Here is a 110,800-nt window from a genome sequence, read left to right as displayed (position 1 = left end):
CATATGTTCCTACTACTGCCTCTCCGAGACACTGCATCTTTTTGAGATTTCCGACTTGCTATTTATCATGTTATGACACTTATCTGAGCCCTGAGCTTGAGCGTCATGTTTTTGTGCCTGTTTTAATTCTCTGTGAACAGCAAGATTTAATCAGACACAGTCTTGCCTGCTACTAGAGTTATCAGGAGACTGCTGCAAGTGGGGAAGGGCTGTGCATGGTCAGAGCTTTACACTAGTTTTCAGCTCTTGTGTTGTATTTCACTTTATCTTGTCTGGATGATTAATCCTCTTGTTTCTAGAGAGCATGTGTTACAGGTAAACAGCTTTGCTATAGATAAAGTTGGTACCAAGTAAAGGGTAAGTCTCAAGTTCCATTATGTTCTCCGATCTGAAGTTAGCTATCTTTGGCACCTGTGCTGTTTGAATTTCCATTTTCTACCATTAATTCCATTTTTCTTCTAAATGTATACATCAGAGGTTGAGGGTTTTCTTGCAAGAAATGATACAGGGTCTCCTAATGTTAGGGAGTGTGTGCAAATATCATTCTACTACACAGGAGCTTAAACACAGGCTTCCATCTGATTTGGATAAAACATCGGTTGTTCTTTATTTTCTGTCAAGATACATTCCAAGTGAAAAGTTTGCACTTAAAAAAAAAAAAGTACAGTAGTCTATAAAACTCGTGCATTTATATAAAATTATTTTAAGTATACAGCTTCAACACATTCAGAACTGCTTTAAAATCGATTCACATTTTATCACTGATAAAGGAACAGAGCAGACACAGTCCCTTTTCACTTATTTCAGTAATGGCCACAGGGTTGAACAGGCTACTTTTCAGGTCAGTTGGGGTGGACACTTGTTTGAGGGTAAGTCGGATGGGATCAGTTGTACTAACAGCAGGATGTACCGTATTTTTCGGACCATAAGACGCACCTAGGTTTTAGAGGAGGGAAATAGGGAAAAAAAAAATTTTTCCTTTTTCCCTCCTCTAAAACCTAGGTGCTCCGGTGCGTCTTGTCCAAGTTCGGGATCGCCCTCCCCTACTCACGTCACGCGATGTTCCCTGGTGGTCTAGTGACGTCGGGGCAGGAAAGAGCCCCCTCTTTCCTGCCCAGCGCGCTGCTCTCCGTCCTCCTGTATGCTGCCTGACGGTCTCGGCGAGATTCAAAATGGCCGCCGAGACTTCAATTCTCGGCGGCCATTTTGAATCTCGCCGAGACCGTCAGGCAGCATACAGGAGGACGGAGAGCAGCGCGCTGGGCAGGAAAGAGGGGGCTCTTTCCTTCACCGACGTCACTACACCACCAGGGAACATTGCGTGATGTGAGTAGGGGAGGGCGATCCCGAACTCGGACCTCGCTACCTTCGGACTATAAGACGCACCCCCCATTTTCCTCCCAAATTTGGGAGAAAAAAGTGCGTCTTATAGTCCGAAAAATACGGTAAGTATTTTTGCCTGAGTCATGAGTGTGGAGAAAAGAGAAATTATACCACCACTTTGATTTTTGGTTTGAAAGGTGGTATATTCAAAACTGTACTAAACAAACACTGTGTCCAATATTTGCTTTCCTAAAAAAAAAAAAAAAGTTTCTTTATACCTATTTAATGATTTGTATATTAAAAAAAATACTGATATAAACCTGAGGCCTTCATGTATACTACTATGGTGAAATTAGATCTTACCTGCTAATTTTCTTTCCTCTAGACCCTCCAGACCGGTCAAGACGCATGGGTTATGTCCTCCTACCAGCAGAGGGAGACTGAGAAACACTGAGCTTTTGAATACTGTATATATAACCTGTGCAGTACATCCACTAGCCAGTATAACCCTGACAAAGCAGAGCAAACAAAAAACACCAACTAGAACTAACAACCCTGTACGTGGTCACTGCCAACTGGACACTTTCTTCATATCTTTCATTGTGCCCTTCGTATTGTGTGTGCTTCCACAGGTGGACTATCAAACACGGTCACACCTGACCAGACTTATACAAACAAAGTCTGAAACCATAGAAACCACACTCAACAGCTGCCAAGACAGAACAACAGACAACAGACCTCTTGGCCTACAGTACAGACAGGGCGGGCCTTGACCGGTCTGGAGGGTCTAGAGGAAAGAAAATTAGCAGGTAAGATCTAATTTCACCTTCCTCCACGACCCTCCAGACCGGTCAAGACGCATGGGACGTACCCAAGCAGTAATATCCTAAGGGCGGGATCCACGTAGGCCCGAGGTCAACACTGCAGCCCCAAAACCTGCCTCGTCCTTGGCATGCACATCAATCCTGTAATGTTTAACAAAGGAATGCAATGACGACCAAACCGCCGCTCGACAAATATCTAACGGAGGAATCATACTACTCTCCGCCCAGGAGGCCGCCATTCCCCTGGTAGAATGAGCCGAAAATTCCTTAGGGACCACGCAGCCCTTCAGCAAATACGCCGAAGCAATTGACTCCTTCAGCCATCTAGCTATCGTAGCTTTGGAAGCTGCCGCGCCCTTCCTTGCACCACCATGGAGAACGAACAAACGATCAGAAAGCCTATAGTGTCGAGTTCTGGAAATGTAACAGCGCAAGACTCTTCGCACATCTAACTTGGCCAGTCGCCGCTGCTCTGCATCCCCGGCCAAGTCACCCAAAACTGGCAAGGAAATCACTTGATTCACATGAAACTCTGAGACCACCTTGGGCACAAAGGGCGGCACCGGGCGCAACGAAACCTTCTCCTTGGAAAAAGACAAAAAGGGCTCTCTACAAGACAAAGCCTGAAGTTCTGACACCCGCCGAGCTGAAGTAATAGCCACCAAGAACACCGTCTTTAGGGACAGATCCTTATCTGAAACAGCAACCAAGGGCTCAAACGGCGGCCTCACCAAAGCATCCAAAACGAGATTCAAATCCCACGGAGGCACCATCCGCCGCCGGGGCGGGCGCAGTAACTTACCCTTCAAAAATCGAACCACATCAGGACTAGAAGCTAACGACTTTCCCTGGAGCTTCCCACGGAAACACGACAAAGCCGCCACCTGCACCTTCAAAGAGGACAAGGCCAAACCCCTGTCCATACCATCCTGTAAAAACTCCAAGACATCTGTCACCGACGCCCGAAAGGGAAGAACCTGCCTACCTGCACACCAATGCTCAAAAACTCTCCAGACCCGGACATACGCCAGCGAAGTGGACTGCCTACGCGAACTCAACATCGTATCGATAACTCTGGACGAAAAACCTTTCTTCCTTAACCTGTGCCTCTCAAGAGCCAGGCCGTAAGCGAGAACCGATCCGGATCTGGCATAACTATTGGTCCCTGACACAACACCCCTGAATCTGACAATGGCAGCGGATCCGCTATCGCCAACCGCACCAGATCTCCGTACCACGGTCGACGCGGCCAATTCGGGGCTAACAAAATCACTTGTCCGGGGTGCCGAGCGATGCGCTGAATCACCCGACCGACCAACGGCCATGGGGGAAACACATACAGCAACTCCTGCGGCCACGGCATTAGAAGCGCATCTATGCCTTCCGCTCGAGGATCCCTCCGGCGACTGAAAAACCTCTGAACCTGAGTATTGCGGGCCGTTGCCATGAGATCCATCACGGGAAGTCCCCAGACCGACACAATGCGATTGAACACCGGCCAATGAAGCCACCACTCTCCGGGGTCTAGAGCATGCCTGCTTAGGTAATCTGCCTCCATGTTGTCTACTCCAGCCACATGTGCCGCGGAGAGCGCTAGAAGATGAACCTCCGCCCATTGACACAACAGCGCCGCCTCCTCCGCGACCGCCTGACTCTTTGTGCCCCCCTGACGGTTGACATAAGCCACGGCGGTGGCGTTGTCGCAAAACACCCGGACTGCTTTCCGCACCAGCACACTCTGAAACGCCTGAAGCGCTAGTCGAATGGCCCGGGTTTCCAAACGATTGATGGACCACTGAGCTTCTACCTGAGACCAGCGTCCTTGAGCTACCTGCCCGAGACAATGAGCTCCCCAGCCCTGAAGACTGGCGTCTGTGACGAGAACCACCCACTGCGGAGCCTCCAACGGCATTCCCTTTTCCAGATTGCCTGGATCTAGCCACCACTGGAGACTGAGGCGTGGGGTTACCGGCAGCTGAAGGCGTACATCCAACTCCTGCGACAGAGGCGCCCACCGACTGAGAAGAGCTGACTGCAACTGCCGCATATGCGCCCGGGCCCACGGAACTACCTCTATGGTGGCCGCCATCAACCCCAGGACTTGCAGGTACTCCCAGGCCGTCGGAGCCGCCTCCGACAGAAATAGCCGAATCTGACTCTGCAACTTGCGAATCCGGGGGCCCGGCAGAAAGACCCGACCGTTCCTGGTATCGAAAAGAACCCCCAGGTACTCCAACGACTGCGACGGCACCAGGTGACTCTTGCCGAAGTTCACTACCCAGCCCAGAGACTGAAGAAACTGCACCACTCGAGCAGTAGACTCCTCGCTCTCCGACTGGGACTTGGCCCGAATCAACCAATCGTCCAGATACGGGTGCACCAGAATACCCTGCTTCCGCAAGGCCGCCGCCACTACCACCATGATCTTGGAAAAGGTTCGAGGAGCCGTTGCTAATCCGAAAGGTAGAGCACAAAACTGAAAATGCTTCCCTAAAACCGCAAAGCGCAGAAATCGCTGATGAGCGGCCCGAATGGGGATGTGCAGATAAGCCTCCGTCAGATCCAAAGACGTGAGAAACTCCCCTTCCTGCACCGCGACAATGACCGACCTCAATGTCTCCATGCGGAAAGAGGGGACTCTGAGGGCTGCATTGACTGCCTTCAGATCTAAGATAGGCCGAAAGGCATCCTCCTTCTTTGGGACCACAAAATAGATTGAATAGCAGCCCAAGCGGCGCTGAGCGGCGGGAACCGGTACCACCGCCCCCAGACTGATCAGTCGCGCCAAAGTGTCTCGCACTGCTGCCCGCTTGAGCCTCGAATGACAAGGGGAATCCAGGAACCTTTCGGGAGGCGAGCCGTCGAACTCCAGAGCGTATCCGTCTCGCACCACTTCGAGAACCCACTGATCCGATGTGATTTGGGTCCAGTCCTGGTAAAACTGACTCAGCCGAGCCCCTACCCGAACCAGAGCCTGGACCCGCACACCTTCATTGCGAAGTACGCCCCGAAACCTGTCCTCCCGCGGAGAAATCACGCCCTCCGCGCCGATTCCCCCGAAAGGACTGTGTTCGCTGAAAGAACCGACCTCTAAAGGCCCCACTAGCCCTCCCGGGCCTATACCGGCGAGCCTCCTTAAACCGACCTCGGGAGGAAGTACCCCTAGACGCCGCCTTAGGACGAAAATCCGGAAGACGAGGGGCCTTGGCATCGCTGAGACCTTTCACCAACTTATCCAAATCCTCACCAAAAAGCATGGACCCCTTAAACGGAAGCGAACAAAGCTTAGCCTTGGAGGCCGCGTCTGCGACCCAACCTCGCAACCACAGTGCCCTACGTGCCCCCACCAGCATAGCCATATTCTTGGCCGAGGCACGGAGCAAATCATAAAGTGCATCAGACAAAAAGGACGATCCCATTTCCAATTTGGCTAATTCCTGTACCCCGGAGGTTCCCACCTCCACCGAATCATCCAGCAGTTTCTCGGCCCAACGGAAACACGCCCTTGCAACCAGCCCCCCACAAACCGAGGCCTGCAGGGCCAGGGCCGACAAATCAAAACTCCGCTTGAGGAAGGCCTCAAGCCTCCTATCCTGGGGATCCCGGAGAGCAGTCCCCCCGTCCACCGGTATAGCCGTGGCTTTTGTAACTGCTGTCACCACCGCATCCACTGTGGGAGCCTTAAAGGAATCTCTATCTTCCTGTGGGAGCGGGTACAGTCTAGACATCGCTTTAGACACTTTACAGGGAGAATCCGGCGAATGCCACTCTTGAAACACCATATCCCGGATGTCCTTATTCATGGGAAAGGACCTAGCCTGCCGCTGAATCCCCTTCACCAAGGGGTCCACCTGTCTAGCTTCCCCCAAAACCGCCTCTGGCTGTTCGAACTTGAGGGTGGAAGAAACCTGCTCAATGAGCTCCGCAAGCTCTTCCCTGTGAAAAATCCTCACTACAGAGGGATCCTCCCCAGGGACCACCAACTCCGGATCCTGAGGACCCTCAAACCCCTCAGGATCCGCGGTATCACTCAAAGCACCTTCAGATCCTACAGGGGAGAATCCCTCCTCGTCGTCCCACTCAAAACGAGGCCTCTTAGTCAGTGCCGCACTAGCCCCCTCCCCTAAAGGTGGGGGTCCCGCCTTCCAGGCTTGAAACAGGGTCCATACAAAATCCGGAGGAAAACCAACGCCTCCTGTACCCCCAGGCGCCACCTTCGGAGTCGATCCGGGAGCAGCAGGGCCAAAAACAGCTGATTCCGCTGGACGCGCGGAATCCAAAATGGCGGACGTTCCCGCCAAAACTAAATTCGTTGAAACCGGCCCTGCCGGTGCCCCTGCTGCCCCCGACACCCCCGAACTAGCTGGGACCTCCACTATCAACATCGGGGGTGCCGCCATCGGCGAGGCCTGCTTCGGTTCGCCGCACAGCCGGCACTGACCTCCCGGCGCCTCTATACCTCGGCGCGAGCACGCGCGACAGCAGAGAAGTTTGCCTGCCATAACCTCGAAGCACACCACCCGCTGTGCTGACCGGCGCAAACACTCTCTCTCACCGCTTCCCCACAACAATTATCCGCTCTGCTCTCTCTCGCTAGTAATAGGAACGAACCTGCCGTCCGTTCCTATGTACACAAAGCTGCAGACGGCTCTTAAAGAGATATTACCCAATTTCTTTTTGGCAGCTGAAAAGTGGGGGGCTCTCAAGGCTACAATCATAGAAAGCAGCCGAGGCACAAAGCTGCCAGCGTCTCCAAAGAGAGCAGCACAGGGGGAGGGACCTGAACACAGGTGTAACACCCCAGGGGGGAAAACTGGGCCCCACCGGACCCAGGGCCCCGAAGCACTTTTTTTTTTTTCTACCACGTACAGGGAATACTCCAAACCAATAAATATGGGAATAAGAGAAGAAACCCCTTAACTGTATAATCAAACTACCTCACCAGACTATTGAAGACTGCACAGGCTGTCCATCTACCTCTGCTGAGACTGAGAAAATACTGGCTAGTGGATGTACTGCACAGGTTATATATACAGTATTCAAAATCTCAGTGTTTCTCAGTCTCCCTCTGCTGGTAGGAGGACATAACCCATGCGTCTTGACCGGTCTGGAGGGTCGTGGAGGAAATACTTGGTTTCTGAAATGTAATCAATTTACAACTTTAATACTATATGACCGAGGGAGTCTTCTGTGTAATTGGTTTTAGAAATTTAACAAGCTTGCAAACTTCATATTCGTTAGTGGTAAGACAAGGGTAGTTGAAAGCTAAAACTGATTGTGTAAGCTTTGCATTATGGACTGGTTAGTAGTACCTCTTGGGAGTCAAGCTGGTAACTAGGCCAACAACATAGAACAGGAACAGAATCTCAGGTAACATCTTTATAAAGTTTGGGGTGTTATAAAACTAACCTTCAGGCTTCTGCATCTACTTATGTTCCTTACCTGATGAGCTTTCTTTTTGCATAATTTTGCTGTAACTGCTCACAGGTCCTGTTACTGGCCTTTTTATCACAAACTCACACCTGTATGGTTAAAAGGTTGTCCAGATTGTTGTTGGTTTTTTGTTTTTTTTTAAGGTAAGTGTTTTTCAATCTTTTAAGAAAACTTTCAGCCAATTTACAAAAGCACAAGTAATAGGAGGAATAACCACCCCCCACACACACCCACTCCTCATGGCTATGGAAAGCATGACACGAGGTTTTAATCATCATTTTGAAAGTGGAAAGACTGCAGTAGACTAGTTCCTCAATCTTTATCTCCAATCCTGACAGTAGCTCAGATTTTCAGGATATTTCTGCTGAGTATGCATGAGAGAGTTGTCTACTACAGTGGTAGAAGGCATGTAAATCTCTCATATGCAGATTCAGTAGGGATTTATGTATGTATTACATTTGTATCCCACATTATCCCACCTCTTTGCAGGCTCAATGTGGCTTACAATTCGTCATGGATACTGAAATAGAAGAGAATGTGCATTTGGTTTTACAGAGAGTTTTGGTTACATGGTGGTGAAATACATGATAGTGTTAAAGCAAAAGGTGTTATAATACTGGACATATTAAGGATTGTACAGTTACATGTGTTGATCATTGTGATATATCTTGTCAAAGAGAGAGGTTTTCAATAAGGGATATCTTTAAAACTTGAGCTACTATCAGTAACCTAATGTGATGTTTCTTTATGGGTAACAGGAACTAGCTTTAGCTTGTCTGGAACCTTATAGTGTAGCTTCAGCGGTATGAAAAGTTTATCACAGAACTCCACTCTTAGTGAAGGACTAATGACTTCCAATAATTCATAAGCTTAAGATCTTGAATTTAATCCTAACAGACACCTATGCTATTTAGCAGATTGGGTGCTCCAAGGTGGCCATTAAGATCAGCGTTGCTCCTCTTGGCCAATGCTAAATCTGGCTAGAATCCATTCCCCTTAGCCTAGTGGTTAGTGCAGTAGACTCTGATCCTGGGGAACTGGGTTCGATTCCCACTGTAGCTCCTTATGCCTTTTGGCAAGTCACTTAACCCTCCGTTGCCCCAATTACAAATACGTACCTGTATATACTATGTAAACAGTTTTGAATGTAGTTGCAAAAACCAAGTCCCATTTCCCTTATACCAGCTCTCATTTGATTCTTCATTCAAATTGGGCTTAAAACCAGGCTGCCTTATTTTCAAAGGAAGTTAAGTACACTAATTCCTGATGATCGTATAATTATACTGTTTGAAGATTTTAGAAGCTTAGTAAGTGGATGGTGTTGGGTCAAACTGTGCGAGTGCTGCTTTTCAGGTAGGTTATTAATTATCAAGTTACTTAGATTAGTCCAGCAGGCTTAGAGGGACAGTACTGGCATGGTGACTGCACTAGCCACAGCTTGTGTGACTACTGCTGTGGATAGCAGTACTGCCTATACACATTTATGGACTAGTATCTATGATGTGTGATTTCAGTGTACCAGCTGAACCTTTAACCCAGTGTGTTCTGCACAAGGCTTTAACACATTTCTTCATCGTTAACTCATATTTGATGCTGAGTCTGTTTAAAGCCAGCTAGGAACTGTAAACAGAAGAGTAAGCAGTGACTAAACTTCAGACTTTAACAGCTCTGCTTCCTGCCTCATCTTCCCCTCTCTGTTCTGTCAGCCATTTTGATGGTATAGTGTTCCAGAAAGGGCCTCTCCTACCACCAGAACAAGGTGGCAGCAGTCCCCATGTAAGCAAAGTACCTCCACTGTAGCAGATGTCTGAGGACAGCAGGCCCTGCATCTCAAAAAGATATAGCAGCATTAGAAGAGGTACAGAGAAGGGTAACAAAACTCATAAAGGGGTAGGACAACCCTTTGAGGAAAGGCTAAAGGGGCCAAGGCTCTTCAGGTTGGAGAAGACAGCAGAGGGGAGGTATGATAGAGGTCTATAACGTAAGTGGAACGGAATGGGTAGACACGAATCAGTTGTTTACTCTTTCCAAAAATATTAGGACTAGGGGGCACATAATGAAGCTACTATGTAGTAAATTTAAAATAAAGCTGAGAAAATATTTCTTCACTCAACATATTTAAATTGTGGAATTCATTGCCAGAATGTGGTACATAGCATGGTTTGTCTTAAGTACCTAAACGAAAAGTCCATAAGTCATTAGTAAGATAGACTTGGGGAAAATAGACTGCTTATTTCTAGAAGGGCATGAATCTGCTCTGGAAACATCTAGATTCCCAGCTGTCCGAGACCACTGGGCCCCTCAAATGGAGATGTACTAAGGGAGTGAAATGCATTGTTGACGCCATGTGGCCCATCAATCTCAACATTTGCCGAACTGGAACCTGCAAGGTGAGTGCCATCAAGGTCTCTGCTATCACTTGTAGAAAGGGAAATGGGACTTGATATACTGCCTTTCTGAGGTTTTTGCAACTGCATTCAAAGTGGTTTACATATATTGAGGTACTTATTTTGTACCAGGGGCAATGGAGGGTTAAGTGACTTGCCCAGAGTCACAAGGAGCTGCAGTGGGAATCTAACTCAGTTCCCCAAGATCAAAGTCCACTGCACTAACCACTAGGCTACTCCTCCACTCATAGGGCTCCTATGTACTCCAAACACTGAACCGGGAGAAGGTAGGTTGAGTTACTAGGGTTCTCCAATATCTGAATAGTTAAGCATATTAACTCTGTTGCTGCCTCCTGTGATATGCTTCTTGACTAGCCAATCGTCCAGATAAGGAAACACATATATTCAAAGTCTGTACAAATATGTTGCAACGACTGCTAGGCACTTGGGTGAATACCCTGGGAGCTGACGTTGAGGCCAAATGTTATAATACGATAACTGGTAGTTTCCCTATTCAGAATCTGAGATACTTCCTGTGACTGGGAAATATTGAAATGTGGGTATAGGCATTCTTTCCTGTTTGCTCTTCCCCTTCCCCAGTGGAAGAACTTGAGTGAGAGGGAGCAGCCTTCATAAATCCTGTACTTGTGGTTTGTATACCTCTAGAGGGATGCAGAACAGGGAGTGAGAAACAGTAGTTTTGCCAGTGAGAAGAGTATTCTTGTACACACTGTTAGGGTGGATAAAACAGACACTAGAACCTTGTATCACACTGTTCCACCATGGCTATAAAAACACAATAGCAGCCATACTGGGTCAGATCAATAGTCCATCTAGCCCAGTATCCTGTTTCCAACTGTAGCCAATCCAGGTCACAATTACCTGGAAGAAACCCAAATATAACAGTCCATGCTAGCAATCCCAGGGTATGCAGTAGCTGCCCTCTGTTTATCTGAACAGCAGACTATGGACTTTTCCTCCAGGAACTTGTCCAAACCTTTTTTTTTTTTTTTTATTTAAACCCAGATATGCTAGCCACTGTTACCACACCACCTCGCAATGAGTTTCAGAGCTTAACTGTTGAGTGAAAAAATGTTTCCTCCTATTTGTTTTAAAAGTATTTCCATGTAGTTTCATTGAGTATCCCCTACTTTGTTTACTTTTTAAAAGAAAAAAAAAATTAATTCACTTCTATTCGTTCTACACCACTCAGGATGTTGTAGACCTCAATCATATCTGCCCTCAGCTGGCTCTTTTCCAAGCTGAAGAGTCCTACCCTCTTCTGCTGTTCCTAATATGAGAGGCGTTCCATCATCCCCTTTATCATTTGGGTCATTCTTCTTTGAAACTTCTCTAATTTTTTTTTTTTTGAGAGAGAGCAATCAGAACTGAACGTAATACTCAAGGTGAGGTCGCACCAAGGAGTGATAAAGAGGCATTATAGTATTCTTGTTCTTATTTATCACACCTTTCCTAATAATTCCTAGCATCCTGTTTTCTTTTTTGGGCAGAAGATTTCAGTGTAGTCTTATGATATCTAGATCTTTTTCTTGGGTGCTGACTCCTACTGTGGACCCTAGCATCAGGTAACTAGCATTCGTCCACATTAAATTTCATCTGCCATTTGGGATGCTCAGTCTTCCACTCTCCTAAAGTCATCCTGCAATTTTACAGTCCACAGATATTTTAACAACTTTTGAATATTTTTGTGTCTGCAAATTCAATCACCGCACTTACTCTGATTTCCAGATCATTTATAAATATGTTATACAGGACTCATCCCAGTACAGATCCCTGCAGCACTCTACTATTCACCTCCTCTAGCAATTGGCTATTGGACAGAAAACAATCTACAACATTGCCCCTTATCCCATGACTCTTTAATTGTCTCTCTCCTGAGGAACTTTATCAAAAGCTTTCTGAAAACCTACATCAACTGGCTCATCTTTACTAACATGTTCTTCAAAGAAATGAAAGATTGGTGAGGCAAGACTTCCTTTGGCTGAGTCCATGCTGACTTTGTCCCATTAAACCATGTTTATCTGTGTTCCTTAATTTTCTTCTTTATAATAGTTTCCACAATTTTTTGCTCAACCCTGATGTCAGGCTTACTGGTCTGTAATTTCCCAGATCACCCCAGAACCCTTAAAAAAAATCGGCAAAAAGTTGGCCACCCTCCAAGCTTTAGGTACTATGAACGATTTTAATAACAGGTTACAGATCACTAACAGCAGATCAGGAATTTCATGTTGAGTTCTTTCAGTACCAGGTGCATGCCATCCGGTCCAGGTGATTTACTACTCTTTAATTTGTCTTCCAGGTTCTGTGAGATTTTTCAGTTCCTTCACATCCTCATCCTTGAAAATCATTTCTGCTACAGGTAGATCTGTTATCTTCTTCCGTAAAGACCGAAATAAAGAATTCATTCAGTCTCTCCGCTATGGCCTTGTTCTCCCTGAGTGCCCTTTTTGCACCTTCAGGCTCTAACGGTCCCACGGATTCCCTTACAGGCTTTCTGCTTCTGATGTACCTGAAAAAAGTGTTACTGTGTTTGAATCTGCAGCAAGTTTCTCTTCATAGTCTCTTTTAGCCTTCTTTATCACTGCTTTTGCATCTAACTTGCTGGTGCTTATGTTTCCTATTTTCATTCTGGTCCTTTTTCCATTCTTTGAAGGATGATGTTGTTTTGGCACTAATAGTCTCTTCACCTGTTAACCATGCTGACTGTCATTTACTCTTCTTTTGACCTTTTGTAAATATCTGGTTTGGGCTTCAAAGATGGTATTTTTAAACAACATCTATGCCTGATTTAAAGCCCTAACCTTTGCAGCTGATCTTTTTAACCATTTTCCTCATTTTATCTTAGTCATCCTTCTGAAAATTAAATGCTGCTACAGTATAGATTTGGGGACTTCACTCCAGCTATGAGCTCAAATTTGATCATGTTATGTTCACTTTCCCAGTGGACCCTTCACCGTTAGCTCTTGTATTGCATCCTGCATTCCACTAAGGATTAGATCTAAAACAGCTTCCCCTCTTGTTGGTTCCAGGACCAGTTGCTCCAAGAAGCAGTCCTTTATTATATCTAGGAATTTTACCTCCCTAGCTTTCCTTGATGTAACGCTTTTTCAGTCTGTATTGGGATAATTGAAACCACCCATTATTATACCGTTGCCTAATTTGGCAGCTTTCCAAAATTTCTGTAAACATTTCTTTATCAGTTCTATCCTAGCAGTTCTATCCTAGCAGATGGTAGTACAGCCCTACAAGAATATTCCTTCACACATGGAATTTCTATCCATAATGATTCCACACTGCTGTTTCATGTAGAGTGTTTATTTTGTTTGACTCAATTCTCTCTTTAACATATAGTGCAACCCCCCCCTCCAATTTGATCCCCTCTATCATTGTGATATAATTTATACCCTAACACATTGTCCCATGGCTTGTCCTCCTTCCACAATGTTTCATGATGATTTAGATACAAAAATGAACAAATGTTTTGTTTTTCACAGACACTGCCTTCTTTAAAGCAAGAGAATCTAATTCTGAACAGTCGATTTGGTCAACAGCTAAAGGCACCATGTGAAACAGCAGTTCCCAGCAAACTGGGACTGCCTTCAGTTGGATTGTCTAATGCAGGCTTTCTTTGAATTATGTTTGTAAAAGTGAATGGAGCAGAAACTCCAGTTAAGACAGAATAAAGAAGAAAAATATCTAAAAAGCAAGCCTAGGCTCTACTTCTATATGGATCTGCCACAACCCCTCCCCAAGGGTCAGAAGTGATAAAAATGCAGCATTGACTCCCATATCACCACTATTATTCTCTTATCCTTTGCTCTGTCCTTCCCCCTCCTCCCCAAAGGCAGCAACTTACATTGATATATCTATCATAGCTGTACTTATACAATAAACACACTACTTAACCCTACTTTTAAATACTTTTATTCCTAATTTTGTATATTGTAATTATATGAAACCATCTTTCACCTGCAAAATACATTTTAGTTTGTGTGTTCAAAACTATCGTTTTCCAGCCCTTACGAATGGAAGACAATGTCTAAGTGCAGTATATTGAACCTGGAGCAAAGATGGGCCCAGGATTACAAAGACGTACCTAGATAGTGTCCAAAAACAAAACAAAACCCCACAGCGTTCACATTGCTTTTCAAACTACATCTCTGAAATAACCAGTTTTTACTTCTTTGTGCTCAAATAATAGTATTTCCTTCTTGTGGGCAATAAATATGCTATATAAGATCATAAACATTAAAGATTAGTTCCAGGTAGTCAGTGCTGGTAACCAAAGCTTTTTAAATTTAACCAAATGTAGAAATAGAAGAAATCCACTGAGTTTTGAAACTTGTAAACAGGGCTATGCTTCCTCTGCTGTACACTGGTTGGCATCTGTAAGGAATGAGGAGAAGCAATGGTTTATAAGTCAAGACTTCAAAACCAGGCAACACACTAAGATACATCTACCCTGAGAGTATTATGTATTCCTTCCCTTCCATCACACCTGAAAGGAATAGCATTTCAGCTATAAATGAATTTGTCTCTTTTAAAGACAAGGTGTTCGTTACAACTAAGTGGCTGTGAGGCCCAAAGCCAAGACTGACGAACTAGGCCACAGTATCTATGACACGTGCCTTTCAATATTCTTGATTTTGACTATACTAAATCTCCCTGACCTCAATTCCTCCTTAAGCAGAATAGTGCAACCCTCATACTAAGTACAGAACAAAGTCATTAAAATAGCTTTCACAGATTTGGTCTCTACTACTGCCAGAACTCAAGGACCAACCTGCCCTGCAATACCTCAGATCTTGCTGCTATGGAGAGAATTTAGATTTCCTGAAGCTGAACTAATCCAGAGCAGCAGGAGCCTAAACTGATCTCTAGCTGAAGGGTTACGAGCTCTCGTGCCTTGCAAATTACTGATTCATGAAACGATGCTAGAAATCCCTTTCAGGGCTTCAGCTACCTAGAGAGGAGACATTCTCTAGTAGGAAGAACTCCAAGATACTTTCCTTGTAGGATGCTACTGAAAGAATACTGCATAAATAGCTCCTATGTAGTCCAGTGAAGAAAATGCCGTGCAAATTCATCCAGTTCCTTTTCCAGATGAACAGCTTTGTTCCTGAAAAATAAAGAGAAAAAAATGTGGTCTTTTAACTGACAACCTCCTACCACCACCATACTGTGAACAATAAATCATGCTTGTTCAACACAAGCACCTCATTTTCTACAATGTTAGAAATTGTTTTAAAAAACACTCTAAGGTCAATCCTGTGCACCATAAAGTTACTGCTTGGCTAAGATAAAATACAGGATCAGTTATAAAGATGACTAGCCGTTCAGCCCGTAAAAACGGGCTAGTATAGGGGGGGGGGGGGGGGGTTTGAAAGGCCCCCCACCCCGCTGCCGAGTTCGTCCTCTGCCTGTGTCCCGCCCTCATGTGATGTAACGTCGTCGAGGGTGGGACACAAGCAGAGAAGAAGGAAGGCCGACGGCAGCTCAGCAGAGCTGTGTGCTGCGTGCCCTCGCTATTTCAATAGCGGAGCAAGGGCCCGACCGGGTAGAAGGTGGGTGGCGGCGACTCTGGGTGGGGGGAGCGTTAGCGACGGCAGTGTCCCTCACAAATGCGCAGTAGAGACCCTCTCTGTTCCGCCCTCGTCATCACGTATTGATGCGGGGGTGGGGCAGAGAGGGTCTGTACTGCGCATTTGCGAGTGAGTACGACACTCGCCATTTATATATATTGATGGTCTTGGGCTTTATGGCTCATATTGACTGAACCAGGGGAATTACATCTTCCATAAAATCACACACATGTAAATGAGAACATTTTTCTGATCCTCACCTCTGCAGTTTAGAGTTGCTCTGTATTTTCTCTAGCTGATCTATTTCTGCAGACAACCTAGCAATGCTGTGTTCTAGATTCTTCTCAGTAATACCAACTTGCTGACACAGTCGTGTAAATGTAGCAACCATTTCCCTAGGGAGGGAAGAAAATAGATCTTAAATATTTGACCAGCTAAATTTCACATGCCTTTCTTTTTATTAATGTATGATTTGCAAATTTTGCGTTACACGGAATTTTCCCAAGAGTAATTACCCTGTTGCTTGACCGCAACGTGAGGATTGGAATGCTGTTCCTGGTCTCTTGTGAAGTTGCAACATTCTGTATTGTGAGTGGCCAGAAGTCAGTGCCCTGGGCTAGCATTGGTTATACAGTATCCAGCAGAACTCTCCAGAATTGAGTGGAAGTAGAAAGGAAGCAAATCTATGCTGTGGCTCTATCCCATGTTCTAGTCCGAAACCCCCGCCCCTCTCCAGACAGTGACCTATGTCTGCATCTTGCTTCTTTTTGCTGTTTGTTATTTGCAAAATTAAATCTTATTTTCATGTTCACAATGTCCAATGCCAATATTCAAAGCAAATTATGGGGTCACTGCCTACCAGCAAATGCGTAATGCATAACTTGTTTATCTATATATATTTTTAGTCCATATATACCTGGGTGTTTAACTTGCTAAGCAGCTATATGTTATCCAGATAAAGAGAGGTTGACTTTGGGAAGGAATGAAAATGGAGCCAGAAATTATCAATTCATCCTAAATTAGAAAAATAATCACTGGCACATCACTATTTATACATACATTCACCAGCACTCCTTGAATGGATAGTGCTGGTGAAGATAAACGCTTAACTTTAACTGTCCTGTATGTCTGATCAGTGATCCACAGTAATTTGGGGGGGGGGGGGGGGGGGGGTTGGTCTCTAGGATTAATTTCTGTGGAGTCCCTGTGTTCCTAGAAACCACCAGGGACTAGCTTGCAGGGCAATGGCAGGCAGGACTCATGCAGGTGGGTCTGAACAGACAAGACCATCCAAGTGTCCACAGGGAAACCACAGAGTGGGTAGCGGTGGGTAGTACTAGAATGTTACATGACACATTCCCAACTCCAGAATCTATGCAATATACTCACTGCTGAACTTGGTGGCTGCAGTTTGCACTGGTAAAGCTAACAATCATGTGCAATTTATTAGCAGCATAGTTGACAAACTGTTGCTTAAAGGTTCGTTCCTTTGCCGTCGTTGTCCAGGACAGTCTTTCATAAAGGTATAGAACACCGTACGTGCTCAGGGATAGAGCTATAAGTTTCCAGCCTAAAGTTTTCCAAATCTGGAAGAAAGCGCAGAGTGAGCAAAAAGATTAGATGGTAACTGTGCGATCAGGACACTAAAATCCTTGTGACTTCTGGAATCTTACACCGTGCAGGTGAAACGCTTCTGCTCCAGGATTCAGCTTGCACAGCTAAGAGGCTACATCAAGTTTAAACCTTGCCATGACGCTTTCATATATATTATATGCAACTGATCCAAACAGAAGTTTGAAAACAGTAAAAGATGTGTGAAAAACATTCATATGCTTGCAAGTTTGCAGACTGGTATAAAATCTGTTGTTTTCACAAGCAGGTATTGAGTACATTAAGACTAATCTATTCATTATGGAGAAACATACTAAAGCCTTTCCCTGCTTCAACCACTAGCTATGGAGTACATGGACACCATCAAGCTGCACTATAGAAACATCTTTACTGAACCCTCCTTTCGATAATGCTTTCCAGAAGACAAAACTCCTAACAGTACTTGCCACGCCTCCAACGACGAGCACGCTCATTGACGTCCTGGAAGTTAGTGAAGACAAAGCAGTAACCGTAGACATCATGATTTCTTGCTGGGAAAGGGCGTCCCTCGTGAACGTCGGCATACTGGTGGCAGAGGGGGTGGTGGGCAAAGAGCGAGGAATCTAGAACATCAATGATTTAGAAAATGTTGAGCAGATTGAGATGCAAAAAAAAAAAAAAAGTTGCTTTCCTCAAATGTAAAAATTGATTTAAAATCAGAATTCTTCAAGCACTGATATGGAAGGGAAATTTCTTGCTTGCTAACTGCATTTCTTGGAATTTCACCTTCAATAACCCAGACCTTTCTGGATGTCCTCTCATTCAGCAAATGGAAACAGAACAAAAGTCTCAAGCAAAAGATGTCTCTCTTAGATAAGGCTTCTCTGCTTCAGCTGTAACACCTTCCCAAGCTTTAATCATACATACACTGTACTTTTCTTAAAATTCATAGTTTTAAACAATACAATTATTACATCCAAAACTTCTCCACTGCTTATTTCCAAGATGACCCTGGCTGAAGTATCTCTCTCATACATGCATACATGTTTTTCTCTCCCATTTTTTGTTTTACCTGTCCCTCGCCTTCTCTTCCAACGAACTGTCATTTGAAAGACCAATGCAGTTACCCCGCACTAGGCACTATGTGCTCAAGCTCGGTGCATGGTTTCCTAACACAAATGTAATACAAATTTTGCTCCCCGATGCTGTAAGCAAACAGCATGCAAATGCAAAAAAGGGGAACTCACATGAAGAGCACACTGGATGCATGTGCACACGTCTGCACTAGTGGCAACTGTCTTGTGCACCAACCCCCCCCCCGTATCAGCATGTGCGTGTATGCTGGAATGATATTTATTTTATTTGCCACCAATTTGCAGGCTCAATGTGGCTTACATTATGCCGTAATGGCGATCGCCATTTCCGGATAGAGAATTACAAGTGGTATTGCATTAAGGCAGATAAATGGTACAATAGAAAACAAAGAGGTATTGCACTGAAGTTCCTGAGTAATAGAGTGAATTATAACATGTTAGATAATCAACTATAGAAAGTTCATTTCCGGCATAAGAAAAAGTGGTAGTGCTAACTGCGTAACTTTCATTAGTAGCAGCGAAGGTTATCAGTCTAGTGGAAGGAGTTCGGTTTTGTCTAGTTGCCTAGTATTTAGGATGGATCGTTACGGTACACCTTCTTGAATAGGTTGGTTTTCAGTTGTTTTCGTAAGATTGTTAGGTCATGCATTATCTTTATTCTGATTACATATAATTCCAGCAGTATTTACTATAGAAAGTGGACCGTCAGAAGCCGATTTCAGTATATTCAGTGGAATACCAAATGTATACTAAACTCCTCATAGGTCTTTTTCCTTCTTTTATGAACTTTTAGTTCCGATTTTACTAAAGAGCATTGAGCTTAGAAATTGGATTCGCCTTAAGAGCACGGCATGTATAGGAACCCTCCCCCCCCCCCCCCCATCCCCGAGATGAACACATTTCGTTCCACTGCATCAGGAAGGGGTTCTCATAGAAGATTGTGCTTGCTGATTATGAACTACACCAGAATCCGGGTTCTAAGCTTGGTGCTCTTTTTTGACATCTTAAATGATATAAGTAAAATCAGGAACTAAAAGTTCATAAAAGAAAAAAAAGAAGGAAGGAAGGAAGAAGATTTATGAGGAGTTTAGTGTACATTTGATATTTCTCTGATGGTTTCTATAGTAAATACTGCTGGAATTATAAGTAATTAGTGTATTAGACCTTGTCCTTCCAACAAGGAAATTCAAAATACCACTAGTTTCTGCAGTTTGGAATGACATTCTGTGCATAAAATACCAATATTCATGGTCAGAACAGCATTTCTGCATATGTGCAGATGTATATCCATGTAATCCAAGTACTAATACCCATTTGTCAAAGGGTCCAGCACACCTCTTTTTTTTTTTACCCATGCTATTCAAGGAAGCCAGAAAAAAGTTGTGGGTGCTTATGCTTGAAGCCATCACAGAAGAACGAGCTAATCTTTTACATCTCCACAGCCCCAGCGTTGTGCTCAGCCTTCTTGTCTTCTGTACAAAATAGCTAATAGTTTCATTAGCATGGATTTAAATACATTATGCGCTAAAAGGCCATCTGAGGCTTTATAAGTACATAAGTAATGCCACACTGGGAAAAGACCAAGGGTCCATCGAGCCCAGCATCCTGTCCACAACAGCGGCCATTCCAAGCCAAGGGCACCTGGCGAGCTTCCCAAATGTACAAACATTCTATACATGTTATTTCTGGAATTGTGGATTTCTCCCAAGTCCATTCAGTAGTGTTTTATGGACTTGTCCTTTAGGAAACCGTCTAACCCCTTTTTAAACTCTGCTAAGCTAACCGCCTTCACCACGTTCTCCAGCAATGCATTCCAGAGTTTAATTATGCGTTGGGTGAAGAAACATTTTCTCCGATTTGTTCTAAATTTACTACACTGTAGTTTCATCGCATGCCCCCTAGTCCTAGTATTTTTGGAAAGCATGAACAGATGCTTCACATCCACCTGTTCCACTCCACTCATTATTTTATATACCTCTATCATGTCTTTGCACATTTAGCATATATGCAAAATTAATTTCTTCATAGGGAGCAGGCAAAATTATGCACAAAAGCTGAGGTAACTTGTGCATGAAATATAGTGCCCTTTACTGCATCAGCCTGACTCAGCTACTGGACCCATTCACAATAAAATGCCGAGAACCTAAAAATAAGATAATAGGACTACCGTATATACCCAAATATAAACTGAGATTTTTTTTTTTGGCTTAAAAATAAAAACACACATCAAAAATTGCATCTCGATATATATATATATAAATTTTTTTTTTTTTGTTACGTTTGTACCCCACGCTTTCCCACTCTTGGCAGGCTCAATGCGGCTTACATTTGAGCCTTCTCCCATGAGGTCCAGCATTCCTCCCTTTGTCCCCCTCCCCCATGCTGTCTGGGAGGTCCTCCCCTCTTTTCCCTTCTCTCACAGACTGAGGAAGACAGCTTGGGCAGGAGAGAGTGGGGATTGCTCCCGCCCCCAACTCTCCATTAGCCCACCAGGACTATATGCTAGGCCCAAAAGGCGAGGGTTTCCTCAGTTCATGGGAGGAGGGAGGGAAGTGGGAGCTCTTTTGGTTTGGATGGAATAGCAGTGGAGGGACACAACACCTGAGGAGGGAAGGAAGGGGAGGAATGTTTGACTATAAACCCTCACTTTCTATTTGAGTTAGCATTTCTCCCCCTATCTTTTGGGGAAAAATGTTACCTCGGGTTTATATTTGAGTATATATGGTAGTTTTGTTTAATGTATTGGGTAATTTCTCCCTTATTGATGCCCATAGGCAGACAATAATGTGGCTGCTTTACACATTTCAATCTAAAAGGCTGAAAGACCTTTAGGAGAGAGGCAAAGCCTCCAGCATCCACATACACTTTCTTTTATCCATCTGGATATAGCTGGGCTAATACACTGGAGAGCCATTCTTGGCCCCTACAAAAACCACAAATAGCTTAACAGTCAGTCAAAAAGATGGCGTTTAACTCAGTTATTTTCAGTGCTCTTTTAACACCAAACACATGTAGCTTCTCTTCTGTTAAGGATGGTAAGGATGGTTTAGAGCTGAAAGAGGACTTTATCTGTACTGAGAGAGACAGGAATGAGTTTATGACAAGGTGTTGTAGGCTGGAAAGGAAAGGCTGAAACTAAGGGCTGTGATTAAAGCAGTTTAAGTTGGGAGGAATGGGTAGAGTTGTTCATGTATTGTTATATTTGTATTGTGTTTAATATAATACATGTTTGTTTTAAGGTCACAGCATTCACTAAATTTAAATAAATAAAGACCAACTTCTGATTTATGTGAAATGCAGTGAACATTTTTGGAATAAACTCTGTGTTGTCCTTTATCCTGATGAAAACACAGTGTGAGAGCTGAACGTAGGGAAGGTGTCTGTACATTTCTCAGCAGCATACCTGGAAGACTGGTTCTGCAAATCCTAGCAGTAACTTGCGAGTACTGTCGGGTACCAGTAATCGATTAACGAGAGAAGTCCATCCCAGTGAAAAATGAAACTCAACATCCTCTTGAAAATCTGAGCACAACTTGTCACAATTTAAATCATAGCTGAGATCAAACTTCCGGCATGGGATTAGTGTGTAAAGGTTACACTGAACACCAGAGGGCAGCAAAGGCTTCAGATTTCCTGGGAATTAAAAAATTGTATCTTGTTAAATATCTGGAAAATACCAGAATGTAATTATTTATATTTATTTGATATTTCACCTTTTCCTAGGGTAAAGGCACAGTTAAAGCTCAGCAATACACTAGCCTTCACCACACTTAAATAACCCCCCTTCCCCCATTTGTATACAAGGAAGTTCAGTCCATGTATAATTCTTAAAATTACAGAATTATCAATATTCTTCCTGTATCAATAAACCCAGAGGATTGTATTATATCCCCCTACCAGTAGATGGAGACAGAGTGCTGCAGGCCTTTGTCCCCTTAAGGCTGTGTGCAACAGACAGTGCAGAAGGCTGGCTAATGTGATGTTAGAACTAGGCTGAAAATCGGATGTCGGTCTTAACATTTTTCTACCTTCACATGATTGACTAATTAGGGTCAAATTAGAACAGGTGAGTCACAATTCTACATCCATAGTGACCCAATTACTGGAGTCACTACGATTGGTTGTGAACGTTGTCAAGAGCAATTTAATACCCACATGGTCTCTGAAGTTTCTAGGAACAAATTTACCACTAAACTGTGAAAAATATGTAACTCTGGATAGAATCTGCAAAGTACACTGTCAGCAATGTTAATATTATGCAGAGGATTAGCTGAAGTCCCTCTTTTCCTGCTTTGATATGATGTGCTACAGGGAATTCCAGCTGTACCAGCCTACCAGAAACTGAGGGTTGCAGAATTGTTTATTTCTCCATATTCAACTGCTAGTAGAACTTAAGGAAAGGGACCCTTTTTGATAACACGGCTATTCTCAGGCAGTTCTAAGGGAATATTTTAAAGGATTTTATGATTGATTCAAGTTAGCTGGAAGCTTTTTCCCAGCAAAGTGTTGTCTTTAAGGTATACAGCATTTATAGATTTTCATAAATCGAGTGATAAAAATATAGTGTGCTTTTGTGTTATGCACTTCATCTGATTGTGACCAGTACAGATGCACCAACAGAAATCCAACAGCACTCTTCCTGACACTATACTAATTATAGAATTTAAAAAAAATCTAATTATTATTTATACTAGCATTAAAAAAATAGAGCAATCCATACTAGCTTAATTTAACCATCCTGAATAGACAAGGACTTTAAGCCCCACTTACTAAGCATTTTTCCCACAGTCACAAAACAGAAGAAAACCTTTAGTAAATAGGCCCCTTTGTTACTTCAAGTATCATAGGGGAAATGGCCTTGTGATTCGGGTCACAGCGCTGTACACAAGGCCGCAGGGAGGCTTGAATGAATTCTTAGCTGCAAAAGGAGTGATGAAAAAGCCAGAGATCTATTGGGGGGGGGGGGGGGGTCTTTGGCATGGCAAAGGAAACAATTTGGCCAGACTGGAAAGCTCCATGGGCCTTATCTGCACATCTTATTCTCTGTTCCAATTACTGCTGTTATTGTAATGGTCCTCACCAGCCAACAAATGGCACAGAGGGTAGAGCTCAAGGGTAGAACTTCTCCAGCCCTGGAGCAACTGAGGTTTCCGGGAATTACTTGACAATGGAAGGTTGAAGAAGAACAGCTACAGAGTGAGGAAGAGAAAGCAGTTTTTAGCATATACAACTAATTGGTGCTTTTTAAAAAAAATTAAACAAGAAGCTTAATTCTGCTTTGGACAGTGATCATAACATGATCGTATAACCAACAAGGTCAGAGCTTGAGTGGGCTTTCGTGGCAGGTGGTAACCTGAAGTATCAGCTTGCTTGGCCACTGGAAAGTTTTTCTTCTGAAAATTCACAGCAACCATAGAAATGACCATTTTTATTTATATGGTATATCGAGCACAAAGTGGTGCACATCACTGAGAACTCAATAAACGAAATGGATATACACCCAATGTTGCCACTATAAAAAAAAAAAAAAAAAACATGGGGTTTACCATGGGTGATTAATATTGCCGAGGGTTCTTATAGATACTAATAATTATATGCTACGTTTGTATGTACAGCTTTGGCATATCTTCACTAGGCTTTTTCTTTGTATTTATAGTATACTATCCAGTGTACTGGGATTTTGTCCTTTATAGTTTCAAACGCGTGTTAACACAGCAGCTCCAGCTCATTCAGACATAGCACAAGCCCAGGGAGCTTATTGGGGACTCCCTGAGATATGTTCTTTGGAAAAACAGAGAAGGTGGCCTTGTCACTTTATAGAGCAACAGAAACTGTAATAACCTACTGCTGTCAGCACTTTCCTGCAATATGCAAACACAATACTGGAATGTAGGGGCACCTTCCAGCCTGTCGTTGCAGGAGACGGGGAAGCAACACACTTCAGGACAAATGGAGAAATCTACAGCCAGTGGCTGTGAAGAGGGCTGCAACATCATGGCAAGCAGTGAATTTGACATTTGCCCTTCCCTGCCCCCATTCCAACATTTGGCATTTTGGTTCCTACTTTTGCAGGATCCTCCCCTCCCCTTTGCCAGAAATAGAGCCCCCAATGACATGGTCTCTACGCATCATTGGGACGATACCTGTGGGTGCTTGGGAGAGGAAAGATAACTAATAGTATGGGGGCTGTGGTCCTGATGGTAAAGAAGTTGCTTTTAATACAGTCAGTCATATGGGGTACGGAATAAAGAAAACACTAGAAAATACCAATCATTTCCTCCTGTGCTTGCTGCATGGATGCGTTGACTGCATTGTTACAGCGATCAGCCAAGTTTCTTCCCATGCCTTCCTCTATGTGCACATTCAGTTCCTTTAAAAATGACATCAGAAATATCAAAAAGACATACTACACAAACGGGTCCTGTAGCCCAAAGAACACTATTTAAAACACGGCTGTTTTTACAATTCATTTACCCTGATGAATCCCCTCACGTGGGTTAAGATGGATTTCTGCTTACGTCTACAGTTTGAGGTACTGAACTGACGCAGTTTATCAGATTAACTATTAAGTATTTTCTTCTACATGTAATGAAAAAGCAATTTGGAAATCATTTGGTGACTGCAAAACAAAACAATTCCAACTTGTTTTGGCTTTAGAATCCTTAAAATATTTCAGTGGAGTAAGAACACAAAGATTTGGTAATTTCAATGAAAACAATTATCTATATTTTAACGGGTCTGCTTTGTGTTCACAAAGGCAAAATCTGAAGTCAAAACCCTAAGGGTCCTGTTTACTAAGCCACGTTATAGGCACATTAGCGTCTTTAACACACGTTAACCGTGTGCGTGCCTACACGGTTAGCGCACACACTAATTGTAGGCGTGTTAAAAACACTAGCACGCCTTAGTAAACAGGGCTCTAAGTCTTAGATAGCAAAATACAGAGATATGAACCAAAGAATGTAGTCAGCTAACTTACATTTTTATAAACTTTTAGTACTTCAGAAGCTGGGTGAAAATCTGAAGTAAATTCATCAACCAGTACAGAAAGCCGACAAATTTCATCAGTCATAGCACTAGAAACCTGATTTTAAAAAACAGAATTAAAAAAAAAATAAATAGCATGAATCTGCTTAGAACATCTGGATTTAATAAATTCCTAGCATATGACCTGCCAACTATAGAGACTTATAAAAGCAGACAATGAGTAATCTTAGTATTACTGTTAACAAAGATGCCTGAGGCAGGGCCACTGAGAGACTGGAAAGGGCCCCCCTCCGCCCCCCTGAGGTCACCGCCGCCACTCCCTCCTGAGGCCACCCCCCCCCTTCCGTCCACCACCGGGCGGGACACAGGGAGGGAAGGAGGCCAGAAGGGAGGTGATCTGCTGCTGCCTGCAGCGCTTTCACACGGAGGTGAGAGGCGCTGTGATTTCAATGCAGGGGGCCTGGCCCTTTGCAGACTGTCGGCGCCGGGGCCCCCTTGGAGGCCCGGGGAATTTTGTCCCCCCTGCCCCCCCTCTCAGCGGCCCTGGCCTGAGGAAGCTGCTAGGCTGCAAAAAACATACTGCACTGCAACTTAAAACTATTAAACACCATAAGGTCCAATTACATTCTGCCTAAAATTAAGAATGAACAAGATGATTACATGTAAACTAGGAGAAAAATAAAACTACATTAAAAGCAACAAAAACGATAAAGAAGATGCAAGCAGCAGCCTTAAGAAGGGAGGTTTATGAGCTTAATACCCTTCAGCTTAAAGAGAAGACGACCGAGATATCAAGAGAGTGGGGTAGGAGCAGCTATTTATCCCATGAAAGTAACTCATAGTAGATTTAAACCAACTTAAGAAACGTTGTTCAATCAAAGCACAACTAAATTGTGGAACTTGTTAGCAGGGATATGGTCAGAAGTAATAGCACAGAAGGATGTGGAGGTTGTTTACATAAGATTCTGGATTACATGTCCATTACCGGTTCGCAGCCAGGCAGACTGGGGGGACTGTCACCTGGGAGTAAATAAAAGGGAATGGATCTCCATCTTAGCAAATGCCGGGCACTTCCAAGTGGGTCTAATTCACCACTCAGAGACAGGATGTTGTGCTCAGTGGACCACTGGTCACATCTTATGATGTGTTAATGAGAATATTTCCCTCAGCTAGAAAGACTGCTTTCAGGCACTGTCAACAAAATCTAAACACAGTGCCCGAGGATGCCTTCTCTTAATAACTGGCACAGAAATGCAGGTGTGTACCAAGGTTTAAGCACTCCCGAGTCAAAATGTACATTTCAATAAATCTAATTGTTTCTGATGTGCCGTGTTTTGCCCAGCAGGGCTTCATCAGCGAGAATTTCTCTCTCCTCTCTGATGAAGCCCCCATTGGGCAAAACATGGAACCATGTAGGAGGACTTCATTTAGAAGATTTTGAAATAATTTCACTTAAAAACCCCCCCACTTATCTCCTGCTATGTCTTACCCCCAGCAATGAAAACTTTTCAATGAATGTGAAAACATTCCTTTGGCTGAGGAAAGGGGACACTTTGGCCATGGATTTCTCGACTGGCTTCGGCATCCCCACCAGCAAAAGATATCTAGTGGGGAGGGGGAGAGGAAATGTGCCCCCCCCCCCCAATGAACAGCAGGCTATGGTCCAACTTTAAACGTGATTACAAATTTTGATCAAAATGCAGCGCTATTTTAAAAGTATACGACAGATGTTCAAATGATCTTTTGGCTACTATTTGGAGTGTGCTTTATTCTTTTGTTCGCTTAGCACTTCTCCTTTCTTTAGATCGAAAACTTCCCCTTTTAAATTTCTAATTGTGTTTAACTTTGTACCATTCAGAGGCTGTGTCAGTTTGTTCACTTAGAGATTTGATGAAACATAGTTTGACCAGGGGTGCCTAAACATTTGCACACAATTATAATTACTGTTCACGGGAAGTCACCGGTCTATGAAAACCAGTGTCTCTCTTCTCCGAGCCATTAGCCAAGCTTCTCTGCTCTAGGATTACATTCAGCAGACAGAGTAACTCAATGTAAAAGAACAAATGCTTATCACTGATCTTATGTTCAGATGAACTGGATAAATGTTTTGGTTATTACAATAGAGGCATCTTCCTGTTCAAATACTAAATGTTGAAAATGATCCCCAGAAAGTGTAAATATCATATTAAGGGCCGGACACAAGGATTGTAAACATACCTTTGATGCTACTTCTTCTGAAACCTCTTTAATTCTTTTCTTTATATCTTCTGTTAACAAAGCCAATTGATTTTGAACAAAATCTAGTCTGTCTATCTGATCTTCTCTCTCTTCCATTGCATGAACCCTAGGCAGTGATAAAGAGAGAGCTGTCAATTTCCAGTCTACTCACTTGCAAGGAGAGCTGTCCTGTTCAAAGTACTCTGAAGCATGGCTTTTGTATGCTTAGAACAAACAGCGGGATGAATTTATTTTTATTCAGTTTGCAGTACAAATGCCCACTAGAGGGAGCTCTTTTCCCACTGTCAGTGAAAAAAGGACACTCTAGGCAGAGGCTGCTTCATGCCTTTCCTTAAAGGGACACAATAAACCCTCAAGTAGGAGGGACAATGGGGAAAGTAAGAAATTATTCAAGCTTTTCTGTCCCTTTTACAGCCAAACATTTAAATAGCTGAGCATGCCCTAATAGAAAGAATCACCATTAGAAGGCACACAGTACTCATTTAATTCTGTTTGCACTGTCATCCCAGACTTGATAGGTCATTAGCTAGAAAATGAATTCCAGTAAGCTGGTCTTTATATGGTATGGTAGACATGGTGCAACTACTTTGTAGAAACCTGCTTCACCCAATAAACTGAGAACTTTTCTGCAGTGCAACAGTTCTGAACTGTGAGCTGAGCATGTCACCAGGAATAGCCTCCGGTTGCTAATGAAACATTTGAAGCATCTGAGCATCTCATGTGCTCAGCCTCCTTTCAGTAACAACAGTAAGTTTTTGTTGTGCCTGTATACAGTAACATAGTAGATGACAGCAGATAAAGACCTGTACGGTCCATCCAGTCTGTCCAACAAGATAAACTCATTACATATGGTATGTAATACTTCATAAGTATACCCGGTCTTTATTTATCGTTGTCATTTTCAGGGAATAGACTGTAGAAGTCTGCCCAGCACTGTCCTTGTTCTAAAAATTTCTGAAGTTAACGTCGAAGCCCCTAAACAGCTCCACTCTATCCCATCCAAATCTATTCAGCCACAATCACAAAACAGACCTTAGAAGCCTGCCCAGCATTGGCCTTCCCCTCCAACTTCTGAAACTAACCATGAACAGATCACAGACCGTAGAAGTATGCCCAGTACTGGCTTTGCTTCCCAATTACCGGTTTTGCTTCCTGATCTCCGCTAAGCTTCATTGGATCCATTTCTTCTAAACAGGATTCCTTTATGTTTATCTCGCGCTTTTTTGAATCCCATTACCACTTTTATCCACCATCTCCCGCAGGAGGGCATTCCAGGTATCTACCACCCTCTCTGTGAAAAAATAACTCCTGACATTATTCCTGACTCCGTCCATTTCAACTTCAATTTATGTTCTCTCATTCTAGCGCATTCCTGTCTCTGAATAAAGTTGGTTTGCGGATTAATACCTTTAAAATATTTGAACATCTGTATCGTATCATCCCTATTTCTCCTTTCCTCCAAGGTATACATGTTCAGGTCAGTATGTCTCTTCTCATACTTCCTACAATGCAAATTCCATACCATTTTTGTAGTTTTTCCTCTGAACCACTTCAAGTCTTTTTACATCCTTAGTAAGATACGGCCTCCAAAACTGAACACAATACTCCAAGTGGAGCCTCACCAATGATTTGGCATCAACACCTCCTTTCTTCTACTGTTATACCCCTCTCTATGCAGCCTAGCATTCTTCTGGCAATGGCCACCACCACATCACATTGTTTCATCACCTTCAGATCCTCAGACATCATCACCCCAAGGTCCCTCTTCCTGAGCCGAACTTACCAATCTCTCCTAGATCTCTCCTCATCGGGCATACTTGGCTCTGATGGCGGGTTCAGCTGAGTGCCCTCACTGTCAAATAGAACCAGTCACATTGGTACATATATTGTGGACATGTGTGGTGATTAAACCATTTTGGGTGCAGGTGCTGAATTATTTGTCCATGATTCTGGACCCCTTCTAGCGGATGTGCAGTTGTTTTCAAATTTTGTTTCTTTGGGCCTCCGCTCAGGGTCTAACTTACTTCTCCATAAAGCTTTCTTTCTGGCCAGAAAATTTAGTTTAATGGGCTAGTGACAAGATGCTGCTCCTACAGTGACATTGTAAATGTCTGCATTCACATTGTTTTTTTCTCTGTGTAGTGAATGAACCCGATGTGGAGTCAGACACTTTCTGACTGATAGCTATGATCTATAGCTGTTTCCAAACCGGCTGTAGCATGAAAAGACATCACTGTTCAACAACCTTGGTTTATGATACCACAAAAAACCCTTCATATACAGTATGAAAATATCTATAGAACATAACAAGATTATATTGGTGACCACCATCACTCACATGGTAAAAGTGTGACTAAATTACATATTATTATTATTTATTTGGATTTGGTTAACACCTTTTTCAGTAGTAGCTCAAGGTGAGTTACATTCAGGTACTCTGGGTATTTCTCTATCCCTGGAGGGCTCACAATCTAATTTTGTACCTGAGGCAATGGAGTTTAAGTGACTTGCCCAAGATCACAAGGAGCAGCAGTGGGATTTGAACCGGCCACCTGTGGATGTCAAGAACGGTGCTCTAACCACTAGGCCACGCCTTCACATATGCTCTCGCCCTTAAAATACCTTCACCTATTTAGGCTGATACATTGATATTTTTCTATCAATATAGTGTTACACAAGTGGGTGATGTCATCTGATGGCACCAACAAAGACTACCCTATTTTTGTTAAAAAAAAAACCACTACTTTGAATTCCCTCTGTGCTATCACCTAGGCACGGCTTATGTTGGCTCCGTACTTTTTGTAAATTGCTACTGCACAGAGTTTTTCTCTCTCCAACCTTCTTTGTGGCCCTACAAACGTCACCTTAAAAAACATTCCACTGAAAATCTGAGGTTGAACTTGCAAATCGCTTGTTTGATATGTTGGGGGATTTCAAAAGGAGCTCCTGTGGCTGAAAAATTTCCAACTTACCAGCAGTGCTAACACTGTTTGAGACCAGAACTTGATATCTCAAACTGCTCTCACTGCGCCAACATGTCTGAGGGCTATTAGCTGTATGGGAGGATGTGTGACCATCTCTAGGAAAATGTGACCAGAAACAAACAAAAAAAAAAAGATATATTACTGCAAACAATTTGTAATACAACAGTCCAAATCCCATCCTTTTATGTGAAAAAAGTTGCAAAGGTTCAAACATGTAACTTTTTCAGATGCTTATGGACCCTTGACAAGAAAAATAAGCCATTCTTGGCATTTTGGATCAGCTACTTTAGTCACTTTTTCCCCAGAGACGATCACATGTGTGTAAAGAGGAGGCCAAATCCATTCCATAGCTGGTGTATCCTGTACTAGCCGATCTTTGGCTGCTCTCCTGGTCTCCTTGCTTGAGACAAACACTTTTATTTAAGGAGTTCCTCGATTCTTGAAGATGGACTTGAACAGCTGTAGTCCCTAGGGACCAGCCATGAGATTACAGAACTCCGCTCTGCTTGTCTGCCAACTGCTTTTGTGTTTTCCTGGAATATAACGGGCTGGAAGGTTACCAGATTGAGAAGCAAATGTCCCAAAATTTTAGCTGCCTCTTAACAGAACATTAATACCAGAACTTTGATCACAATAAACATTGCCATCTGATTGTCTTTAAGAACAAGTATTAAAAGGATGTGGAGATGATGTGCAAATACTCCAGAAATACGTTCAGCTCCAGAAGACCGAACTGATCTTAACACCCCCCACCCCCCTCCCACAAAACTCCTTGGCATGCACACCCCTATAATGAATCACCAATGTATACATCTTAGTCAGATACTTGCTTCCCTTCTCCAATAGTCTGTCTATGCATTTAGGACATACAGTAAAAGATAAGAGGATTTGGAGCCTCACCTTTTGTCCGCTGCCGCCACGTTTATGGTGTCCATAATGTTTTTCACAGTATTTACTATCTGTTTAGCTCTGATAGTGTGCTGCTCAAACTTTGTTTTCACTGCTGACTGCGAGATACACTCCTGCGAGGGCCCAAAGCCACAACACATTACTGCAATTCCAGTTCAGCTTTCAGGAATTTGCAATTTTATGTACATATTTATCTATATATATGCACAGGGTAATAACTTGCTGCTCTTAACACAAAAGTATAACAAAACAATACAAAAGAAAAAAAAAAAATCACATGATCCATAACAGCAAGTCAGTTCCCTTCTTTTCCACAGTAATGTGCACTGTTGTAAATAAAACAGCATAATAGGGAGAATGAGAACAAAAAGATTGAAATCATGCATAAGAATGGTTTTGAATGGCTGCTTAAAACGTGTATTCTATATACACAGTAATAGGAGAATGTTCAGTATATTACGAGGATGTTTATATCTAGGCCACTGGTTAAATCCAGCACAAGTCAGTAGGGTCTTGAAAAGAGAATATATGAAACAAAATGGTGCCTCAGATCAGTTCCAGGGGCCTTAGCAGAAGTATTCAAATTATGACACTTGACAAACTCTTGACAAATTTTGCTGCACATCCAGCAACTGGTATGTTACAAGACAGATGTGCAGTCATGAATTAGTGGGGTATGCCTAATCATCACAGGCAGGCCAATTTTCAAAAAATGCCTGTGCGCTAACACAACCACATTTTGGTAGCACACGTAAAGCTGATTTTCATCCGATTCTAGTCAGCTAGATTTTCAGGAAGAAAAAAAAAATCACTCAAATCTAATTAAATAAAACTTAGATGTCTAGAATTAGGGTACTAAAGTTAGCTGGCTAGAGCTTTGGCTTGAGATTTAAATATATTACTCGCCTTTTTCAAATCTGGGCTCAAGACCAGATACATTCAAGTACTGGTTATTTTCCTACCCAAATGAATTCCATTGTACCTAAGAAGTGAAGGGTAAGGTGACTTATCCAAGGTCACAAAGCGTTTCAGGGGGAGAAACAGGATTTGAACCTGCTTTTCTAACCACCATAAAAACAAGTACCCTGATAAATTTACTCCATCCTGAGCTAAAATTCCCTCTCCCTCCTGCTGAAACTTAAAAATAAACCAAACTAAACTAAAATTATAATTTGGTCTTGCTCTCTTCCATCCAAAATGCAAATCGTGCAAAGTCCAGGGGAAGTGCCTAATAGGTATCAACATGGCCCCTCTACTATAATCCCCATTTCCTCCAACCACAACGTTAAAATAAATAAAATTGTGCCAAAATCTGCTTTCTTCCACCAAAACAGCAAGTGCAGAAGCTGGCAGCCTTCCTGCAACTACTCCCCCCTTTCACTCAAACTATGAAATATTTCAGTTTGGGCCACTTCTTTGCTAACCCCTATCCACCAGTGAATAAGAACAATTACAGCCCATGCCCCTTTCGTCTGAACTACAAAAAAAATGCTCCTTTAGTCCTTCACGTTTCATCTGACCTACCTCCCACTCCCCTCGAATTCCTGCGCACACCTAAGCCAGGAGGGTGATTATCTTTCCTCCTCTCCCCTTGTCATCCTTCATTGCTCTAGTAATTATGCAGGAAGTAGGACCAGACTAGTTTTTTTTTTCTTAAAGTTTCAGCAGGATGGTGGGAGGATGTGGCATGCTATTTTTACACTCACTAAAGCAGCATCTAGATTTTACTGGCCAACTGAAAAATCAGTGCTTACCACCTTACTTTCTTCCTTCAATCTAACCTCACCTACATATTAGGCACTCAGCCAATACAGGCACCTCAGCCTTTTGACAACAGACTTCTGAGGTCTTAATGTCTGAGCAGATGAATGTTTGGAGGGAGACATTTATGCAAACAGAGGCAGAGAGATATACGTGATAAAAGCCTGCTAATAATCTGTTTAGTTCATGCCCAGCAGATAAGGAAAGATCATTCAGTATTTTTCATTTTCTCAGAAAAAGGCACTTGAGCAAGAGTGAGTGGGTATGTGTGTGCACATGCGTGTGTTGGGGGGGGGGGGGGAGGGAAGCCTATCTTAGCAACTGGCCCTCAATATCCAACACCTGAAGCTTTTTGTTAGGCTTCATGTTGTCAAGCTATTCAAGGGAACGGCAATTTGTCCTTGAACCATTGATAGAAATACAAATCAGACCAATTCAAACGTGAATTTAAGAAGCACTGTGGCCCAAACTGAGAATCAGCAGTCGTGCTGTGTGAGACAGCGAGCTTTGATATCCCAAAGCAGTTTTAGCCCTATGAGCCAGTCCTGGATGCTACAGAATAGCAAACTCAAGGGTCCCAAAATGATGCAACATGTAGAATACAACTGTGCATCCTTTACACTCACAATATTTATGAAAATTACAACTTAAATGCAATAAGAGAAAATGGGAGATAAGAAATGAAGGATTAAAAGCCCGAGTTCCTCGATGAAGCAGATCTAGGTTTCAGCAATGAAGAGGCAAAGACTCTGAAAAGCTTGCACACTGTGAGAGCTCGGCTATGCATGCAGGAGAGACCAGGCACCTCCCAAAGGCTACGTTAGGGAAAGGTCTAGAGCAGAAGAGCACTAGGAAAAACACACAGGTTAGTAAAGTGCTGGAAACAGAGATCAGACATACACTGTTCAATTCAACCAGAAGGCAAGCAAATGATTTGTAAGAAAAATATCCAAAAGACTGATAAAATTATACAGTCCTACACCATATGCATCAAGTTAACAACTAGCTATTGTTGCAGTAAGGAGCTGAATTGCTAGGGGGTGGTGATTTGATCTCTCTCTTGCCATTCCCAAATCGCAAGCAGGATCCAACCATCACCTGGTCATCACCACTTCCAAAGAGTGATGATGACCAGGAAGACAGCAAGTAACGAAGAAGCAGTTTTGTTTAAAAAAAAAAACAAACAAACCCAGAACATTTCAGATGGCTCAAAGCCTACTCGAACAGATTTGAAATTTGCTAGGGAGATGGTGGCTGCTTTAATACAGTATCAGCCTGCCGCTTCTCATGCCAAACAATTTAGTGGGATTATCTGCTATGGCCACAGATGAAGTTCAAAGTAACTGTAGTAAGTGGATGATGGACTGAACTTGGCCCCGAGATATCAAGGGTTGCTCTGTGACCAATGTGAAGTGGGGTTTGCTTTCTCGGTACTGTTCCATTTGGAAAAGTGACCAAATGATGAAATGACTTCTGTATTAATTACGTTCATTTGCTCTTGATTTTCAGTCCTCACCTGAGAAATTTATCAATTTCACTCATGTCTCATTATATGTCTACTGTTGAAAATGTATATAAATATGAATTTAATAAAAATCTTACAGCTTTTGCATCTTTAATAATTCTCCTTTTGGACTATGCTAGTGCCAGAGGGCTGGGAAAGTAGTACAGTAAGAATTCTACAAATCTCTACTTAAAGACAGTATTTTCAGGTTCTACTGGATTAACCCCAAACCTGAAACTTTACTGCTTCTGCCTAATCTTTCCAATGTTACATATCTGACAATTCTTCAAAATAAGAACTTTCATCCTTACATAATAAAATGTAGTTTTTCTGACTTATTACTCGCCTTTGTCCCTCCCCCATAGGTCAGGATGCAGTGTGGCTGCATGACAGACTACTGCACATTCCCTGTCTCATGGAACTCACAGAGATGGCATGCCGGTGCTTCAAGGGTGAGGGACCATGGCTGCTGCTCCCTCACTGACCCCAAATGGCTAAACAGTAGTGCTGAGGGTTAGTCTTGAGGACTTCCCTTACAGATCTCAAGGATAGAGGGCTCAGTGTCTGTGGTGGCTACAATGATCAACCAAGACAAAGATGGGGAGGAAGCATAAGGAGGCCTGGGAAAAGCTACATCCCATTAAGCTGGCTGCTATAAGATTCTTAGCACAAATTAATTACAGAGTAAAATTCTGTTTAAGTCTTCTATAACCCAATACACAGGAACTCACAAATACAATCCCTCAGAGAACAAGTCAGACAGGCACTTTATTTAGTGCCCATCACTTGTGAATTTTATTTTCTTTGTAAGAAAGATAAATCTCTTTCATATTTTAGTATTTTTCAACAGGGGTTTGAGGCCCTAAGATCAGCGTCATTGCTGTGGATACACCCAGATTAGTGCAGATGTCAGTCTTACTGAAGGGAAATCTCATGCCAGCTTTATACTGAAATATCAATCAATAAAAGATGTTTTCCATTAATCTATAAAAAAAAAAAAAAAAAAGACAGATCTACCTCAAATAGTTGCTCAAATTTCTGAAATTCTTGTAATCTTGTTTTAAATCCTTCAGCAAGGGCACCACCTATAAAACAAAACAGGACAACGAGGAAGCATTCATTTACAAGTGGAAATGTATGTTACTCAGGAAGCGCATAGGGCTCTGCCTTCATTTTTAATCGGCAAATCCTTTACAAGAGTGGACTGCATACACAAATTAGATCGCACTTACATCAAAACTTTCAATACTTAGTAAGTACAATATCATACATTCAACTGCTCTCACTTACCATACTGCTATGATTCATGTAATGATCCTATGAAGAAGATCTCCAGTCAGTCTACTAAGGAATCAGAGGGAAATTAAGCTACCACTACTCACTTGCATTTCCTAAACTTCTGACCTTCACAAGGGTCCAGCAATCCTAGTACTGTAACTAAAAAAAGCCTTATCAATTAGATCAGTTTTAAGACTGGTCTCTTAGAACCAGTGGCGTAGGAAGGGGGGGCGGTGGGGTGGTCCGCCCCGGGTGCACGCCGCTGGGGGGGTGTTGGCTCCGCTGGTTCCCTGCTCTTTCTGCCCCAGAACAGGTTACTTCCTGTTCCAGGGCACAGAGAGCAGGGACCCAGCGGAGCCAACGCACCTACCCGCGACATGCACTCGGGGCGGAGCGGCCCTCCCACCCGTCCCCTTTTCCTATGCCAGTGGTAAGAATGCACGCCGAGGGGAGGGGGGTGCGCAGCGGTGACCCGCCCAGGGTGTCAGCCGCCCTTGCTACGGCACTGCTTAGAACAGAGATATGTTTAGAGTACACCCACTGGCGGAGATAATCCCCAGAAGCTTAGCCGGTGGTGGGAGGCAGGGCTGGTGGTTGGGAGGTGGGGATAGTGCTGTGCAGACTTATACGGTCTGTGCCAGAGCCGGTGGTGGGAGGCGGGGCTGGTGGTTGGGAGGCGGGGATAGTGCTGGGCAGACTTCTACGGTCTGTGCCAGAGCCGGTGGTGGGAGGCGGGACTGGTGGTTGGGAGGCGGGGATAGTGCTGGGCAGACTTATACGGTCTGTGCCAGAGCTGGTGGTGGGAGGCGGGACTGGTGGTTGGGAGACTGGGATAGTGCTGGGCAGACTTATACGGTCTGTGCCAGAGCCGGTGGTGGGAGGCGGGACTGGTGGTTGGGAGGCGGGGATAGTGCTGGGCAGACTTATACGGTCTGTGCCAGAACCGGTGGTGGAAGGCGGGGCTGGTGGTTGGGAGGCGGGGATAGTGCTGGGTAGACTTATACGGTCTGTGCCAGAGCCGGTGGTGGGAGGCGGGGCTGGTGGTTGGGAGGCGGGGATAGTGCTGGGCAGACTTATACGGTCTGTGCCCTGAAAAAGACAGGTACAAATCAAGGTAAGGAATACACAAAAAATGGCACATGTGAGTTTATCTTGTTGGTCAGACTGAGTGGACCGTGCAGGTCTTTTTCTGCCGTCATCTACTATGTTACTATGTATTTACCGGCCTCTGGCATTCCTTGAGCCTTGTGCATTCGGACATTAAGAACTTCCTTGGCTGAAACAAAGAAGATACGCTTTTGTGCTTCAGAGCGATCCACGACTTTGAGTTCATCTACCAGGAAGGACTGACACCGTTCTGTGTGCTGTCTCCGTACCTAGAAAGGCAGAAAAAGGCTAAAGGCTTTTCAGATCTATCCAGCTCAACATGAAGTAGAAATGATCTGTTACTTACAACCTGCCCTATTCCACAGTACAGATCTAGGGATTTATCATGTAAAGATTTTTCCAGCACACAAAATTGGGAAAACAAATTTCTACATAGACATGCAAAACATTACTAGAATAGCAAAGATGTGAAAGGATCGTCAATGTAAAGAGAAAATGTTTATGAAATCATTTAAGTATTATCAAAATCAATCTAGGATGATATTATAATGAGTATAATATACTTTAAGGGTATCTCCCATCATACTCTTTTGTGGATGCATCAAGTGACTTTCTAAATGTGTTATTTATATGGTGGGTACTGTTCACATTTGTATAATAGTATTGATGTATTTGTTAATATCTTGTACATAATCTGCATCAAAATGAATAAATATAACAAACGGTTCCACACAGAAATAACGCACCCTTTATTTTGGGACGTGTACACGTGCTCACATCTGCATATAAACATAGAACCTAAAAGAAACAACATGTACTGAAAATCTGGTGTGGATAAGACACTAAACAAAAACGTTATGTGGAAGAATGCCGAAAACACAGATCTGATGATTTCACAAGTCTTCTTCCCTTTGGAAAGGAGGATAAAACATTTAAAGCTGGTGAGGAGGAGAGGAAAGAATTGTACACTCACATCTTCCATGTATTCCGGCTCAGCTGCAGAAGCATCCCAACGATTGTTCAGGATGAAGATATTGGGTTTGGAAATGCGTTCATTTACCTTGTGAAAAAAATGTTTTTCCTAAAAACAGGAAAATAAAATGAGACAAAGATTGTCTGCTTATTTGAACATCAGGAAACAAATACAAGATAAGTTGAAGAAAATAATGTTCAATATGATGAAAAAGATCTGAAAAATGAATAGACCTAGTGGATCTTATTGGCAGGGACGTTCTATGTTTTTAAGCACCCACAATAGAGAATTTTATAGCACTTCAAATGCTATTTTTGCAATTCAAAATATATCATACAGCTTTGAACCCAAAAGTATGTAGCAGTCTTCAGATTCTATGTGAAAATGTTTTGGGTTTTTTTTGTTCCATTTGTACCCCGCGCTTTCCCACTCATGGCAGGCTCAATGCGGCTTACATGGGGCAATGGAGGGTTAAGTGACTTGCCCAGAGTCACAAGAAGCTGCCTGTGCCTGAAGTGGGAATCAAACTCAGTTCCTCAGTTCCCCAGAACCAAAGTCCACCACCCTAACCACTAGGCCACTCCTCCACTGTTGCTACTATTTGAGATTCTACATGGAATGTTGCTATTCCACTAGCAACATTCCATGTAGAAGTCGGCCGTTGCAGATCACCAATGTGGCCGCGCAGGCTTCTGCTTCTGTGAGTCTGACGTCCTGCACGTACGTACAGGACGTCAGACTCACAGAAACAGAAGCCTGCGCAGCCTCCTACATGGAATGTTGCTAGTGGAATAGAATCTCCAATAGTAGCAACATTCCATGTAGAATCTCCAATAGTATCTATTTTATTTTTGTTACATTTGTACCCTGCGCTTTCCCACTCATGGCAGGCTCAATGCGGCTTACATAGGGCAATGGAGGGTTAAGTGACCAACAGATAGTGTATTTCTAGTGAATAGAAGCTAAATAATACTGACAAGACAACATGGTCTCAGGGAGTGGGGGGAGCTGTAGCATCTATTGTACCACTATGATTTTCAGTAGAATATGTAGTATGTCAAATACATTGGACACAACCGGACCCACTACCTTCCCATTCATAGATGTTCTCACTAGGACATTATTCGCCCCTTAACTGACATGGGAAGAGTAGTGAGCAAGACATATCTGAACAGCACAGGAGAGGTGCTGAAATTGGAAGAAGCATCGTTTCTAAAAGAGGTTTACCCATCTCAATTTATCTTCCATCAACAAAGCCCCAAGCAAAATTCTCCAGTGCAGCCTTTACAATCAGATCTGCAGATTCTGATTTGATGAGTTTTTACAGCTTCATCTGCAGTCTACACCAACACAAGGGACTAAAGCTCAATTGGTGATAATCCCATGCATTAGTGATGCTCAGTTTAAATGTTCTAGTTACAACTTTTAGGTCCTTATCCCCTCCCAACGTGATTTTTCAGCCCTTCAAATTTGTGTTCACTTTCCATGTTTTAGTATCAAACATATAAACGGCGAGTGACCGTACTCACTCGCAAATGCGCGTAGACTTCTCTCTCTGTCCCGCCCCTGCGTCAATACGTGATGTCGGGGGGGGGGGACAGAGAGGGAAACTGCGTGAAGGGGAGGGAACCGCCGAGGTCGCCACCGCACCCCCTCCCCCCGAGGTCACCGCCACTGGTACACCCCCCCCCCCCGGAGTCGCCGCCGCGGCCACCCCTCCACCCGGCCTGTCTCGTCGCTATTCAACTTACATCTCCGGAGCAGGCAGATCAGCTGAGCTACCATTGGACTTCCTTCCCTGCCTGTGTCCCGCCCTCGCCGATGTTACGTCACACGAGGGCGGGACACAGGCAGAGAAGGAAGGCCGACAGGAGCTCAGCTGATCTGCCTGCTCCGGAGATGTAAGTTGAATAGCGAAGAGATGGGGCGGCGGCCACTCGGGGGGGGGGGGGGGGGGAGGGCCAGCAGCAACCTCGGGGGGAGGGGGCAGCGGCGACCCAATAGCCCGTTTTAACGGGCTCAACGGCTAGTAGTTAACATATTTTGACTATTGTTTCAGAAGATTAAATAAGTCACATTTAATCTTCAAGTGTACAGCGCTACGTAGGTCTAGTAGCACTACAGAAATGATAAGTAGTAGTAGTAATCTAATATTAAACAAGATCAAATCTCACTGTATTCATGAGGGTAGACTCGGAGTTTGCCACCAATACAAAGACATCAGCATCCAAGCAGAACTTATCGATCCAGCTGTCCAACTCTGTAGTGACATCTGTGCCAGGGCTAGCAAAAAAATATACAATTATCAAACTAATGAAGCTAAACTGCTGTTTGAAACAACATTTCAATTGACTAAATCTCTACAACTTTTAGAGTTTTGTGTTGGGGCAACCCAATGGCTCAGCCATGCCATGCAGAAAAATCTACGTTTGATTCCTGCCTCAGGTCTCCCACTGCTGTGGATGCAGCAGAGCTGGCGTTCACCACCCCCTGGGAGGAGGGAATTGGTCCTCATGCAGTGGCAACACCCAGTGGATGGCTCCCAGCTGAGCACCATCTCTACAATGGCTGGGTTAAAATATTTTGAGAAAAGATATAAAATAGAAAAAAATATCCCCAGGTGCCTTTGAATAAAGCCTAATGTAATCATTCCCCTGCCCCGGTACCAACTAAACTGGAAGCCCAAAGGAGCAAAAGGGAACCTCTCAGCAAAAACAGTTATTTACATTCTAGGAGACAGTAATACAGTCAGCCCAACCCTATTACAGTCAGGCCAGATGGTTTTGTCTGCACAAAGGTAAAACCAGTACGGACACCATCCCCCACCTCCACAAAGAGTACACTTGTTGCTTAAAGTAATTCTCACTCCACTGCATGAAAAGACTTCTGGCACGATTATTATGAAACGAGGAACTATTTCAAGTCTGTGACTTATCCCAGAGAAGTAATCTGTGATTTTATATACATAAGAAAATATTCCTGAAAAAAAAGGAAGACAAACTGAAAGACTGTTCGATACAAGGAAACAATGACTGATTGAATGCTGTTAGTCTGAAGAGGACAGCAACCACTTGAATCTGAGGCTCCTTATTATATTTATAGGAGGCAGGACATAGGTTTAACATTTATCCTGGTGTGGGGATATTTCTGGGTAGACTTAAGAAATCCTCTAACATCCACTTAATGCATTAGGACAGAATTCACTTAACTGTTTCTTCTTTACACCCTAACATAGTAGATGACGGCAGATAAAGACCTGTATGGCCCACCCAGTCTGCCCGAAGTGATAAAATCATTACATAAGGTATGAGGTGATATTTTCCCCAAGTCCATTTAATAACGGTCTATGGACTTTTCCTTTAGGAAGCCGTCCAAATCTTTTTTAAACTCCGCTACGCTAACCGCCTTTACCACATTCTCTGACACAGGAAAATGTGGGAGAGAGGTTCTGGAAGCCAAATTTAGACTCTTAGGTAGAAAGCTCAAATCCAGATCCTCTAGGGTAGCATTTTCTGAAATGTTACCCGTTCCACGCGTAGGGACCAAGAGACAGGCAGAGCTCCAGAGTCTCAATGCGTGGATGAGACAACGGTGCAGGGAGGAGGGTTTTAGATTTGTTAGGAACTGGGCAACATTCTAGGGAAGGGGGAGCCTATTCCGAAAGGATGGGCTCCACCTTAACCAGGGTGGGACCAGGCTGCTGGCATCGGCATTTAAAAAGGAGATAGAGCAACTTTTAAACTAGAAACGGAGGGAAGGCTGACAGTCGCTCAAAAGCGCATGGTTCGGGATAAGGTATCTTTCAAAAATATCACCAAAACAGGGAAGCTAGGGTATCCTGATAGTGCAGTTGCAAAAGAGACCGTAGCAGATCAGGTGTCCTTAAATAAAAATAAAAATCAGACAAAAGATTGCAAATTAATACTGTCAAGTACTAAGCATGATGTAAATAGGAACAGCAAACATACTTTGAAATGTCTATATGCGAATGCCAGGAGCCTAAGAAATAAGATGGGAGAGAGAGAAAATATTGCACTAAATGAAAAATTAGATATAATAGGCATCTCTGAGACCTGGTGGAAGGAGGATAACCAGTGAGACACTGTCATACTGGGGTACAAATTATATCGTAGTGATAGGGTTGATCGAATTGGTGAAGGGGTAGCACTGTATATTAATGAGAGCCTTGAATCAAATAGATTGAAAATTCTGCAGGAAACAAAACATATCTTGGAATCACTATGGATTGAAATTCCATGTATAAAGGGGAAAAGGATAGTGATAGGAGTGTACTACCGTCCAACTGGCCAAGATGTCAGACGGATGCAGAAATGTTAAAGGAAATAAGAAAGGGATCTAGGTGTTGTCGTTGATGATACATTGAAACCTTCTGCTCAATGTGCTGCTGCGGCAAAGAAAGCAAATAGAATGTTAGGTATTATTAGGAAAGGAATGGAAAATAAAAATGAGGATGTTATAATGCCTTTTTTATCGCTCCATGGTGCGACAGCATCTCAAATATTGTGTTCAATTCTGGTCGCCGCATCTCAAAAAAGATATAGTGGAATTAGAAAAGGTGCAGAGAAGGGCAACGAAAATGAAAAAGGGGATGGGACGACTTCCCTATGAGGAAAGGCTAAGGCGGCTAGGGCTCTTCAGCTTGGAGAAAAGACGGCCGAGGGGAGATATGATAGAGGTCTATAAAATAATGAGTGGAGTTGAACGGGTAGATGTGAAGCGTCTGTTTCTGCTTTCCAAAAATACTAGGACTAGGGGGCATGCGATGAAGCTACAATGTAGTAAATTTAAAATGAATCAGAGAAAGTTTTTCTTCACTCAACGTGTAATTAAACTCTGGAATTCGTTGCCAGAGAATGTGGTAAAGAAGGTTAGCTTGTGGGTAAAAAAAAGTGGGAGAGCGACAAAGGATACCAGAAACTGGAAGATGTTCGTTAATTAGCAACTTTATTAATAATTTGAAGACACGACACAACGTCGTGTTTCGGCCGTCAGGCCTGCATCAGGAGTCTGCTTTGCACAGTGCTGCGGAGCAAAAGTAATGGCAAATCTTTGAAGATCCTACAGCATACTCTAGGGCAAAGTATTGCTGAGTAATATTGAAGATGATCCTTCAGGTGTAACGTAATAGTCTTTAAAAAGACTGTTTTTCTTTAAAAAAAAAGAGAAGGGGACCATCAGAAGCACTGCACGCACTGATGGTCCCCTTCTCTTTTTTTTAAAGAAAAATAGTCTTTTTAAAGACTATTACGTTACACCTGAAGGATCATCTTCAATATTACTCAGCAATACTTTGCCCTAGAGTATGCTGTAGGATCTTCAAAGATTTGCCATTACTTTTGCTCCGCAGCACTGTGCAAAGCAGACTCCTGATGCAGGCCTGACGGCCGAAACACGACGTTGTGTCGAGTCTTCAAATTATTAATAAAAGTTGCTTATTAACGAACATCTTCTAGTTTCTGGTATCCTTGGTCGCTCTCCCACTTTTTTTACCCACTTGTTTTTTTCGTGGGACGTTTGAGTTCTCCGTGTTTCAGCGGATTTCTTCTCAAAGAAGGTTAGCTTAGCAGAGTTTACAAAAGGTTTGGACGGCTTCCTAAAAGAAAAGTCCATAGACCATTATTAAATGGACTTAGGGAAAATCCACTATTTCTGGGATAAGCAGTATAAAATGTTTTGTACTTTTTTGGGATCTTGCCAGGTATTTGTGACCTGGATTGGCCACTGTTTTGAAACAGGATGCTGGGCTCAATGGACCTTTGGTCTTTCCCAGTATGGCAATACTTATGCACTTATGACTATTGCAGCCTCTCTACTCTTTTTAAACATTTTCAGGCTTTTCAATAATGAACAGCACTAGAGGAAAGTATGGATATGTTATTCAATTTTCAGTTTGAGGATTATCCTGGACTCTGTTCTTCAGCTGCTGAATCATGTTTTGAGTATAACTGTATTCAGTGAAGCAACTTGACTTACCTACATTCACCACAACAACTGCAAAGTCAGAAGATCTTTCAGACTTTTTAAATATGAGCAGCAGCTCAAGAAAGAAATACAAACCAGAAAAAAAGCAGTGGCGGAGAGACAGAGAGAACTTAATGATTTATGTATTTACTAGTAAAAAAGCCTCGTTTCTGATGCAAATGAAACGGGGGCTAGCAAGGTTTTCTTCTGTGTGCCTGTGAGAGTGTGTGTGTCCCTGCCCTCTGCCCTCTCTCCCTTCCCCTGTGCTGTCTGTCCCCTCCCCCCTCGGAGTCGAGTCCTTCAGTGTTAAGTTTCCTGCTATGCTGTGTTTGTGTTACAAAGATAGTGAGGGCTTCTGCCCTCTCTCCCCTGCCCCCTCTGAGTCCTTCACTGTTACAGAAAGAGCGATTTGATTTCGTGCTTTGCTGTGTTTTCCTTCACTGTTTGTGTTAGAGAGAGAGCGAGGGCGGGGCAGACACTCATGGGGAAACCGGATCTCTCTCCCCCTTCACACTTCTGGCTGGAGGCTTCATTTAGAACGTTGGTGGTGCCTTTTATATAGAGAGATTTTTATTTATTACCAGTTGAGTTATATGAAGACTTTCCAGGGTGCACTGGTGCTTCCAAAAAAGAAAAAGGAAAAAAAAAAAAAGATTAGTTTTACCTGTCTACTAGAACCAAGTCATCTCGGAGGAGTGCACATTTAGTTTTAGGCCAGAAAACATGGACAAGACAGCCAGCTTTCAGGTCTTTATCCATATGTAGTGCATGGGCAAGCTGATTAACTGTCTGCAAAGAACAGAAAAGTTACTGTAAAACAATGTCTATCACAAGGAGACTGCTGTGGAATGTGGTCTAAAAACCTATCTTTGCTTTTTAACCCCCTGTTTTTCTATTCTTCCTCCTTATTTTCTATTATCTTATATACCAGCTGGATCACTCACAGTTCTAATTCGTCTTCCCTGGGAAGGGAACTATGGGAAGCGAGAGAAACATCTACCAGCCTAAATCAAACCTCTTCTACTACTCTCTTGCAGTTTTAGAAGTATGGATGAGAAAACGAACAAGCTAAACTCTGACAAAAAAAAGTTACTGTTAGCCATTCGAAAGCTGAGAATGAAACTTGTGATAATAAATCAGATAACATCATTTTCCTCTTCTATAAGAATTTTATGGATTCTGTTGGGACAACAACTATCTTTAGAGCCTCAGATTAATAAATTAACTCAAAGAGCATTTATCCTGTTGCAAAATTTGAGACGAATTCGTAAATAATCTGATCAAGATCATTTTAGACTCATAGTGCAATCTCCGATTCTTAATCTTTTAGATTATTGTAATATAATCTACCTGGGAATTCCTAAAGAACTGCTACCATCCACAACACGGCACTGCAACTTATCTATTCTCTGAAAAAATATGATTGTGTCTCCCAATACTACTAGACAGTTTCACTGGCTTCCTGTACCTGCCAGGATCTGGGTTAAGTTTTTTTTGTTTTAGTCATAAAATAGCGTATGGCTTAGCACCATCATATTTTTGGATAATTTTGCTTTCTTACACAAATCCAGAGATACTAGAATTTCAGCTCTTCTTACTTTTCCATCCATATGTAATTTAAAAAGGACTAAGTTACTTGATATTCTGCTTTCTTACCAGGCAGTGCATCTGGATAAATATGTCCAAAAATTAATATTTCAGATGACTGATTATAATCGATTCCGGAAATATCTGAAACCCCACCTGTTTAGGAAATTCGTACTAAACTATAATAATTCATAAGTTATATTATAGTTAGGTTTTATCTTTTTTGTATTTCCTGGAAATTACCAGCTTCATTTATGTAATCCGCATTGAACCGAAAGGTATATGGTAGAATATAAGTTTTATTATGTTATTTCAGACACAAAACTATAGTTACATTACCAGTTTTCAACACACATTGCAGTGCAAACACAATTGTAACTGTGTGATGTTTGTATCTCAGGATGCAGACTAAAAACCAAAGTGTTCTTCTGTTCCACACAAAAGAATAGACATATTATGTATCCAAGCAGTCAAATCCAACTTGCTTCATACACAATGTTCAGATACTGATACCTTTACACTCTTCTCTTCTTCTGATCCTTCAGTTAGCAGATAAGCTTTGTCACCATCTGTTCCCTCCACACTGAGAAAGCAATTTGTGGTGTGTCCGATGCCACTAGGAAGCACTTTATCCCACAACATTGAGTTGATCACTGTGCTCTTTCCACTGCTCGTTCTAAAAGAAAGAGAGCAGAATAGAAGTGTGAACACACACAGCAGAGCTCCAAAATGTTTTCCTTTCCTTGAGTCCTTCCAGACCAGTCCAGAACCTGTGGTTGTGTCCATCGACCAGGAAGAGGAGACAGGGAATAAGTTATTGTGAATCCCACCATATAAGGGCTCCCTGCAGACTCCACCTTTTAGTATTTTGATAACAAAGCAATGGTGACTGCCATGAAAACTTTGTAGAAATTCACCTTTTCCTTCTGAACTCCAATATAGCATCATGTAGGTATTTGTTTTTTACAGAAACTGTAAGAATTAGCAAACATAAAATATGCACATGACCATATGAAACAAACATATGATTAAAAAGACTGGGTGGGAAGCAGGACTGGTCTGGTGGAACTCAGCAGGTACGACCTAATTTCACTTTGCTTATCATTTCCACCAGATCAGTCCAGAACCTGTGGAGTGTAGCAAAGCACTTCTTAAGGTGTGTGGGATTACTTCCTGCCCTAAGGACTCTGGCTCCAAAAGCCATATGCTTTTGTAGCCACATCAAGCCTATAGTGTCTAGCCAAGTGTGCAAAGAGGACCAAGTCGCCACTCTACAAATGTCATCTGGTGTAACCACATGCACCTCTGCCCAAGAGGTACCCCTTGTGGAATGTGCTCTTTTCTGCATATATTTCAGCAGGTAAGCATGTCCTTAATCCATCTTCCAAGAATGGCTTTAGAAATAATGGCCCTTCCTAGCTCCTCCAAAAAAGACAAACTGTCCAATGTTCAAAAATCATTAGTCACATCCTTATCGGGCGGTATTCACAACAACCCGTCCTCTGTCTCCATCTGCAGGTTAACGGATACAACTTAGAGTTTCTGGACTGGTCTGGGGGGGCCTATAAGGAAAAGAAAATGAGCACCTATCAAAGCCTTTGAACAGCTCCAATGGTCAAGTGAGATGTAACTAGATACTATCTACCAAAGTAGCAGTTTGCTGACAGAACAGACTAAAGCTCCTGTTCCTCAAGTGTTATTTTATTTAATGATACTTGAAGACATACCTCACCAAGCTAGTACTCAAGGCGATTTACAATTCAGTGTCCACATACAATAAAACAACTTTTAACCCCACCTCAACCCTCTTCTCCTTTTCCTCCCAATCTACTTTGAGATATATTTTCAAAGAGCTTAAGACTTACAAAGTTATATCACTTCATGCATCTGATGAACTGGACTGTGGTCCTTGAAAGCACAGGCTTCAATTAAAAGTTAGTCCAGGATTGTCCAAGTTCATTCCTGGAGAGCTGCAGAGTGGTTAGATTTTCAGGATATCCCCTAGCTTTGCATACAATGGAGATAGTGAATATGCAAAGCTCTCTCATGCATATTAATTAGGGGGTTAAAAATTTGAGCTGAACTTGCAACAAACCTGGGTTAGTCTATAAGATGCCACCTACCTCTATCAATTTTGTTACATCAGACTAAAACACAAGTGGGTGATAAGGAGAAATTAGATCTTACCTGCTAATTTGCTTTCCTTTAGTCCCTCCGGACCGGACCAGGATTGGACTGATGGGTTGTGCTCGCCTACCAGCAGGTGGAGACTGAGAAAAAACTCTGACTCTAGAGAGCCAATAGGAGCCCTGGCCATGTGACCTTAGCCTCAGTATTTGAATAACAAAGCAGGAAAGAAAGAAAGACCTTCTGTGCCGTATGGAATCCTAGCAGCCACAAAGCACTCGGCAATGCCAAGTATCAGAGCTCACCAGCAACTCTCACCAGAGAAGTGGTATGGCCCGATATGTATTACAGCTCACCAGCAACTCTCACTAGAGAAGTGGTATGGCTCACTTGTACTATAGCTCACCAGCAACTCTCACCAGAGAAGCGATATGGCTCACATGTAATATAGCTCACCAGCAACTCTCCCCAGAGAAGTGGTATGGCTCACGCATAATATAGCTCACCCGCAACTCTCACCAGAGAAGTGGTATGGCTCACTTAAGATTTTATATATATTCCATCAACTGAGCTTACCAGCAACTCTCACCAGAAAAGTGGTAAATCATATTTAAGGTTTTATAGATATTCCAGCAACTGAGCTCAGCCACAACTCTCACCAGAGAAGTGGTATGGCGTATTTAAGGTTTTATAGATAGATTCCAGCAATTGAGCTCACCAGCAACCACCAGAGAAGTGGTATAGACCACGTAAAGTTCTGTATATATATAGTATTGTTCCACGAATCGTAAAGGAATGAATACACTTCCTACTGAATACACTTCCTACTTAATAAAAGAAGCTAAAGAGTAGAGAGAACATGGGAGGGGCCTGGTCCGGTCCGGAGGGACTAAAGGAAAGCAAATTAGCAGGTAAGATCTAATTTCTCCTTCCTTAGCGTCCCTCCGGACCGGACCAGGATTGGACTGATGGGAAGTACCAAAGCAGTAATCTGAAGGGAGGGACCCTATGAAAACTGCAGAGAAATGTTCATGCTGCATAGGCCACCTGGCGACAACTAACATGTAGTGTGTCCCAATGAGCAAAATAAAATGAAACTAGGACTAAGTTGCCAACTTACCAATGTGCACCGAGAGCACCAAAAATCGCCGTAGTAAGAATAGAGCCCGCTTCTGAAGTTGTGGAATATGTTGTAATACGCTGTGGAACTGCCCTCTCAGCGAGAAGAGAAATAGACATTCTCATTTCCTTGATCCTTCGCGATATAGCGGGTTAGAAACAATGAAAAACTTTTACGCCTACTGGCTAGAAGGACAAAACCAATAAGAAAAACCCGATTGGGAAAGGTGAAAACTTTAAACTACAGCAGACCGAAAAGAAGTTACCAACCGTAGAAGTATTCCACACATAGATCTACTTGCTGCAATGGCTACTGGGAAACACTGCTTGAAGAGGAAAACTTTATAGAAAAAGTTATGGCTACTAGAAAACAGAACTTTAAGAGTCTGTTCACCTAGTTCACCTAGCTGGTGGACGAAGCGGGAGGTACAGGTGCAGGACTCCTTTAAGAAACCGCTTTGACAGTGGATGCTGCATAAGCGTGCGGTTGTCAACAGTATCATGCATCACTGATAGAGCTGCCAAATGAACTCTAATGGATGAGTAAGACAGACAAGATTTCGCAAGATGCAGAAGATATTCCAAAACATGCAAAATGGATACTGTTTGTGGAATGAAGTGGCGAGAGGAGTACCACAGAGTGAACCGTCGCCACTTTGATTCATAGGACTTTAATGTAGATTCCTGTCTGGAAGCAATTAAAACTTGAAGTACTTCCTGCGAAAATATCAAAGATGTTGCAGACCCAGTAACCACGCCATAAGTTTGAGTGACTGGGGGTCCGGATGTAGAAGGGTGCCTTGGTTCTGCGTAAACACCTAGTGAGATGATGGAAGAAACGCATAAAGAAGGCTGAAAAACCCCTGCTGGACGTTGGCATCTGTCCCTGTCTCCGTCAAGACTGTTGCTGAACGGAAGAAGCAAGAAATGTTCGTGAGCCTGAAGGCAAAAAGAGATAGCCCTGAAGTGTCGCAGTGAGGAAGTAAGGCTGAAAAAATGAGAGTCCATTCACCTAAAAGCAGGGTGACACAACTAAGAAAAAATGAGTACAAACTCAAGAGTATACTCTTAACTCCTCCTTGGCGGATGACATAACCCATTGCCATGGCAAGGACCAACATAGCTCTCTCCGCCTTGTTTGTCAGTAGGGAAAACAAAATTCACCCGAAGGTAAAACGAATTGCTGAGGTCCCCCAGAAAAAAAATATATACAAACAAGCTTCTGCCAAAAAGTGTACTGCACGAAGCATCCCAATGACAGAACTAAGATTCTTGAGATAACTAGATGACACTTAAATAGTGCGATTGATGACCCTGAGATTCGCAATAGGATGAAGGAAAATTCCTTCTTGGGCATTAGAAAGTAAAATTGCATTCTGCAGAATAGAGCGAGGAAATGGCCGAAGGCCCAAGGTCACCAAGAAAAATATAAACTGGGGTGTTTGCAGAGGAGACAAAAGACTGTGCGCCAACCTGACTAAACAAAGAGAAAATCAGAGATATCTGATGAGAGATCAAATGAGAGATCAAATAAGAGGCCTGGCTACAATCACCACCCAACCTAGAGACTGTAAGAAATGCAACACCCGGTGCGTGACCTGAGAACTCTGCTGATAAGACTTTCTCCAATTAGGCAGTCGTCTAGGTAAGAATGAAATGACCCTAAGAGCGCAATGAACATCCTCTTAGATCTATAAAAGAACGGAAGAGAGAGTACTGCTGAAAATGACCGGTTAATGCATAAGCAAAAAACTAGCCATTCTCTGGATCCTGAGGAGAAGAGGAAGGGTGACCAAGGACACCAGTTAAATAGGGCTACAAACTCCAACCCTATCTCTATGGCGTTCCATAGTTGGGTAAGTTCTGAATATAGAAAGTTCTGAATATAGGAGTCCACCAGCTATGGTAGTACGCTCCGGACAGAAAAAAATTGTCCCAGTATGAACGTCTGATTCACCGGCCTGTAATTTCTTGGATCTCCCTAATCCACATACCACTAATCCACGTACCACGGTCATGCGTCCTCCCTCACTGAGATGTAGATTGTAAGCTCCTTTGAGCAGGGAACGTCCTTCTTTGTTAATTTGTACAGCGCTGCGTAACCCTAGTAGCGCTCTAGAAATGTTAAGTAGTAGTAGTAGTACCAGACTCACACCCAATAGATATGAATGTTGAGCTTGTTTCAGGTTAAAACACCGAACCTAGGCCCAGGGTCCCCGGTGTTCCTAGTGGTGAACAGCCATGGCAAATATTGTATGCGTTAGTTTGCAGAATTACTGCAAAGCCTTGCTTTTGGAGCAGAGATTTCTGTTCGATACTCTTGTGAGAGGTTTTTTTTTTGTTTTTTTTTTTCTTTTCTTTAATGCTGTTCTGGCTGTAGAAAGGTGGACATTTGAGCTTCCCCAGAATGGCAAAACTTATGTACCTATGCCCATTAGATATGAATGCTGGACTTGATGGACTTTAGGCCTTACCCAGCATAACCATACTTATGTACCTATGGTATAAATACACAGGAAGTGAGTGAATCCCCTTCCAATTGAAAGAACACTCTGGAGTGAAGGCGCATAGAATGAAAATGAAAAAGGACAAACTTGGAAATTACCTGTAACGAAAAAAGTGAAGTTGTGCCACAGCCACTTGGTGAAGGCAGTGTAGACAAGACTGTATCTGAATTCAAGAAAGCTTGATATAACATCAGGTCTCTAAGGAAGAGGAAGAGATAGCAGATGGTATGTATAGGCATACTGGACCAAACCAGGATGTTTATAATCTGCCAATGCTGAACTGATAGAGTAGAGACAAACACGAGTAGATGGTTTGAGGACCGTCCACTATCTTTAAGTGAAAGGATGACTTTATTCTCTAAGTGACCATATGTCCTGTAAAAACCAGAAGAAAGCTAAAATGAAAAATGAGAGGCTTCAAGGCAGTTGGAAAAGAAGGGAAGACATGAATAAAGCATGCCTGCTAAGGCAGCTGAGTGATTGGGAGCTTGGTAGACAGGACTGTCCCTCAGAGAATATGAAAGAGCTGATATATCCCCATGGCATCTGAACAATATACTGTATGCCTCTAGAGAAGGCTTCTTAAAGTCGGAAAAAGAAAACACTGTATAACACTACAGCCATTGAGAGTGTCTGTTAAGTTCTTAAAACACTATATAACATCATAGGCATGGAGTAAAATGCTTGAAAGGAACTAATATATTATGGTCAGAATTGCAAAGTACCAATCAATTGACTCTTAGACAATGTAGTCCTATTCACCAGGGAATGAGAAAGACAGAAATTTACTCTATGCCTATAGAGAAAGTTTCTAAAGTTCTTAAAACACTGTATAATACTACAGCTATTGAGGAAAATGCTTGAAATGAATTATGATATTATGATAAGATGTAGATTTTCCACCAGGCAATGAAAAATGACTGAGCACCAGAAAAAACTAGTGTTAACAGCCCCGTGATACATAGAAATTTAAAAGAAGAAAAGCTTGTTATATATTCATATATGAAAGGAGCCCCCTTTCAACCAAATATTGCCTGCTGATGTGAAGAGCATTTTAGAATACGCCGTTCAGCACATACAAAAGTGTACACATCTTGGAGCCGAACTGTTCTATGAACTGCAGCCTTACCTTCAGCAGAGAGATCCCCGACTGATAAGATGGAGGGAGAAACAAAATGGCCGCCGTTCGCTCCACTGGCCCTGTGGCGATCGTCGACAGCGCGCCCGACACCTCCGAACAAGCGGAGCCCAGTGGAACAGCGAAGAAACAACAGCCGGCGAAAAAGGCCCCGAAAAAACTGGAGGCAGCACCGGACCCGAAGAAACCTTGAAGGGAGAGCAAAATTTACACGTTCCGGCTGCGTGAACTGCGCGACGCTGACCGACAGCAGCTGTTTGAACTTTTAAGCCATATCGGAAAAAACAGGTGGCCGCGCTTATGCGGTTCGCCCATTTCTTTTTTTTTTTTTTTTTTTTTTCATTTGTTTAAACTGCCGCCGCCAAAACGCAAGAAAATGGAGGAAATTAAATCTGACGAGAAAAATCGCTGTTTAAAGTCACAGATACTGAATTATTTTCTTCCGTTTTTTTTTTTTTTTATAACCCCTCAATCATAATAAAACACTGGAGCTGCCTGCTCGTTAGAAGTCTGGGGAAAGAAAGGCTGCTTCTTTGAATTTCCTTTTATTTGATTTAATTCTTTTAAAGCAGCTACCTGTTAAAAGTGGCTGCCTCTCCCAAAGACGGTACACCTTTCCAGAGAAAGGGACGGCCCTTCCCTGCTAAGCCAGGGAGATGGGGAGGAAGGGGGGTGGACTCGAGACACCCGAGTTTAACACCCCCGAGGCTGTCAAAGAAAGAAGAGAAAGGAAACCCTGTCAAGCCTCTAAATAAGATTCCAGGCACAGAAGAATTATCACAAATATCTGTAATATCTAAAGAGAAAAGGAGAGAGACTAATGGGCTCACTTCCTACCTGCTGGGAGACTGAGAAAATACTGAGGCTAAGGTCACATGGCCAGGGCTCCTATTGGCTCTCTAGAGTCAGAGTTTTTTCTCAGTCTCCACCTGCTGGTAGGCGAGCACAACCCATCAGTCCAATCCTGGTCCGGTCCGGAGGGACGCTAAGGAATGAATGTTATTTTACACATAACCTGTATGTCCAGGGAGTATATGGGTAACAAGAACATACTGTCCAACATATAGAAAAGTTATCTTCATTTAAAGGCAAAAGATCTTTATTTAAATGGGATGTACTCATATGCATGAAAAAGAACACAAAAATGGGATGTTCTTCCAAAGTCATTATACTCCTCAGAGCCTGGTACTCAAATCATAGCAAATTAACAAATTACAATGTGAATTTCTGGACATTTCCATCTAGAGCAGGCCTCTAATGAACAGATCTAGCATTCAAGTTGTTTGTGCACGATCTGTGAAGTTAATGTTCACTAATGCTTAAGGAGGCGTTAGGCGACACTTGCTAAGAAGTTACTTTGGCAGAACATTACATTACATTACCTTCCAAAGAACGCTACTTTCATGTGTCTTCGAGACAGCATCTCGCCAATGACTGCCAGCTTTGTTTTATAGGCCTGTATTGCAGACAATTTATCTTCTGTCACTATATTTCCTAATTCTGGATTCATAAATGTGGCTGTTAAGCAGAAAGACAAGAATTATAACAGATGAAACAGTAATGTAAGAACTTCACTGTTTCAAATAGGTTTCCCAAATTTCACTTTATCACAGTATGCCATTGCTATTGAAAATCAAAGCATGAAAAAAAAAAAAAAAGAGAGGCTCAAGTAAAAACACCAGCAAGGGAGCCAATAGGTTATCAAGGAAATCACAGGCAAACCGGTGAAGAACCCAAAACAGTAAAACCAATGATCAATGAAAAAGTGTATGTTCACTGGATTCCTTTGTATTTACTGTGTCTAAATAGATTATGATAAGCAAATCCCTAAGTTAATCTTTTCATCTTCCCCTTGAATGAGACATGCAAGTAGAAACAAAACAAAGCCCATCAGACATTTAAATAATACACACATACCCCCATTCATTCTGTACATTTAATATTTTTCAGTAACGTTTATCAAGACATACTACAGCATGACGTTTACCCACTCCTACCCTAGCTAAGCTAATGTTCAAGCACCTTTCTGACCTCATTTGTAATTTTCTTTAAACAATCCCCTTATTTACTTATTCCTGTTACTCTATTTTATCTATATGTTCCATCTTTGCTTATACCCTAGACTATGAAAATGTTTTATTAAGTATTATGTTGACATTAAGGGGCATAATTGAACGTGAACGCCCATCTCCATGGGCGTTTATCTCCGAGGACGGGTCCGCGAAGGGGCGGGCCAGACCGTATTTTCGAAAAATATGAGCGTCCATCTTTTGTTTCGATAATACGGTTTGTGCCGGGCAAATGCATCGCATTTGGGTGGATTTGAGCTGGGCAGTATCGGTTTTCAGCGATAATGGAAACCGAAGGCGCCCAGCTCAAAAACGAACAAATCCAAGGCATTTGGTCATGGGAGGGGTCAGGATTCGTAGTGCACTGGTCCCCCTCACATGCCAGGACACCAACTGGGCACCCTAGGGGGCACTTCTAACAATTAAAAAAAAAATTAAAATACCTCCCAAGTCCATAGCTCCCTTACCTTGGGTGCTGAGCCCCCCAAATCCCCCCCAAAACCCACTGCCCACAACTCTACACCATTACCATAGCACTTATGGCTGAAGAGAGGCACCTAGATGTGGGTACAGTGGGTTTTGGAGTCGGTTTGGAGCGCTCCCATTTAGCAGCACAAGTGTAACAGGTAGGGGGGGGATGGGCCTGGGTCCCCCTGCCTGAAGTCCACTGCACCCACTAACAACTGCTCCAGGGACCTGCATACTGCTGTGATGGAGCTGGGTATGACATTTGAGGCTGGCATACAGACTGGAAAAAAAGTTTTTAAAGTTCTTTTTATTTGGTGGGGGTGGGGGTTAGTGACCATTGGGGGAGTAAGGGGAGGTCATCCGGGCAGTTGGGGCACTTTTTGGGGACTTGTTCGTGAAAAAAAAAGGGTCCAAAAAAAGTGACCCAAATTCTCGCTTCTGGCGCCCTTCTTTTTTCCATTATCGCGCAGAGCGCGCCCATCTCTCCTCGGCCGATAAACATGCCCCAGTCCCGCCTTCACCACGCTTCCAACGCGCCCCCGTCAATTTTGTCTGGTCCCGCGACAGACTGCAGCTGGAGGCGCCCAAAATCGGCTTTCGATTATACCGATTTGGGCGCCCATGAGAGAAAGGCGCCCATCTCCCGATTTGGGTCGAAATATGGGCGTCTTTCTCTTTCCAAAATAAGCTGGATTGTAATGTAGCATACCGTAATTGTTTATTCCTTATGTTTGACTTATTCTTGATGTACACCACCTTGAGTGAATTCCTTCAAAAAGGCGATAAAATACATTCTAATAAAATGATAAATAAGACAGCTTCTTAATTTCTGAAGAGTGCTCTTCACAACCTGTCACTATTTTTTATGGTCTTTTGTTCTGAAAGAATGTTTAAGCTGTCCAATAATCCCAGACACAGTCAGTGGGTATTCAGTGTTCTATGAGTTCCGATTCAGTTTTTCAAAAAGGCTTACCAAAACAGTCCAAATGTATTAAGGAAAGGAACTGAGATCCTTTTCTAACTGTAACAGCCTCTAAAGTTTTTCTTAGGACAGAACACACCAGTGTCAACTTTCCAGTTCTCATAGGATCCAAGTTGTTGATTCCATTTGGGAATCTCATGCAAATCAGAGGCACATAAATTCTACAAATGGCTCAAAGCACCTAGCACATGCGCAGAACAGTCTCTCAGAAAGTGTCCATGTTCTCTGCATGTGCTAGGTGCTTTCCTTACCGAGCCGCTTGAATACCACCGCTTATACCCTTGCACGTTATCCTGGGCAATGGACAGAAAATGCAGCCTTCCCTTCCTCAAGCTCTCTGATTCAAAGTCAAGCGGTGGGCACTAACATATAGGGAGTTTTAGCCCAAAAATGTGTAAGACATCTCCTAAAGCACTATCAGCGGTCAAACTCTATCAGATCTGAGGTGGGTTGTTATTTTTGTAGTCATGAAAGAAGCAGAAGATGCCTTTTGTAATTCTTGTGCAGAGCTTTTACCCTACTGCTACTGACTGCTCCTGACCTGTCAGAAAATTTTACAAGTAGAAGGTAGGCACTCCTTTCTGTGCATCACACGGAATGATCATTATAATACTAATGAGCTCATTGTCGGTAGCTGCTACGGCATGCGGTTAATGCCACACAAAACCCCTTTGTGCATCGGATGCTACATAATGTTTGCTTTAGACCAGCTTCAACCAGTCTAAAGCAAACATTGCAACCACAGTAAGCTTTGTGCACTGGGCCCTGACTGGGTAAAAGTTTAGTTTATTCATTTATATTCCTCATATAACTATGCAGATAACAAGAAAACATACACAATCGTGAACAAAAAATAATAAAAACATACAGATTACATTAAAAAATATCATTCCATAGAAAAATTTGTGTTCAAAACTGATGCGACATGTACACATAGTTCTCAGGTCTAAAATGCCAGACCAAATGTGATTTTTTAAACAATTTTTTAAATTTAGTATCTGATGTCAACCTCATCTGTTCCGCTAAACAGTTCTACAATCTTGGACCCCCTATAGAAAAGTTTTTTTGCCTTGTTCCTCCAAAATACATTTTTCTTAATGCTGGAATAACCAACAGCCCTGCATTCATTGATCTCAAAAATCCAGCTGGTTGGTAAACCTCTAGAATTGTTCTCAAATAAAGATCAGATTCCAACTTCAAAGCCTTATGTATTAGTAATAATATTCTGAACTAAATTCAATCAGTCAAGATTTAAGATGGTACACACTAGATCCAGTGATCCCTTCTTTGGGTTTGTGTAGCTGTCAGGACCTATGGTTTTGCTTTGACTGCAGCTGCTTTTTGCTGTCCTATGTGATTACCTATTATTATTATTAGCATTTGTATAGCGCTACCAGACGCACGCAGCGCTGAACACCTGACACAAAGAGACAGCCCCTGCTCAAAAGAGCTCATAATCTAAGTAATACAGACAAACAAGACAGTTACGGCTGAGGGAAGTAATGGGTGATAAGGGAGGAAGGGACATGGGGAGGGCAATTGTGGCTAGGAGCTAAAAGCAGCAGTGAAAAGGTGGGTTTTCAGCATAGATTTGAAAATAGGTGCAGGAAGTCTATTGGCCACTGTCGGTGACAGGATGCTGGGCTAGATGGACCTTTGGTCTTTCCCAGTATGGCACTACTTATGTACTTATTCCAGGCATAAGGTGCCGCGAGAGAAAAGGAGCGAAGCCTGGAGTTAGCAGTGGAGGAGAAGGAGGACGACAGTGGATAATGGTTTGTCCAGTCCTGGGTGCTGCATGGTAATAACTTTAAGCCTCTAGGGCCATGGGGATCCCTAGGAGGCATATTTTCAAAGCACTTAGCCTTCCAAAGTTCCACAGAAACCTATCCTATGGAATTTTGGAAGGCTAAGTGCTTTGGAAATATGCCTCCTACTATACCTGAATGCAACTCACCTTCAGCCCCCAATGAAAAGGTGCAAGCTAAATAAGTAGGCAAATATAAAAGCGTGTAAACCTTAAAGGAAACTAACCTTCCACAAACTCTGCTCCTGCAGTGGCATAGTTCAACAGCTGCTCAAATATTGCTGTAATCGTCTTTTTGGCCTGCACAAAGTGCTTCAGGGGAGAGGCAGACGATTGCTCCATGATATAAATGGAAAAACAACGTGTAAACGACTTAAATCCGCCCAAAGTACATTAATTCGCAATCAACATGGCGCTAGTCACGAACACAACAACCTGCCTCAAATTTGCAAAGAAGTCATACATCGCAAACGAAAGGGTCGAATTGATGGGGCTGGGGTTGGCCTTGACCCGACCAACTTTTCCGCAGCTCTCCACAGCTGATTAAACTACAAAGGTCGGCGCTGCCCGCGCTGATCTCGCGAGGCTGAGTGTGGGAAAGCCGCGTGTCCACAAACGAGACTCCTTTTTAAAGTCCTGGGTCGGATTTTCTAACTCCCGTCCCTCTCTTCGGCTCTCAGCGACCGCGACTACCACCACCAGTACCTGACAGTCCGAAAGGGAAACACAGACTTTGCCTCTGCGCATGCGCAGCGGCGGCACAAACGCCACTACCGGCCGTAAAGTGTTGCTTCCGGTTCCAAAGTGACGTTTGGCTTAGTTTGGACCGAGGAGGTGAAGGCGGTTTACTAAACAGGAGTGGAAAGTCAGCCTATCTAGTCCATTGTAAGGAAGGAAGCCAATTAGGATGGTCTGCGTTTCTCCTTCCCAGCAGCCGCCGTCATCCCCGTTTACTCAAAAACAAAGCAAGCAAACCTATGAGCTGCTGCATCCACATTGTCGGGTTTTTATTTATTTTTTTTTTTATTGTTGTTGTTGGACCATCTGTAACAAGTCTAAAGCTGTTTCAATTGGATAGGCAGAGCTTAAAAGGTGGAGGTCAAAAGTGTTTTTTTTTTTTTTTAATTATTGGACAACTTTTTAATTTATTTGAAAGCTTCCCTTGTGTAGATAGAAATATCATGAAATAACAATTGAATATCACTAAAGCAGCTTAGAAAATCATTATAGCTGGTAAAAATAGCAATTTTAAACTGTATTTTGTGCTCATTCTTCTACACTAAAAACTAAATAAATACACTGTATACAATACAGATGGCAAATTTTCAGTGAGGATAGCCTGTTTCCTGATGGGTTCATCTTAAATGTTGTAATCTGCCTTGGGAAGCATGGTGTTATAAAGATGATGGTATATATTGAAATTAAATGGATGTTGAATTAAACTCTCCTTTCATTGGGCACATGTAATCTACTACTACTACTTAACATTTCTAAAGTGCTACTAGGGTTACGCAGCGCTGTACAATTTAACACATAAGGACAGTCCCTGCTCAAGGAGCTTACAATCTAAAAGACAAGTGTGTAGCCAGATGGTCAATTTTGGGTGGGTCTGAACCCAAGGTGGGTGGGCATGGAATTCTCCCCCCCCCCCCCCCCCCCCCACACACACCCCCCCCCCTCTGGTTTGCTCCTCTCCACCCCTCCCTGCCCACGAACCCCAAATATTAAATCCTTGAGCTGACAGAGATCCCCAACCCCTGCCAGGTGAAGATTTCCTCCTCCTCCTCGAGCAGCCAGCACTCTTCCAAATGGCAGCCGGCAGCACTTGCTTCAAACTGATGCTGCTGCTGGCAGACCGTGCATGCTCAGTGCTTTTCCATGGGCAAAAACTGACCATGTGCAGAAGGGCTGGTCTCAGCATCAGCTCAAGGCCAAGTGCTGCTGGTTGACATTTGGAAGAGTTCTGGCTGCCCAAGGAGAGAAAATCTTCAGCTGGCAAGGTTTGGGGATCCCTACCAGCCACAGCAAGTGTGTAATAATTTTAGGTTGGTCTGAGTCCAAAGGTCCACCTGTGGCTACACCACTGATGTAATCACATCTTCATCTGTTTTGTAGAACTTTACCTTTTAGATATAAGTCTTTGTGAGCGATATTGCGGAAGGGCTGTCTGGTAAGGTTTGTCTCTTTGCGGATGATACTAAACTCTGCAACAGGGTGGACACCCTGGAGGGTGTGAATGACATGAGGAAGGACCTAGCGAAGCTAGAGGAATGGACCTATATTTGGCAACTAAGGTTTAATTCCAAAAAATGCAGGGTCATGCACTTGGGTCGCAAAAATCTGAGGGAATGGTACAGCATAGTGGGTGTAGTACTGTATCACAGCAAAAGTCAAAATCAAGTCACTGAGAAAAACACTGACCCTACACAGCAATATAGCCCATGGAAAGGGGAACACACTGCTGTGCAGCTCATGATCTTGAAACCAGCACTAAAGGAAATCTCATTTGGGACCCATGAGGCAAAGCCAACAGCACCGAGGACTGAAGCAAAATTCCACTAATAATTGCCAGGAAATGAACACAAAGGGCTGTGCGCCCCGGGTAACCAGTGCTGTTGCATTATTATTGGTAAAACCGAAAAATGGCAGTGCTGCAAATCCCAAGCTATGAGAAGATAACCGCCCTAGAGCCCAAGAGGCTAAAAGAAGTAAAATAAAATGTGTGGGAGATGCGGTACCAATGTAACTGCTCCAGTATGGCTCTGAGCTGTTTTTTTTTTTTTTTTTAATATAGCAAGGAGCTTGGCATTAGGCATGATCAGAAATAAAATCCAAAAATAAAATGCAAAATAATCTAGCACCCTGACCAAAGGGGGAGGACCGAGTGGGCAGGAAATGCAGAAACAGACCCGTCAAAAGGCCAACCCGCTCCAAAAAAAAAAAAAATGCCTGTGAAGGCTGAGGATAAGAAAGGCAGTCGCTCGCTGAACAGCACCGTTAGCAACATCCACAACTACAGTCCCTTAAAGCAGCAGAAGCCCATTGCACAAGACAAAAAGATACAAAAAAATAAAGAACATTGACCCTTGAAAGAGCAGGGGAAAATCCTAGAGGCTGTGCCCTGGAAAACTTCCGCCAAACAATTCAGTGTCCCTGTTTTTTTTTTTTGGGGGGGGGGGGGGGCAAACTGACTGAAGACCCTAGCAAATACAGCAGTGTGCAGAAAACAAACGCGGGAGACCAGGCCACAGAGCCGTACCAGAGCCCCACCTCTCTGCAATCACCGATTGTGCACCTCCAGGGGAATGCAAAGGCCTGCTCAGTACTGAATAGGAACTGCCTGGCCATGCTAGATGTGGGCACAGAGCCCAGCTGCTTTTTTTTTTTTTTTTTAAACACATCCAAAGCAAGCAATTCAATATGGCAGCTGCAGGAGAGCAAACAACAGCTCCCGAGCCCACCAAAAACTGTGACACTGTCCCCCCTGGCCAACTCCATAAGACGTCCCCGACCTGCCAAGGAACCAGAGAGCGCACAAAACCATGCATAGCGGGACCTGACCAGGTTGGATAGAACCTCTACTGGAGAAAAGCCAAATAGCAGCTGCCTGGGCACATTAACAGGGAAAACTCACCCAGTACCATTGTGCTCCTGTCAAAGCAATGGAGAAAGGTTATCAAATGGTGCAAGCATAGTCCCAGCTACTGTAGCGCTGGAATGCAGAGAAAGGGTAGGGGAGGGACCTGGCACCACCAGGTGAACATAACAATAGCCATACTGGGTCAGACCAATGGTCCATCTAGCCCAGTACCCTGCATCCAGCAGTGGCCAATCTAGGTCACAAGTACCTGGCAGAAACCCAATTATTAGAAACCATTCCATGCCCCAGGGCAAGCAGTGGATTCCCCCATGTCCACCTCAATAACAGACTATGGACTTTCCTCCAGGAACTTGTCCAAACCTTTTTTTTTTTAAACCAGATTCACTAACCATCATTACCACATCCTCCGGCAATGAGTTCCAGAGCTTATTCTTTGAGTGAAAAAGTATTTCCTCCTATTTGTTTTAAAAGTATTTCCATGTAATTTCATTGAGTGTCCCCTAATCTTTGTACTTTTGAATGAGTGAAAAAAATTGATCCACCCGTTCCACACCACTCAGGATTTTGTAGGCCTCAAACATATCCCTCCTCAGCCATCCCTTTTCCAAGCTGAAGAGGCTTGATGACCTCTTTATCCTTTCCTCATATGGGAGCAGTTCCTTCCCCTCTATCATTTTGGCTGCTCTTCTTTGAACCTTTTCTAATTCCGCTATATCTTTTTTGAGATATGGGAACCAGATTTGAACACAATACTGAAGATGAGGTCGCACCATGGAGCAATACAGAGGCATTATAATATTCTTGGTCTTATTTTGTACCCCTCTCCTAATAATGCTTAGCATTCTGTTTGCATTTTTGGCTGCCGCCACACACTGAGCAGATTTCAGTGTACTGTCTACATTGGTTGGTATTTTATAAGACGTCATGTCAGATATGCAAGTAAATGACTAAAATCCCAACATTTACATGCATTGTTCACGCCTACATCTAAAATTACCCCTTATCCCTATAACTCTATAAAGTTGGGTGCCCAACTTTACGCTCAGCATGGAAAGTTGCGCAGAAAATGTATAGAATATGGTCTGCTATATGCCTAACTTAATTGTTTAATTAGATGCTAATTGGCTAGATTGCTAATTGGTGTTAATTGGCTCTACTTTGCAATTAGGTGGGTGTACCCCGCCCTGGCCAAGCACAGCCACGACCCCCAAGCTCAACTAATCCTATGGGAACAGGCTAGGAACACGTCTCAATCCAGTGAGCTGCACAGGATGTCTATCCACCTGCTGAAACAGAGAATACCGAAAGCGAGGTATCCCTTATGGCAGAGCTCTGGCTTATCGCCACCTGCTGGTAGACGGACATAACCCACTTGTCTCTAGCCTGATATGTGGGATGCTATGGAAGGGTTCTTTTTTAAAATCTGTTCACTCAGTGGCTGGGGAAAGAGTTGTGCCTGTATATCTTACTGATAAAGACGTACTTTACTGGCAACACCCAATGTTGTGGAACTAGCTATGATCTGAGCTTGGGTAAGAATCAAGTCCTGGCTCTTTGAAACACTTTTTTTTTTTTTTAAATGAAAAATTAGATCTTTTATTTTTCAGGTCTGTTAAGTTTGTGAGTTTTCTGGCTTGCACCAGCCACTTCTGTATTTGTTTGACTGCTGGAGTTAGTATTATACAATCATAGTAGTGTTTTGGCTTTCCTTGTTCCTAATTATACACTTCTAAAGTCTATTGGAATCTATTCCTTCAATCTTTGGATTATTTGGTTATTTTGTAATTCTGAGCTATTTCATATAGTTAACTGTTCAATATGCATTTTTTCTACTTATCCATTTGTCTAATTATGCATTTACGGTTGGACTGATTTTCCATGTGTGAGAGTACCTTGATTATTTTTTTTGTGCATCTTGAATCTGATTGAAAATGGAATAGAAAGAAGCCTATTTAATAAATTCTATACCTGGTACACACAAACTGTATTTTAGGTAAGAAATACCCTACCTTGTAAATGTACTTGAATTTAGCTCATGCCTTCTCATTTGCATTCACATACATGGTGTCCAGAAAAAACAGGACCCCTTACATAGCTTCACATACTTTGTAATTGTTTAAACATACTGGACTTGATGGGCCTTCAGTCTGTTCCCTTAGCAAACACTTTGCACCATATGCCTTATTTTGTCACAAACATTTTAATCCCAACTTCTTTGCTAAACACTATTTTGCTAAAATGGATCTTAATGGTCCCTTCCTGAATTATGTCATTTTGAAAACAGGGATCATCCAGTTTCTACAGCATCTTGCAGTAACACTTGTCAATAATAGTAGTAATTTTTTTTTCATAATAGTACATTTGTTTAGGGTTATTTGGAAAAATGTTGGGGTCCCATTTTTTCTGGACACCAATTTAAAGTTTGTATTTTAAGGCAACACAGGCTAAAGTGATTTGCCCAAGTTCACAAGGAGTGTTGGGAGGATCTGAACCCTAACTTTCCACATTTACAACACATACACTTGTGCCATATGTCTAGCTTATGTACATATTAAAGATCTCTTTAACCACTTATGTTACAAACACTAGTTAACACAATATACCAGCTGTTACTGTTATGAATATATTTATATGGTAAAGCTACGTCACTTTCTACAGTCATCTGTGCAATTTTTATTTTATTATTATTATTATTTTTTTAAGTTTCCCCTGCTCTTGTCAGCCTTCAGCACAATTGGAAGCAGGGTTGTGACCTGGCACCATGAGCCCTTATTTGAAGCGACCTGAGGATTTTTATCTTCTCCCAACTTACTTTAGTCTGTTTATTACAGCAACTGTTCTGAGCTGGGTGCAATATACCAAGGCTCCTCCTGAAACCTATAAGCATCTAAATCTTTTCTTTTTTTAACAGTAAGTTTTTTCCTTTGAATACAGAATAAACTCCCCTTCAAGCATTCTAAATCTGACATTAAGTGGTGCTGTTGCCTGACAACTGACACAACCGCCCTGGCAAACCCAGAGACTGAAAGAGCAGAGGCAGGAGTTAGGCTAGTGCTTATCAAACCATTCCACGGCCGTGACCCCATTATCACAGCCACAATAAGTGTGTGCCGCCCCCCCCCCCCCCCCCCAAAGTAACAACCCACAATTTGGGAAGCTGTGCTAAGTCAGCTCATGTCCCATCTACAGCAGCGTCAATGAGCTTCCCTAGCTCTAGAATTTTACAAATCCTGTGAAAATAAATTTGATTTCTGAATATATGTATCCAGTAACATCTACTTGTTCCTTATGCTGAATTTTGATAATTGTCAGGTGGATTTCAAAGGTTATTTATGTATTTATTTTTGCAGATGCTGTGTGTATTTCCTGCACAAGATGACTGCTCTTTGCACATCAGGCATGATGGATGTTTTTGACATTTACAAAATTAAGATTACCTTTCTCCAGTTAGTAACTGTGTGATTTTTTTCCTCAACGTTATATTGAGCAAGGATTATATACACTCAAAAATGAAAGGTCACACTTAAAGGAAAGTCACTGTTTCAAATAGCATTTAATCAATAACATTTATAGATTAAAACACACACCTGCATAATTTTGCACCAAACACCACCACAGCAAAAGATATTGATAGTCTGAAATACTTTACATATTAGACATTCAAAAATGGAAGTCAGCAACACTTCCTTTCCGTAAACACAGACATCTACCTTCTCACCTACTATCCTCTAGTCCTTTTTATAACTTCTACTTCCAAAAGAGCAGAGTCTTCTCCTATGTTCTGCTGTTTGATCAGATCATCTTTGGAACAGAAAACAACTCAGGGTATAATTTTGGTACTATTAAGGCAAGGATGTCAATAGAATATGTAAGTAGATTTTCATTGTTGGACTATTTTTAAAATATTTCTAGACCAGCATGCCTTAATAAATTGGATTTAAGAAACCAAAGAATTCATTGCCAGTTTAAGATAGGACGACACATTCCCTAAAGACCAAAGCTTACATGAGTCCAGTGTCTGCATAATTCCATTCATACATTCAAGCATAATTTCATATTACTTGAACTTTATTTGCATCCAATATGAATTTAGATGTCAAATGTGTACAGTGTTACTAAACACAACTATTTCCTCCTAATAAAACAATCTTTTTTTTCGGTCAGCCCTTCGAGTCAGCATGCCACCACAAGTTAAAGAAACGAGAGCATGGTTATAGCTTACGCAGTTGCTTCAGCTGTAGGTACATCTAGGTTTCTTGTTAAGAGGAGGAGTTGGGTTTGCTCACTCTAGCGGTGGGAGGCAGACAGGAACCACACTGGGGAAGCCCTAACTGCCTTTGTCCAGAACCGTCCATGTTTGAAAGCAAGCATGCAGACCTGGGATGCCCATCTGTGCTGCCTCAGCCAAGGAGCTATTTCACACCTTAAAAAATAACTGCCCTTTCTGTTTTAGGGGGCAGTGCATTTCCTATTCTTTTCTTGCCACACCAATAATTTACAAGAGAAAATTAACCTCAAGTCAAAAAAGGGAATTTTCAGCACCAAAACAGAAACCGATTTAATGTACCACAGAAACACACTGGTTACCATTTAAGGAGGTTTATGGCAGTATTGCTTGCAAGAAAACCAAATTTATCAAGCACCAGATGACCCTCCGAGATTCATGCTATTAACAGTTGTTAGTGTTGTCCTTGTATAAGCTGGGGCTACTTTTCAGTTTTTATTTACTGAAGTACTTTTAAGTGACCCGTCACAAAAGGGTAGTTTGTAAAATTGAAAAATTTGTGGGGAGCCCATCTATTGGCTTATTACTAAATTTTTTAAGTCTTATTCACTCAGGCTGATGATTTGAATACAGCACATCAAAATGAGCAGAAAGCTTTGGAAGGGGCATAATGTTGGCAGCTTTTGAATATCATCCCAAGACCTGGATTTCACACAGGGTCACGTCGCGTAGCCGTCACACACGGCTTCTTTTCCACCGAGTCTGAATGGTAAAATCTGGGACCATTCTTGAGTCCTAATCGCTCCAAGAACCCTAGGTAGAAAGCTGCAAAATACGAACCTTAACTAGAACTGTAGAAATGACCTACCAGCTAAACTTCTGTAAATGCCGTCATGTGCCCAGGAGTGTTGATTTGAATAATCTCTACACATGGGCGCTCTGGAACTTCCATTCTTTTTTCCTCAAGAACTCAAGTACTCTCATGTATCTGAAGATGGTTTTTAAGTTCCTCCTCACTTCCAAATCTCATCAAACAGCTGTTACATTTTTGGGGTAAATCTGTAGAATGCCTGAAGTCTAGGTGAGTTTTAAGGTCCTCAAGCTGCCCAGTAGAATACTCACAATACTGGCACAGAAAAACCCCTTCTGATAAATGTAAGTTTAAATGCTGGCTGTACTCCAGCATCCCAGAGAACCCCTTCCCACAGTCGTCACAGACATGAGGAAAGAACCTGGTGTGTTCAATGGCGACGTGTCTGTTGACATTGGTATGCAATCGGCTCCTGAAACCACACGCCTGACATACAAAAAAGTTTTTGGATTTATCAAAACTGATTTTGTTTAGGAGGCTGAAACGGCCACGCTCAGCATTATTATAGCTGTCACTTAGCTCTATCAGCCGGCACGCATGCTCGTTTACCACGTGACTGTGCAAGTCTTCTGGGTCACTGGTCTCGTGCTCACAGAACTGACACAGGTACTGTTCGTCACAGCTGTGCTCCTGGAAGTGCAGGTACAGCTCACTACTAGTGCAAAACTGCAGGTCACACTGTTCGCACCAGTACAGAAAGTCTGTGAAGTGAACATCTGCGATGTGCTGGCTAAGCTTCTCGAAGGCCGTCGTTTTGTAGCTGCAGTATTTACAGCTGTACAGTTCCTCCTTGTGTAGTCTGCCATGCTCCAGGAGGGAATCATCTGTAGAGAAGCTCTGTTTGCACACTTTGCAGATGTGGGACTCTGTGCATTTGTGTTTTAGGACCATGTGCTGCTTCAGGTCAGAAAAGTACTTGCTATTAAAGCCACACTGCTCACACTTGAACAGGCCACTGCTATTTGCTCTCAGTAGCGGCCACTTGTGTGCAGGAGTAGTGTTAGAAGACTGCCCCTTCTCTGAGATTTCACTATCTGTAGCACATGGCTCCTTCATTTCTTCCTCATGGTTTTGGGGTGAAGCACTTTCTACCTCCACCTCCTGTGCCTCTGAAGGGACTTCCTCTTGGAAGGTTATGTCGTTGAGCACGGCTGACTCGCTCACTTCTTTGCAAAGTCCATTACTAGCAGGTTCCTCTGAAAGAGAAAAAAAAAACAGCACATACCTGGGTACAGAGAACAACAACAACAAAATCATAAAAAAGCAAACAGAACGTTATAAATTAGGAACAAAGAATCAAACCAAATTTTATAATACTTCTGTACAGATATCTGTACATGTAAGAATGTTGGATATGCCACACTGAGTTAGACTACAGTATCCTGTCTCTTGACAGAATCACACACGGTAGATCCATTCCTTGGTTATCAGTGGCTTTCCCAAGTCTACCCGGCTAATAAGGATTTATGGACTTTTCCTCCAGGTATTTGCCTAAAACCTTTTTAAATGCCCAGCTATGCTGTCTTGACATCTTCCGGCAACAAATTCTATGAGCTTTGAACTGAATCAAAGAACATTTTCTCCAATTTGTTTTAAATGTGTGTTAATTATTATAGTTTGTCCCCTAATCTTAGTACTATTTATCCATTCCACTTCACGCAATATCTCACACACCTAACATAGTAACACAGTAAATGATGACAGATAAAGACCTGAACAGTCCATCCACTCTGCCCAACAAGAAACTCATTTTACATGATATGCGATACTTTATATGTATTCCCGAGTTTGATTTGTCAATCTCACTTGTATCTCCCCCTCAATTGTCTCTTCTCCAAGCTGAGGGAGCTCTAGCTTGTTATGTTATACTTTCTTCAGAAGGAAGCCATTCCATTCCCTTCCTCTCTCTGTTTTTCAGTTCTATTTTCTTTTTTTGTTTATTTTAGATGGGCTGACCAGTATTGCACACAATATACAAGGTGCAATCACACCACTGAACATAAGATGCCCTTTGCATTTTCAGCAAGAACAGAGTATAGGAATAATCTTCCACAGCATGCTCCTGGATGGGCTAAGGGGTTTCCTGAGGTGGGGTCCCAGTGGGTGATAGTGGGAGAGTGCATAGATGGACCCAGTGGAGAGTTGAATCCTGAGATCAGCAGAGGTGCAGGACGTACATGGTTTAGTACTGTGGACACCGATGGCTGAGTCACTGAGCTGTCTTGAGGGGGTCAGGCTGGGGTACTACAGATGGATTTCTGTAGCAGTATGGAAGCTAAAAGGTTAACTTTTGGGGTGGACCTTCAGCAGAGGGACAAAACAAACATTTGCTTGCAGCCATCGAGGCCCATTTGGAGCTGTTTTCAGGTTCTTATGCTGGGATTTCTTAGGGCTTTGGTGGAGACCTGTTGCTTCTCTTCCAGGGCTGTATGATCAGACCCATGTCTGCAGCTGCTGCCTGTGCAGCTGTGTAATCCTGGAGCCGCGTGAGAAGGCAGCATCGGAGCAGCAGTGCTGGGTGTCTTCTGAAGCCACAAGGCCTCGACTGCTGATGCAGGAGGCGTGGGGGGGGGGGGGTGCAGCAACGATCCGAGGACTGTCAGCCATACCCCCCATTGCTAAAGCCTACCGTAGCCAGAATAGGAGCTGCACCCAGAACGGCGGAGGCATGATTATGAGGACACCTGTGCTGGCTCACCTTTCCCAGAGGTGCCAGTACTGGGCCCTGGGGAGAGGGAGATTGATGTGCTTTTGTTGGGGCTTGAGCCTCGGCAGCCATGCAGTCTCGCATGGTGCAAAGAAGCTGGGCTGATACAGGTAAGAGGCAGCTCATGGCTGCCAGCTGATCTCCTGATTTTATTTAGATCTCACTTTATTTTTGCTATGCAGGAAAGTTGTTTGCTTTTTTTTTTTTAATCAAGGAGTGTTGCTGAGAGCTGAGACTTGTATGGAGCAGTTAGAAAGCAAACTGCGTAGGCAAGGGAAGCTATACTGTGCATGAGAAATCCAACTCATGCCCAGTAAACCAAAAAGCTTACTTTGCTAGGGGCAAGCACTAGCACACCTCAAGATTCCTGGATCATAATCTTCTGATTGGGGATTGAGATTCAAAGAGAGGCCTTGTGATCTAGACCAGCATTTTTTCAAGCTGATATTTTTACCCATCTCTAAGAGATATATGAACAAGTAGGTATACACCTCCGCCCCCCCCCCCCCCAAGGCCATCTGCTGTTTTTTGCATCATACCTTCATTTTCAGCAATTTTTGATTCTTGTTGCTTTATAGAACAAACACTATAACAGTGATCAAAAAAGATTCCATTGTTCTCTACATGTATAGTAGTTCCTTCAGTATCTGAAAAAAAAAATAATTGTGTTTACAAATTAAGAAATTAACAATTTTTTTTAAAGAACTGTCCAGGACTACACATTTACTGCAAATAGCTGCCATAATAAATGGCCTCAGATTTTCATACCTTTCTGACCAATCACTGAAGTCAAAACATAAATCCTATCATCACTGCCAGCCCAAGACAACAAAAAGTAAATCCACAGACAACAGCACCACTGTGATCTGCGATAGCCCACCACAGTGTTTCCCAAGTCCGGTCCTGAAGTACCCCCTGCCAGTCAGGTTTTCAGGATATCCACAATGAATATGCATGAAAGAGATTTGCATATAATGGAGGCAGTGTGGAGGCTCTGATGTCAACCATTCTTTGTTTTAAAAGATTTGGGTTCGTTGAGGGAGGGGTGGGATGCAGACTGAAGACTTTCTTCCTTCTTGGTTAATGCCTCAGGGGCTATAAGAACACAGGCACCTATGACTAGGGGAATGTTATAATGTTTCTTCAAGGCGGATGAGTAGAGAGAATGGACACACTTCAGGGGAGGGTTATGGTAGGGGAGGGTTATGGTAGGGGGTGAAGGGAAATGTAATATGGGGGGGAGGGGGGCAATGAGAAAAAAAACTTATGCTGTATATTATGTTTGCTTAACTGTTTTACAAATAAAAAGTTTTCATATAATGGAGGCAGTGTATGCAAATCAAGTTCATGCATATTCATTGTGGATATCCTGAAAACCTAACTGGCAAGGGGTCCTTTTACTGCTCTAATGTATCTGTGCCATACAAACCTGAGTAACGGGATGGATAAGATGTCTTCCTTTTCCGCTTTTTTGGATGTTCAGTCATGTCTATTTGATCCTAAAGACAGAGAAGGGTTGCATCAAAATGTTTTACTCATAAGATTACATTTCCTGGTCAAAAGCAGAATGCAAACTGGTCAGTCAATCTTAAAACAGAGCATTCTGCAGGAACCGACTTAATCAGGCACCTTTTGTCTTATCCATCAAAGGTGAGGAAAGGAAGCTCCCAACTTTTATCAGTTTAAAAAAAGGTTAATTTTATTTCTCATGCTTTTTGAGTACTGGAACAGAAGTCTAGAAGCTGTTGTCACAGATTTTTTTCCATGTTGAGCAGAGCTGATAACATTACAACATACCACTAGGAAATAGATCTGAGGATTAAAGGGGGAAAAAAAAAAAAAGACTGAAGGAAAAAAATTCTCAGAAATTGAAGGGAGGGGAAGGTGCAAAGGAAAATCAATAAATACTGGAAAGTTAAAAATAATGATGGAGCCACAAAATAATGATGGAGCCACAAGGGGCCCTTTTACTAAGCTGCACTAACAGATTTAGGGGGGAATTCATCAAGCAGCATTAGGGCCTTAACATATGTTAAGAAGCCCATTTTATGCCTTAGGGGCTTCTTAGCATTTAACGCACATTTAGGCCCTAATGCTGCTTGACGAATTCCCCCCTTAATGCGTAGTAATGATTAACACGTGCTAAAAGCTAAGAAGCCCATTTATACCTGTGGGTTTCTTAGCATTTAGCATGCGCTAAATCCATTAGCGCACTTTAGTGAAAAGACCCCTAAGTCAAATATAATTCAAGCTAGCCAAAGGTAGTCCGCAAACCCCATCAACAATCATCAAATACTACATGCTATTTACACCCTAGAGTACTACTACTACTATTTATCATTTCTTCAGGTGGTTCACCTCAATAAAAAAAAAAAAAAAACTGACAATATATTTTGTAAGAAATTTAAGAAAGTATAAACCCCCCTACCCCTCCTTCCTCCAAAACACCTCAGATCCAAAATCCCTCTAAGCTTAACTTGGGCTGCTCCAGAAAAAAGCCATATGCAAGAATTTTCTGCTGTAACGCACAGGTCCTACAAGAAAACACTGTAAACAAGAAATCCACAACTTTTTCAAAAATGCATAGGCGATAAGAACATCAGTAACCTTGAATGTAACTGAAAAGAAAATAATTGGTTAAAGCCACGTTTTTGTTTTTTTTTTAAATGTAAGAACTTTAATTTCCTCTAAGGGGGAATCACATGCTGCCCCAACATGACGCTATTCATGAACACAACCTGCCTCACATTTGCGAAGAAGTCATACATCGCAAATGAAAGGGGCAAACTGATGGCGTTGGGAGTGGGCCAGGCCCGACCAACTTTTCCGCAGCTCTCCCAGTCCCAAGCAGCTGATTAGGCTCTAGTAGAGGTCGGCGCCCCTGGGCTGCCCATACTGCGGCGCTGATCTCGCGAGACTGAGTCTGGGAAAACCAGCGTGAGGATACAGGAGGAGCGGGTCTGCAAATGAAACTCCTTTTTAAAGTCGCAGGTCGGGTTTTCCTTCACCTCACTACCGTTGAAAGCGAACCCAAATTGCCGTCCTCGCTTCGGTTCTTCTCAGCGACTGCGGTTACCGGCGAAAGAGAAACCCGTAGAGACCGTTCCTCTACGCATGCGCGCAACGCAGAAACGTCACTACCGGCCGTAAATCGTTTCTTCCAAGGTGACTCGACTGGGAGCATGCGCATTGGGCTATTTTCCGACAGTGCTGAAGCGCACAGCTGTGCTGTCAGGTCTAAATTTTGCCCTTCTTTTAAAAACTCTTTTTATTAAGTTTTAGAAAATATTTAAAAGGGATAAGCAATATTTCCCAGCAATAGAAATGTATATTATAACATTTGTATCCTGCATTATCTCAGAGTTCAGGTTTAATGTGGCTTACAATCCAGTTACAAGCAGGTACTCTCTCTCTGTCCTTAGAGGGCTCACAATCTTGTTTTTTGTACCTGAGGCAATGGAGAGTTAAGTGACTTGTCAACAAGGAGTTGTAATTGGGATTAAACTCAGGTTGCTGGGTCTTGACTTTCTCTCATCTCATGCTGTTCTTGACCCACTCCAATCTGGCTTTCGCCCTCTTCATTCAACTGAAACTGCACTTGCAAAAGTTTCCAACAACCTGTGCCTAGCCAAATCCAAGGGTCTCTATTCTATCCTCATCCTTCTCGATCTGTCCGCCTTTTTGACACTGTTGATCACAGCCTACTTCTTGATACGCTGTCTTCATTTGGATTCCAGGGCTCTGTTCTTTCCTGGTTCTCCTCCTACCTCTCGCTTCGCACCTTTAGTGTACACTCCGGCGGATCCTCTTCCACTTCTATTCCTCTACCAATCGGTGTATCTCAGGGTTCTGTTCTCAGTCCTCTCCTGTTCTCTACGCTTCTTCCCTTGGCTCTCTGGTATCATCTCATGGCTTTCAATACCAGCTCTATGCTGATGACTCCCAAATTTACCTCTCTACCCCTGAAATCTCAACCAGCACCCAGACCAGGGTTTCAGCCTGCCTGTCCGATATCGCTGCCTGGATGTCCCAACGGCATCTAAAACTTAATATGGCCAAAACCGAGCTTCTCATCTTTCCCCCTAAACCTACCTCTCCTCTCCCCCCTTTCTCTATTTCTGTGGATGGCACTCTCATTCTCCCTGTCTCATCAGCTCGTAACCTTGGGGTCATCTTTGACTCCTCTCTCTCCTCTGCTCATATTCAACAGATTGCTAAAACCTGTCGTTTCTTTCTGTATAACATTAGCAAAATCCGTCCCTTCATCTCTGAGCACTCTACCAGAACCCTTATCCACACTGTTATCACCTCTCATCTTGATTATTGTAACCTGCTTCTCACCGGCCTCCCTCTCAGCCATCTCTCTCCTCTTCAATCAGTCCAAAACTCTGCTACGCGACTCATTTTCCGCCAAAAATCGCTGTGCTCACATTAGCCCCCTCCTTAAATCACTTCATTGGCTCCCTATCCGTTTCCGTATTCAGTTCAAGCTTCTCTTATTGACCTATAAGTGTATTCATTCTGCCGCTCCCCAGTACCTCTCCACTCTTGTCTCTCCATATGCCCCCCCTCGGGTACTCCGTTCTGTAGATAAATCTCTCTTATCCGTCCCCTTCCCCTCTACTGCTAATTCTAGACTCTGTTCCTTTTGTCTTGCAGCACCTCACGCCGGGAATAGACTTCCCGAGCCTGTGCGTCTAGCCCCGTCTTTGGCCGTTTTCAAGTCCAAACTTAAAGCCCACCTCTTTACCACTGCTTTTGACTTCTAACCACTACTCACTTCCCTGTCCTTTAACCTCACCTTTTATTCCCTTACCCTTAATTGTTCTGTCTGTTTACCAGTCTTATCTAGATTGTAAGCTCTTTGAGCAGGGACTGTCTTTTTTGTGTATGGTGTACAGCGCTGCGTATGCCTTGTAGCGCTATAGAAATGATAAATAGTAGTAGTGCTGGGATCAAAGTCTGCTGTACTAACTGTTAGGGTACTCTCAAATGGTAGAATTTCAAATGTAGGAAATAGGAACAATTATTGCATATATATATATATATAGCATATGTAAAAGGGATATACATATGTTAGATTTGTTGGCAAAAAATATGATGTGTTCGGTGACTTTGATCACATGTGGTAGGATTGGCCAATAATCCAACCATTTTGGAAAAGAAATACAGACATTTTATCTTACTAATACCCTTCTTCCACTTCAATATGAAGTATATGTATTGGGTAAAGAAGATTATGGTTTAATTGAAGAACAGATGTTAATCGGGGGGTGGGGGGGTTGCCTTTGCCAAATGGCAGCAGGATGTGCTCTAATCAAAAGATGGAAAAGTAATGCACCACCTTCTGTTGAATGTTTGTACAATCTTTGAAATTTATCTAATGGAAAAATTTACTTATCAAATGAAAATATAAAAAATTCAGTGTTCCTTTATTTATATTTTGCTCATACCTTTTTCAAGGTGAGTTATATTCAGGTGCACTGGAGGGTTAAAGTGATTCACCCACAATCAAAGGAGCAGTAGGGGGATTTGAACCAGATGCTCTGTGGATATCAGTGCTAGTGCTGTAACCACTAGGCTACTCCTCAATGTGAACAAGCCCATGGGAATTGAATGGGCTTTTTCACATTCAGTGCATTGCTAATTGGTAGCACCACTTTGTAAAAGGAGCCATCAATCTATATGATTACCATAAGAAACACACATGGGGAAATGAAAGTTAGATGATCTGACCTTTTTTAGAAACATAACTGCCCAATTTTTATGATTGTAACATTTATTTTGTACTGAGCCCACAAATAGGTGGGAAAATGTGGGATACAAATGCAAATAAATAAATAAATAATAGAGTGGGATTTTATGAGGACTGAGAAGGGAAGTTATATTTTTTACAAATAGAGACTAAATTTTGCCTTTTTAACTCTTTCTATTAATTTTTTTTTGTTTGTAATAAATGTTATTGAATTTTTATAATAAAGTATAACAAAACATTGATGCAATCAGGCTGTCCAGAATATCCAATGACAAGTAATTATAAGCACAATTGTACAATCATATGCATACCTGTAAAAATAAACATGTATTTTGATTTTTAAATAAACATTTAAAGGGGCATTTTCGATGTGACATCTAAATCCGATTTTGGACGTTTTCAGCAAAACTAACACTCAGAATTTTGGAAAAGATTTTACAATATATATTTAGTAATGAGTTAGGTCTGTAAGTTGCCAGTGTTGTTGGATCTTTTCCTTCTTTGGGGATAACAGTGATACAAGCAGTTTCCCTGTGGATGTTATTTCATTAAAAGTTTCAGTTGTGACTGAAACAGGTCTAGATAAAAACATTTTTTTTTTTCTGCCATGGACTTTTTTTTTCTGCTCCATTAACGCAGGAAAATGTCCACCCAAGTCCTGCCCAAAACACACCTCCAACACGCCCCCTTGCTATTTGGACAAATTCAGTGAAAAACGTCTCCTTTCTGCCTTCTCAAAAATTGTGATGTAGACGTCCATCTGGTGATTTATGCCACATTTGAGAAGTTTTTCTCTTTTGAAAATGAGCGTGTTTGTTTTTACAAATTGGGTACCTTTTAAACTCTGGCTTAGATAGTGACATCGGGTTTATTTTATTTTAAACTAAGTAAAACACAGCAATAGAAATCCAACTGAACTACACAGTGGACAACAAAAGACTGTCGGTTATAATGGTAGTGGGTTCTGTGGATGTGGGGAGGGGCACGTGGGATGGGGCATTCTTTGATTTAGCAGTTATGGTATGTGTTCTAACTGGCAACTACATGTGTGATGACATCACCAACAGAGTGGCTTAGGATCCTTGCTGTCCATGGAGAAAATGTTCACGTCTACACCCTAATACTAGAAGAGTGTCTATGAACAACTTCCCTACAGTATCCAGGAGGAATACCACCCAATAGTCATTCTAGATGATTTTAATGTCTGCTTAGGAAGCAGCAAAGGAGCACTCAGGGAGGAGAAGGCCATAGCGGAGAGATTGAATGAATTCTTTGCTTCAGTCTTTATAGAAGAAGATGTAAAAGATTTACCTATACCAGAAATGATTTTCAGGGGTGACGGTGCGGAGGAACTGAAAGAAAACTCGGTGAACTTGGAAGATGTATTTGAGCCAGTTTGACAAGTTAAAGAGTGATACGTCACCTAGACCACCCCAGGGTATTGAAAGAACTCAAACATTAAATTGCTGATCTTTTTGTTAGTAATCTGTAACTTGTTGTTAAAATTGTCCGTAGTACCTGAAGACTGGAGGGTGACCAATGTGACGCTGATTTTTAAAAAGGGTTCCAGTGGTGATCTGGGAAATTACAGATAGGTAAGCCTGACTTCAGTACTGGGCAACATAGTGAAAACTATTATAAAGAATAAAATTACAGAACATGTAGACAAACATATTTTAATGGGACAGAGTCAGCATGGATTCAGCCAAGGGAGGTCTTGGCTGAGAAAATTAAGGAATCATGGGATAGGAGGCAAATGTCCTTCTGTGGTTTAAGAATTGGTTATTGGACAGAAAACAGAGGGTAAGATTAAATGGCCATTTTTCTCAATGGAGGAGGGTGGATAGTGGAGTGCCACGGGGATCTGTACCGGGACTAGTGCTATTTAACATATTTATAAATGATCTGGAAATCGGAATGACGAGTGAGGTGATTAAATTTGTCGATGACACGAAACTATTCAAACTTGTCAAAACGCATGTAGATTGTGAAAAATTGCAGGAAGAGCTTTGGAAACTGGTAGATTGGGCATCCAAATAGCAGATGAAATTTAATGTAGACAAATGCAAAGTGATGCACATTGGGAAGAATAATCTGAATCATAGTTATCTGATGCTAGGGTCCACTTTAGGAGTCAGCATTCAAGAAAAAGACCTAGGTGTCATTGTAGACAGTATGCTGAAATCTTCTGCCCAGTGTGTGGCGGTGGCCAAAAAAAGCAAACAGGATACTAGCAATTATTAGGAGAGGGATGCAAACTAAGACCAAAAATATAATGCTTCTATTTCACTCCATGGTGCAACCTCGCCTTGCGTATTGTGTTCAATTCTGGCTGCTGTATCTCAAAAAAGATATAATGGAATTAGAAAAGGTTCAATGAAGAGTGATCAAAATGATAGAGGGGATGGAACTGTTCCCATATGAGGAGAGGCTAAAGAGGTTAGGGCTCCTCAACTTGGAAAAGAGACAGCTGAGGGGGGATATGCTTGAGGTCTACAAAATCCTGAGTGCTGTGGAGCAGGTGAATCGATTTTTCACTCGTTCAAAAAGTACAAAGACGGGACACTGAATGAAATTGCATGGAAATACTTTTCATACAAATAGGAGGAAATATTTTTTCACTCAAATAATAGTTAAGCTCTGGAACTCGTTGCTGGAGGCTGTGGTAACAGCGGTTAGCATATCTAGGTTTAAAAGAGGTTTGGACAAGTTCCTGGAGGAAAAGTCTATAGGATGGACATGGAAGCCACTGCTTGCCCTGGGACTGGTAGCTTGGAATGTTGCTACTAATTGGGTTTCTGCCAGGTACTTGTGACTTGGATTGGCCACTGCTGGATGCAGGATAGTGGGCTTGATGGACCATTGGTCTGATCCAATTTTTATGTTCTCAAAACAGCACAGAGGTGGTCCAAATAGCAAAAAGAAACACCAAGAGCCTTTTGGTGTTTCTTTTTGCACAGCGCCTGCATCAGGGGTCAAATGTAACATCTAATAGATTCAATGTGCAGCAATGGAGCTTTCTCCCATGCGCATGCGTTTGGAGCAAAGAGGGTCCCTTTCTGCTTTAATCGGTGGTTTGATTCACTGATTAAAGCACAAAGGGACCATCTTTGCTGCAAATGCATGTGCATGGGAGAAGGCTCTGTTTTTGCACATTGAATCTATTAAATGTTACAACACATTTGACCCCTGATGCAGGCACTGTGTGCCGAAACACAGCCCATGTCGGGTCATATATGGAAGATTGATGTTCAAGTCGTATGATTAAAGGAACTGTATCCTGATTTTGAAGGCTCTTGATGCTTCTTTTTGCTATTCTTATGTTCTTCCATTTATTTTTAAAATAAATATCACATTGACAATTCTTACTAGATAAATTGCACACAGACCCACCATGCAGTTTATATACCCAGAAGGATGAAATTTATCCCATGCACTTACTGTTATGGGTCAGTTTGTCTAATTTGCATTCAGGTAGTTAACAGTCACAAAAATGAAAATACAGTAACCCTGCCAGCACACACAAAGGACAAATCTAATGAACAACAAATAAATACTATGATTCTCTTCTAGCTAATAACTTGACTTATTTTCCTTGTGAAAGTCTAGGTTAGAAGATCAGATTTGATTTTTGCATTTAACAGTTTCATTTGCTGCTTACATAAGCAAAACCAGATGCCACCAGATTAAATATACATGAATAACTGAGTAGCTGAAGCTCCCGCACTGTTCCGCACACAAAAAAAGAATAAAGGGAAATGGGACTTAATATACCATCTTTCTGAGGCTTTTTTGCAACTGCATTCAAAGCGGTTTACATATGTTCAGGTACTTATTTTTGTACCAGGGGCAATGGAGGGTTAAGTGACTTGCCCAGAGTCACAAGGAGCTGCAGTGGGAATTGGAACTCGGTTCCCCAGGATCAAAGTCCGCTGCACTAACCACTAGGCTACTCCTCAACTCATTCCACCAATAAGAGCCAACCTCATCAGTGATGTCACAATGGCTTGATTGCCCGATACTTGGCTCACTTCTGATATTGTGATGTCATAAGGGAAATGGGACTTGATATATCGCCTTTCTGAGGTTTTTGTAATTACATTCAAAGCGGTTTACATGTATTCAGGTACTTATTTTGTACCAGGGGCAATGGAGGGTTAAGTGATTTGCCCAGAGTCACAAGGAGCTACAATGGGAATTGAACTCAGTTCCCCAGGATCAAAGCCCACTGCACTAACCACTAGGCTACTCCTCCACTCCAAACACAGTTTTAGTCTATTCAGCTGATGACAACAAAATATTCATCAATTATTTACATGTCAGTTGGCCTACTGGAAAGAAAGAAAAAAAAGAAAAAAAACCACAGCCCAGTAAGCCTTCTTTTGCAAGGATACAAAGGTATCAGGATTCAAATTGCAGTAAGCGCTAAACAATGATTAGTCATGGGTGCTTGGAGGATGACAAACACCTCGATGAGCAGCTTGAGAGAAAGAGAAGGGTCTTTATTCATACTGTCGGGTAATGTAAAGCATTTGTCAAACTTTTACTTCTTATGCTAGGAAATAACTCTGGGAGCTGGATGACGGTCACAAGGCAGGGAGTGTGCTGCAAGACCTCTTCCAGGAAGAACAGGCACTATACTCCACTACCCCAACAGTAATCAAAGCTTCAGGCATAGGAGGCAGTTCTGAAGGTGCCAGTGAGTGCTGAGTATTTCCAGTATTGGGCAAGCTTCTTCAAGTTTATTTGTATTGTGTTTGGCACCCCAATCATTTAAAAATGTTTGTGCCTTCAAGACTGGGCAGAAGAGGGAAGCGTTAGAATCTGCCTCTAGACTTCAGCTGGTGGGGGGGGGGGGGGAGCAGTGGAGTTTGCCTCTGGACTCTAGGGCAAGGTCTTGGGGCTGTTGTTGCTCTCCAGTGCTTGTTGCAGAACCAACAAAAGGGCTGTGTTAGGAGAAAGAATGACAAGGGACACATCCAACATATGAAAACTCTGGCTCCAGTTCTGTTGTCTATGTATTTCTATCTCTGTTGTTGAGCAGTATATCAAATGTGTTAAAGAAATTTAAAAAAAAATCCAAATATTAAAAAAGGACTCTGTAGGACATTTCAGATCCTAGAGAAGGTCATTAAGGGGAAGGGGTCCATGAGTGACCCTTTGGTTCTTTGAACTGCTGGCCAGGCTGGCTTTAACCATTAACCAGCTTATAATCGAAAGTAATCGCCGGCTATTTCCCGACACAAATCGGGATATGGCCGGCGATTTCGCAAAAGCGGCGAAAAGCATATATTTGAAAGCTACATTTGTGATAGCTTCGCCGCTTTCCCTTCGCCTCGCCGGCTAAAGTTCAAAGGGGCGTGTTGGCGGCGAAGTGAAGGCGGGACATGGGCAGGCTTGGGCGTGGCTACCAGATGGCCGGCTTTCGCGGATAATGGAAAAATAAAACCCGGCGATAAGCAGTATTTCGCCGGGTTTACTTGGTCCTTTTATTTTCACGACCAAGCCTCAAAAAGGTGCCCCAACTGACCAGATGACCACCGGAGGGAATGGGGGATGACCTCCCCTTACTCCCCCAGTGGTCGCCAACCCCCTCCCACACTAAAATTATTAAAATACAAACCTTTTTTGCCAGCCTGTATGCCAGCCTCAAATGTCATACCCAGCACCCAGACAGCAGTATGCAGGTCCCTGGAACAGTTGTTGTTGGTTGCAGTGGACTGCAGAAAGGCAGAGCCAGGCCCATCCCCCCCCCTACCTGTTCCACTTGTGGTGGGTAATGTTGAGCCCTCCCAAACCCCCCAAAACCCACTGTACCCACTTGTAGGTGCCCCCCTTCAGCCCTTAGGGCTAGGGTAATGGTGCACACTTGTGGGCAGTGGGTTTTGGGGGGGATTTGGGGGACTCAGCACACAAGGGAAGGGTGCTATGCACCTGGAAGCTAATTTGGTTGTTTATAAAAGATGTTTGAAGTGCCCCCTAGGGTGCCCGGTTGGTGTCCTGGCATGTGAGGGGGACCATTGCACTACAAATGCTGGCTCCTCCCATGGCCAAATGCCTTGGATTTCGCCGGGTTTGAGATCGCCGGCAGTTTTTTCCATTATTGCGGAAAAACAAAAGTGGCGATCTCAAACCCGGCGAAATCCAAGGCATTTCGCCGGCCCACACCATATTATCGGAAAAAAAGATGGCCGGCCATCTTTTTTGAAAATACTGTTCCGGCCAGCTGTTGCACCGCCGCCAAAATAGATCGCCGGCGACGTTCGATTATTCCCCTCTAAGTTGAGTAGGCAGTGATGTAGATTGACAGCCTCTGAGTGGCAGCAAAGAGCATACAAAAAGGATAGGTCCTGACACCCACACAAAGACCATCAACATTTATGTTTACCTGCAGGAATGGTGGGCAGTTATCAAATAGCTCATGTACCTGGATAAATTGCCATTTAGTTAGTAAATTGTGAAAATTATGCACTTTTACAGAATCATTTGAAAGGGGGAGTGTTGAGGTGATTACATGGGGAATAGCAATTTGGGTAAATTAGAGTATGAAAATTCATCTCTCCATCCTGCTAGAAGCATACAAGGTCTGTTTATGCAGGGCTGTGTAGTGTGAGGTTAATCAGCCAGGCTGATGTTTCAGACTGAAGTTCAGAGGGAGATGGTGACCGCTCCATATCTGCTGTACCTCTTAGCCTAAAAAAATCAGGAAGTCCAAAACTCCACAGAAGCCAAGCAGTGGAGAAAGACCAACACACCATGCAGTGTACAGTGCCAGGTTTCGGCCTAATGGCCTGCATCAGGAGTCCAAAAATTCTACAACCCCCCCCCCCCAAATCTTGTAAATCAAAATAATAAAAAAACAGACAATAAACAAATTACTGAAGGATACATAAAAATACATACCATAATATGTTTTGATAATAATGTATATTAAATAAAACTCCATAGATAACTTAATTACATGTAAAAATTAGGATCAAATAAGTTGATAAAATAACCCACAGTACTAAATATAATCAATGTAAAAACATATAAAAAGGGCCACAGGCAGAAATATTTAAACATCAAATACATATTATAAGAATACTAATGACATCTAAAATGTAGGATTTAAACCATATAGAATGGATGGAATTAAAACTATTAAAGATAAAAACCATTAAGCCTACCTATAAAAATAAGTTCAATATTAGGTAATCTTGAAAAGAAGGAACCTCTATTGAACTGCTAGATTTTGCCTAAGCAAATAAACAGATATTATTGTCCCCCCAAAACCAGCATTATGTAGAACAATAGAATTAACAGGTGCAAATATCCCCAAAATACTAAAAAAGTAATGTGTTATGTTAACGTAAAAGGCATGCCTAGGTGCAGATTATAAATTGATTATAATAAGCTTCCAACAGTGGCCAATCCAGGTTAGAAGTCCCTGGTAGGATCCCCAAAAGTAGCAGGATTCCATGCTACATGCTCTCAGGGATAAGCAATGACTTTCCCAAATCTATCTTAATAACAATTTATGGACTTTTCCTTGAGGAACTTGTCCAAACCTTTTTTTCTTTTCCATCCTTGTCTCCCATTGCCACATGGTCCTGGTCAGGTATGCTTTTTATGAACCTTTTCTGGAGACGGGAAGGCGGTAGAACTAGAGGACATGAATTGAGGTAGAAGGGGGGCAGACTCAGGACTAATGTCAGGAAGTATTTTTTCACGGAGAGGGTGGTGGATATGTAGAATGCCCTCCCACGGGAGGTGGTGGAGATGAAAACGATAATGGAATTCAAACATGCATGGAATAGACACAAAGGAATCCTGTTTAGAAGGAATGGTTCCATGGAATCTTAGCGGAGGTTGAGTGGCGATGCCGGTAATTGGGAAGCAAAACGGGAGCTGGGCAGACTTCTACGGTCTACGCCCTGATCGTGACTGAATAGATAGGGATGGGCTGGAGTGTAAATTTTAAGGGGCTTCGACGTTAGCTTCAGAACTTAGTACAAAAACAGTGCTGGGCAGACTTCTACGGTCTGTGCCCTGAGAATGGCCAGGGACAAATCAAACTTCGGTATACATATAAAGTATCACATACTATGTAAAATGAGTTTATCTTGTTGGGCAGACTGGATGGACCGTTCAGGTCTTTATCTGTCGTCATTTACTATGTTACTCTTTGGGGTTCTACATGGAATGTTGCTACTAATTGGGATTCCAGAATGTTGTAACTCTTTAGGATTCTAGAATCTTCAGAACTTTTAGTACAAGAACAGTGCTGGGCAGACTTCTACAGTCTGTGCCCTGAGAAAGGCAAGGACAAATCAAACTCGGGTATATAAAGTATCACATACCATATAAATGAGTTTATCTCGTTGGGCAGACTGGATGGACCGTACAGGTCTTTATCTGCCGTCATTTACTATGTTTGTGGAAAAGTGCCTCTGTGAACAAGGCAATTCAGAGTCATCACTGTATTAGTTCCCACTGTGGCAATGGAAACAGCTTTGTTTATCTTCATATGTAGTGTCTCTTCCTATTTAGATGTGGTTACCATGGTACTGTCGAAATCTTCTGATTATTTACCAAGTAAAACACAGTACGCGTTTCCATTTTTAAGTAAACACAAATTCAGAGTATATCACAAATTCCATTACCAGCTTGTTATCATTAGTCACAAGTTCTTTGTCAGGACTGGAACATTTTCCCCTGGAAGGCAAGGATTTAATTCATAGGGATGGTTTGTTCATGTGAAAAATGCCAGTAAATTGCTGAATCGCTTATGGACTGTTGAGCTGGGTCTGTTCTCTTTTTACTGGTCGGTAACCTCAATATTTCAGTGAATCTCGATGCAAACACTGTGACCTAATTTTTATTTGTGTTTTAGAATATGGGGAAGAAAAATACCTCATATGAGTGCAGCAAACGTCATAAAGAAAGGGATCACTGAATCAGCTAATTCACTTGCACGCAGTTAAAAATAGTAATCATAGGTCAAAAAAACTCCCTTTATCTTAATGTGCAATCCAAAATGAAATGTGCTGTCAAAAATGAAAAAGTGTCTAATATTCCACAAAATCTTCACACTTATGCCATACAACTAAAGTCACTGTAAACAGACACTTACCTTTGTGATAATCATATCCCAATGGATGGTCGCTCAGTCTCAGCAGGACAAAATGAACGACAGTGTGGTCACCATATTCAAACTGCGTGACCCAAGTCACAAACAGGGCCACCGAGAGGGGGGGATGGGGGCAGTGGCGTAGCAAGGGCGGGGCGGTGGGGGCGGTCCGCCCCGGGTGTCAACAGGTGGGGTGCATCCATCCACCCCCCCCCCGGCGCAGCGCCTCCCCCCTGACACAGTCCCCACCTGCCTACGAGCTCCGTCCATCCGCAGATGAAGATGGCACCCCCCCCCCCACTGGCATGGACCCCCCCCACCGGCATAGCGCCACCCCCCCCCCCCCCGACATGGTCCCCACCTGACTACGAGTTCCATCCATCTGCAGCGCTGCTGTAAAGAAGAAATCGCTTCATTGGCCCTTCCCTCACTCACTGTGTCCCGCCCTCTGATGTAACTTCCTATTTCCTCAAGGGCGGGACACAGTGAGTGAGGGAAGGGCCAATGAAGCGATTTCTTCTTTACAGCAGCGCTGCAGATGGATGGAGCTCGTAGGTAGGTGGGGACCGTTTCAGGAGGGGTTGGCGCTGTGCCGGGGGGGGGTCCACGCCAGTGGGGGGGGTGCCATGTGGGGACTGTGTCAGTGGGGTGGCACTGCGCCGGGGGGGGGGGTGCCATATTGGTCTGCACCCGGGGGGGGGGTGCAGGGGCGATCCGCCCCGGGTGGCAGCCGCCCCCGCTACGCCACTGGATGGGGCAAAATTCCCCAGGCCCAGGCCTCCAAGGGGGGGGCCTAGCGCCGGGGTCTCTCTCTCCTGACGGGACCCAGTTGGTCGTATCCCAACAGAAGCAGGAGAGAGAAAGCTCTGGTGCCAGGCCTCCCTTGGAGGCCGGGGAGGGCCCGGAGGAGCAGCTGTTCCTCCAGCGCTGCTCTTCATTGTGCCCATTGCTTGCTAAGTGGCTGCTTTTCCTCTCAGGCACTCGTGCTCGGTTTTGAAACCGAGCATGCCCTGAGAGAAAAAGCAGACGCAGGGGCAGGCAATCGGCAGAGTGAAGAGCAGCTCTTCGGAAGACCTCTTCTGCTGGCGGAGCCTCGGGATCCCCACCAGCCAAGGTATTTTATTGCAGTTGCGGCATCGATCCGGGGGAGGGGGGCAGTGGCGACGATTGTAGTGGAGGGGGGGCAGCAGTGGCGACGATCGCCGGGCCCGGTTCAGTCTCTCGGCGGCCAAATTGTTTCAAATACAAATATTCAGTACAGCTCTACCCATAATTCATGGGAGTATGTTATAGACAACAAGGCCTTGAAGAGAGGAAGAAGAGAGGTGGAAGGCTTGGCCTCCTTTTACCTGCAGGAAAGCAGATGTACTGCTGAGTCCTATGTCCTATAGAGGACAGCATTGTGCAAAAGCGGTAACAGGTCATGGTGAAGTGCTGACAAGCCTATGACCTGTGGGGGATTCTGGGGCGGAGGATGCCCAACAAATATTTATCTACACGCAAGAGCAGTTTTGACAGAAACCCTGGCTGGGATTTAAGTTGCTGCTGAGTTTGGTGCCCCCTTTAGGTTTTAACGTGGTGTTAAGGGACAAATAGCATGTGTTAAGGCTGTAACACACCTTAATAATTATCCACCCCCCCCCCCTTAAGTTTCTTTTGTCAGGAAAGTTAGCTGTGTAAGTTTCTGACCATGCACAGATGAAAAATTGCACAGACGTTCCGCTAGGCACCCAAGTCATTCATACAGTACTTTTCTGTGAAGAACACATATATTTTTCTGCACATGGAAGAAACACTGTGGTTTATTTTTGTAGCAAACTGTCTTTAAGTACTGTTTACATCTGTAATGCTTTTAAAAGCCTTGAATTCACAAGTGGCAATGTCGAAGGTTGATTTTTTTTTTCCTCATCCACAGTAATAGAAAAGCTAACAAGGCACATAATTGAACCACAGGCACTCCCAGCTGACTATCAGGGCAGCTCCTGAGACACCGTTAACTTTCCACAAGAGTTTAGGTTTCTATAGAAACATGTCAGTCGCTGAAGCAGAAACACTCAGGTGATAAAAAAAAAAAAAAAAGCCTTTTTAATTAGACAAGGATTCATCGGAGGTCTTGTACCTTTCCTGTGGCTCATCCTTTTCTAGGTTTCTGAAACTAACTTGGGAACCACTGTTGTGCTTGGGCTTCTTACTCTGATGGCATTTCTGGCTACCTACACCTGCGGCGTGCAAGACAGGGATTTTAAAAGCCTCCTGCGTGAATGACCTATTGCAATTTGCTTTATGCTTGTGTCGTGGATCAAAGCCACTGCTTTGCTTCCCCAACTAGTTCCCCACTTTCTGATGCTTAAGTTTATGCAGCCTGTGGCCCAGAGACAGTCTTTCAGCATCCCCATTCAGATCACTCTCCAGAGCAGTCGCAGACACCAGGTGAGGTAAGTTTGGGGGAATCTTCACTCCTGCTTCCAGTATGAATCTGGCAGGGGGTGCCTCTCTAGCTTCTTATATCTGTTACCTAGGCTTTTTTTTGAGGGGGTACTCAGGGGGTACTGAGTACCGGCACCTTTTCCAGTGTCTGCTAAAATTGACCCATGGACCCCAAGTTTTAATGAAAGAGCTCAGGCTCTACACACCAATTCTGCCTTGTCATAGATTCTGTACTGGTTGCAGGGGGCCTGGCTATTGTGGGGTGGGTCCCTCAGTGATCAGCCCACCCCTGAAGGGTGGCCTGGCATTTGAGTACCGGCACCTTTTTTGCTAGAAAAATTGCACTGTCTGTTACTGTTTTAACTGGTCTGGATGGGGGAAATAGAATCAAGTATTACAAGACAGCTTGACTAAACAGATCATTGTATCATTCCTGCTTCAGGAAAAAAAAATAAAAATAAACACAAACTCTCCATCTCATGAAACATTACCAGTCAGAAACAAGGGTGGCAGTAACAGGGAGGCTCTGATGATTTTCTGTGGCAAAAGGAAAAATACCACCAAAGGGTGGAGGTACGCTGAAATCCTACGCAAGGAAAAGCACAAAGCAGGGAGCAGGAAAGGTAGGCTCCTCCAAGAAACCAGGGTAGACGTATGTTGGTAACCATGTTAGTCCACTTTTAAAGGTAATGAATTAAAATAAAAAGAAATAACAGAAAATAAAAGATGATACCTTTTTTTTATTGGACTAACTTAATGCATTTTAGCTGTATGAGAAAACTAGTATTTGTAAATGATCTGAAAAGTAATCACAAAATCTGTTAAGTGAGTCCAATAAAAAGGTGTCATCTTATTTTGTTGTTTTGTTTTATTTCTATTTCTAATCAAAAACGGTGAGCAAATTTAAAAATGCGTGAGATAGACACAGGGGATGCCTAAATAGAAGGAGGATGGAAACTCAACATGACTGTTGAGGTGTTAGATTGGGTAAGAGTAGAGGGAACTAAGGTTGAAGCCAGACGGACTTCTACGGTCTGTGTCCTGCAAAGGGTAAAAGACTGAAAGAAAATTAGCCAAATCCAGCATAGAGGAACTAAGAAAAAAGTTGGACAGACTTCTATGACCAGCAAATGGCAAAAGCCAGGTGAAGCTTTGGCGACTCCAGTTTTGTATAGATTACTTTATTGTCCCGTACTGCGAATGCGGGTGCTGTGCAACTCGGGGAAGGGGAAGGCATCTTGACTGATAAGTTGTATACTGTCAGCAATACTTGGGGGATGATGTGTGATTATAACCAAGACTCCATCATGTTTGACTGCCTATATATGATAATAGAGTTATATTAGATACAGTTTTGGGAAGCACTGCCTTAGAGGCAGACAGGTTTAGTAGAAGAAGTATTCCTTCATACTTAGTTTGCTGTAGATACATTGTTCTTTGTCCTTCAAAGGGAAGCTTTTGCTGCTGTGCCTGCCAAGAGTAAAAAGAAAGAAGTTACTGATGATGACAAAGCCTCCGATAAGAGTAAGAAGCAATCTTCAAATGCTGGGGAAGACAGAGCAATATTACTTGGATTTATCATGATGGGTCTGTCCATGCTAATGTTCTTCTTGCTAGGAATCACTATACTGAAGCCTTTCATGCTTAGGTAGGTATACTGCTCCATCTTGATATGCTAATCAGTGGAGGAGTGGCCTAGTGGTTAGGGTGGTGGACTTTGGTCCTGAGGAACTGAGTTCGATTCCCACTTCAGGCACAGGCAGCTCCTTGTGACTCTGGGCAAGTCACTTAACCCTCCATTGCCCCATGTAAGCCGCATTGAGCCTGCCATGAGTGGGAAAGCGCAGGGTACAAATGTAACAAAAATAAAATAGATACTATTGGAGATTCTACATGGAATGTTGCTACTATTGGAGATTCTACATGGAATGTTGCTATTCCAGATTTCATAGCAGTCACTCTAACCCAAATGAGTACCCCAGGCAAAATTAGTATTTTCCTTCAGGGTTCTATACCTTAAACAATAATCTGGAACCATTGCCCTGGATTGTACATTAATTCATTCTTCTTTTCAATTTAAGTATCCAGAGAGAGGAATCCAACTGCACCGTAATCCAAGTGGCTATAACAGACGAGTGGGTGGAGTGCTCCTTCAGCTGTGGCATCGATTGTCAGGGCCAGTCAAAATATCCCTGTCTTCAGATATTGGTCAACCTGTCTGATTCTGGTCAGAAAGCCCTCCTGCACTACAATGAAGAATCTATTCAGATGAATCCCACAGTAAGAAGTCCCTGAGGCAATTTAAGCCTTTCATTGTAAACGCTGGCCTTGGAGAAAATTATTCTTAGCAGAAGAGACCGTAAACCTTCCAGTTTTGATTTCACTGCTATGACTAGTTGTTCAACAGCAAAATGCATTTGACATTGTTTGTTTATATTAGAAGTGCTGTGATTTATCATATAACTAGTAAAAAAAAAAGGCCTGTTTCAGTTTTTAAGGAAACAGGCGCTAGCAAGGTTTTCCTCGTAGTGTGTATGTTTGAGAGAGTGTGAGAATGACTGTGCTAGAGAGAGAGAGTGACTGTGCGAGTGTGTGTGTGTGTCAGAGAGAGAGTGAGATTGGGTGCAATTGTGTCTGTGAGAGAGTGTGTGTGTGTCAGAATGACTGTGTGCGAGTGCATATGTGAGACACAGCGAGACCAAGAGTTTGCTGAACCACCTTCCCTTCCCCCCTGTCTGAGTTCCTGAAACCCCTCCCACTTCTTCACATGTGAGTTCCAGGACCCCCCCCCCCCCTGCCACTTCTTCCCATCCCCACTCTCCCCTTCCCACTCCGCCTCTCCCCCTCTGAGTTCCAGGACTCTATCAGATCCTAAAAATCTGGTTCCAATTAAGTCTAAATAATTTTATATTTAAATCTTTTTATTAATAGTAACAGAGCTGACACATAGTATGCTATGAAAAGAGACTATTACAAATTATCAATGTCATAACTCCAGTTACTATACAAATTTTTCATTTTATCCCACCCGCCCACCCCTCCCCCCTAATTACGTTTCAACAAGTGTTATTGATGATGTAACAAAGAATGCTTCCCACAAGTCTAAATAATTTTAATATAATTTAACTGTAGTGGATTCACTCTTTCCTGTTCTTTATGAGGGGAAAAGCAGAGCCACAGAAGGGGGGGGGGCAGGAGGGCCAGATTCTTGGGGCCCAGCACTGCCACATCAGCATGTTCCCTGGTCGAGGAGGCACATAAATAACCTGGGTTTGCAGTGACGGCTCCTTCTTTTTGATTGATAAATGGATATTTTTCTGCAGCCACCATGTTCACATAATCTAATTTCAAGAGATCTTTGATATGTTTTTTATCCCTAATTCTCAAAACAGCATATATAAACTGATGGATTTGGGTCTCCCTTGTTAGGCTTTTAATCATAGACTCAATCTGGGGAACATCCTTAGTATTGGAGCCTAGGAATGGATGTTGAATTCTCATGAGGTACAAGGTGTTGTTTTAAGAGATATTTGATGTATGGAACATTTCAACATGCAACTGTTTGGGAGGGGGTCCTTAAGAGTGTTTGCCCCGGCTTCAGCTTTGTCTCTCAGTAGCCCTAAGACATAAATCTACTGTTCTTTCAAAGTTGGTCTCCATGTTGTGTTTTTTTAAACATATTGTTAAACCTGTGGAGTTCTAGAAACTAGATCCGATATCGTGAACCCTAACTGCTGAGGAGTTCATTAAGCCAGTGCATCTCAACCCTATCCTCAGGGCACACCCAGGCAGTCAAGTTTTCAGGATACCAACAATGCATATGTATGAGACAGATTTGCATACCACAGAGGCAGTCCATGAAAAATATCTCATGCATAGTTATTGTGAATAATCTGAAAAACACAACTCCTGGGTTTGCCCCAAGGACAGGTCTGAGAAGCACTACATTAGACACTCACAGGTCACACATGAACAGATAATATAAATACTAAATACTCTACAAATGCCCAGGAAAAATAACAAACTAACCCCGCCTGTTTACTAAGCCACGCTAGCGGCTGTGGCATGCTAATGCCGACATAGCCCATTCACTTTGAAGGGGCTGCGTCGGCAAGGGGGGGGCGCAAATCTGTTAACTGTAGTCATTGTTAAAAGTGTTAAAGGACAAAGACAGAAAAGTATGATGCTATACTTCAAATGAAGAGCCTGTTTTACTCATCTTTCATTTTGTTTCACACAGTGTTTCTACACACCAAATTGCCAAGCAGACAGGAACAATTTGTTGAACACCGCACTAGATATAAAGAAGTTCTTTGACTACAAGAATGATACCCCTTTTGCCTGCTACTACAGCCCAGACAGCAAAGTGGAAGAGGTTATCCTTACCAAGACATATGATGGCATGATTGTCTTCCATTGCTTCTTTTGGCCCATTTTGATGCTAACCGGTGGGGCTTTGATTGTTGGTATGGTGAAATTGACACAACATTTATCTATGCTGTGTGAGGAGTACAGTAACACAGCAAAGGAAGAGACCAAGAGCCTTAAAGCAAAGCCTGATCTTAATCAAAACGGAGCCAGGAAAGCAAGCACATTTTAAAGATGGAGACGCAATTGGTGAACCAATGCATCGTGCACCACTTCCTCGATGGACATGAATTAACCCTACTTGAGAATTCAGTGTTTTAGCCAATTTCTAAATCAAGTTGTTTTAAGAATGACCCAACACTATTACCTTCTTCGAATGTTGTCTGCATTTGTGATACCCCAGTGTATCGCCAAGATACGAAAAATGGCTTTCACTTGTACACAGTAAGCCAATGATTCCCAAATCTGTCCCGGAAGAACCTCAGCCAGTCAGGTTTTTAGGATATCCATCATGAAGATGCATGAGATCACTTTGTATGCACTGTCTCCAGGGTATGCAAATCTTATCTCATGCACATGCATTGTGGATATCCTGAAAACCTGACTGGCTGAGATTCCCCCAGGACAGGTTTGGGAACCCCCGCTATAATCAGAGAATTGCGATAGCCTTGTTAGTCCACTTGGATATGTAGGAAATAATATATTATTCAGATTCACAGAAACAGAAGCCTGTGTAGCCTTCTACATGGAATGTTGCTAGTGGAATAGCAACATTCCATGTAGAATCTCCAATAGTATCTATTTTATTTTTGTTACATTTGTACCCCGCGCTTTCCCACTCATGGCAGGCTCAATGCGGCTTACATGGGGCAATGGAGGGTTAAGTGACTTGCCCAGAGTCACAAGGAGCTGCCTGTGCCTGAAGTGGGAATCGAACTCAGTTCCCCAGGACCAAAGTCCACCACCCTATCCACTAGGCCTCTCCACTCCACTCCACTTAGTTTGTCCCCATATGTTTTATGATGAAGACCACTGACTGACTCTGTCCTGTTTATATCACCACCTCCTTTTTCCTATTGGCCATTCCTCTCTCTATGCACCCCACTATCCTTTAAGCTTTTGCCACCGCCTTTTCTACGTGCTTGGCCAACTTCAGACTATCACATATACGATCACACCCAAGGCCCGCTCCTTTTTCATGCACAAAGTTCTTCATGCCCTAAACTGTACTGTACTCCCATTTTCATGAAACGCAAATGTATGACTCTGCATTTTTTTAGAATTAAATCTTAGCTGACAAATTCTGGACCATTCTTCAAGCTTTGCTAGGTCCTTCCTCATGTTATCCACACCATCAGGAGTGTCTACCCTATTGCAGATTTTTGTATCATCTGCAAAGACACAAACCTTATCAAACAGCACTTTAGTAATATTGTTTACAAAAACATTAAAAAGAACCAGCCTAAGAACCGAACCTTGCAGCACACCATGATAACACTCCTTTCCTCAAGATTGAGCTTCATTTACCACTACCTTCTGTCATCTTCTACTCAAGTAGTTCCTAACCCAGTCAGTCACTTTACGGCCTACACTGAGGGCACTCAGTTTATTTATTAGTCATGTATGTGGAATGGTGTCAAAAGGCTTTGTTAAAATCTAAATACACCACATTTAGTGTTCTCTTTTGATCCAACTTCCAGTCAAAGAAATTAATCAGATTTGTCTGACAGGACCTGTCTCTAGTGAAACCATGCTGTATCAGCTCCTGTGTAATCCATTGGATTCCAGAAACTTCACTATTCTCTGTGTGTTTCCATTAATTTACTTACCACAAGTCAGACTTTTGCTTTTGTAGAGAAGGCCCACTTCTAATTCTAGAGAAGCATTGAAAAGGTCAGCCAGCAGAGCCGCTAGAACTTCCCTAAGTTCCTTCAGGACCCTCAGATGTATGCCCTCCGGCCCCATCATTTTGTCCACCTTTAGTTTAGCTAGGTCCTTACACAGTCCTCTGAAAATTGTTCAGGATCTACCACCCCTCCATTCCTATTTGAGTTTGTCTTCTGCTGTCTTGCTCCTGACCCAGTGCCGTAGCGAGGGCTAATGGCACCTGGGGCGGGTCGCCGCTGCGCACCCCCCGGGTGCAGCACGGCGTGACCCCCCCCCCCCTGCGGCGCACCCCCCAGACCACATTCTTACCTGCGGGAGGGCCAATCTGCCCCGAGTGCACGTCACTCGGAGCTGCGTCGGCCCCGCTGGTTCCCTGCTCTCTCTGCCTCGGAACAGGAAGTAACTGCCACCCCTTCCTACGCCACTGTCCTGACCCTTCAACTGTGAGCACAGAATAGAAATATTTGTTAAGAATTCTGCCTTATCTTTATCAGCTTGTACATATTCCTCCCCTTCACCTTTGAGTCTCACAGTGCCACTTTTGCACTTCCTCCTATCACCAGCGTATCTTAAAAATGTATTCTCCCTCCATTTTATTGGCTGTTTTTTTCTTCTATTTGCATCTTTGCTTTCCTGGCTACTCTACCAGCTTCTTTTAGCTTTTCCAGATATTGTCTCCTGTCTTCCTCTTTCTGCAATCTCTGGTAGTTTATGAAGGCTAGCCTCTTTCCTTACCTTTTCAGCTACTACTTTTGAGAACCAACGCGGGCCTTCTTTTTCATCTTACTTTTATTATTTATTTAGATTTTGCTCACACCTTTTTCAGTAGTAGCTCAAGGTGAGTTACATTTATGTACACTGGATATTTCTCTGTCCCAGGGGGGCTCACAATCTAAGTTTATACCTGAGGCAATGGAGGGTTAAGTGACTTGCCCAAGATCACAAGGAGCAGCAGTGGGATTTGACCCGGCCACCTCTGGATTGCAAGACCAGTGCTCTAACCACTAGGCCACTTCTCCACATGCTTCAAAAGGTTTGTTGGCCTTATAATAGTTCATTTCAGTTTTGCCCACTGCTTTCCTACCTCTTGCAGATGTTCTCATCCAGCTAACACCTCCTTGAGGTAATCCCCCCATCTAAACAAAGTTAATTTTTTTGAAGTCTAGAACCTTAACTTTTGAATGAACCCTCTTCACACCAGTCTTAATATTGGACCATACCATCTGATGATTACTCGATGCTAGATGATCACCCACCAGTACACTATAATATCAGAAACACTTTCCCCATTCGTAAGCACTAAGTCCAGTATGGTCCCATCTCACGAGGGTTCTATTACCAACTCCTGGAACAGTTCTCCTTGTAGAGAATCCAGGATCTCCTCAGTTAGTTCTATACTTCAAATTGTAATACAACTCTTGTAGGAGATTTAAAGGATACCCATTACGGGTTATCAACTTTTCTTTTTCGGTAGACAAGCAGGATTGAATCAAGCATACAAGTGGGTCACCCCCCCCCCCCCCCCCCAAGGCCCAAGCTCTGGACTAGTCAGCTTTATAGATAAATGATCTCATTGTGCAGGACCGGACCATTCAACGTCTGATAGTGAAAGAGCGCTTTGCATCACAAAGACAGGTTGGTTAGTGTTGTTGATAGAATACACTGCCTTTGATTGAGGACTGGTCAGGAAAGATTGAAGCAAGTCAAAGTGGCTGCATTGTAGATGCTGTTCAGTGAAACAGACTTAATGAGAGCTATGGTAGCCAGAATAGCTCAACTCTGATAAAGTTTCCCTGTACTGGTTACAGGAATATGCAAGGTCGCAGCATGTTTTGTAACATAACTGATTACAGGATGCTACTAGAAGCTGTTTAGCTACTGGAATCCTGAGTCTGTTGAGGGGGGGGGGGGGGTCAAAAGGAGATGAACCACAGTGTTGATATTCAGACCGATTATATTAGCTTAAGGTAGTAAGCGAGAATCTGTTTGCAGTCGAGCATAAAAGGACATCATATGTGAATGTGTGTGCAGTTTAGAATAAAATATTAGAAGCGTTACTTCATTCATTTGGAAAGTTATAACCACCTGATAGGAATTTAGGATGACTAGGAAGGACTGCTTTATTATGAGACTAGTAAAAAAGGCCCGTTTCTGACACAAATGAAACGGGCGCTAGCAAGGTTTTCCTCGGAGTGTGTATGTTTGGGAGAGTGTATGTGAGAGTGACTGTGTGAGAGTCAGAGTGAAAGTGTGAGTGTGTGTGTGTGAGAGAGAGAGTGAGTCTGGGTGTGAGTGTGTTTGTGAGAGTGTGTGTGTGAGAATGAGAGTGTGTGCAAGTGTGTATGTGAGACACAGTGTGTGTGTGTGTGCGAGAGAGAGAGAGAGTGTGTGTGAGACACAGATTCTCTGTGAGAGTGAGTGTATGAGACCAAGCGAGTGTGTGAGTGACTGTGTGGCACATAGAGAGTGAATGTGATACATTGTGAGACAGAGTGTGTGAGAGTGAGAGTCAGAAAGACATTGTATATGAGAGAGAGAGTGTGAGCCCTGCCCTCCCAATCCATGCCCATCCATGCTCCTGTCACCTGCCCCCTCCATTCATCCCTTTCCAGCAATTCCCCTCTCTCCCTGAGCCCTGCCATCCCAATCCATGCCCATCCATGCTCCTCTGTCCCCTGCCCCCTCCATTCATCCCTTTCCAGCAATTCCCCTCTCTCCCTGAGCCCTGCCCTCCCAATCCATGCCCATCCATGCTCCTCTGTCACCTGCCCCCTCCATTCATCCCTATCCAGCAATTCCCCTCTCTCCCTGAGCCCTGCCCTCCCAATCCATGCCCATCCATGCTCCTGTCCCCTGCCCCCTCCATTCATCCCTATCCAGCAATTCCCCTCTCTCTCTCTGCCCTGCCCTGCAATCCATATCCATCCATGCCCATCTGTCCCCTCCATTCATCCCTATCCAGCAATTCCCCTCTCTCCCTGAGCCCTGCCCTCCCAATCCATGCCCATCCATGCTCCTCTGTCCCCTGCCACCTCCATTCATCCCTTTCCAGCAATTCCCCTCTCTCCCTGAGCCCTGCCATCCCAATCCATGCCCATCCATGCTCCTCTGTCCCCTGCCCCCTACATTCATCCCTTTCCAGCAATTCCCCTCTCTCCCTGAGCCCTGCCATCCCAATCCATGCCCATCCATGCTCCTCTGTCACCTGCCCCCTCCATTCATCCCTATCCAGCAATTCCCCTCTCTCCCTGAGCCCTGCCCTGCAATCCATATCCATCCATGCCCATCTGCCCCCTCCATTCATCCCTATCCAGCAATTCCCCTCTCCCTGCCCTCCCAAATCCATGCCCATCCATGCTCCTCTGTCCCCTGCCCCCTCCATTCATCCTTTTCCAGCAATTCCCCTCTCTCCCTTGCATGATCCCCCCCTCGCATCCATGCTCTTCTCTCTCCCATGTCCCAGCCTGTCCCACCCTCTTCTCCCCCCCCCTTCACATCCTTGCTGTCGTTTCTCCTCTGCCCTCCCGCTCCCATTGTTCAACTGCCCACCCTCTTCTCTCCCCCCAACATCCCTTTTCTTTTTTTTTTTTTTAAATTTACCTCCATGGCGGCGGTTCCGGCAGCGCAGCGTCAGGGAAGGAGGCGGCGCTCCCGACATCTCTAGCCTTCCCTTCGCTGTGTTCCGCCTTCTTCTGACGTCATCCTTGATGTCAGAAGAAGGCGGAACACAGCGAAGGGAAGGCTAGAGACGTCGGGAGCGCCGCCTCCTTCCCTGACGCTGCGCTTTGTTTGTTTTTTTTTCCACCCTCGATGTCATGACGTTTGACGCGAGGGCGGGGCAGAGACGGCTGGCAGCCTGGCTGGCTTCACACCACGAATCTACGAACCCTTCAGGGAGTATTTGAGTGACTTCAGAACGTTGTCTTCAGAACGTTCACGGTGCGTTTTATTATATTAGATATGGGTGGATAAGGAGGGGCCAAGTCCATTTTGTGGTCAATGCATCACCTACTGAGCAATTTGCAAATAGGAGAACTAAACCATAATCAGGGACAGCCTTGCATTTTTGCTGCTTTCAAACAGGTCTAGAGTTAAAGGGAGCCCCAGCCCCCCCCCCCCCCCCCAAAAAAAAAAATGTCCTGCATGGTTTAATGACCTAGACCAGTGGGTCCCTAACCTGGTCCTGAATGCGCCCCAGCCAGTCAAGTTTTTAGGATATTCACAATTAATATGAGATTTGCATGCAGTGAATGCAAAATTCTCTCATTAACATTGATTGTGGGTATCCTGAAAGCTTGACTGGCTGGGGAGCCCCAGGCTTGGGAACCACAGACCTAGACTGTTCATGGGTCTGGACAATGCTGTTGAAGTTATCTGCTACGGTGGCTTGGACTATAAAGAACTTGAATTTGTATGCAATAGGAAACCGCAAAGTCTTAAATTCATGTTGCTTTCCAGAACAGTTATAGGGAACCCACACCTACGGGTTCGTTTTATGGCAACTTATTGCCTAAATTAATACTGATTGATCCAAAGATGGAAAAACACCCAAATAAGAGAGTGAGACCTCAGATTCAGCTGTATCAATGTGGAGCAGGCATTTGGCTGTTGACCAGGCTCGCTCTAATATTGAAAAATATTGTAAGAGACTCAATCATCTTCCGGTGGTACAAAAGGGACACTAATAAGAAAAATCTGAGAGTATAGCCGAAAGCTTTTGTGTGTTCTCTTAGGCGTCTATGGCTGGCATCATGATTGTTGCATGTATCCAGGCCTTGGCTTATCTAAGTGGAATCGACTATATATATATATATATATATATATATATATATAAAGAAAAACTGCAGACCTCACAGTATACCCTGAAGAAAGCCACAGTATGGTGGTTGAAATGTCAGTTCCATGTACTCAGACATGGCAATACCAGACAACCGCAATCATAGTAAAACCAAATGTATACACTCTGTAAAACCAAATGTATACTCTCTTATTTCAGTATCCATGACAAATTGTAAGCCACATTGAGCCTGCAAAGAGGTGGGATAATGTGGGATACAAATGTAACAAATAATAAATAATAATAATAGTAACATAGTAAATGACGGCAGAAAAAGATCTGCATGGTCCATCCAGTCTGCCGAACAAGATAAACTCATATGTGCTACTTTTTGTGTATACCCTACTTTGATTTGTACCTGTCCTCTTCAGGGCACAGACCGTATAAGTCTGCCCAGCACTATCCTCACCTCCCAACCACCAGCCCCACCTCCCACCACCGGCTCTGGCACAGACCGTGTAAGTCTGCCCAGCACTATCCCCGCCTCCCAACCACCGGCTCTGGCACAGACCGTATAAGTCTGCCCAGCACTATCATCAAGCTTTTGTGTGTTTGACAAAGCAGAAAAAAAAACCCCAGAGGACCAAGGAGTCTGCTATAAAGAGGAGGGGGTCACACACACTAAGAACTTTACATATGGGTCTGGTCTCTAAAAAGAGCTGCTCCCTCCAGGAGCCACAGGATGATGTAAACCCCACTTGTGTGCCTGATCAAATCCTGACTGTGAACAGAAAAAAATGATATAAAACAGAATCCCCTCACAAAACAGATTCCAATAAAAATTCAAAAAAATATTTTCTGCATGGACATGCCAAGCAAAAGTCTAAATGACCCCAGCTCCTATAAAAAAAAGTTTATAAGGCACATCAAAGAATAGATTATTTCGAAAAACATGCTACTTGGTCAGAGTTGAAATCTTAAGGTATAATTCTGTCCTGTTTATATTATACTTTTTCCAATTGTGTCAAGACCCCCACTCCAAGATAGATGGATTTGATCAATTGTAAAATAGTTAAATTCCTCAAAGAAATGATGAAAGGTGAAACAATGTTGGACTATTGGTGCTTCAATTATTTTCATGCATTAGCTTCTTCAGTGCTTAATGATTCATGTATATATAATAGGAACTTAATTTTGCCAACTTATTGCACACATAAATGCTTATGTGCTCATACAGTTAAAGAAATGCCATAACTTCCAAAACCAATTCCTGTGAGAATGAAACACATTGAACAGGTGCCAGAGATTTATGATAGCACAAGGCAGCTTGCCATTTTCTTTTGTATTAAAAGGTTATGGATAATGAACACGGAATATGAGATGCAAGTGCAAGATATGAATAGCAGGTTTCGTCAAGGTGGTTACCCTAATAGAGTTCTTAGACGAGCATACAAAAAAGCGAATAATGTCCATCGTAGTTGGTTATTACAAAGATCTAGTAAAATCAAGGATTAACAGTTGATGATTGGGCTTCTTTGATGGGGATTTGAATTTGAGCTGTGACAGACCTGTATAAAAGCTGTGTGTGGGTGTTCCAGAAGGGAAGCACCCAGCAAGAGCAGTTAAGAGGTGCTTCAACCAATATTGGAAGTGTATCGTGAAGTATTACATAACATAGTAAATGACGGCAGATAAAGACCTGTACGGTCCATCCAGTCTACGCAACAAGATAAACTCATTTACATGGTATGTGATACTTTATATGCATACCCGAGTTTGATTTGTCCTTGCCTTTCTCAGGGCACAGACCGTAGAAGTCTGCCCAGCACTGTTCTTGTACTAAAAGTTCTGAAGATTCTAGAATCCTAAAGAGTTACAAGATTCTGGAATCCCAATTAGTAGCAACATTCCATGTAGACCCCAAAAAGTAACATAGTAAATGATGGCAGATAAAGATCTGAACGGTCCATCCAGTCTGCCCAACAAGATAAACTCATTTACATGGTATGTGCTACTTTATATGTATACCTGAGTTTGATTTGTCCTTGCCTTTCTCAGGGCACAGGCCATAGAAGTCTGCCCAGTACTGTTCTTGTACTAAGTTCTGAAGCTAACATCGAAGCCCCTTAAAATTTACACTCCAGCCCATCCCTATCTATTGAGTCACGTTTGTTTTAAATTTTATATGGCATTAATGTTAATAAAAGTGAATCACAGAACATTCTTGTTTTGTGTATAGTATGGTCTCCTGATGAAGATAAATGAAACACGGCCAGTGTTGAGACCTGAATATTTTGAGACCCGAAGGGTTGATTCTGTGTTAAATATAAAGGACTTTTTTTTTTGATTGAGAAATCCATCTGGATTGGAGAATAAGGTTTGGATTAGCCCTCGGAATATGATCGCCATATAAACAGTTGTGGTAACAGCTATATAGGAGTTTATCAGCTTGTTATTTCAGCAGCAGACAATTGAAAGACGATTTATCCTATCCTTCATTATTTCTTCAATGATTTTATTGAGAGCTAATCCAGATAAATTCTATTTGCTCCTATAGTTGGGAATAGTGCCTGGAATAACTAATGGACTATCAAAAGTACATCTATGGGACTGTTAGAGATTGTGACAGAACAGTGTGGTTTAAGCCTGAAAACGGCCTAAATTAATTTCTGAAGTGTATTTCTTCTAGTGGCCAGCAAGTGGTGCATGTTTTATGTTAAAGCTGTTATAGAAAAGTGGATACTCTCTTTTAGTTTCACTTAGTGAAGAAGTGACTCTACAGTACTGTGAGCAGTATACTTTTAAATCTTGTTGACTGGGCTCTGATTGGCCTGGAGTATGAAATTACCCAGCAGTTGCTGGCTGTTGCTTCAGTCTTAGCCCTGGAGAAAATACACAGATCTCTTTGCTGAGGCTTGGTGAATTATATGTCCTGATCTTCCCAGGTACTGTTTAGACAGTATACAAATGTTTAGTTAGTGTTATAATTAATCCATATTTCAGTTATATATTGTTTGCTGATTGCACTGTTTTGTTCCACTGTTAAGATTAAAAAAAAAAAAAAAAGAATAAACAATATTTAGTTTATTGCCTGTCTGGACTGATAAAGAATCCTGGGTTGTGTGTTGAATCTATGAGTACTTTCTGGGAACTGTGGGACCACTGGGAGTGTGGCTCCAGTAACCTAGAAATCACTAGGAATAATTGGAGAGTGGGAGACTTGTTCAGAGGCGGTTATGATCCAGTCATGGGAGGAAGGTGCTAGTGTAAAGCACAAACGGCAGATGCAGGCGGACCTGAGCTGTGCTGGGATAGACCCCTATAAGTGGCCACACAGTAACCCCAAGCAGGTGACTAGGCATTTTGTGACAGAGATAAGTTGTTTATGAGATAAATATGCATAAAAAAGTAGTGAATGCAAATCTATCATGCATATTCATTAGGAATTGTGTGAAAACTTGTTTGTGGTCTTCCATTGTTGCAGTTTTTGACACCCCTTGCTCTAGACTTAGTGGATAACAGCATAGCTATATAGAAACATGACGGCAGAAAAAAGCCATATGACCCATCCAGTCTGCCCATCCTCTGTAACCCCTAATTCTTCCTGTTCCTAAGTGATCCCACATGCTTATCCCATGCCTTTTAAAATTCTGGAAATCGACTCCACAACCTCCACCAGGAGGCCATTCCACGCCTTCACCACCCTTTCTGTGAAATAGTACTTCCTTAGATTACTCCTAAGCCTATTCCCTCTTAACTTTGTCATATTCCCCCTCATTCCAGGGCTCTCCTTCATTAGAAAAAGGCTCTCTTCCTGTACATAAATGCCCTTGCGATATTTAAACATCTCTATCATGTCTCCTCTCTTCCAGCGTATACATGTTGAGGTTCATAAGCCTGTCCCAATAATTTTTGCGTTCAAGACCACTCACTAATTTTGTAGTCGCTCTCTGGACCAACTCCATCCTGTTCATATCTTTCCGTAGGTGCGGTCACCAGAACTGCACCCAGTACTCCAAATGGGGCATCACTAGAGACAGCACTATCACCTCCTTTTCCCTGCTGGTCATGCCTCTCTTTATGCACCCTAGCCTATGCTTCATTGACAGTACCTACTAAAACACACTGCCTCATAATACTCTCTCAATGGCAAATATAGTGTAGCTCCTTTCCAAGAATAAGCCGTCAAGGTCCTTGATATTCATTGTACATTTCTGTACTTGAGAACAAATGGACATAACTCCTTCCAAAATTAAAGAACATGCTAGAAACTCAGGGGCTTCCATTCTACTGGCCATTTGCTGTTTGGTTCTTTTGAACTTTTTTTTTTTTTAATTGAAGAAAAAATGCACATCAGCACTTCCCCTCCCCACCCAACAGATGCCATAGATTAAGAGGATGACCAAAACTGAGATTCTTGGTTTCTGTCCTCCTTCCCTCCCACTGACCCTCCCCAGGCTTACCTTTAAACCTCTTGGTGGTTTAGTGGGTCTTCAAGGCAACAGTGATCCCCAGTCGCTCTTGTCCCTGCTGGTTCCACAGCAGCCGCACGAGATTGTCACGGGAGGTCCTGGCAGCCATCTTGGGATTGGAAGCAGAATAAGCAGGAACAATTTCTAGTTGCTCCTGCTTATGCTGTTTCCAATCTCAAAATGGCTGCTAGAACCTGCCACAGCAGTCTCGCAAGTATACCATAGATTTTCCCTTAAGTGACAAGGTGAATTTTAGAAATCACAGGGGGCTACTTGCCACCACCTTTTTTTAAATGTTACGTTTATGTCATTCATATGTGGTACAGAAACTGCATCAAGAATCCTGATGAGTGGAATATGACTCACAGGCCCTAGCATTTATTCTCAACTTCACCAATATGTCACCAGACCACGAAGATGCAGCCTTTTATCACAAAATAGGTATATCAAAACAGTAGAAGTAGGCTGTTTAAATAAAATTTATTTATATGTACTTACATAACACTAAAAAAAAAAAAGTGTTGAAACAAAAATTAGCAAAAGTAACTTAATAGACAATAGGATCTTTAACAGACTAGAGTAAAAAAAAACAAAAAAAAAAAAACCCCCAACAAAAAAAAAACCCAAACAAAAAAAAACCAAACCCCAAATAAAAACCTGACTCACAATTCACTATAAACAAGAAATGCAGTCTTAGGACAACTTTTCCTACTAGCTAAGCAGCCTGGGCAGGATGGAGATATAAGGATACTTTGTATCTGGTCTAAATGATATGGACACATACTTTACGTTCTCAATGTAACATCCACACCTTTCTGGCTTTCAAATACTCTCTGGGTCCATCATATCATTTTAATTTAAATAACACTAGTTTATAGCCTCAGTTACATTTCTGTTTTTTTTTTTTTTGTATCATATTCAGTCTAATTAGAAGTAATCACTTTTATACAGTGCCAGTGGTATTACCTTCTAAAGTTATTTGAAATCTGAATGAAAATGCTTAGGACAGTGCTTTCCTGCTTTTGCTGATGGGACCAAAACAACAAAAAAAAAATCTTTAAACATTGCTCTCATTGTCTTTCTGACACTAACTCATTGCCAAATCGAATCCTTGACATCTTTAAAAAAAAAAAAAAAAAAGCACCTCACTGGTAAGAGGAAACAGGTAAATTAACTACTCCGTTTCCTGTGTGATGTAGGCTTTGATGTTTGGCATGATTCCTCTCCTCAGTCCTATAAAATGGCTGCAATTCCTCTCTCATTGTTTGAGAATTTATAAAATGACATTAGTGGTTCTGAAAAAGTGTCTTATAATCAGGGGAGGGGAAGAAAAAATATGGTGTACATATTCAAAGCAAAATCAGAATTCAGCATGTAATTGATAACATGAACACTTAAGGTTCAGTACAAAATATAGCTACATTCTGCATTTGTGATGGGCCTGGTATATAATGCTGGGGTGGTGAGAACTAACATGCACAAAGAGAGACCTTGGAATTATATCTAACGATGTAAAAGTAGCGAATCATTGTGATAAAGAGCTGGCCACAGCCAGAGGGATCCTTATGTGCACTAGAGAATAACTAGGAGGAAAAGAAAAAAAAGATATAATAACGCTTCTGTTCACTGAAATACTGTGTCCAGTTCTGGAGATTGTACCAGCATAAAGGTATGGTCACCTGGAGGATGTCCAGAAAAGTTCTACCAATTTAAAGCTATGGAAGATGAGACTGAATGACTTAAATATGCAAGCGCTAGAGGGGGAGAGAAAGAGGGGTAGACATTTTCAAATTCTTCAAAAGGTATAAACAATGCATAAGAATCTTTGGGTGGTTGGGCGGTAGGGATAGTGCTGGGCAGACTTGTACGGTCTGTGCCAGAGCCGGTGGTGGGAGGTGGGGCGGGTGGTTGGGAGGCATGGATAGTGCTGCGCAGACTTATACGATCTGTGCCCTGAAAAAGACAGGTACAAATCAAGGTAAGGTATACACAAAAAATGGCACGTGTGAGTTTATCTTGTTGGGCAGACTGGGTGGACCGTGCAGGCCTTTTTCTGCCGTCATCTACTATGTTACTATGTTTGTGTTAAGAATGCTCTAGAACAGAAGGTCGGGGTATAAAATTCCAAGATGATACACTCTTGAACAATATCGGAAAGTACTTAATGGAAAGAGAGGTGGATGCATGAAATGGCCTCCCAAGGGAAGTCATGGAGACAGAACTGGAACTGACTTCAATAAAGCATGGGGATAAGCACAGACAACAGATAAATGGAAAGAAGTGACTGGAAGGCTTGCGATCAACTAGGTCTAAAACTCCATCTGGGCCCAGCTGATCGGTGGCCCAAAGGAGGAGGAGCAGTCTTTCCCTGAGATTTTCCCGTTGGAGGACCCCGATTTGTATAGACCCTGATTTGTATATTGAAAATCCAAAGCTGTCCAACCCTGATGCCAGCAGCGGTTAGAGAAACTGCACTGAATCTAGGAACTCCAGTAGATGGAGATCCGGAGGTGGGGGAAGATGGTGGGCCAGATAACCCTGCCCCTTTGGATAGCCTGAGTGGAGTGGCGAGGGAGCTGCAGGAAATTTTAAAAGGGCACGGTAAGAGGATGAATCCTTTAGAAAAGCCTGAGCTAGGATTGCTTCAATAGATGGAAAGCCCATGAGCACCCAGGACTCCTCCAAGATAGCAATCCTGTATTTTGTAATAAAGAATGAATGACTTGCTGTATAGTGTGGCCAAAGGAACCCTGGAGGGGGAAGAGGTAGAGCAACTGTTAGTCTCTCAACCCTACCCACAGGCAGGCCATGCAATTAGCTCACAGTCACCTGTTAGGAGGTCACCTGGGGAAGAAGACCTGGGAGTGGATTTTGGCTTGGTTTTTCTGGCTGGGTATATTCAAGCAAGTTGAGCTCTTTTGTCAGTGCTGCCCAACCTACCAGTTGAATAGTCCTGTAAGGGTTCCACCAGTCCCACTCGTGCCCATGCCCCTTGTCAACACTCTGTTTGATAGAATAGCAATGGACTTTGTAGGACCCCTGGAACACACCACCCGTGGTAACAAGTATATTCTGGTGGAATGCTTTAGTAAGACTAAAACAGATGCTGAAAAAGTTCATGGCCGAAGACGGGAAAAACTGGGATTCTCTACTCCCATATATACTATTCACAATCCAGGAGGTGCCCCAGAGTTCAACAAGATTCTCTCCAATTGAGCTATTATATGGGAGGAGACCTATGGGAATCCTGGATGTGGTTCAGAAAGCTTGGGAAGAGGACATGAATATGTGCTCACCATTCAGAAGAGCCTAAAGAAAGCTGGTGAGGTCACCAAGCTCTGTCTGGAAAAGGCTCAAGTGGGTCAAGCCCGGGCCTACAACCAGAAGGCAGTATAACAAACCTTCCAGCCAGGGGATAGAGTCTTAGTCCTTTTACCCTCCTCAGAGAGTAAACTATTATGCAAGTGGCAAGGCCCTTATGAAGTTGTGGAAAAGACAAGACCTGTCAATTATAAGATGGCTCAACCTGACAAGAGGAACAAGGTGAAGATCTTCCTTATTAATTTTTTTTAAGAAGTGGGTCCCCACAGCTACAGCACTGGTCCAAAGAGATGACTTTGGGCCAGAAGTCCCGACAGAATCTGGACTCTTGCAAATTCCATTTGGTGGCCAGCTCACCTAGAATATTTGCTACACCAGAATGAAGATGTGTTTCCAGAGTACCAAGCTGGACCCACCTTGCAACTCATTATCACAGAGCCTGGAGTGGTAGTCCAGCAATGTCCCTATCGAATCCCAGAAGCCCGGCAGCAAGCTGTGGCAAAAGAGGATGCTGAAATGCTAGAACTGGGAGTCATCAAGGAGTCAACCAGTAATTGGTTATCTCCCATAGTACCAAAGCTAGATGTGAGCATCTGGTTTTGTATCAATTTCCAGAAGGTGAATGCTGTCTCTAAACTAGAGGCCTATCCCATGCCAAGGGTGGATGAATTGAGTGGTTAGGAGGGGCCCAATTCATCTTGACCTTGGACTTGACCAAGGGATATTGGCAGGTACCGCTCATGCTGGCTGCAAAGGAGAAGACAGGCTTTTCAACATCCCAGGGTTTTTGCAGTTCATGGTGCTACCGTTTGACCATGGGGGCTCCAGCTACCTTCAGCACCTTGTGGATAGCCTACTTAAACCCCATGGCAACTATGCAGCTGCCTACTTAAGACAACACCTTCATCTACAGTAAATATTGGAGGACCAGGTAGAAGCAGTACGATAGTCTATGGACCACTGGATTAACAGAATCTTGGGAGGATAAGAAGTCCAGTACCTGGGGTACTCAGGAGAGGACAAGCGAGACCCCAGATCCGAAAGGTAGGGGCAATCACCCAGATGCCAGTACCCCAGACAAAGAAGCAAGTATGAGCCTTCCTCGGGCTCATTGGTTACCACCACCAGTTTATTCCTGGGTTTGCTGAGAAAGCAGAACCACTGACCTGCCTCCTGCAGAAGGCAGCTCAAGAGAAAATATTTTGGACTGAAGAGTTGGATGTTTATTTTATTTGTAGCATTTGTATCCCACATTTTCCCACCATTTGCAGGCTCAATGTGGCTTACATTATGCCATAATGTTGCCTTCCAAACTCTGAAGAGGGCTATTTGCTCAGTCAGTGCTGGTCAGCCTGGACTTTAACTGGCCCTTCATTGTGCAGACCGATACATCAGAGGTTTGACTAAGGGCTATTCTGGTCCAGGAAGTAAGATGGGAAAGACCACGCAGTGGCATACATTAGTCGGAAGTTGTTCCAGAGAGAGAAAAACTATGTGGTGATTGAAGTGGTGGCTCTAGCTGTCTAGTGGACCCTGGAGATGTTCCAATATTATTGGGTCAAAACTTTCTGCTGGTTACCCACTATCAACTTCTTCAGTGGATGGCTCGATATATTCAAATGCACATATGTGCTGGTTCCTTACTCTCCAGCCCTTTAGCTATCAGGTGAAACATCAGGCGGGCAGACAGCATGCTAAAGCGGACTTTTTGTCCCAGGAGGTGGACCCTGAAATGGCAGGCACTCAACTGGGCACTGTTGAGATGAGTGGGAGGGTATGTGAGGGGGTTTATAGAACACTGCCCCTCACCCTTAAGAATAGTCCCTCAAATAGCCTGAGTCACCTTAATGTCACTAGTCCTGCCCTGGGCGGGTTGGAGTCAGAACAAGGAAGTATAAAAGGTAGGGGCCAGACAGAGGTTAAGGAGGCCCAGTGAAGCACATGCTACTACAGCTTATGTCTAACGATCATGACCTGGCTGAAGTAAGCCACCCTTATTTCCTGATTTGAAACTAGCAAGCCTTGCTCCGAGGTATGGCTGGAGCCAGACCTGGAACTGAGAAGAGCCGAGACAAACTTACAGGCTGTGTTTGGGGCATAGCCACCCCACCAGCCACAGACTGTTTTGGGCCAGCCAGCCAGCCAGAGGCCTGCTTGAGGCTGTATTTAATGAACTATGGAGGTGTTTCACCTTGTGTTCACGGCTCTGTGACATTAACAGGCCTCAGGAGTCAGTTAATAAACCACTTATTTTTGTTTATATACCTTTGTCCGACTGTGTTGTTTCGCAGGCCCACCCTCAAACCCTCACTCGGGGTACCACAGGGACATTTCATGCACTGCCGTCTTGCTTGGCAGACCATGAACAGCTCCTGCCACTAAACTGGTGATTCCCAACCAGTCCTAGAGCAACACCCATCCAGTTTAGTTTTCAGGATATTCTCAATTCAGTAACTAAAATTTGTTTTAGTACACTGGGGGTTGGGAGTGTCCTTCAAGGACAGCTTTGGGTATCAATGCACTAACCCTGCCTAGGTAAGGAAAAAGCTGAAATTTCTCTGTTTGAAAAACCACAATTAAGCCAATCTGAAACCTACAGATTTTCTGTAAAGCTCATGGACAATGGTTAAAAAATATTGGTCTCAAACATGCTGATCACCTGCTTGTCCAACAGCTAAAGATTACATGGGAGAATATATGAGCAAAAGGCATGGTCCAACAGCATGTATACACATATCAAAGCTCAGATGGGTACTTACTAGCTTACTACTCCACCTAAAGTTGATCACTGGAACTGTGTTAAAACTCGTCCACCTAGTGAATGGACAACATTTAGAAGGGCACTGTCCTAAGCATTTTAAAATACACTACCTTGTCGTTCCTTGTACCACATGAACACTGGCACAGAATGCTATCTTTACAGAACTCCAGTTAAAAATAAAAATGTAAACTGTTCTTGGTAAGACTGCCTTAAAATAAATTCTTGGACATGAAGATTTGGCCTACACCTTAACAGAGACAGCTAACTACGAAGTTATCGGCAGCATTGATCAAAGAATTACACATTCAATACTGATATAGCATCTACTGTAACAACTGTCAGTGTTGTGCCACACAGTGACTATCTAGTAATTGTACAAAAGGATGTTTCATAGTCCATTCAAGTAAAATCTTTAAAAAAAAAATCTGAAATACATTAAAAAAAAAAAAATCAATCTTAGAAGCAACGAGTCAAAATGCTCTTCATCCTCCCACTAAGTTGCAACATTTGCAAAGATGTCTTAGACATCAGAATACATAGGCATTTAAGCATGGGTCCAGCCCAGAGTCTGCAACCTGTACAGACAGGAAAAACAAGAGGAAAATTACATTTATTCAGCGCAAACATTTACATGCTGGTTATAAATCATAGGAAAGACGAAGAAAACCTCTGCAAAAGTTCACCAGACACAGGTCACTAACCACTGAAGGAACCCTTTTGACCTATAAACAGTAACACAGAAGAAAAAAATATATAGTGATAAAATACAATATCTACATTGTGGGAAACTTCTAGCATTTGTGTATACGTTGCCAAACCATTAAATTCTAGCTTAACCCACACCCCCAAACCGAAAACTAAACAATGAAAATTAATTTTATAAGCGGACTGCATAAGGTGTTGCTTGATGAATGAAAATGAAGACACCGTCATAACTCAGTGAAGTTCCTATGCAAGTAGCATGAAAACAAATATTTTTAAATTGTAAAAATACTTCCATAATCCTAGCAGCCAGTTTGTCAAGACTATTAAATAATTTCACAGTTGAAAAAAAAAAATTGAACGTTAAAATATTTTACAACTCATACATATTTCATTGTAGAACAAAATATTAGAAAGAAAATTGTGATATAATGTCCATTAGGAAAACAAACAAAAAAAACAAAAAACCTACTTTGGGCTTTTTCAGCTGCATTTGGAAATTACTTTTGTTTACTAATGCTGGGTAGGTAAATTTAAGATCCTAATGATCACATTCCTAATATTTACTATTAAAAATGTCACAATATTCGCAAGCAGGATCCAGAGTTCTATGGTTACAAAAAGCTAGTTTATTTTAGAATTGACCCTGATCCTTCGATTGAATTCTTGTGAATTTCACATGGAACAGTTAGCTTTTTTTTTTAGTCTTTAAGGCTGCTGCAACATGCTTTTCTTCTAAGTGATGAGTTGAATGTATGAAAAATGTAGACACGTAAACATGCAAACCAGGAGGTATACCAGCAAATTTGTAACAGCAATTAATAGTTTAGCTGCTTTTAGGGACAATATTTCTGATACCTGGGTAAGACAATTCTCTAATCTTGCATCTCCATTGTCAGGGTTTCCAATTTTTTGCCTCCAAAATAAAATTCCATTACTCTGGCTTATCAAAGGGCCCCTTTTACTAACAGAATTAGTGCCTGCTAAATGCTAAGAAGCCCACAGATATAAAATAGGTTTCTTACCATTTAACATGCGCCAAGCTTTCGTAACAGGGCCCCAAGCCAGGTAACTCTGCATTTAGGAAAGACTGAAGCAGCAAAGCAGGCCAGTTAAAGAGGCTGCAAAAGCAGAAATCCCACTTGTTACATGGATAACTACTGTGTTGGTCTGTTGGAGTGAAACCTTTTGCACTTGGGCAAAACGCAAATTAACTGAATCTGCTCATAACCAGAAAAGGCAAAGCAAATTATATTCCCCCAAAGCAATGCTTTATTTATTTCTCTCTCTAGTGAATAATATACCTTTTGACTAGAGAAAATATTACACCCAGTAAATGTTCTGTACAATTGCAAAAGGACAGTTGGGTTTTGCCAAGATTTTGTTTGGCATTTCATTCCCTTGCTCACTTTCAGTTTTTCCTGGGTCCATAGTTTATTGTACAATTTTAAATAACTATAGTATTCAAATGTCCATATTACAGAGGCAGTTTATAAACAACATTATATGCTAACAATATTACTAACCTACCAGCAATGGTCAGCACCTTTATAATACATGTATTGCACTTTTTTGGTTTTTTGTTTTTTTAATGTGGCACCTAAAACATTCTGCAAGAGACACACACATGTCAAGAACTCCTTCCAAATACTGTGAGTGAAATTGTATTAAGCGCTACAGTGGAGAAACGGTTGCCTTCAGATAGCAACTAGTTGGCATCTGAAATGTTTGAGAATTCAAAATTAACTGCTCCTATTTCAGACATTTGCAATCTAACTACAAATCTAATTAACAGTTGATTGACCTCCAAAAATGTGCTGGTCATAAAGTCTTGTAGCGGCATATTACAAAACAAAAAAAAAAAAAGTGAAACTATTAATTGTAAAAATGCATAAGCATTAATGACTTAGGAGTTCCACATCTGAAGGTTATCTGCACCTCACTCTACAGAGGACGGTAGTGGTCAATCTGAGGGTCCTAATCACCAATAAAAGTTTCTTCATTTTCAGATTCAGTAAGATACTGAGATCCAG

At 42.9% G+C, this 110,800-nt stretch overlaps 3 protein-coding genes across 7 annotated transcripts; 1 reads left to right on the top strand and 2 right to left on the bottom strand.

Annotated features, from left to right (window-relative positions):
• Positions 1-13,332: 13,332 nt before the first annotated feature.
• On the bottom strand, positions 13,333-58,507 carry MFN1 (mitofusin 1). Of its 2 annotated transcripts, XM_030216891.1 has the most exons (18): positions 58,009-58,507; positions 53,838-53,973; positions 46,078-46,240; positions 44,642-44,766; positions 40,170-40,278; positions 37,996-38,103; positions 37,138-37,291; positions 35,655-35,722; positions 31,364-31,485; positions 27,459-27,585; positions 25,234-25,338; positions 24,522-24,624; positions 21,658-21,887; positions 17,628-17,783; positions 16,960-17,156; positions 15,831-15,965; positions 14,998-15,107; positions 13,334-14,374 (listed from the first exon to the last, which is right to left on the bottom strand). In XM_030216891.1, the coding sequence occupies exons 1-17, from the start codon at positions 58,121-58,123 to the stop codon at positions 15,038-15,040; spliced, it is 2,223 nt and encodes a 740-aa protein (XP_030072751.1). In that variant the 5' UTR covers positions 58,124-58,507; the 3' UTR covers positions 13,334-14,374; positions 14,998-15,037. The 2 variants fall into 2 exon arrangements, with proteins under 2 accessions (XP_030072750.1, XP_030072751.1); XM_030216890.1 differs by having other exon boundaries at positions 13,333-15,107.
• Positions 58,508-64,916: 6,409 nt separating this feature from the next.
• ZNF639 (zinc finger protein 639) lies at positions 64,917-72,325 on the bottom strand. Of its 4 annotated transcripts, none has more exons than XM_030216894.1 (4): positions 72,194-72,325; positions 70,615-70,684; positions 69,725-69,832; positions 64,917-67,674 (listed from the first exon to the last, which is right to left on the bottom strand). In XM_030216894.1, exons 2-4 carry the CDS (start codon positions 70,670-70,672, stop codon positions 66,578-66,580), a joined length of 1,263 nt encoding a protein of 420 aa, XP_030072754.1. In that variant the 5' UTR covers positions 70,673-70,684; positions 72,194-72,325; the 3' UTR covers positions 64,917-66,577. The 4 variants fall into 4 exon arrangements, with proteins under 4 accessions (XP_030072754.1, XP_030072755.1, XP_030072752.1 ...); XM_030216895.1 differs by lacking the exon at positions 72,194-72,325 and adding an exon at positions 71,928-72,183; XM_030216892.1 differs by lacking the exon at positions 72,194-72,325 and adding an exon at positions 71,933-72,183.
• Positions 72,326-86,380: 14,055 nt separating this feature from the next.
• Positions 86,381-91,547, top strand: KCNMB3 (potassium calcium-activated channel subfamily M regulatory beta subunit 3). The gene is made up of 4 exons (XM_030216554.1): positions 86,381-86,487; positions 87,930-88,127; positions 88,561-88,759; positions 90,720-91,547. The coding sequence occupies exons 1-4, from the start codon at positions 86,396-86,398 to the stop codon at positions 91,077-91,079; spliced, it is 849 nt and encodes a 282-aa protein (XP_030072414.1). The 5' UTR covers positions 86,381-86,395; the 3' UTR covers positions 91,080-91,547.
• The last annotated feature ends 19,253 nt before the right edge of the window (positions 91,548-110,800 follow it).

Source organism: Microcaecilia unicolor, chromosome 10 (assembly GCF_901765095.1).
Source record: "Microcaecilia unicolor chromosome 10, aMicUni1.1, whole genome shotgun sequence".
In the NCBI taxonomy this organism is placed as follows: Eukaryota; Metazoa; Chordata; class Amphibia; order Gymnophiona; family Siphonopidae; genus Microcaecilia; species Microcaecilia unicolor.
Note: the sequence above shows the minus strand (reverse complement) of the source record. Positions and strands in the feature narration are given on the sequence as shown.

Excerpts from the sequence above, each read along its gene's own strand:
- MFN1 (XM_030216890.1), bottom strand. The coding sequence starts at position 58,123 with ATGGAGCAATCGTCTGCCTCTCCCCTGAAGCACTTTGTGCAGGCCAAA. Across the intron at positions 40,279-44,641 it reads GACTTGGTTCTAGTAGACAG|CCCTGGCACAGATGTCACTA; the intron begins GTAAAACTAATC and ends TTTTTTTGCTAG. Across the intron at positions 15,108-15,830 it reads AGCAACTCTAAACTGCAGAG|GAACAAAGCTGTTCATCTGG; the intron begins GTGAGGATCAGA and ends TTTATTTTTCAG.
- ZNF639 (XM_030216892.1), bottom strand. The coding sequence starts at position 71,953 with ATGTATGACTTCTTCGCAAAT. Across the intron at positions 69,833-70,614 it reads TTATCCATCCCGTTACTCAG|ATACTGAAGGAACTACTATA; the intron begins GTTTGTATGGCA and ends TTTTTTTTTCAG. Across the intron at positions 67,675-69,724 it reads AAAAATTGCTGAAAATGAAG|AGGAACCTGCTAGTAATGGA; the intron begins GTATGATGCAAA and ends TTTCTCTTTCAG.
- KCNMB3 (XM_030216554.1), top strand. The coding sequence starts at position 86,396 with ATGCTTAAGTTTATGCAGCCTGTGGCCCAGAGACAGTCTTTCAGCATC. Across the intron at positions 86,488-87,929 it reads AGTCGCAGACACCAGGTGAG|GGAAGCTTTTGCTGCTGTGC; the intron begins GTAAGTTTGGGG and ends TGTCCTTCAAAG. Across the intron at positions 88,128-88,560 it reads CTGAAGCCTTTCATGCTTAG|TATCCAGAGAGAGGAATCCA; the intron begins GTAGGTATACTG and ends TTTCAATTTAAG.